At 43.6% G+C, this 121,839-nt stretch overlaps 4 protein-coding genes and 1 pseudogene across 5 annotated transcripts; 2 read left to right on the top strand and 3 right to left on the bottom strand.

Annotated features, from left to right (window-relative positions):
- Positions 1-21,770: 21,770 nt before the first annotated feature.
- LOC141148516 (up-regulator of cell proliferation-like) lies at positions 21,771-42,734 on the bottom strand. Of its 2 annotated transcripts, none has more exons than XM_073636047.1 (3): positions 42,597-42,734; positions 29,993-30,190; positions 21,771-27,901 (listed from the first exon to the last, which is right to left on the bottom strand). In XM_073636047.1, exons 2-3 carry the CDS (start codon positions 30,012-30,014, stop codon positions 23,235-23,237), a joined length of 4,689 nt encoding a protein of 1,562 aa, XP_073492148.1. In that variant the 5' UTR covers positions 30,015-30,190; positions 42,597-42,734; the 3' UTR covers positions 21,771-23,234. The 2 variants fall into 2 exon arrangements, with proteins under 2 accessions (XP_073492148.1, XP_073492150.1); XM_073636049.1 differs by having other exon boundaries at positions 21,771-27,892.
- Positions 42,735-59,157: 16,423 nt separating this feature from the next.
- LOC141147608 (large ribosomal subunit protein eL21-like) lies at positions 59,158-59,611 on the top strand. Its single transcript, XM_073634840.1, has one exon. The coding sequence runs from the start codon at positions 59,174-59,176 to the stop codon at positions 59,564-59,566; it is 393 nt and encodes a 130-aa protein (XP_073490941.1). The 5' UTR covers positions 59,158-59,173; the 3' UTR covers positions 59,567-59,611.
- Positions 59,612-66,809: 7,198 nt separating this feature from the next.
- Positions 66,810-82,668, bottom strand: LOC141148515 (up-regulator of cell proliferation-like; annotated as a pseudogene).
- A 9,133-nt stretch (positions 82,669-91,801) lies between these two features.
- LOC141147607 (large ribosomal subunit protein eL21-like) lies at positions 91,802-92,381 on the top strand. The gene has a single exon (XM_073634839.1). The coding sequence runs from the start codon at positions 91,894-91,896 to the stop codon at positions 92,335-92,337; it is 444 nt and encodes a 147-aa protein (XP_073490940.1). The 5' UTR covers positions 91,802-91,893; the 3' UTR covers positions 92,338-92,381.
- A 5,836-nt stretch (positions 92,382-98,217) lies between these two features.
- On the bottom strand, positions 98,218-117,122 carry LOC141148514 (up-regulator of cell proliferation-like). Its single transcript, XM_073636046.1, has 3 exons — positions 116,981-117,122; positions 105,539-105,706; positions 98,218-103,702 (listed from the first exon to the last, which is right to left on the bottom strand). The coding sequence occupies exons 2-3, from the start codon at positions 105,558-105,560 to the stop codon at positions 99,045-99,047; spliced, it is 4,680 nt and encodes a 1,559-aa protein (XP_073492147.1). The 5' UTR covers positions 105,561-105,706; positions 116,981-117,122; the 3' UTR covers positions 98,218-99,044.
- Positions 117,123-121,839: the final 4,717 nt, after the last annotated feature.

Raw genomic sequence — 121,839 nt, 5'->3', positions numbered from 1 at the left:
CAAAGATGACACCCCAAAATACATTCTGCTACTCCTCCTGAGTATGGCGATACTACATGTGTGAGACTTTTACACAGCCTGGCCACATACAAAGGCCCAACATTGAAGTAGCATCTTCAGGCGTTCTACGAGCATAAATGAGACATCTCATTTCTCAACCACCTATTACACTTCTGAAGGCCCTGGAGCACAAGGACAATGGAATTGCCCCCAAAATGACCCCGTTTTGGAAAGCAAACACCCCAATGTATAATCTATGAGGCATAATGAGTCTTTTGAATGGTTCATTTTTTTCCAGAAGTTTTTGGAAAAGTAGAAAAAAAATGAAAACACATTTTTTTTCCCACAAAGTTGTCCATTTATCAGATATTTCCAACACATAGCATGTACATAGCAAAGATGACACCCCAAAATACATTCTGCTACTCCTCCTTAATAATGGCGATACCACATGTGTGAGACTTTTACACAGCCTGGCCACATACAAAGGCCCAACATTGAAGTAGCATCTTCGGGCGTTCTAGGAGCATAAAGACATATATAATTTCCTGGCAACCTATCATTTTTGAAGGCCCTTCATATTTCTAACACATAGTATGCATATACCAAAAATTACAATCCAAAATAAATTCTGTTGCGGAAAGGGTAATAAAAAAGCATTACCTGTGCTTTTAGCAGTATCCACAGAGGAGAGCACTGGTCCAGGCAGCAGGCAGGGATGTGCTTAGCGACAGCAATAGTAATTATCCAAGCAGCAGGCAGGAATATTGTCTATAGTCAGCACAAGGATATTGTCAGCACAGCACAGTCCATAGAAATTGTGCAGGCAGAGACAGCCAGCAAAGCCATAATATTGGTCCTGGTACACTGTTACCTGCAGACACTCATTGTACCGCCCTCCAGCCCTTCATAAACATACTGCCTCTTGCTATAGCTAATTATTTGCATAGTCCAGGTAGCGGTGTGGTCCGTTCATGTGGTAGGCAGAAGCATGATGGCAGTAAGTCAGCAGCAGGCTCAGGGCCGCAATCAGGTAAGACCTGTGCACAGGGGCACAGGGGTAGAGGCTTCGACCCACCCAAATCTCTATGACTCCAGACCCTAATCCGGAAATTCCAAAACCCGGAGAAAACAAAAAAAAATTGTTTTCTCCATCCGGAAAAATAATTCTGGAGCCCCTCACATATGTGAGAGCCCTGTGTACTACAGTAGCAGGGCAACAGATCAGTCCAAGCATTAGGCAAAAGCATAGACCATAAAACAGGCCAGGGTCAGTTCACGTGCAAGCAGTCCAAGCGGTAGGCAGTAGCGTACTTGATAAAACAGGCCAGGGTCAGTTCACATGAAGGCAGTCCAAACGGTAGCAGAGGCATAGTCACAAAACAGGCCAGGGTCAGTTCACGTGGAAGCAGTCCAAACGGTAGACAGAGACAAAGTCAAAAAACAGGCCAGGGTCAGTTCACGTGGAAGCAGTCTAAACGGTAGGCAGAGGCATAGTCAAAAAACAGGCCAGGGTCAGTTCACGTGGAAGGCAGTGGCATGGTTATTTGGGGAAGCATGGAAAATGGTCAGCACAGATGATGAAAATGGGGAAATGGTTAAAAATATGGGCTAATATTTTAAGGATGTATGATAAAGTTGGAAGCATTCACCAATGCAAAGGCCAGGTTGGGAGGGACACTGGGGACAATGGTAGCTGGCATCTTTTCGAAATCCTCTTTTGGTGCACATGCAACATTTTTTTGCCTTCTTGGGCCTGCTTCAGATGATGGAATGTTGAAGGGAAAGTGGCGCTCATGAAGTCAGCAAACAGCCTCAGAGCGAAGGTCTTTTGGGGGGGTCTTTGGTGATAGATGAGGGACGTGACAATTTCTTCTATGAATTGTAGGAAGGGGGCGGGGCTTTCTGTGGATTTAGTGTAGACTACGTAGGAATTATAAACGGCCAAATGGATGAGATAAATTGCTACCTTCTTGTACCAGAATTGGGACATCCTTATCGACAAATAGGGCTGAATCATTTGATCATTGAAATCCACCCCCCAATGGAGAGATTATAATCTTGGACACTTACTGGCTTTTCAATGGGACCTCGTCTTCTTTGAACCTCAATTGTAGTGTCAATATGGTTGGTGGACATCATGTGCACGTTCCTTTTATCCTTCCACTTCAAGGCCAGCACTTTGTTGCATCTCAATGCTGCTCTTTCCCCCCTTCCCAGCTTTTTGTTTGCTAGAGATTGTGGGAAGCCCTTCCTATTTTTTCTGGGGGTTTCGCAGGCCAGGGTTTTTGCGATGTATAAGTGTTTGAAAAGGGGCAGGCTGGTGTAGAAGTTGTCAAGGTATGTGTGATATTCTTTGTTCAGAAGAGGGTATGCCAGGTCCCATACAATCTTTCCAGTTGTGCCCATGTAGGCAGGGCACTCAGGGGGCTGGAGCTGGGAAGCTTTTCCTTCATATATGCGGAATGCATACAGATATCCCATGGCTCTCTCACAGAGCTTGTATAATTTTACTCCGTATCTGGCCCTTTTTCTAGGAATATATTGCTTTATTCCTAGCCGGCCTGAAAAGGGTACCAGGGACTCATTGACACATATATTCTGATCGGGGACATAGAGTTCTGCAAATTTTTGGGAAAAGAAATTTATCAGTGGGTGAAGTTTATATAATTTGTCGTAATTTGGATGATTGTGGGGAGGGCACTGGGTGTTGTCACTAAAATGAAGAAAGCGCATTATCATTTTGTATCAGGACCTGGCCATTACGGCAGAATAAATGGGCATGTTGTGGATGGGTTGGTGGACCAATAGGCATGTCCTACATTTTTTTTGTAAGCCCCATGTTTAGGGTGAGGCCCATAAACAATTTGAACTCCTCCAAATTCAGATCTCTCAGCTCAAACGGACGGGCATATGATGATTGGGCGTTGTTGGCAATATACTGCTGGGCATATAAATTTGTCTGGTCCACAATGAATTGCAGCAAAGTGTCGGGCAAAAACAGATGAAAGAAATCAATCTTTGAGAAATTTTGGGTGTTGGCCTGAACACCTGGCTGTGCTGTGAAAGGGGGAATAATTGGTGATCCCAAGTCGGATGGCAGCCATGTTGGGTTGGCAAGACCACTTGGCATGTATGTAGAGACACTGGCTCTTGGGGGACGTGACACTCAAGTAGTTGGGGATTTGAATTGCCTGTGCTGGTACTTAGTCGTGATGTGGCAGCACTGTTACTGGGTGTGGGCATTTGTTCCTGGGGCCTATCGCTGGCAGCAGCGCTGGTACTGGGCATTTGTTCCCGGGGCCTCTTGCTGGTGGCAGCGCTGTTACTGGGCCTGAGAGTTTGTTCTTGGGGCCTATTGCTGGCAGCAGCGCTGGTCCTAGCCTGAGAATATAATCCTGCCCTTTTAGGAGGGACCCATTTTTCCTTGGAATCATTTGTTGATTCACTATACTCAATCCGTGCAAATTCAGAATTTGATTTGGAATCATAATTGGAATCTGATGAGAACTCCCCGTTGCTCTCATCAGTCATGGAGAGGATCTGGAATGCCTCCTCACTGTTGTAAACTCTTTTGGACATGACGCTGATGGCTGTGTGACAGGTGACGCTCACTGATGGGCTGTGCGATGGGTGGCAGGTGACGTTCACTGATAGGTGATGACGGTGTGACAGGAGATGGTCACTGATGGGTGACAGGCCATGGACGGCGACGGGTGATGGTCACTGACGGGTGATGGTCACAGACTAGTGACAGGCCACGATCACTGATGGGTGATGGGTGCACCGCTGACGGTCACTGATGGGTGATGGGTGATGGCTGACGGTCACTGATGGGTGATGGGTAATGGCTGACGTCACTGATGGGTGATGGCTAAAGGGTGATGGCTAATGGTCACTGATGGGTGATGGGTAATGGCTGACGGTCACTGATGGGTGACAGCTAATGGCTGACGTCACTGATGGGTGACGGGTGATGGCTGACGGGTAATGGCTGATGTCACTGATGGCTGACGGGTAATGGCTGACATCACTGATGGGTGACGGGTGATGGCTGATGGTTGATGGCTGACGGTCACTGATGGGTGACGGATGATGGCTGATGGGTGACGGGTAATGGCTGACATCACTGATGGGTGACGGGTGATGGCTGACTGGTAATGGCTGACGTCACTAATGGGTGACGGGCGATGGGTGACGGGTGATGGGTGACGGGTGACAGGTGCACCGCTGACGGTCACTGATGGCAGTCTCTTATGTGACAGGTGCACTTTATGGGGTGACTGTGGTGAATGTTGGGTGACAGATGACAATGAGGGGGGCGATGGGACAAGTGTTGTGCTTGGTGTAGTACAATACAGACACAGATCGGTAACTCACTGCTTCTGGCTCTTCTCTCCTCACACTGGAAACGGTGTGTGAGGAGAGAAGAGCTGGTAACAGCTAGTTACTCCTCTGTGTTTACATTTAGTGATCGGCTGTGAAAGGATCACAGCCGATCATGTGGTAAACAGCCGCCGACCAATGGCTGTTTACCATCGTCGGTGACGAGCAGTGTTCCCGGGAACACGACGGCACCGATGTGCACGCTTGCGATCGCACGCATGCTCCGTGCACAGTGGGGTGGTACCATTTGTGATCGACCGTGACTTCATCACGGCTGTTCACATGGTAAACACTCATGCCCAACGGCTGTTCACTCCCCTCGGTGGCGAGCGGTGTCTCTGTGACACGCCACCACCGAAGGTACAAGGATGTGCACACGCGATCGCGTGCATTCCCTTTTTAAAGGGCAGGGCGTCATATGACACACTCCCAGAACGAGAGCCGCTCTGCGTGGCCATCATATGACGGACGGCAGGCGGCAAGCAGTTAAGTAGCAGAAGCCCAGCTATTTATCCCAGTGACAAAAAATGATGGAAAATTTTCCCAATGGAATACTATTTATAGATAATCTCCTGCTTAGAAACTGAAATGCACAGAGAACAATTCTTTAGCTCTAGTCCAGTGGTTCTCAACCCTGTCCTCAAGTACCCCCAAGAGGCCATGTTTGCAGGTTTTCTTTTATCTTGCACAGGTGCTTTAAATCAAAGTCAGTGGCTTGGTATTTTGGACAGCTATTTTATTTCAGAGAAATTCCCAAAACATGTCCTGTTGGGGGGTACTTGAGGACTGGAGGTCGAGGACCACTGGTCTAGGGAACATCCAAATAATTAACATGTAACAATAATTGTGTGAAACTAACTACAGAGCTTTAACAATTTCTTTATGTACAGGGAAATAGCTGTTTTTGTTCATGACTTGCCTATACAATATAATGGAGGTGTAGTTCCTATGGATGGTATAGTAGAGGGCAGTGGAGAGCAAGCTCATCTCCTGGCTGAGACTCCCACCTCTGTACAGAAAGCCAGTGAAGGGTGTGCAGACTCTGCTGTGAAGTGTACTGATAACGACATCTCCACTGTTGGTAACCCTTTAGTTACTGGTAATTAGGGATGAGCCGAACACCCCCCTGTTCGTTTCGCACCAGAACATGCGAACAGGAAAAAAGTTTGCTCGAACACGCGAACACCGTTAAAGTCTATGGGACACGAACATGAATAATCAAAAGTGCTAATTTTAAAGGCTTATATGCAAGTTATTGTCATAAAAAGTGTTTGGGGACCCGGGTCCTGCCCCAGGGGACATGGATCAATGCAAAAAAAAAGTTTTAAAAACGGCCGTTTTTTCAGGAGCAGTGATTTTAATAATGCTTAAAGTCAAACAATAAAAGTGTAATATCCCTTTTAAAACTACCCGCGGCTATTGCATTGCTGACAATACACATAGAAGTTCATTGATAAAAACGGCATGGGAATTCAACACAGGGAAACCCCGAACCAAAATTTTTTAAAAAATGACGTGGGAGTCCCCCTAAATTCCATACCAGGCCCTTCTGGTCTGGTATGAATTTTAAGGGGAACCCCGCGCCAAAAAAAAAAAAACGGCATGGGGTCCCCCCAAAAATCCATACCAGACCCTTATCCGAGCACGCAACCTGGCAGGCCGCAGGAAAAGAGGGGGGGACGAGAGTGCGGCCCCCTTCTGAACCGTACCAGGCCACATGCCCTCAATATTGGGATGGTGCTTTGGGGTAGCCCCCCAAAACACCTTGTCCCCATGTTGATGAGGACAAGGGCCTCATCCCCACAACCCTGGCCGGTGGTTGTGGGGGTCTGCGGGTGGGGGGCTTATCGGAATCTGGAAGCCCCCTTTAACAAGGGAACCCCCAGATCCCGGCCCCCCCCCTGTGTGAAATGGTAAGGGGGTACTTACCCCTACCATTTCACTAAAAAACTGTCAGAAATGTTAAAAATGACAAGAGACAGTTTTTGACAATTCCTTTATTTAAATGCTTCTTCTACAGCTGGAAAGGGCTGTAGAAGGTCCTTAACCGATTCCCGACCGTTTCACGCAGATATACTGCGGCAGAAGGGCACGTACAGGCAGAACCATGTACCTGTGCGTTGCCCTTTAGGAGGCGGCTTGCGGGCCCGCCAGGAGCTCCGTGAACGTGATCGCGGGTCCCACAGACTCGTTGTCCGTGGGGATACCGGCGATCATTTCACATTGAGGAAGAACGGGGAGATGCCAATGTAAACAAGCATCTCCCCATCCTGCCTAGTGACACTGTCACTGATCTCTGCTCCCTGTGATCGGGAGCGGTGATCAGTGTTGTGTCACACACAGCCCCTCCTCCCCACAGTTAGAATCACTCCCTAGGACACACTTAACCCCTACAGCGCCACCTAGTGGTTAACCCCTTCACTGCCAGTCACATTTACACAGTAATCAATGCATTTTTAATTGCACTGATCGCTGTATAAATGTGAATGGTCCCAAAATCACGCCAAATGTGTCCAATGTGTCTGCTATAATGTCGCAGTCACGATAAAAATCGCTGATCGCCGCCATTACTAGTAAAAAAAACTTATCAATAAAAATGCCATAAAACTATCCCCTATTTTGTAGGCGCTATAAGTTTTGCGCAAACCAATCAATAAACGCTAATTGCGATTTTTTTTTTTTTTTTTTTACCAAAAGTATGTAGAAGAATACGTATCGGCCTAAACTGAGGAAAAAATGTTTTTATATATATTTTTGGGGGATATTTATATAGCAAAAAGTAAAAATAATGTGTTTTTTTCAAAATTGTCGCTTTTTTTTGCTTATAGCGCAAAGAATAACCGCAGAGGTGATTAAATACCACCAAAAAAAAGCTGTATTTGTGGGGAAAAAAAGGATGTCAATTTTGTTTGGGAGCCACGTCGCACGACCGCGCAATTGTCAGTTAAAGCGACGCAGTACCGAATTGCAAAAAGTGCTCTGGTCTATGGCCAGCCAAATGGTCCGGGGCTGAAGTGGTTAACCTATCAGCAGGACTGGTATCTGCTCCTTTGTGCAAGGAGGAACAGGATGAGCACTGCCAGAGCCGTACAAAATGACCTCCAGCAGGCCACTGGTGTGAATGTCTCTAACCAAACAATCAGAAACAGACTTCATGAGGGTGGCCTGAGGGCCCAAAATCCTCTAGTGGGCCCTGTGCTCACTGTCCCACACCATGGAGCTCGATTGGCATTTGCCATTGAACACCAGATTTGGCAGGTCCTCCACTGATGCCCTGTGCTTTTCACAGATGAGATCAGGTTCACCCTGAGAAAATGTGACAGATGTGAAAGGGCCTGGAGAAGCCATGGAGGATGTTATTCTGCCTGTAACATCATTCAGCATGACCGGTTTGGTGGTGGGTCAGTGATAGTTTGGGGAGGCATATCCATGGAGTGACGCACAGACCTCTGCAGGCTAGACAATGGCACCCGGACTGCCATTAGGTATCGGGATGAAATCCTTGGACCCATTGTCAGACCCTGCACTGGTGCAGTGGGTCCTGGGTTCCTCCTGGTGCACGACAATGCCCGGCCTCAAGTGCTGAGAGTATGCAGCCAGTTCCTGGAGCATGAAGGAATCAATACCATTGAATGGCCCCCACGCTAGTCTGACCTAAATCCAATAGCACATCTCTGAAGCATTATGTTTCGCTCCACCTGACGCCGCCAGGTTGCACCTCAGTCTGTTCAGGAGCTCAGTGATGCCCTGGTCCAGATCTGGGAGGAAATACCCCAGGACACCATCTGTCGTCTCATTAGGAGCATGTCCCGACGTTGTCAGGCATGCATACAAGCACGTGGGGCCATACAAACTACTGAGGACCCTCCTTTTATGAGGCACACATAGTATTATTGGTCAAACCAGATAAAGATCTCCTTCAGTGCTCTTCCTACAGACCTTTTTCTTTACTCAATATGGACTTCAAAATACTTACTAAATTGTTAGCTATCAGAGTTATCTCTGTCTTGCAACATCTTATTTCCCCTGATCAGACAGGTTTTATGCCTAAAAAAGCCTCAGATATTAATTTATGCAGGGTTTTTACACATATTCAGTTAGACCTGGATATTTCCAGTGGAGAGACATTCGTCTCTCCGCCCCTCCATCTGTTCCAGCATGGAAGGCACTTGTTAACAAAGCCATCCCCTTATACAAGGCTATGCATGCTAGCAGAGGCATACCACATACGTTCGATAAAGTGTGGGGCAGTTGGATAAACAGTATATCCACGGTTTTTGATTAACCACTTCAGCCCCGGAAGATTTGGCTGCTGAATGACCGGGCGATTTTTTGCGATTCGGCACTTCGTCGCTTTAACTGACAATTGCGCGGTCGTGCGACGTTGCACCCAACAAAATTGATGTCCTTTTTTTCCCACAAATACAGCTTTCTTTTGGTGGCCTCTGCAGTTTTAATTTTTTGCGCTGTAAACAAAAAAAACCTGACAATTTTGAAAAAAACACAATAAATATTTAAATATTTTAAACTTTTTGCTATAATAAATACCCCCCTTTTTTTTAAAAAAAAAAGCTAATTTTTTCTCAGTTTAGGCCGATATGTATTCTTCTACATATTTTTGGTAAAAAAAATCGCAATAAGCGTATATTGATTGGTTTGCACAAAAGTTATAGCATCTACAAAATAGGGGATAGATTTATGGCATTTTATTTTTTTTTAATTTTTTACTAGTATTGGCGGCGATCTGCGTTTTTTATCGTGACTGCGACATTATGGAGGACACTTCGGATAATTTTGACACATTTTTGGTACCACTGGCATTTATACAGCGATCAGTGCTATAAAAAATGCATTGATTACTGTAAAAATGTCACTGGCAGTGAAGGGGTTAACACTGTTTACACACACACTTCTGTGTTCTGTCCCTTGTGCTCGCAATCGCTCGTGGCCGGCGGTCATTGTCATGTGATGTGATGTCACAGTGATGATTAAGCCCTAGCTCACATTGCAGTGTTTTGGCATGCCTTTTGACAAGTCAAATGGCATGCCAAATCAGTAGCAATCGCGGCACCAATTCCCAAAAGTAGTTTCTGTACTACTTTTTGCGACTTCAGGGTGCGATTTCAATAGACATCTGTGCAGAAACCCACACAGATGTCTCTGAAATCGCTCCCCGAAGTCTGGACTGACACGCAGGAATGAAATTGTGCGAGTTCAGCTGAACTTGCACGATTTAATTCCCGCTGTCAGTGTGAACTAGGCTAAATACCACCAAAAGAAAGCTCTATTTGTGGGAAAAAAATGATAACAATTTCATATGGGTACAGTGTAGCATGACCATGCAATTGTCATTAAAAGTGCATCAATGCTGAAAGCTGAAAATTGGCCTGGGCAGGAAGGGGGTGAAAGTGCCCAGCAAGCAAGTAGTTAAAGTGTTTAGAGAAACTGTCTGACCAATCCACTTATAATATTATATACATGTTCCCTCATGCAAAACTAACACGTGTACTAATCCATCTCCTCTATCCAAAACTAAAAAAAAAAAGTTTTGCCTTCAGTTATACTTTAAGTTTGTAGGTGGGGTGCAGCATGGTGCAAAGGAAAACTTATATTGAAATAGCACAGCAACAGTTCACAACAAACTTGGCGCAAAGATTGGCAGCGTCTGTAAAGAGATCAGCCTGGCTATCTTGTGCCCAAACGGGAAGGAAGCGCTAGGGAAGTTCCAACCCTACGCTTTCCCTTCTTGTCAGGAACCTTTCCCTTACCGCTAATACTTTCCCTAACAGGCGGGGTACCTTTCCCTACTCTACCAACTCGCTAGGATGTGAACGGGGGGATAACGGGTGCTGCTGAATAGACATGTGCAATTCCTTTAGTTCAGAACTCGTTTTTTAAAGAATTTTGACAAATTCGTTAATTCCAAAATGTCAGAATTTCCAAATTTTTCAATTTCCGAAATTCCAAATTTAGAATTTTTGAATTTCCGAATTTTCAAATTTCCGAATTTCTGGAAATTCTAAATTTCGGAAATTCGAAAATTCTAAATTTCAGAAATTCAAAAATTCTAAATTTCAGAAATTCAAAATTTCAAATTTCCAAATTTCCAAAATTTCAAATTTCCGAAATTTCTAATTTCCGAAATTTCTAATTTCCGAATTTCAAATTTCCGAATTTTCAAATTTCCGAAATTTCGAAAATTCAAAATTTCCGAATTTTGGAAATTCGAAATTCAGAAATTCAAAATTTCGAAAATTCAAATTTTGGAACTTGCAATATTTCAGAAATTGCAACATTACAGAAACTTGAAAATTCGGAAGTTCGGAAATGCGAAAATTCGAAAATTCGGAAATTCGGAAAATCGAAAATTTCGAAAATTCGAAAATTCGGAAAATCGAAAATTCGGAAATTCGGAAATTCGGAAATTTGGAAATTCGAAATTCGGAAATTGGAAAATTGGAAAATTCGGAAATTTGAAAATTCAGAAATTCAAAAATTCCCAGAAAGTGAAAATCGGAATTTTTAGATTTCTGAATTTACGAATTCCGAATTTTCGGATTTCCGAATTTTCGAATTTCCGAAAAAAAGCAAAAAAACGAATGAAATTAAAACAAACACATTTTTTGTCAGTGCACATGTCTAGCTGAATCTAGGGGTAGCCAATTGTAAGCACCTCTGGAAGGCTACTATGGGCTCTATTGGCCTGTGCTCAAATTTTTAGTAACTGTGGTAGCATTACGCTACGATTGCTAACCACCTCACCAGTTTTTACTGCGCTGCTAGTGCTTGCTCTCATTTGTCATGCTCAGAATCCTGCACACCTCCTCACTAGAGTACCTTTCTTTAGACATTTTGGGCATTAACTTTACAGGTACATAGTGGCGCCTTTGGGAAAAAGAGGTCCTGTCTAGCAATCAGGGACTGCTTACGCACTAGAAATAAAATGAATTGCTAGTGCTAGCAGAGATCAGGCGCACAATGTATCAGAGGTGGAAGTGATCAGAAAAAATATACCAACAGTGCATTTTTTAGGGATGGGGGGGCTAAACGCAAGTGCTGGCAGTGATGGGGCTGATCCTGCTGACTCTGTGTTTCTGGGGACAATATACTATTAGGGACACTAGTATAGTTCTGATCATGATCAAGATACTGATCCATGCAGACTCTATACTAGTAAATGATGGTGTGACAGGAGTCACTTTGGGTGGGGGATTTGTGGAACTCTGCTTACCTTGGAGAGCTCTGGAGACTCCGTGTCCAGCCCCCCCCCGTCTTATGTGTAAATCACCCTGCGTCCATTAGGGGCACAGGGTGACTGAGTGCCCCACTATGATCTGTGCTATTTAGACACACTGTACAGCCACACTGGAATGTTGTATATATGTATGTATTGTGTGTTGTCTCATGCTGTTGTGGACTCTTTGCTGTGATCATTTGGGATGGGGTTGTATTCCATTGTTCTATTGTGTCTGTCTGCCTTGGATATTATGGGATGTGGATTATCTGTGAGATTGGTGGGGGCGGATTCCTCCAACAGCTCCCCCTGCTGATAAGACTGTTTACTGATGAGAAATTTGAATACACCTGACCTGTGTGTCTATTGTGATTGGACAGTTTACCCTGCCCTGAATCCAAGGGTGGGGGGAATGTCCCTGAGTATATCTGTGGTAACATGTGCTTGATTAAAGGAGTTTGATGTTGTTCACCCTACAATGAGTTACGGCTGGTGATTGGGTGAGGGTCTTGGATAGTGCTAGTTCTGGACAGAGGAAGCATTTACGGGGGACATAGACCTGTTGAGGACAGGGGTTTGTCACAACTGGTTGGCAGCAGTGGGATCATGCTTCCTGGCTGTGAACATGTCCAAACCTCCACCTGGATCCAAGATCAGGATAGCAGACTTCAGTCACCCCAGTGGAGATATGGATCTGGCATCAGAGTTTCCGGGGCTGCTGCGGATCGTCCTTTCAGCATACACCAGGACTGTGTCTGCGGACGAATACCTGGAGGTCAGGCAGCAGATTCGGGTGGGACTCTGGGTTGGAGCCCTCCAGGTTGCTGGTATGCAACTGGGCAAGTGCTTTCCAACCCCAGAGCAACAGGCCAGTGAACAACGGGAGTTACGGATGCAATTCCTGGGAGAGTGGCCCCAGGAGCAATGGGTGACTGAGTTGGACAGGCTGGTCCAGCAGGAGATAGAGCTGGACAATCGGTATTGGGCTCTGCAATGGCACGCAGAGGAGAAATATTTAGAGGAGACAACAGAATGGTCTCCGGAGGGATATGACTTTGGTGGCCCTGGATTGCTGTGGGAGAGCCTTTCAGATTGTTTTGTGTTTGGCGATGAAGGGGAACCTACCCTTGAAGACCTGCGAGAATACAGAGAGACTATGCTCGGTCTTGCAGGCATCTCAGAGCTTAAACCTGACCTGGGCTATTTGCTAAGGAAGCAACAGTATCTGGAAAGGGCATATAGAAAACTGCTAGAACACGTTCAGCAGCATGCCAGAGAATCGGCAGTGGAAACTCAGGAGATTGCCAAAGCTGAAGCTCTGACAACTGGACAGAGGGTCCAAGACCTCTGCCCCACACCTGTGGCAGTTTCGGAAACACAGGGTGAGAAGGAGATGGTCACTTTCCAGCAGCAAATGGCACCCAGAATGATGCCACCAACCCAGCAGGGGAGCTGGCATCAAGGCCAGACATCACTGAGCTCTGCCCAACACCAGTAACCTCTTCTTCATTCTACGAACAGAATATGGTGAATCGCTATCCCCAGACACCAGTTATAGAGATTGGGGATTTGATAGACTGTTCTGCTGAAGAAGAACAACCTGGTGAGCCTCCAGCAGAAGAGCTGATATTAGGACCAAGCTTCACTGAGCTCTGCCCAACACCAACAGCCGCATCTGTGGAGTTACCAGAGAATTTCCCAGCTGAAGCGCTGGCCACCGGACAGAGGGTTCAAGACCTCTGCCCTACACCTGCAGAAGTGCCAGGGGCCCATGGTGAGAAGGTGATGGTCACTCCCCAACAGTTAGACGGAGTGGATGATGTGGAGACCCCAGCAGAAGTGCTGGCAACAGGGCAGAGTGCTACCAACCTCTGCCCAGCACCGGCAACAACTACAGAGTTACAGGGAGACGGGACAGTCATCTCCTCTCCCCAGCGACAAGCGGATGTAGTGAAGCTTCTACTTCCAGCTAAATTGCTGGCAACAGGGCAGAGTGCTGCTGGCCTCTGCCTAGCACCCACAGTGACTTCGGCCTTCTTGAGAGAAGAGGTAGTTGGCCTTTCTTCCACAACACCTCCACAAAGGGGCTACACAGTTTGGGAGAGACGGAGATCATCCTTCCACCCCAGCAGCAAATCCATAGTCTGGGAGTGGAGGAAGCCAGCCTCCCGCCCCAGCGGTTAGCCGGAGTGGATGATGTGGGGTCCTCAGCTGAAGTGCTAACAGGGCAGAATGCTACTGCCCTCTACACAGAACTGCAGCTTGAGCTGATATCGGTGGATGGGACTATGGTCTCCACTCCCAGCAACCCAGCAGAAGGGCTGGCAACACGGCAGAGTGTTGCTGGCCTCTGCCCTCAACTAACAGAAGAGGGAGTTCCTATGAAAGTGGAGGGGACTCCGATCTCCACCGACACAACCCCAGAAAATGGTGCAGCACTGAGACAGGAGGATGTCAGCCATGCTTTGCAAGCACGGGGGGATTTTCACCTACCAATAGTGGATGGGACTTCAGTCCCCACTTGTATACCCCAGGGATGCTGGGCAGTCGGCCCAAATCCCCAACAGCATGATGGAGTGAGCCCAGTCACCCTGTCTTCTCTTCAGCGGCTGAAAGTACTCCAGGGAGAAGGGCCAGTCTATGCCTCTCCCCAGCGGTGGACATCTTCTCTGAGAGAGGCAGAGGTTGGCTGGGTGAGTAATGCTACATTTGGGACAATTTATTTGGGATACTGTGTGTATATCTGTGGTAACATGTGCGTGAATAAAGGAGTTTGATGTTGTTGTTCACCCTACACTGAGTTACGGCTGGTGACTGGGTGAGCTAAGGATAGTGCTAGTTCTGGACAGAGGAAGCATTAATGGCGGACATAGACCTGTTGAGGACAGGGGTTAGTCACAGATGGTAATCAGCGACTTATAGTGTGACTGTGATATTGTGGCGGCACAATATCTGGCACTGACACTGGCTGGGGGGGACATTAACTGACACTGATGTCAGTAGTGACACTAATACAGTGATCAGCGCCAGCGGTAATACTGTACACTGACACTGTACTAATGACACTGGCTGGGTGACAGGGCAATCAAATGGTTAACTGTAGAGGGCAATCAAAGGGTTAAATGTGCCTAACAAGTGTGTGCAAGTGTTTATGTGCTGCTTGCACGCACCCATAATCTGGCTGACATCTCTCCCAGAATAAAAGGAGCTCAGGAAAGAACAAACTGGACTGATCCTGTGTGTTCTGTTTACAAACACACAGAGGTCTGTGTTGCGATTGGCCTCAGCCAAACAGCAGGTATATAGCCATAATGATTGGCTGTAACCTGCTGACAAACTTGTGCTATGTCTGTCCAATTAGCAGATCAGCTAAACCAAGAAATACACCACAATGTATGGGCTGTGCCACCCGCTAGCAGTAAATGTACTGTTAGCAGTCCGCAAGCAGTTAACATAATGCAATAACGGAAAAATACATCATAGGTGGGGCTCAACAGAAGAAACCCCGTTCCCTGTGTATAAGCAGTAAGCTGTCTGTAGAGTTCTGAGCCAGAGGTATCAGACCTAATGATTTGCAGACAGCAAAGTTCATGTTCCCTGCTTTTTGTATAGCTCCCAACTGTCCCTGACTTAGAGGGACTGTCCCTCATTTGGAGCAATGTCCCTCTGTCCTTCTTTCCTCCTTATTTGTCCCTCATTTTGGTCTGATCCATATAGTTGTATATAAAATGCACTTTTTATCTTTCAAAAAGTGTTTCCCGGTGCTAAACCTTTCATCCAAATTCTAAATTGCTGCATTTGTAAATTTTAAAAGCCAATATAAAGGAATAGTAGTGGTAAAAAAAAGCCCTTGTGGATTTAATTAATCTTTTTTTTTCAGTTAATTCTCCTTTAAGTGGGTGTGGCAGAAGGTGTGTCTTATGCCTACATATGTTTGCTAGTAGGTGTCCCTCTTTCCCATCTCAAAATGTTGGGAGGTATGTTTTTGGAAAGCTTTAAGTTTGTCTGAGCGGCAAGGCGGGGTGGGGGAGTATATTAGACCTCTGCAGAGAGACAACTGCTTCCTCAGAGAGAGCAAGGCAAAAAGCAAAACCAACTGGTAAGTCTCATACACACGATCGGATTGTTGGCCAACAAAACCATGAAATTTTGTCCGAAGCCTGTTGGCCCAAACTTGTCTTGCATACACACAGCCACACAATTGTTGGCCAACAATGACGAACGTAGTGACGTACTATGTGGTTTTTCAGCTCTTTAGCACCACCCTTTGGGCTCCTTCTGCTAATTTTGTGTTAGTAGAAGTTTGGTGAGTGTTGATTCGCACTTTTCTTTTCGCGTTTTTCATTTCGCACTTTTCATTTCGTGCTTTTCAGTTTGTTTCTGAATGACCGTTCGCCAACCAGACATGGAGAGGAGATAACATGTTATTTATTATTGGCCTTGGAGTTATTGCTTTGACATTATTTTTTTGGTTGAATAATGATTTGATTTGGTATATTTTCTATATTTTTGGATTCATAGAATGCACTTTTTGGTTAAGTTCTATTGGCAGATAGCATGCCTAATTTTATTTGTTTTCTTTTTATAATGCACAATAAAAAAATTGTGGAGAATAATACTTGGATATGTGTTTTACTTCAAATGACAGTTTGGGAGTAGGCAGTTACATTTTAAAAAATACAGTGTAAAATTGACAAGGGACACCAACATAGTTGTATCTTTGATCTTATAAACTACGGAATAATGGTGTTGTGGTAACTTGCCCAAATAAAAAAAAAAAAGCATAATAATATTATTCTTGATATCATTAGAAAAAAAAAGCCTTTGAAAATTTGTTTGCAATAACTCCATCAGTATCACCAGCAAAGCAGCTTCATTATTATCCCATTAAAGAAGAAGAGAATTGTGCGTTGCATTTGGAGATGACATAATTTGCCGCCTCATGAATGTTAACTCTATTACGAATGCTAGTTTACAAGACCGACCGCTTCTGGCTCGTCCTTGCTTCCGAGCATGCGTGTTTGTACTTTGGACTTTCGCCCGATGGACTTGTGTACACACGATCAGAAAGTCTGACAACACTCATTTGTCCGCGGAAAATTTGAAAACCTGCTAAGCAACATTTGTCCGCAGAAAGTCCAACAACAAATGTCCGATGGAGCATACACACTGTCGGATTTACCTCCAACAGCCTGTCATCTAACATTTCCTGTATGAAAGTCCGATTGTGTGTATGCGGCTTAAGACTTTCCATGCACCGCAACAAAATGCTTAAGTGTGAATGGGCCCTAGGAGGGTTTTATTAAAATACAGACCTGATATTAGCCATTACCCTGAGGTCAGTGTGCAGAAGGGCAGCCAGTTGGCACAGGACCCAGAAAATAGCAGTAGTCACTGTAGTAGCGCGGACTACTATGTAAAGCTACCCCCGTAGGAGCCACTAGTAATTTTGGTTCCTCTACTCTCTCTAGCCCTAGGCAAGGCCTCACCCTCACTGAAACCACCAGAATACATTGTCTGGGAACTCCCAACAGACATACAAGAATTGCACACACTGCCCTTAAAAATGTTAAGCAGTCTGTATTGGCAAATTAAAGTCACAAATAAAACAGAAATGTGTGTAAAAGGGGTGAAAATACTGCGCTAAACCCAAACAATCGTGAACAAAAAGCTGCTAACACACAAACAAACCAAGTCTGAGAAGAAATGAAAAATATAAGTGTAGTGCTAAATATTAATGTCAAAGTGAATCAATAAAAATGTATAAATGTGTATATAGGCATCCAGGGCACCTCAATCACAAAGGTGGAATGGATACAAGAAATGGTGAAAAATAAATGAATAATGTATGACAACAAAGTATACCCCAAAGTGCTGTGGAGTGATAACAATAAAAAAGACCAAAAGTCCACATATAAGGTGTCCAATGGTTGGGGGGGACTTTCTCTTCAGTCATTAACCGAAGTAGAAAATACACCACAAAATAGGAGAAAACATTCAGATGGGAGGATGGGTACTCTTACCGGATCAGTTGGATGCACATACCGTACGGCAGTGCGTCTAAAAGGCTTTGGGATACTGTATCCCCAGTAGTGAGGTGGTGCCAATACCAAAGGATATAAAAAGGTGATCACAAAAATGTAAAATGGCAATGGCTGGGCCAACGCGTTTCGACTAACAAGTCTTCAACAGGGGCATACAAATAAAACAGAGCAGATTGTTAATGATATGCAGCACACTGTGCTGTTTCTAAAAGGAGTCATGCCGTGACTGGCGGCTCCCTAACGCAGTGACATCACGTGACTCTGGCCAGTCACAGAGCCAGAGTTCGCGGCCCCGGAAGGAAGAGGGGTGAAGATGGACACTCTCTGCTAGTGGGGACAGGGGTGACATCACAGGCTTCGGTTTCAGGTAAGTGACACATAATGGGCTACTATGCGATGCATAGTAGCCCATTATGCTTTACCTTTTCAGGGAAATAAAGAGGTTTACTTCTTCTTTAAAAAGGGATGTATCAGGCTAAGTCACTTGAGAGCTCTCAGACAAAGGGGCTAGGCTCAGACCTTCAAGTTTAAACTCAGTAGAACAGTGGTCATCAACCCTGTCCTCAGGGCCCACTAACAGGCCAGGTTTGCAAGATAAATGAAATACATCACAGATGATATCATTTGCTGCTCAGCGATTGCAGTATTCTAGTCTTCATCTCCCCAAGGTAATACATAAAACCTGGCCTGTTAGTGGGTCCTGAGGACAGGGTTGATGACCACTGCAGTAACAGCAAGACAGGTCTGCCATTAGGACTGATGTGACTCAGACAAGTCCTTTTGGTGAACTTCTGCCAGCTATGTTGGGGCCCTTTAAACTGCTGGTGCACAGAAAGGTGAAGATGATTCAGGGAGTGGCATTCAACAGCAGTCTAGGGTAAAGTTAGGCTCAGTAGATGTGTAGACTCCCTGAGGCAGTAGTGCAGAAAGTGGAGCAAGGTCAAAGGGCATCAGGGGGTATAAGGACTAGGATACCATGTAGCAATGGGAGGCAGATGAGAAGCAGACCAAATTCAGCATTCTGGAGTATTAATGTGCTTATGCTCTATAGCTGGCTTTGATGGCCACTGCTCAGTGGGGGATGCAGCAGCAAGCATTATAGATCACTTGAGGCAAAGAGTCAATGGAGAGAAATGGCTCTTTAACAAGTCTAAACTGAAAAAAGGGTTAACAGTGGTGCAGTGGTTAGCACTCTCACCTAGCAGTAAAAAAGGGTCGCTGGTTCGAATCCCAACCACGACACTACCTGCTTGGAGTTTGCATGTTCTCCCTGTGCCTGCATGGATTTCCTCCGGGTACTCCGGTTTCCTCCCACACTCCAAAGACATGCTGGTAGGTTAATTGGCTTCTGTCCAAAATTGGCCCTAGTATATGAATGGGGACCTTGGATTGAGGGTAGGGATTGATGTGAGTGTGCGATGTTCAGGGTTAGGGACAAGGGTCAGGGTTGTAGACCCACACTCACTCAGGTTGAACTGGATGGACTGGTGTCTTTATTCAACCTTACTAACTATGTAACTATGTAACTATGTAACAGATGGTTGTAACTGTATCCCTCTGTAGGTAGTCCTCTAATGGCAGCAAGTAGTGTGTATGGTGCGGGATCCTCTTTATGCAGCAGTATCAGTGGCTGCTGGTGCTCAATATTTTTTTTGGGGGGGTGGCAAACAAATCTGGCCCCCTTACTCGCACTACTCGCTCTCTTGATTGATCGTGAAGGTGGCGATCCACTCGCACGACCCCACTCGGCACTCAATCGATCAGGAAGGCGGCGATCCACTTTCACTACCCCACCCCCCAGCGCTCGATCAATCGGGAAGGTGGCGATCCATGGCCTTACCTTATGCTGCAGTAAAGGTGCGGGGAGGAGGACAATGAAGAGGTGGTGGTGTTGGTGCACTGCAGAATCCGGGGTAGGGCTCCTGGAAGAGGCTATTGCTGACAGGACAGTTGCTTCTCCTCCCGGCCGAACAGGAAGCGGTTGAATCGGCTGAATTGGGAAGTCTTAAGACTGCCGGCAAAATCGGGTCTCAGGATCTGCTTCCTGATTGACCACGAGGAGAAGCAGGAAGACATTAGCGAATATTAATTCGCTAATGTCACACAAGTGGGTGGGCAGTGCTCTGCGCCCGAGCCCACCCTTTTTGAAGTCTATTGGAGCCTCAGGTTCTAATCATGTGCTTAAAAAAAACTGCATTGAGGGGGAAGTGCCAGGGAGGCCGATCCAGGGCTGGAGCATCCAAATAAGTACGCTCCATTGAGTCACATTGGTGAAACCAGTCAAGGACCAGCACTGCTGGAGTTGAGGGACTCTCTTAGCTGCCAGGGGAAGAACTCCTCCAGTGAGAGTGGGGGGGGAGTGAAGGGAAAGGAAAGACCGATTCTGGTGGTAGGGGACTCAATTCTTAGAAGGACAGAGAGGCCAATCTGTAACAAAGACCTGAAGCGCCGAACAGTATGTTGTCTACCGGGCGCTTGGGTTCTGGTGGACAGATTACTGGGAGGGGCTGGGGAAGACCCAGCTGTCATGGTGCACGTTGGCACCAATGACAAAGTCAGAGGCAGATGAAGTGTCCTAAAGAACGATTTTAGGGACTTAGGAGCTAAATTGAGGAAAAGGACCTCCAAGGTAGTATTGTCAGGAATACTACCAGTACATCGAGCCACACCAGAAAGGCAGAGGGAGATTAGGGAAGTAAACAAGTGGCTGAAGAGCTGGTGTAGTAAGGAGGGGTTTGGGTTCCTGGAGGACTGGACCGACTTCTCAGTCGATAACTGGTACTATAGAAGGGACAGACAGAGTGGGTGATGTGTGACATAGGCTTCTAAATGTTGTGCAAAAAATGCCAGGACAGTTCAAATCCCTCCCCCCAAATGACCCCTTTTTGGAAAGTAGACATCCCAAGCTATTTGCTGATAGGCATGTTGAGTCCATGGAATATTTTATATTTTGTCACAAGTTTCAGGAAAATTACACATTTTTTTTTTTGCACAAAGTTGTCACTAAATTATCTATTGCTCAAACATACCATGGGCATATGTGAAATTACACCCCAAAATACATTCTGCTGCTTCTCCCCAGTACGGGGATACCACATGTGTGAGACTTTTTGGAGCCTAGCCGTGTACAGGACCCCGAAAACCAATCACTGCCTTCAGGCTTTCTAAGGGCGTAAAATGGTGATTTCACTTCCTCACTACTTATCACAGTTTCGGAGGCCCTGAAATGACAAGATAGCACAACCCCCCCCCCCCAAATTAAATTACCCCATTTTGGAAAGAAGACACTTCAAGATTTTTTACTGAGAGGCATGTTGTGTTTATGGAATATTTGATATTTTGCCACAAGTTTTAGGAAAATTACAATTTTATTTTATTTTTTTTACACAAAGTTGTCACTAAATGATTTATTGATCAAACATGGCATGGTTATATGTGGAATTACACCCCAAAATACATTCTGCTCCTTCTCCTGTGTACAGGGATACCTCATGTATGAGACTTTTTGGGAGCCTAGCCACGTACAGGACCCCGAAAACCAATCACCGCCTTCAGGCTTTCTAAAGGCGTAAAATTGTGATTTTACTCCTCACTACCTATCACAGTTACGGAGGCCCTGAAATGTCCAGATAGCACAAAACCCCCCAAATGAACCTATTTTGGAAAGTAGACACCCCAAGGTATTTGTTAAGAGGCATGGTGAGTATTTTTACTTTTTTCTCAATTAAACTGGAAAGAGATTCTGCACCATGAGGAGTGTTTTTCTTATTCCCCTATGAGGATGATCGAGCTTTAGAGGATTCAAATGAATGTCTGCCTAGCTGTACAAAGACTGGCTTATACCTGACTGCTGCCTATGCATGTTTGACCTTTGAAACGAGGGCCTAAGAGGGGGGTAAAGCCCCATACACACAATCCGAAAATCGTACTAAAAATGCCGCATTCAAATCGATCGTACGATTATCGGATCGTTAGTACAGAGCTATCGAGAGCCGATCAGGACAGTTCATCCGATATTATTCTATTGGACATGCACAGAAATTTTTGTTTGTACGATGCCAGCTATCGTTCGGAAATGCAATACAAATGCATTACAACACATGACATCACTTCCGAATTTTTATTCTGTCATACGGGAATTTTCGTGACTTTAGTAAACTCATCAGATTCGACGTGATATTAGCATACCAAAAAAACTAGCGATCATTCGTCCGATAATCGAATCGTGTGTACGGGGCATAAGAGTCAGTGTGTTTGGGCGTTGGTGATGGACTTATCACTTGTGTGCTTTGCAGCTGCACTTCACTCCAGAGACCGTTTCTTTCTGAATAATTTCTGTGGACTTTTTTTTGCCTTATGGACTATCATGTTATATATTGATGTTTAAGTGCTGCACCTGTACCTTTTTTTTTTATCCAATTTTGTTGACTTTTCACCAACATTGTGCGAGCAGCTAAACCTAGTGTTTTGTTATTTTGTTTACCAAGCGCAGCAGATACAAATCATGAATCGGAACACCAATTAAGAGCCAGGTCTTCTCATCCAACATCTGTACCTGGCCTCACAAATGTTCTTTTGTCTGAATGGACACAAATGCTCACAGACACCCTCCAAAATCTTGTGGAAAGCCCTCCTAAAAGAGTGGAGGATGTGGAAGTCACAAAAGGAGGCCAACTCCATATTAATAGCCATGATTAATAAATGAGAGGTCTAGCATGCTGATATGCTGTAGGTGTGATGGTCAGGGGTCCACATTTGTATAACTCACAAACTATACATAGAATAACTAGATAGATTTATTTTTTAAACATTATTACATTTATAATTTATTTGCATCAAACTTTTCATTTATTTGCATCAAATTTTCAGTTTAACATTATACATTCCATCTAAAATATAACTAAAGGCAATTTTTTTTAAAGTTTTGGATAGCATGGAGAGGAATTGGTTTTTATTGATGGCTGGGCCCCCATAAGGAAGATTCATCCTCTCTATTGCTCCTGATGACCATTTTCAATAAGAGTGAAAGTGAAAGAAAATCACTAATTTGGGTTTGTCACCAGAACTGGAATAGAGGGGAAATCTTTCAATGTGGACACTAGTTCTAGTGATAACCAGGGATATCTTCACTATGGAGGGATTTTTTCACACTTCCTGTTGGGGCTATGGGATAGGAAGTTCAGGGAATGGGGAATGGCAAAAAAATGACAGGGGGTTATATAAAGCCCCCCAAATGGAAAAAAAATATTTAAATGTTTTACCGTTGGTTCTACTTTACACGCGCTTTGAACTTTTTTTTTGCAGAATATTGTATATCAGTCCTCTGGTCCTGGTTTACAGTATCAGTTTTCTCACAAAGGTAACATTTCAAAAGCTTTTACCAATAGCAGTCCTTTAACTGGCCATAAATACCTGATAGGCCCTTTAAGTGGGCTTTAATGATCAGGGGAGCATTCTGCTGGTTTCAGATCACACGCTTTAACTAGGGGTCTCCACATAATACAGAAGCCATGCTGCTTCCCGAGAATTAAAGCCTACTCAACAGGTGGCTGGTAGACAGCATAAATGGGTTAAAGATTAAATGAATCCCTTAGACTTTTCATGGCTTGCTCTTTTGTTATTTTTCTCCAGTTTATTGGGATTTCGGCTGGTATTGCATCAAATTCTTCTGCAATCTGGTCATTAAATTCTTTTAAGATAAACTTCCAGTAATCTGAGGCATTGATGCCTGGGTCAGATTGAATGACCCAGTCTGGAAAGAATTTACGGTATTCTTTGTAACGCTCAGGGACCCATTGTGTGTATGAATTTCTGAAGCATCCATTTCCTACCACATCGGTGGAGCATATGGAGTTACATAGGGCATTAGTTTCAAGGTCTTTGTATCCTGCAAGCCCCTGAGGTCGGTGCACTGATGCAAAATGCTCGGTGTGGTCATGTCCTCCAGCTTCACAAGGAACTTTACAGAATGGACATAGCTTGCCACATCCAAAAATTCTCTTAAACAGCTGATCCTGCGGATTCAGAGTGACCATGGAAAGCACATAGTCAATGTCTAGAGAATTCATTTGTAATAAAATCTCATCCACCTGTTTAGAGAAGGAAGATTGAATGTATTCAGAAAATTGCTGGGCCTTGTCATTGTTCTGGAATAAAATCACATTCATAGCGTTCCTCGGAATGACTAATTCTTTTTGCAAAAGCTTACAAAACATTTTCAAAAAGGAAGAGACATTTGTACTTTCTTGTACAGTTGGATCTTTCAACGCATTGTTGACCACATGTGTGATTTTGAGAATAATTTTCTCATGTAAATTGTTAAGACCACCACGTTTCCCATAATTGTCTACTATATGTGCTTGAATTTTTCTCTTCACAAACACATCATAATTATTAATATATATCATATATTGGTCAAAGTCCTTTTCTTCCAGCAAATTTTTAAGCAGGTTGAACTGGAAAAACATTCGACTACTGTATTCTTTGGAGTGTTCACTGAGCAAAATATCATCCACAATTTCTCTCCCAAGGTTTTTACAGATAAATTCTACTATTGAGGGTTTCAGGCAAGAACAGCAAAAGTCCTCTGCCCTCTTTTTACATTGATCTTTCTCAAGGAATATATTCCTAAAGGTGGTGAGATACTGAGGTTTTAACTTCTCCAAGCTGATCCTTGGATCATTTTCTTGGATGAAGTTCTCGTGCATCTTCTGGAACATGGGAGCCGCTCTCCCGAAGACATGAAGTTTCAAGTCTAACTCAAACTGAGGTGATATATTAAGTTTCTGAGCAGCACTCTCTTGGAGTTCTTTGTTTACCATATTTAAAAGCTCTTGGCAATAGGTGTCATGGTAATCCTCTTTTGTGTTCATTTTAGCACTGACGTGCAATTTGTACTTGCGCAGCAGTGCATTCACATACTTATTCGTTTGAACCAATCGATTATCAGGATATTTGCTTGAGATTGTTTTAGAGGCTGTGTTGTACCAACTTGCATCAAAGTGATGTGGCTGGGCTGTAAAGCATTTCTTTTCATATTCTTTCAAGTTGTGTATATTGTGCAACTTCATAGTTACTGCTCCTATGCTGTGCCCCATGTCCCTTCTAAGTTGGTGTAGGAGTTCTTGACCAATGTTGCGTATATGCAGGCTAATAACTTTTATTTCCATAAATGTTTCCTTCCATATTTTCTCAAACTCTTCATCGTGATTAAGCAAGACTTCGCAGTTTTTGAGGGTTTGGTATTTGCTTGCGGCTTTCTTTTCAATAACCTCCATAAATGTATTCTGATTTGTTTGAATCACAGCCTTCACTCTCTGAATTTGCCAATATTCTTTTAATCTCTGCTTTACATCGTCTTCAAGTTGCTTCCTTAGGGAGCTTATGCTCCTGAGAAATTCTTCTCTGTATCTTTCTATCAGATGGACGTTTTTAGCTCCACTGTCAAAATACTTTTCTAAAGTTTCTCGCATGAGTTTCTCTTCTCTCTGAAATATCTCGTACATATTATTCGTTGGATCTGCGATCTGCTCTTTCTGTGAATTTGGCTGATTCCGGATTATATTTTCTGTCTCCTGTATCCATTTAAACATGACTTTGCTGAAGTTCCATTTCAGCTCATTATACTTAACATGTAGTTGATCATAGGCATCTGCCGCCAGGCTGTTTCTGAAATTGAAAATAAAGTTTTCATATTGCACGGCTTCCCACAAGCTTCTTATCCATTTCGAAAATTCGCTCCAGCTTTGGGCCTGTCTTTCAGATGTTTTCATGACATGTAGTAGGTATTTTTTAAATTCATAAACCTTGTCACTGTAACCTGTACTTACTGAAGACATTGGTGGGACACCATGCCAGAGACCAGGAATGTACCAGCTATGGTTCTTATGGTCAGCATCCAGAACATCAGAAAAAGACTTGATCCCGTTCTTTTTTTCCATCTTTGCTGCAGTCCTTGTCATTTCATCAAGATTGTCCATAATCTTCCTTCTATCTCTTAAGCATTTCTCACTAGCAGCAACATCAGAGACATTCTGATGTAGCAAGTAGTATTTGGGTTTTTTGCCAATCGTTTCCATCCTTAGAAATGCATGTATTACTATCTGTAAAATATCATTCATTTCTGCTGCATTTTCCATGGAAAAGTTTATGATCGTAATGTCACTCAAGCCAACAACTAGGGTTGCTAATTCATTGTCACGTTGGTCAGATCCATCCAGGGAAGACAACTCTGGAGCTTTCAAACCTTCTGTGTCAAGTACCAAAATGAAAGAACAACCTAGCTCCTGCTGAAAGTTTTCTTCAATTTTAATAAGTGTCATGAAGGCTCCTCTTGTACATCGTCCACTGGCCACTGGGAACTGCAAACCAAACATGGTATTCAGAAGGGTTGATTTTCCTGTGCTCTGCACCCCTAGGACAGTTATAACTCTAATTCGGCACTGGCCTCCTGTCTTCTTGTCTAGCTCACTCAAAACATTAGTTATCCATTCCAGTGGTATACTGGTGGAATCTCCATCAATCAATTCCAGTGGCAAGCCATCCAGTAAAAGTTCTGCTGCAATTTCTGGGAGCTTGTTAAATTTCCATTCCTCATTTGGAATCTCATTAATTTTCAAAAGATTGCATTCGGCATCATTAAACTGACCTAACTCTCGTATGAAGTGCTCAACACCCAGAGAGCTCTTGGACATGATTAAGTCTAGCTGTTTAATATCTGAGCTGTCTTTGGCTTTGTACTGGTTCTGTAATTTTAATAGGTTGGTTCTAGAAATTGAATCAAGGAATATCTTCATCCATTTTATAAAATAGCATCTCTCTGAGTGATTCTTCTGTGATATTGCCTCTGTGAAGGCAACAATGCCTGGAGATGGAGTATGCGAATACTGCTGTCTGATTAATTCTGTCCTTTTATTTTCAAGTTTTTCCCTGTAGAGTTGGGAATTTTCCTCCCCTTGCCTTCTCATTCTACATATTTCTGTTCTCGTTCTGGCCAGTTCTTTACATAGATCTCCCTGTAGTTTCATTGTTTCCTTTTTATACCCTGCTACGTCATGGATTATTTTAGTTATTTTTAATGCTCCCTCTTTTGCTGACTGACATTCTTTTTGGAGCTCGTCTACATGAATTCCAAGTTCACAAGCGGTCTCTGCCATCTTCTCCAAGGTGTCCTGCTTGGTGGGTTTCTTAATGAACTCTTTCATTGTGTTCTGTAGCTGTCGAGCCAAAGCGGCATCATTCCTATTCTTCTTTTGTATAAAATGCCCGTCATCTATGTTTAATGCTGAGTTCAATGACTGTAATGTACTGTTGTTTATTTCTAGGTTTTGTGAAACAAAGAAATATTTGCTGTTGGCATCTCCAAGCTTGGACAACTGCATGCACTCCGTCTCGCTAACACTGTCTGCAAATATGAAAACTGCAGACGATATCTGGGTTAAGAAGCTGAACTGTGTCCAATAAGAAGAGATATGGCCATGTAGGTTTGTAACTGCAATGGGCTCTGGAAAAATGTCAGAGTTTTCTTGACCAACAGGCAAATACCAAAACATTTCTACCAAGCCGTTGGAGAGTTTTTTTTTAACGTATCCACCTTCCATGTCTCGGTGTATGAAGAAATTATGATACTGCTGGGGTGGTGTTAGTATTTGGTTCAGGATGGCAGATTTGGATAAACGGCAATCTTCTAGCCTCACAAAAGAAAAAACTGGCATCTGGATATTCACCACATTGTCTTCCCTAAAACTATTCCTATCTTCTAGAGAATGGGGTCTCCATTTTTTAACAATGTCCCTCAATGCCCACAACATGTAGGTGCATTCCGAACCATTGCAATCTGGGAGTAGCAGGGGTACTGCAAACTGACACATAGACAGTTTTGTCACAATCTCCTGTTGTAAAAAGCTGTCTGAGCAATGCAGAAGAATGCACAGGACATCTAGGGGATGGAGATATCCTGAACTGTTGAAGTCAATACTTTCAGATGATGGATTTGAAAATTCTATGTTCAGATCCGATTCTGATTCCTCTATATGTGTTCTCCGTGCATTCACATTTAGCGACATAAGCTTTCTTAGGAAATACCATGGAGCATCTTCTATAGTACGAAGCCCAATGTCCTTTAGACTATCGCGTCCAATTGTTAAAATGTTACTGACAGTCATCTTTGACTTCTTGTACTTTTTCATTCCTAACCGGCGGAGTATCTCATCACAAATTCCATTAACTCCTGGAGGATCTGGAAAAAGAGGAAATAATTATTGATACATGCTTAAAGTGATATTAAAAGCTTTGCTATTCTTTTTTTTTTAAAATATACTTACCGTATATACTCGAGTATAAGTCGAATTTTTCAGCACATTTTTTTGTGCTGAAAGTGCCCCCCTCGACTTATACTCGAGTCAAGCACTTTTCTGCAGCAAAAAATTTCATTTTCCGAACCGAATTTGCGGCCCCGTATCTCAGGGCCACTTGATGCTAGAAACCCCAAATTTGGTATGCAAACCCAGTGGACCTGGTTCCACAACATATCCAAAGCTGAAGTTCCTAGCACTAAGTGACCCCGAGATACGGGGCCCCAAAATCGGTTCAGAAAATGTCATTCTCTGCTGCAGAAAAGTGCTTGACATTTTCTGAACCGACTTTGGGGCCCCATATCTCAGGGCCACTTGGTGCTAGGAACCCCAAATTTGGTGTGCAAACCCAGTGGAACTGGTGCCATAACATATCCAAAGCTGGGGTTCCTAGCACCAAGTGGCCCTGAGATACGGGGCCCCAAAACTGGTTCGGAAAATGTCATTCTCTGCTGCAGAAAAGTGCTTGACATTTTCTGAACTGATTTTTGGGGCCCTGTATCTCGGGGCCACTTGGTGCTAGAAACCCCAGCTTTGGAAATTTTATGGTGCTAGTTCCACTGGGTTTGCACCCCAAATTTGGGGTTCTTAGCACTAAGTGGCCCCGAGATACGGGGCCCCAAATTCAGTCAACTGTGTCTATCTGCAGCAATGTCATTTCGGGACCCTTTGGGTTCAGAGACCCCAAATTTTGGCTGCAGCTAGGGGGCATCTAGGAACCCTTAACTACCGAGTTTGAAGTTCAGGGGACCTATGGCTGCAAATGGGCACAGTGAGGCATGCAAATGGGCACAGTGATGCTGCAAATGGGCATTGTTGACCCTCTTTTCCACTTAAAGTAGCTGTGCATTTCTCACCCTCGTCTTATACTCGGGTCAATAAGTTTTTCCCATTTTTTTTGTGGTAAATTAGGGCCTCGACTTATTCTCGGAACGACTTATACTTGAGTATATACGGTACCTGCTCTGTGCAGTGGTTTTGCACAGAGCAGCTCCAATCCTCTTTTTTTTGGGTCCTCTGCCGGCGCTTCTGGCTCCTCCCCCTTGAGCAGGGCCCCCAGAGAAAGCCCTGGGGGCATTGCTGCGTGCTTGCTCCTGAGTGTCCATAAGACACATAGAGCCTCAGCTCCCCCCCCATGCTCTCTCCTCATTGGCTCACTGGCTGTGATTGACAGCAGTGGGAGCCAATGGGCTCCTTCTGCTGTCTCAGCCAATGAGGGCGGAGAATCCCCATACAGCTGAGGCTATCAAGAACATCGCTGGATCGGAGGGGGCTCAGGTAAGGATTGGGGGGCTAGGGGGTGGGTGGCACTGCACACAGGAGGCTTTTTACCTTCATGCATTAAATGTGTGAAGGTAAAAAAAAACTTCACCCTTAAAAAACACTTTATACAATGCTGAGCATTGTACTATGGAGTAAGCAACTGGTATAAGTAAGTATATAGCAATATTTCTGGTCAGCAACAGAGCAACTTTTTAATAAATTTGAATTTAAATTAAATAATATATTAACGAATACAGAACTTCATTAAAGTGATTGTAAACGTTCAGATTAAAAAAAAAATTAACAAACTTGTTATAATTTACCTGCTCTATGCAATGGTTTTTGCACAGAACAGCCCCCGATCCTCCTCTGCCAAATGCCCCATAGCAAGGGGCTTGCTATGGGGGCACTCGTGCATGCTCGCTCTCTAGCTGGCTCTGTGTGTCCATCCGTAAGACACACATAGCACAATACAGAGTCGCCCCCCCCCCCCCCACTTCCTCCTCACTAGCTGTAATCTGCCGAGTGACCCCTGCGCACACCCTACCTGAAAGTGCCAGATCACGTTCTAAGTACGTGATCCAAAAACAGGAGAGCCGCGCTGCCACCGTACTCCTATATGAGGTGGTTGGCAAGAGGTTAAAAAAATGAATGCAATGTTTACATGATAGATATCCATAGTCATAAAAATTCAAGGGGCTCAGATTTCTTACCCATATCACAAGGATCTGCCATCTTTGCTGACTGTATGGGTGTATTCAATGCTGAGATCACACCAGAACAGGAGCCGTCCCTTGATGTTGAAAGTTTTCTCAGCCCCGGTTCCCTATCCCTTGATGCCCTTGGCAGGGTCGGAAGTTCTTTCGGTTTTGGTGGAACACAAGGGCGAATATTCGCACAAAGGGCTGACCCTAAGTAAAAAAAAAAAAAAAAATCAGCAAATTGATTTTCCTTAGACAGTCCATTTATTACAAAAACCTTTTTTTTAGTTGACAAAGTGTAAAACAGAACTCTTTTAAATATGTTTGTAAAATTGTAAAATTGCACCTATATACTTATAATGTATATATCTAAAAAGCGATGTGTAATTGTAAAATCAATGTGAGCCCCAATGAAGGAAAATAAACAACTCTCCTTCTTCTGAAATGAGATTGCTGTTCCTGCTGTGTGACAAATTAGCAATACAAATAAAGCTGCTTGCTGTTTTCAACCATTAAACAAGCAATGTGTGTGCTGAAACTATCACTTTTTTTATAATTAAAAATCTGTATTTTAAAATATCACAGCCAGTTAAAAAATGTTTAATTGACTTTAAGCATTGATTGAGTCTGATGCAATGACAATGCAAAAATAAAAAATAAAAAGGGGGAGGAAAAAAGAAATCAAGTAATAAAAAAAAAATAATAATAATATTGAAATAAATAAATAAGTAAATAAATAAAAATAGAAATAAGTAAAAAATAAAAATTAAATTAAAAAAGTAAATTAAAAAAATTGATAATAAAATGACACAAAGAGAAAATAAAATAAAAAAAAAAAACAATTAAAAATTAGCAAAAATTTAGCAAAACCAAACTTTAAAGACCCAGCGTGTCAGTATAGTGTAGGAAATGTAAAACAATCTGTCATAGATTAGGAACTGACTGCTAGAAAAAGTTTGAAAACATTAAACCTACGACACTTATGTTTGACCTCAATAGTTACCGTATTTATCGGCGTATAACATGCACTTTTTTCCCCTTAAAATCAGGGGAAAGTCGCAGGTGCGTGTTATACGCCGATCCCCTGCGATCCCGAGCTGTCACAATTTTAAAATCACCGACCGCGATTTGAAAATGGCGCCGCCGGCGCCGAAATACACCGAGCCGTCCTCGGCTCTTTCCGGCGGCTCTCGTTTACTTTCGGCTCCACTCGTAGTCCCGAGCGGAGCTATCCGAACCTACTCGGCTAGGTTCGGATAGCTCCGCTCGGGACTACGAGTGGAGCCGAAAGTGAACGAGAGCCGCCGGAAAGAGCCGAGGACCGGCTCGGTGTATTTTGGCGCCGGCGGCGCCATTTTCAAATCGCGGTCGGCGATTTTAAAGCTCAGGACAGGGGATCGAAGGCTGCACTGGGGAAGGCTGCACTGGGGAAGGCTGCACTGGGGAAGGCTGCCCTGGGAAAGGCTGCCCTGGGAAAGGCTGCACTGGGAAAGGCTGCACTGGGAAAGGCTGCACTGGGGAAGGCTGCACTGGGGAAGGCTGCACTGACATGGCTGTACTGACAAGGCTGCACTGGGGAAGGCTGCACTGACATGGCTGCACTAACAAGGCTGCACTGGGGAAGGCTGCACTGACATGGCTGCACTGACATGGCTGCACTGGGGAAGGCTGCACTGGGGAAGGCTGCACTGACATGGCTGCACTAACAAGGCTGCACTGGGGAAGGCTGCACTGACATGGCTGCACTGAGAAGGCTGCACTGAGAAGGCTGCACTGAGAAGGCTGCAATGATGGGCATTTAAATGTAAGTTTTTTTCCCTTCAACTTCCCTCCTAAAAGTATTTTTTTCCTTAAAATTCCCTCCTAAATTGGGGTGCGTGTTATACGCCGGTGCGTGTTATACGCCGATAAATACGGTAATTATCATAGTCCAAAGCATAAAAAGTGGATAGAACAAAAATATCAACTTATAACGAGCACAATAGGGGATAGCAGAAAATATGATTAGATCTCAGGCTCCTTACATATGGGTCTCTTCCCATTCTTTTACAAACAGCTTATCTATAAATTAATTCTCAAGATGAACCTTCATTTGGTATAAAGCTGTATAACTATATAATACCTAGACATATCAATATATAACTTACTAGTAAATTGGCCAGAAGGGAGACTTACATGTAACAGTATTAGTATTCCTGAAAAACTTATAGGAGCCAGTAGCCCATAGATACCCTAGATGCTACAAATAACACTTGTAGATGAAAATTTCATACTCGGAAGTGGTGGGTCAAGTGCTCTGACATCAACCCCTCAAGAGTTAATAATGAAGGAGTTGATGTCCCACTCCACATTGAGTCCACAGCATCGGTAGCACTCAGTCAAACATCCACTGGGTCTCGCGCCAATGTGGGGTGTATTTCTCTATCGCAATCACCTCCAATGTTGACGGATTTTTATGATGGCACGGAGAGAAATTCTTAGATAGACTGTGTCCACTAAATCCTTTTTTTAATGTTGGTTAAATGTTCACCTACTCTGATGGCCAAAGTGGTTTGGTTCTGCCCACATATTGGTAACCACATTTACAACGAAGGAACGAAGGAGGTAAACCATCCCCTTTTGTATGGCAAGTAAAGTAAAGTCTTTATTATCATATTTCTTATGCCGCGTACACACGAGTGGAATGTCCATCAGAAAAAGTCAGATGGGAGCTGTTCATCATATATTCCGACCGTGTGTATGCCCCATTGGACTTTTTCCATCAAAAATTAAGGTGAACTTAGATAGAGAACACCTTCAGAGTTTATTCCGACGGCAAAACCGGTCGTGTGTACAGAGCAAAAGAGGTCACGGTTAGAATTGGTACAGACTTTACATCTCCTACAGGGGTAGAAACCCTTTAGATTTCCAAACATTTTAGGATTACTGGGCTTTTCAACAGGAGTAGAGGCCACTACATCTTTTAGTGTACAAGTTTTTCTAAAAAATCACTCTTGGCTTATCAGGAAGAGAAGTCCCCAATACCGTATCTTCTTTCATGGTTTTCCAGTGTTTCATTAATATTTTCTTAACCCAGTTATGTTGTTTTGAAAAAGTGGTTAGAAATGCTAATTGGTTTTCCGATGTATTTTCCCTTTTTCTTTTTTTGGGTACCAACAGATCTTGTCTATCTAAATCTGCAGCCTCTCGTACACTCTGTTCCAAGGATGTAGTATCATACCCCTTCTGGATGAGTCCCCCTTTCAAAAATTGTGCTTGATGATGAAAATCATTCCATTTAGAACAGATTCAGGGAATACGCCGAAACTGCCCTTTGGGGATGGCTTTCATGCAGAGAGGGTGGTGGCAACTGTCAATAGGAATAAAGCCATTTCTGTCTGATGTTTTAAAATGTGTTTTGGTTAATAATTTAGTACCTTCTCTATAAATGACCAAATCCAAAAAATGTATGGAATTTTTACCGTAACTGTAAGTAAAATTGATGCCCCAACTGTTTGAATTGAAATCACCCATAAATTCAGGTTACATTACCCCTCCACAACAACATACCAAACCATGTGCGCCCCCCCAAGTATGAGCATTATGTGCCAACAAACCCCCCTAAAATAAAATTGAGCACTAACCCGCATGTTTACTCTCTAAGAATAAATTCCCCCTCCTCCCAGAACCCCTGCTGAAATCCCCCCTCCCAGCACAAATATTTGCCCCCTCATACCCCCTCTCAGCTCCAATCCTCTCCTCAAATACCCACAGCACAACCCCCCCCCCCCCAAAAAAAAACACTTTCTCTACCACAAATCCTCTACCCCTCAAATTTCCCCTCCAAGTATGCATGCTCTTTCCCGCATTCCAAATCCCTCCTCCCTGCACAAATTCCCCCCCCCCCCTCCAATCATCCCTACTAGCAGAAACACCCCTGCCCCCCAAAAAATTCCCCTTCTGGCACAAATTCCATCCCTTCTCTACCATATCACCTCTTCTAGCACAAATCCCCCTTCCCAGTACAAATCCTCTCTCCCATCCCCCTTTCCCAACAGAAATCCCCCAAAAGCACCACTCCTGGCACCCCCTCATCAAATTTTCACTCTTAGAACAATTCTTACCCCCTGCTGCATCCCAAATTCCCCCCTCCCAAAACAAATCCCCCATCGCCTTGTGGCATCTTCCCACCTCACATAATACCACAGTGCCCAGGGCAGCTGCTCCCTCCTGCCCACCCCTTGTCCCGGCCCTACGTAAAGAACCTGGTATGAATTAGGAAGGGAACACCCATTTTTTTGTGGGGATCCCCCATTAAAAACTATATGAGACCCTCATCTAGGATAAAGGTCTGGTATGGATGAATGAAATCCCCGGCCTCTATATTTACAAACAGATGGAAGGGGTTGGGAGCTGTTATTTTGCTGGCAATTTAAATATTTTTTTTCCTTTATAAATGTCAGTATTGTTATAGTAGATGGAATATATCACACAATGCATTTCTTCACAGGGAGGGTCAAGAATTCCCCAATACTTCACTTTAATCAATACTTAAATCTCTGCTCCTGGTCAAACTGAGTTTTTAATTTTTATTTTTTTTTGTTCTTTAGTGCATTTTCCCCAGGACAGTGCCCAGCCCCTCCATGCCATCGGTTTGACAATCCCTTGCCTATCAGCCTGGAAAATGGACATTACTGTTTTTTTAACATTCAGATTCTGCACCCGAACTTTAGAAATGAATTCCAAACCAAACCCAGGTATGTTCAGCTCATCAGTAATTCTAATAATAATGGCCAGATAAGAAACGATGAACATTGCAGTGCTTCCTCACATTGGTGGTCAGCGAAGTGCCCATTTAGACTGGTAGGCAGTGTAATGCTTCCTTACATTGGTCAGTAGGAGAAGGCTCTCCCTTACATTGGTGGTCAGTGGGAGAAGGCCCCTTTTCATTAGTGTAAAAAAACCATATAAACTAAATTTGTGCGCTAGCATAAATAAATCATGTAATGAAATTTGCAACTAACAAGCTCCTTGGGAGCTGTAGTGAATTTAAATCCCAGTGCAGAGAAATAACACAATAAAATAAAACATACAAAAGTTATGAATTAAACCACATCTCCATGACAAAAATTGTGAATAATTCTGAAAAAGCAAAAAAGTGAAAGTTCAAAAATTGCGATCCCCAATCGCTTGAAAAACACCACATTTAGTCAGTGAAAGACAAGTAGTATAAAGAGGATAAAACGTTCCTTAGGTGTGTCATATCAGGGTAGAAAGGTGAAAAGATGACCATTCCTGACGGATGGGGGAGTTCCAGAGATGTGGGGGGAGGAGGACGGAAGTCGCCTAGACGAGATCAGGCTGACATATTGCCGGGAATGCACTCTGGGTCGAGGGATCTCCTTCCTTACAGGCTCAGGACTTACACCCACCGCCGAGGGAGGAGGATTGATCTGAAATAGATAGATCCCGGATTGGGGATATATGGGGTGTAGGACTATGTTAGGAAGGGAGAAGGGGGGAAATGACACTCCTCAGAGGATCATCAAACCTCGGAGTTATGCGATCCTTGAGAGACGTGCCGGAGAGCAGTGTACCGTTTAGGGACCTCTCTAGGGCCCAACATCAGCAGTGCTGTGGGACACCCTTCTTAGTGGATGGGAGACACGGGGAAACACCAGGGGTCCATCATTACTATCTAACACAATACTGGGGGAGGGGATTACAGATCACTCTAGACCGATTGGGTAAATGTTAAGGTTCATGCTTGCTTATACCTTTTCAATATCAGGTATATTTGCGATGTTTTAAACCTGTTCTCGATTTAATACGAATGTTCTAGATTGCCACTGTTCAGGTTCATCTCAGTCGTTTGCTTCTAAATAGAATACCGAATCTGTCTGTCTGGGTGGGTGGGAGGGTCGGGACCTTGCCCTATTGGTCAGGTACTAACTTCTCCCCCAATTAGGCCTGCACAAAGCCCCCCGACTTTGAGGGGGGATTGTGTGTGTATTCAAGTTACTACTTGTTAATAGAATAATTACAGGTATATTTAGTGACCTGTCTTGTGCTTTTATCCTCACAGTAGGGGTGAGACTCTTTTTCTCCTCCTCTGGGTGGATTCTATTAATCTATACTCTCTCCTTTTCTCTCTCCCTCTCTTGCCCCCCCCCCCCCCTTTATTATTTTTTTTTTTTTTTGATTGTTGGGTCCCCCCCCCCCCTATTTCCTCTAGGCAGCCAGAGCGATGGACTCCATAAAGGTATTATCACTCAATGCAAAGGGCCTAAACATTCCAGAAAAACGGCGGATGCTTTTATCTGACCTCAGGATTTCCCGGGCAGATATTGCATTTGTTCAGGAAACCCATTTTAAACTTGATAAGCTCCCGTTGCTCAAAATCAGATACTTCCCAGTGGCATATCACGCCACTAATCCTACAGCCAAAACCAAAGGAGTATCGATACTAATTTCGAGTAGGGTCCCCTGGCAACACCAAGCAGTGCTCAAAGGGACGAGTGGGTGACACCACACTCACCCTAGCGGCGATCTACGCTCCCAATGACCACCAGAGCGCCTTTATATCTAACACTCTGGACAAATTGGGGGAGTTCACGGAAGGTCAGTTAATTTTAGGGGGAGACTTTAATGTCCCCCTCATCCCTTCCGCAGATACGTCCTCTGGACATTCCTCGGTTCCCCCGTCACACAGAAAACATATAGCTAACTCCCTACACAAAGCACAATTGGTCGATGTGTGGCGTCTACAGCACACGGGGGAGCGAGACTACACTTTCTATTTGCAAACACATAAGCTTTACACCAGAATAGACTATTTTTTAATACCCCACTCCCAACTACACTCCGTCGTGGATTCTTCGATAGGACACATTACATGGTCAGACCACGCCCCTATCACCCTCACGTATACCCTCACAGGGACATTTTCATCCAGATCCAGGACCTGGAGGCTAAACGAAAGCCTTCTCCAGATTGACGAAGTTTTAGCGGACGCAACACAAACATTGACCTTATACTTTCAAGAGAACGATCAACGAGACTGTGATCCGGGTGTCCTCTGGGAAGCCCACAAGGCAGTCCTCAGGGGCTTGCTGATCAGACATGGAGCACGTATAAAAAGAGAAAGAAATGAACAGTTAACAACACTCCTTAAAGCCTTGTCTGTGACAGAAGCGCGCCACAAACACGCCCCATCCCAGACTTCAGAGAAGGAACTAGGGAAACTACGCACACAAATCTCTGACCTGTTACATTACAAAGCCAAAGCAGCGTTACAACGTTGCAGACAAATCAGTTATGAGTCAGGTGACAAATGCGGGAAAATATTAGCCAGAGCAGTTAGGGAACAAAAACAAGCAGCCTACATACCACAAATAATGGGCCTAGACACACAGAAAGTCACTCTCCCAGAACAGATATCGAATGCTTTTAGGGACTTTTACGCCAAGTTATATAATCTCTCACATACACCACCCACACAACTGGCCATTAATGAATATGTTCAGTCCTCTCAGATTCCCGTACTTTCTGCGGAGATAGGGGAGGAACTGGACGCACCAATTACTCTTGAGGAACTCCAAAACGCCATTGGTGACATGAAGCCAGGAAAAGCCCCGGGCCCGGATGGGTACACCGCCCAATACTACAAAACCTTCCTACCCCTCATAGGCCCACGCATGGTAGCTTTTTTCAACGCTGTTGGAGCAGAAGCAACCTTTCCAAGGGATACTTTAAAGGCTCACATATCAGTGATACCTAAAGAAGGCAAAGACCCCTCTTTATGCGGGAGCTATAGGCCCATCTCCTTGCTGAACATTGATTTAAAATTATTTTCCAAAATTTTAGCAACCCGTTTGTCCCAACATCTACAGTCATTAGTCCATCTAGACCAGGTGGGCTTTATACCCACTAGGGAGGCTCGTGACAATACTATAAAAGTATTAAATCTCCTCCATGTGGCGAACGCTAAAGACTCCCCATGTGTGTTATTGAGCACAGACGCTGAAAAAGTGTTCAATAGGGTCAATTGGAACTTTATGTTCACAGTACTTCGCCACATTGGTTTGGGAGATAAGATGATCAACTGGATAAGTAAAATATATTCCAACCCCACGGCACAAGTGAAGGCTAATGGGATACTTTCATCCCCATTCCCCATCACAAATGGAACAAGACAGGGGTGTCCTCTTTCACCCCTTCTCTTCGCGCTCTCATTGGAACCATTATTCTGTAAAATAAGACAAAACCAAGACATACAAGGACTCTCAATAGGTGATACTCAATACAAAATTTCGGCCTATGCGGATGATCTGCTTTTCTCACTGACTAATCCCACGATTTCTTTACCAAACCTCCTGAAAGAATTTGACACATATGGTTTCCTCTCGAATCTAAAAATTAATTTTACCAAATCAGCTGCCATGGGTATCGCACTCTCTCCCCTTACCATGCAGTCAATGCAAACTAGCTTTCGGTTTAAGTGGACGACATTAGCGTTAAATTATCTAGGTACAAACATCCCACAGGACATTAGACGTACATATGAACTAAACTTCCCTCCTATCTTAACTAAAGCTAGGTCCCTCCTGGAAAAATGGAACAAAGGACTGCATTCATGGTTCGGCAGATGCAACCTCATAAAAATGTGCATCTTACCCAAATTTATATATCTGCTCCAAGCTCTTCCCATACACATTCCGCACTCCTTTTTCAAACAAGTACATGCTCTGTTTACCAAATTTATTTGGGCCAACAAAAAACCCCGTATCCGTAGGACAATGCTATCACTTCCCAAACAATTTGGAGGTCTGGCTTTCCCAGATCTCAAACAATATAGACTGGCCATCCATTTGGGACGTATCCTAGACTGGAGACGCAATGTACCGACTAAGCTTTGGGTTCGGTTGGAACAAGCTCAAACCGACATACCCTTAAACGGCGCGCTCTGGTGCTACGACACCCTGCCCCAGAAACTGAAAACACATCCATTAATAGGTACCACACTGAGCTACAGTAGTCAAGGAGCCATTCACTCCTCTCTCACCTCAAACAACTCCCCCTTATACCCGATCTTGGGAAACCCAAATTTTGAGCTGGGCCTCCATTCCACTGAGCTCGAGTCCTTGAGACAATTGGGCTTTGACCATGCCGCAAAATTTGTGACGAACGGTCGTTGGCCGACGATAACGGAACTAACCGACGCGACGGGTAGATACCAACTTTCCTTTTGGAAAGCTGTGCGATTACACCATTTCCTACACTCGATCCCTAACCCTCAAGACTACTCCAGACAACTGACAACTGACGTCTTTTGGAGAGATATGCACAGGCGTTGAACCAATAGCGAGGACACTCTCTAAAATGTACGTACTACTCAATACGCCCCCCACACAACCACACCTCCCCTGCCTAACCAGTTGGGAAAGGGACCTTAATCGCGACTTCTCGGAGACACAAAAACAAAAAATCATTGTTCATGCACTCAAAACATCACTATGCACCAAAATCCAGGAGACAAACTATAAGATCATGACAAGGTGGTACCTCACTCCTTCCAGACTACATAAATGTTTCCCGGCCACCTCAGATCGATGTTGGCGATGTGGGGAGGGAGAGGGTACCCTACATCACATTTTTTGGTCCTGCCCAAACCTACAGAATTTCTGGGGGGAGGTTCGACGTATCACGCAGAAATTCACTGAGTATGTGGTCCCCGACGATGCTGCCTTCTTCCTTTTACATTTATCAACCATTCCGATTAAAAGATATAAAAAATCCCTACTACGCCACCTATCGAATGCAGCCAAGGCATGTATACCAATTCATTGGAAAAAACAGAATGCACCAACCATCGCTGAATGGCTGCGTAAGGTAAACGAGCTAAATACAATGGAAGACCTGGTTCTCACGGCACAACATAAAAGAGAGAAATATTCTGACACCTAGGCTATTTGGAATGCTTTTGTTTACTGAGAGGAAAGTGTTTCCCTTCTGGGTTCATAGTTCACTCGGATGTCTCTAGGGAATACAATTGCCATTTCTGGACATTCCCTTGCTCTGTCTGCCTCCCACCCCTCCCCCCCCTCTTCTGCTTCTCTGCTTCCATCTCCTCTATCGTTTTTTATTTTCAATCTATTCCTGTCTTAATTCTTTCTATCCTCTTTCTATGGAAAATGGGAAAAAGTTGGGAGGAGATCCATTTGTTACTGGATAAATGGGCGCTAAAGGGTAAAATTCAAACCATAAGTGTTCTGAACAGAAAGTTAAACATATCTACCTAAAATTTTACAACTTTGTATGTGCTTTAGGAAATATTTACTGCATTTATCTACTGTATGTTGCACTGGGACTTCTCCCTCCGTTGACGCTTAATAAAATTTATATTTGAAAAAAAAAAAAAAGGTGAAAAGATGTAGAGACACTTCCAAGCCACCGATAGTTGCGGGAGAGGAGTAATGGATGTACCCTTACCGCACTTGATGGACCTCCTCTATGGCGAGGTCATACGAGCTTGCAGATATAACCCTCTGCAGGGACAGATGGATAACGATGTCCGGGTCTTGTTTGTAAGCGCCTCTCACTCAAAAACTGATCTTAACTGCTTCAGCGTCAGGAGGGAGACTCATTATTCAAAAGATCCATGGATAAGAAAAAGAGGGGAAAAAAGGACGTGGTCTCGCAGTGCTTGCCATCACGCATCCTATGTTTGCACGGGCGTTCAGCCTTTGTTTTATGCCGGCTTTTTAATCAAACACATTTTTTACTTGTATTTTTGTATTAAGACCTATGGTCAATTAAGGTAATAAACTCCTTATTATTTCTACTACACCATTGGAGTTCCTTTTTTCCCCTCTTTTCTTATCCATGGATCTTTTGAATAATGAGTCTCCCTCCTGACGCTGAAGCAGTTAAGATCAGTTTTTGAGTGAGAGGCGCTTACAAACAAGACCCGGACATGCATGTATGTCTTTGATGGCTAATCTATTACATTGAGTTTATATAAGTACACTTATACACAGAGCACGAATGTATTTTGTCACATACTGTTTTTTTTTCACGTTTTTTATGTATTTTTTTATGCGTTTTCCCATGCGATTTCATGCATGATCATAGTTTGGTGGTTCTCACACTGAATCAATTCATCTCGTTTATGTAAGGAGAGCTGTGCACGAGATTGTTTCCTTAGTTAAGCGCTTCAATTATATTTTTTTCTTTACGTTTGTGGCTGTCTGAACACTTGAGATTGGTAGCAGCTTACTTTTATAAAATGACTTTCACAAATTGTTCTCTACCTAATATATATTGGGTAATCCATTTCAGCGCTTGAGTTTTTTCACTCCCCCTCATATTAGTGGTCAGTGAGAGAGGGCCCCCTTTCATTAGTGGTCAGTGGGAGAAGACACCGTTTCATTACTGGTCAGTAAGAGAATACTTGCCTTTACATTGGCGGTCAGTGGAATATGAATGTTAGATTGGTGGTAACTGGTAAGTAGGAGAAGGCCCCTCTTTCATTGGTTGATAAGTGTGAAAAGGCTCCCCCTTTACATTGATGGTCAGTGAGAGAAGGCCCCCTTTCATTAGTGATCAGTGGGAGAAGACACCCTTTTATTTGTAATCAGTGGGAAAAGGCACCTTTCATTAGTGGTCAGTAAGAGAAGGCTCACTCTTACATTGGTGGTCAGTTGGAGGAGGTCCTTTTTATTAGTGGTCAGTAGGAGAAGGCTCGCTCTTACATTGGTGGTCAGTGGGAGGTGGCCCCTTTCCTTAGTGGTCAGTAAGAGAAGGCTCGCTCTTACATTGGTGGTCAGTGGAAGATAATATGTTAGATTGGTGGTCACTAGGAGAAGGCGCCCTCTTTACATTGGTGGTCAGTTGGAGAAGACTCCCCTTATCCTAGTGGTCAATAAAAAGAATTCCCCTTACACATGTGAGTCACTAAGAACAATACCCTCTTATGCCCTGTACACACAGTCAGACATTGATCGGACATTCCGACATCAAAATCCATGGATTTTTTCCGACGGATGTTCGCTCAAACTTGTCTTGCGTACACGCGGTCACACAAAGTTATCGGAAAATCCGATCGTTCTGAACGCGGTGACGTAAAACACGTACGTCGGGACTATAAACGGGGCAGTAGCCAATAGCTTTCATCTCTTAATTTATTCTGAGCATGCGTGGCACTTTGTGCGTCGGATTTGTGTACACACGATCGGAATTTCCGACAACGGATTTTGTTGTCGGAAAATTTTATAGCCTGCTCTCACACTTTGTGTGTCGGAAATTCCGATGGAAAATGTGTGATGGAGCCCACACACGGTCGGAATTTCCGACAACAAGGTCCTATCACACATTTTCCGTCGGAAAAGCCGACCGTGTGTACGGGGCATTACACAGAGCTGAAAAAAATTTGTATCAGCGAGAACATATCTGAGAGGCAAAAATTGCTCACAGCTCAAAGAACCCTTACCAACCTCTGGAGGAACCCTAGAGATCCACGGAACCTTGGTTGAAAATGACTGCCTTAGACAAGTAAAAGACTCAAATTCCAATTTGTGATATATGTGTAACTCTCAAGGTATTCAGAAATTACGAAGCGTAGAAATATCTTGCTTACCTTATTGACCCTGGCCAGGTCTATAGCATTGTAAATTGCGTCTGACATGAAGTCATTGGAAGTCTTCACATTGAAGGCAAAGCAACATATGATTGAAAATCAAAATAATATAACTGTCCAGGCGGTGGGTTTGTCTTCTTGGTTTTCCCCTTCTCAGTTTCTCATATGAGGAAGCTCATGCAGGTGGACAGGTTCTTCTGCCATTTCCCCAAAGATCTGATGTGTATCTTTACAACATTCCTGACCCTTCACTGACTTTAAAAATATCTCAATGTCAAGTACGTGTAATTCTATCATCTTTACTGTTCCTGGTAGCAAAATATGTTTTAATGGGTTTATTTATTTGGGTTGCATTCACATTGCCGTGCAAATGTTTCACCACACCCTACTGTGCACTGGAAAAAATTTGAGTATGTACTTTGTTTTTTTAAATATGCAAATAATGCAGGTCTGTGTTCATTAATATATCAATAAATGTAATACAATAAATACATCTTTTTTTTTTTTCAATTACAAGCAGTATAAACTGAATCTGACTTGGTATCAGCTTCTTGCAGTCCCCTGTACTGCAGAGCTCAGACTAAGGATAAGCAGCACACAGAGCCAATCAGTTGTGCTGCATTGCTAATGTGCTAACAGGGAACATACTGATAGGAGGAGAGGGCAGCAGAAAGAGCTCATCAGTCTCCTGCTTGATCTTTACTGTCCAGTCACAGGCGGGGGGAGGAACACAACCTGTAAGTGTTACTTAAAGTGTTATTTATTTATTTATTTAAAGGACGTATATAGCGCTGTCAATTTATGCAGCGCTTTACATAAACATTGTACATTCACATCAGTCCCTACCCTAAGGAGCATACAATCTAATTTCCCTAACTAACATTCATATACTAGGGCCAATTTAGACAGGAGCCAGTTAACCTACCAGCATGTCTTTGGAGTGTAAAGGTCAATTAATACCAGACACCCTCCCCACCGCCCTGGTCCCCGATGTACTTACCTCTGGTGTTGGTGAGCTGTCAACACCCCAGCAGTCCAGGGATTCGAAAATCCCTGCTGTTCTCCTTCTTCTTCATGCAGCACTTTCAAGATGGACCAGATTGATTCTGATTGGCCAGAATTGTCAAGGTGAATCTATCTCAGTGTTTCTCAACTCCAGTCCTCAAGGCACCCCAACAGGTCATGTTCTCAGGGTTCCCATTATTTTGCACAGGTGATTTGATCAGTTTCACTGCCTTAGTAATTAGCACAGCCATTTCATCTGAGGGAAATCCTGAAAACATGACCTGTTGGGGAGCCTTGAGGACTGGAGTTGAGAAACACTGATCTATCTAACCCAGTGTTTCGCAACTCCAGTCCAAAAGGCGCCCCAACAGGTCATGATTTCAGGATTTTCCTCAGATGAAATGGCTGTGGTAATTAGTAAGGCAGTGAAACTGATCAAATCACCTGTGCAAAATAATGGTTAGCCTGAAAACATGATCTGTTGGGGGCACCTGGAGGACTGGAGTTGAGAAACACTGATCTATCTAACCCTTTAAATGCAGATGAGAAAAAAAGTCAGGTCTCCTGCTCTGCCAGACAGGGCTGTGCTGTGTGTCAATACTCTGCAATTCACTGACACAAGAACAAGCATACAGATTAGAAAGTCATAGTGAAGTCAGAACGTTAAATGTTCTTGTTCTATGTTAGAATCACAGAAAGGACATTGGATCAGCATGATCCGCCAGGAATGTGTGTCAGTCTGATAAGCCAACTGTCTACTACCAGATGGAAGTGATCAGGCAACTGCCAACACCTCAAACTAATTATTGTGTTCCACAAACCATTCTTGAATTCACCAGAACAGGCCACCTTCTTCCATTGCAATAGAAGTTCCAGAAGATCCTTTAAGTCCTGTAAGTTGTGAGGTGGGGCCTCCATGGATGGGACTTTTTTTCCCAGCATATCCCACAGATACTCGGATGAATTGCGATCTGGAAAATTTGGAGTCCAAGTCAATACCTCAAACTCCTTGTGTTCCTCAAACCATTCTTGAATCCATCAGACCAAGTCACCTTCTTCCATTGCTCCATCATCCAGTTCTGATGCTCACATGCCCATTGTAGGTACAACATTGGCACCCTGAGTGGTTTGCAGCTACACAGCCCCATACACAACAAACTGCAATGCACTGTGTGTTATGACATCTTTCTATCAGAACCAGCATTAACCTTTTCAGCAATTTGAGTTCCAGTAGCTCTTCTATCAGATCAGACTACATGGGCCAGCCTGCGTTTCCCAGGTGCATCAGTGAGCCTTGGCCGCCCACCACCCTGTCACAGGTTCCCCAGTTTAACTTCCTTGGACCACTTTTGGTCGGAGCTGACCACTGCAGACTGGGAACATCTCTCAAGAGCTGTTTTGGAGAGTGTTGGAGTTTCCATAGCTCCCAACTGTCCCTGATTTCCAGGGACTGTTTCTGATTTGGAACAAAGTCCCTCTGCCCCTCTTTCCTCCTCATTTGTCCTTCATTTTTGTCTGAGCTATATAGTTCTATATAAAATGCACTACTTATCTATCAAAAAGTATTTCCCAGTGCTAAGCCTTTCATCCAATTTCTAAATTGCTGCATTTGTAAATTACAAAAGCCAATATGAAGGAATAGTAGTGCAAAAAAAGCACTTGTGGGTTTACCCCATCTTTTTTTGTTGTTTGTTGTACAATTCTCCTTTAAAGGGGCGTGGCAGAGGGTGTGTCCTATGCCTACATACTTTTGATAATGGGTGTCCCTCATTCTCATCTCAGAAAGTTGGGAGGTATGCTATTAATCAAAGTCACTCAGATCCTTACACTTGCCCATTTTTTCTGCTTTCAACACATCAACTTTAGAAACAACATGCTTACTCGCTGCCCAATATATCCCACCCACTTTCAGGTGCCATTGTCACCAGGTAATCAATGTTATTCACTTTACCTTTCAGGGGTCATCATGTTATGGCTGATCAGTGTAGATACACATGCTATAAATTATAAAAAAAAGTAAATAAACAAATAAATAAAATAAAATGTAGCCCCAATGTTGGTCATAACAGATGAGAGGTGCTTCTCCGAGGACGGTTTATGTGAGTTTATTATTATATGAACACAGTTTGGATGTGAATCGATGATGGATGATTGGATTACATTACAATAAGCGGTGTTGGTTCCTCCAGTATGTCATGTATAGAGTGTTTTATGAGTAATCAGGCATCCAAGGTCCTGGGTTTGGTTTTAATATACCATGATATTTGTATGTTTTTTATTAGTTTGAGTAATAAGTAAAATAGGTTGGAATCTAACTTCTAATCCAGAGTTTCTCAACCAGGGTTCCTCCAATGGTTGCTAAAGGTTCCATAAACAATGACCAATTTTTGCCTCTCAGATATGTTCCCAGTGACACCAATGATCTTTTTAGCTCCTTACACATGTAGGGGGAAATTCTTCCCCAAGACCACAGATGTAAGGAGCACTCTTTCATTGACCATTCCACTGATGTATCATGAGTTGTAGATATAGCAGCATTTAACAGGGGTTCCCTGAGACCGAAAAAGGTTATTTCAAGGGTTCCACCATGTAGCAAAGGTTGAGAAAGTCTGTTGTAATCCTTTGATTTAGAAATTCTTTGAGATTATTTCTAAAAAAAATTGGTGATAGGTTTTGGAAGTGGTCCGTAGTAGTCCATATGACCGGGAGATGTGCAACATATTATAATACATTTTTACCAAGGATTCTGGACCCAACAGAGAAGAGGTAGATTTTTTTTTATTTAGGGTATTTCTAGCAATAAATCAATAGTATCACAATAGTTACCTTGCCCCAAGCTGAAGTGTAGCATTTATAGATTGTTAGTTGTCTGTCAGAATCAAGACATAAATACTTATTGACATACTTTCTCTCCGGTCACTTACTCATAGGGGGTTTTGTAGAAAAACTTCTGTCTGCAAATGTGTCAATCATTTCCATCAGCAAAACAAATCTTTACCATAATACATTTATTTTCTAGGATCGTCAGCATCATCTAGTGGCAATAATGTAGTATTTTTTTTTCTGACTGCAGTATTTCAGTTAAAGTAAGCATTTATTGCCTCTAAGCAACTAGAAAATAAATGTTTTAGGCAAAGGACGGTGGAGATTTATTGCGTTTATGTGAATAATGGACACATTCGCAAAGCAATTTTGTTATACATGGAACTCATAAAGTACTAAAGTCATCATCATGACAGCCAGGGAACTAATGTGCTGGAAAGCTTCGCCCTCACTATTTGTCCTAGTGACAGGAAATGCTGAGAAAATTCCCCAACGGAATACTGTGTTACATAAGTATTTATTATATATATATATATATAAATATATATATATATATATATATATATACACACACGTACATGAACTTTAATGGCATCCCAGTCTTAGTCCGTAGGGTTCAATATTGAGTTGGCCCACCCTTTGGGCATTGTCGTGCACCAGGGAGAACCCAGGACCCACTGCACCAGCGTAGGGTCTGACAATGGGTCCAAGGATTTCATCCCGATACCTAATGGCAGTCCGGGTGCCATTGTCTAGCCTGCAGAGGTCTGTGCGTCCCTCCATGGATATGCCTCCCCAAACTATCACTGACCCACCACCAAACCGGTCATGCTGAATGATGTTACAGGCAGCATAATGTTCTCCATGGCTTCTCCAGACCCTTTCATGTCTGTAATGCCCCGTACACACGGTCGGATTTTCCGATGGAAAATGTGTGATAGGACCTTGTTGTCAGAAATTCCGACCGTGTGTGGGCTCCATCACACATTTTCCATCTGAATTTCCGACACACAAAGTTTGAGAGCAGGATATAAAATTTTCCGACAACAAAATCCGTTGTCGGAAATTCCGATCGTGTGTACACAAATCCGACCGACAAAGTGCCACGCATGCTCAGAATAAATAAAGAGATGAAAGCTATTGGCCACTGCCCCGTTTATAGTCCCGACGTACGTGTTTTACGTCACCGCGTTTAGAACGATCGGATTTTCCGACAACTTTGTGTGACCGTGTGTATGCAAGACAAGTTTGAGCCAACATCTGTCGGAAAAAATCCTAGGATTTTGTTGTCGGAATGTCCGAACAAAGTCCGACCGTGTGTACGCCCTATTACATGTGCTCATGGTGAACCTGATCTCATCTGTGGAAAGCACAGGGCACCAGTGGAGGACCTGCCAAATCTGGTGTTCAAAGGCAAATGCCAATCGAGCTCCATGGTGCCGAGCAGTGAGCACAGGGCCCACTAGAGGATGTCGGCCCACAGGCCACCCTCATGAAGTCTGTTTCTGATTGTTTGGTTAGAGACATTCACACCAGTGGCCTCCTGGTGGTCATTTTTTAGGGCTCTGGAAGTGCTCATCCTGTTCCTTCTTGCAGAAAGGAGCAGATACTGGTCCTCCTGTTAAGAACCTTCTACAGCCCTGTCCAGCTCTCCTAGAGTAACTTCCTGTCTCCTGGAATCTCTTCCATGCTCTTGAGACTGTGCTGGGAGACACAGCAAACCTTCTGGCAATGGCACGTATTGATGTGCCATCCTGGTGGAGTTGGACTGCCTGTGCAACCTCTATAGGGTCCAGATATCACCTCATGCTACCAGTAGTGACACTACTGTAGAAGCCAGGCCTTCTCGTCCAACATCAGTGCCTGACCTCACAAATGCGCTTCTGGAAGAATGGTCAAACATTCCCATAGACACACTCCTAAACCTTGTGGACAGCCTTCCCAGAAGAGTTGAAGTTGTTATAGCTGCAAAGGGTGTGGCTGCACTACTGCTGATCTCCTGAGCTCCAGAGAGGCCTACTGATCCAGGGAGCTTGATTACTCCCTATACCCAGAGTGGATGCAGGAATCTGGGGTGGACCCCGGGGAGGATCCCCCGGATGGCCAGAGTACCGGTCCTCCCATACCAGTGTTTGAGGACCTGGGAAATGGCCCAGCTAAAGGTGAAAGTCTGTCAGCCTACAGAAAGAAGGTCTGTGCTAGGATTGCGAGAATTGCCAAGGAGGAGGAAGTACTGGCGAAGTTGAAGTTTGACTTCAAACATAAAAAAATTGCAAATGACCGGCTTCACAGTTCTAAGAGAAGACAGATGCGGCCTGAGTTAATGGCTTTGGAGGCTAAAGTGGAAAAGCAGAGTCTGCTGGTGGCCGCATTGAAAGAAACCAGCGGAGCTTTCAAGGAGAAATATGGCAATGATGATCGCTTCCGTACAATGCGCAGAGGGACCATAGAGTCCAGTGGAGGAGAAGCATCACCAGAGTGCATGAAAGAAAGGTCAGTGCAAAGCAAAAAAGTTTCTTCGGGCTTGGACTGTGTTTCTGGCCAGCACGCTGGAAAATCTTTATATTCTGAGCCAAGTATCAGTATGCCTGCAGAAAGTGGAGAAAGCTCTGGCACACAGGCTGCGGGTGATCAGCAGTCATGTGTTTTGACTGCCAGTATGCCACTGGGCCAAGGAAGTTCTGTGCCCTTGTCACCGCAGCAGGAGGCTATGGAGCAAGATGATCCATCTGAGCCTGTGAAGGGAGCAGGAATGCTTAAGTTAATAACAGAATTGGAATCCCCTTTGCATGGTGGCAAGTTTGCCGTGTCTGGATCATCTGAGGATGAAGAAGAGGATAGTGATGTCCCCCCAAAACCTTTGAAACATCGGTTGGCTGAAAAAGCCGTTTTTGTTAAAGATTTGCCTATACAACATAATGGAGATGTAGTTACTATAGATGGTGCTGTAGAGGGCAGTGGAGAGCAAGCTCATCTCCTGGCTGAGACTCCCACCTGTGTACAGAGAGCCAGTGAGGGGTGTGCAGACTCTGCTGTGAAGAGTGCTGATAAAGACATCTCTGCTGTTATTAACCCTTTAGTTACTGGTAATGAAGTAAGAATTACCAAGGGTAATGTAGATGATATTTCTGTGTCAGAAGTCTCTGTTCCATCTGTTGATGATAATGTTGTTTCTAAAGAGGGGTCTGTAACTAAAAGTGATGTGCGGGATGTTGCAAGGAGTGCAGTTATTTCTTATGCTGCAGAAGTGACTGCACCTGTCCCAAGGGTGAGTAGGGCCAGTTATTCTGCGGTCACTAGGACTGATGTGAGTGAAGGTCAGGCTAATCTGACACCATCTGGTAGCTCCTTTAAACGCCGCAATGTGGTCCAATTGAGGTGGACTGGAGAAGGCCCCCCCCCAAATAGGAGAGATGTGGTGGACCGTATTCTGGGGATGGGTTTTAAAGCAGAGGAGGTTTTTGCCCTTATCAGCCCAGTTGGGTCATATGAGTATGACCTCTCCTTTGTCAAGGCGGAAGGATTAGATGTCTTTTGGGAGAGGTATGAGCAGAGGTGGAAGGAGTCCCCAAAATGGGCAGGTTTGTCACCCAAAGTAATCTCTCGCCAGCCATTATATAAGAACGTCACCATTCTAGTACGCAATGAGTCCATTCCTGCTGCAGATCTGGTGGTGTGGTTGGGGAGATATGCTGATGTCCAAGCTCCATTGAGGAAAGTTGTAGATGATAGGGGGATTTGGACAGGAGGTTGGACAGTGTTGGTAAAACTGCATGTCACGGGTAATGTTGTTAAGCACATCCCTTCGTCTGCCTTCATAGGTCGTGATAGGATTATTACTTTTTATGCAGGGCAACCAAAGTTGTGTCATCGCTGTGGTGAAAAGGGGCATTTTTCAAGCTCATGTTCTGTGCAGAAATGTTCCCTCTGTCAGGGCTCAGGGCATGTTGCAAAAGACTGCAATAGTATTCGTTGTAATCTTTGCAACAAGTTAGGTCACCCCTATAGTCTTTGCCCTGAAGCCCTCCATAATCAGCCAGAGGTGGTGGAAGAACTTCTGAGGATGGAGGAGGAGGAACGTGGGGGGCAGCAAGGGGTTGGTGGAGCTGTTTCAGCTAGTCCTGAGGACCCCCCCCAGGTGTCAGTTTCCCAGCCTGAAGGTGTGATCCCTACTGTGTCTGCTCCCCAGTCTGTGCTCCCTACTATGTCTGTGTCTACTTCTGTTGTGTGTTCTTCCCCAGTGTTTCAAGTGCCCAGTGTTCCAAAAGTAAATAAGTCATCCAGATTGGCTGAGGCTGCAAAAGGGGCAGATTCGTGCAGATCTGAGGTGGCAGCTTCATCTGGGCCTTCCCTAAGGCAGCGTAAAACCTCTAGTGGAAGTTCTAAGGTGAAGAAGGGGGAAGTTGCCACTGCTATTAATGTAGATGAGGTCTTTCAGGGTAATGTTTCAGGGGAGGAGGGAGAGTGGACCAAGGTGGGGAGAAGGAGGAATAAGGTAGTCCTGACCTCTGCCTCCTCGGTTTCATCCTTAGAGGTAGATGATCTACCGCTGGGAAACAAGTTTGGGTCCTTATCTGAGGGGGGAGGAGGAGTCTTCTAATTCCATGTCTCAGATGGAGGAGGATGAGGTAGAGTGTTCTCTAAAGAGGTCAAGGTCTCCAGTAAGGGGGGAGGGAGCTCAGGCTAAGAAACGCCTACCTCAATCATCCTGATGGCAGTTCCCACTCCGATAAAGTTGGCAACGATTAATGTTGCCAGCATAAAATCTGTAAGGGCTCGTAATATGGCCTTATTTTTGCTCAGCGAGATGGATGCTGATATTTTATTTTTGCAAGAGACCCGGCTAAATAGCCTTGCCGATGTCCACCTGGCAAAGAGGGAGTGGAGGCGTGGGCCCTCCTTCTGGTCTCTTGCGGCTGAGCCTTACAGCGGAGTTGCAGTACTTTTTACTGGCATGGTAACGTGTCGGCGGGTTATCGAGGTAGAGATTGGAAGGTGTATGGTCCTGGACGTCTCTGTAAAGGGGCATGATCTGCGTTTAATAAATATTTATGGACCTCAGACTAGATGGGAGAGGAAATGCCTCTTTACAAAGATTAAGCCTTTCCTTTTTACATCTCGGCAAGTTGTCTTTGGAGGTGATTTTAACACCGTTACTAGGCCCAAAGACAGGAAAGGCTCCACTGACAGCCTGAGATATGATAGCGTTTTTCTTAATACGATAGCCAGGGAAGCAGGTCTGGAAGATGCGCATATTAAGCGTTGCCCAGACAGCACGGGGTACACATTTAGGCGAGGCAGTTGTGAGAGCAGGATAGATAGGTTTTTTTTAAAAGGGGACTCTGCCTTTTCGGCTCCTGAGTGTCGTATGGTGGAGTTTTCTGATCACCTTTTACTGTCTGTGATTCTCAATGCTTCAGATATACCACCTAAAGGAAAGGGTATTTGGAGGATGAATTCGGCTCTGCTGGATGACGAGGAGGTAAGACAATCTTTTGAGGATTTTTTTCAGGCTCAGGTAACCATCCTGGATTTCTGCAGCAGTAAGTCTGAGTGGTGGGAGCTTGCCAAAAGCCGGATTAGTGGGTTTTTCAAGGCCATAGGAAAAAGGAAACAGCTTGGTAAGTACATTGCCTACCAGCAGCTGCGGAGAAAGCTTGATCGCCTTGTCTCGAGTGGTGGAGATTCCGGGGCAATCTCTGAGGTGAAACTTCTCCTTAGGAAGTATCAGTATGACCGGCACGCTTCTTTGGTTCTGGAAAGGGACTACGGGAAATATCACTCGCCCGACCCTTATCAGAACTGCAAACAAAGCGCAGCAGTTAAGACGGTTGTTGGGCTAAGGGATAGTACGGGCTCTTTGACGAAATCCAGGTCAGGGATCCTGGAGGTCTCAAGGTCTTTTTATATGGATCTTCTGGGGGAGAAGTACCTCGATCGGGCAAAGATGTCGAGTTTTCTGGATTCTACACCAGGTTTGGGAAATAACATTCCGCTTGCAAGTTTGACAGGGGGAATCACAGCAGAAGAGGTAGTCAAAGCTATAGATGGTCTGGCTATTAAGAAAACCCCTGGGCCAGACGGATTGACGGCTGAATTTTATAAGATTTTCAAATCCAGCTTGGTACCTTATCTTGTGGAGGTATTTAACGGCTGTCTGCAGGAGGGTTCGCTCCCTCCCTCCATGAGACAATCTGCTGTGATTCTGTTGTCAAAAGGCAAGGATCCCTCGATGATTGAGAATTGGCGCCCCATTAGCCTTCTCAATGTCGATAGAAAGATTCTGGCGAAGATAATTTTCTGGCGCTTGTCGTCAGTAGCAGACAGATTGCTTTCTCGTCAGCAGCACTGTTCGGTCCAGGGCAGAAGCACTTTTTCAGCGGTGTTAGCTGTCCGGGAGGCTCTGGAACGTTGCAGGGCTGAAGGTTGGGGAAAGTATTTGCTGGCACTGGATCAGGCGAAGGCTTTTGATCGTGTCAATCATGAGTACCTCTGGCTTCTCCTTGACAAGTATGGCCTGGAGGGTGGGTTTATTGGATGGCTTAAGACTTTATACAGAGAGGCAGAGAGCTTCATGCTTGTTAACGGTTGGGTTGGACAGCCCTTCGGGGTTGGATCGGGGGTGCGCCAGGGGTGTCCACTGAGCCCTTTGCTATACGTGTTCGCAATCGACCCCTTCATCAGAAGGCTAGAGAGCGGACCGTTGTGCGGGGTGCCGGTGGGCATTACTGGTGAGCCGCCCTTGAGGGTTGTAGCCTATGCTGATGATGTTTCTGTCTTTATCTCTGGGACAGAGGAGGCACAGGAGGTGGTTTCAGTTATAGAGCAGTATTCCGAGGCATCAGGCTCCAAGGTCAACCGTGATAAAAGTGAAGTTTTTTGGATGAGCGAGGGAGGTGAGAGCTTTGCACTTCCGGACACCTTCCCGAGGCCTCAGCAGAAAGTCAAAGTATTAGGCATCGAGTTTGGCCCTGATGATTACAGTAAGTCAAATTGGGAAGCCAGGCTGAATGATGCTGATGTCAAGGTGAAATGCTGGAAAGGGTGGTGGCTCTCCTTGAGGGAAAGGGTGGACTTGATTAAGACCTACCTGATTCCTACCTTTTTGTATGTCAGCTTTGTTTGCATCTTGCCAGAGTCTTGCTATACCAGGATTTATAGTTGTTTCTTCCAATTATTATGGGGGAACAGGCTGAATCTTGTGAAGCGGAATGTGACTTACCTATCTAGGTGGAAGGGTGGCCTAGGGATGGTCAACCCGGTTGTGTTCTTCTCTCTGATGTTTTTGAAACATAATTTTGGTAACATGCTAGCAGAGAGACCGCCTGGATGGGTGGGTATTTTCCAGATCTGGTTTAGACCTTTTCTGGGCTGTTGGGAGAGTGGCGGGCCAGTGAAAAGCCTAAGGATCAAGCATGGTAAGCTCCCGGCTTATGTTGCCCTGTGCCTGAAAATTCTTAAACGGTGGCATGTGACAGCAGAGGATATCAGGTCCCTTCCTAGGAGACTCCTGGGTGAGAAGATTGTGGGTACTGTCTTTCATGCGCCACTGGCCTTAAGGGATTGCCCAGGTCATATTATGAGGGAGGGTTTACGTTTAATAAATTCTGAGCGGATTCCCTTGAAATTTAGGGACCAGGCCTGGCTCGCTTTCCACGGTAGGCTCTATGTGAGGGGGAACGTGAAGTGCCGCTCTTTGGACAATCGTGGTTGTCCAAGAGTGGAGTGTCAGGGTGAAGTGGAAACCATGGACCACTTCTTGCTTCAGTGCCCTTTCAATATAGAAGTCTATAAAAAGGTGGGGAGGGCTCTGAATATTCCTTTCCTGCCTTGCATGTCTTATGCTGAGTGGGTGTATGGAGCATTGCAGAATCGCAAGGGATTTGATTTGGACACTCTTTTTCTAGTCAGCTTAGTAGTCCGATATTACACCTGGAATGCACGGTGTCAGGTATCCCTTCGGCAGAAAGTCCTTCCTGTTCCGGTGGTGGTGTGTGAGATTCTTGGTGAGGTAGGGAAAATTCGGGGTCTCGAGAAAGACAGATGGCGGCAAAGGGTCTGGATAAAGGCGTGGAGGAATATCAGGCCTGTAGCTGCTGTTTGTTGATCTCTGGGTGTTGGGTTCTTTCCCTGATTTCTCTCTGGACACTCCTTTAGATTTTCAAGGATAAACATAATTTTGAAGAAAGGCTACATACACATGATAATCTATGTTTCTTGGTCTGAATGTTAATCAAGTTGAGTAATGTGTAGAATTGTTGAAGATGTCTGTGCTATTTAGTGATATATGTATATAGTATAATATAATACAGTGATATTCCTCTTGGTTGAAAAAAAAAACCCTTTTGTTCATATATTATAGGTTGAAGTAAGCCTTTATTATTAAGTTTAGTCGTATATACAATATGTTATGCATATTTGAAAAAAAAAAGAAAAGAGGAAATATATGTATGTGTGTATATGTATATATGTATGTGTGTATGTATGTATGTATGTATGTATATATATGTATAATATTTATTTTTTTATATTTTTGTATAAAAAAAAAAGTTGGAATGTGTTTCTTGTTTGCAAGATTCTCAAATAAAAAATTGCCAACTCAATATTGAACCCTACGGACTAAGACTGGGATGCCATTAAAGTTCATGTATGTGTAAAGGCAGCAGTCCCAATACTTTTGGTAATATAGTGTATATATACTCTGTTTAAAAAATTAAAGGAACACTTTTTATTCAGAGTAGAGCATCAAGTCAATGAAACTCCTGGGATATTGATCTGGTCAGTTAAGTAGCAGAGGGGGTTGTTAATCAGTTTCAGCTGCTTTGGTGTTAATGAAATTAACAATAGGTGCACTAGATGGGCAACAATCAGATGACCTCCAAAACAGGAATGGTTTTACAGGTGGAGGCCAATGACATTTTATTTCTCTACCCATCTTTTCTGATTGTTTTTCACTAGTTTTGCATTCGGCTAGAGTGAGAGTCACTACTGGTAGCATGAGGCGATACCTGAACCCTATAGAGCAGAGGTGTCAAAATGGCGGCCCTCCAGCTGTTGCGGAGCTACAAGTCCCATCACAGGCAGTCCAACTCCTCCAGGATGGCACATCAATATGTTCCATTGCCAGAAGGTTTACTGTGTCTCCCAGCACAGTCTCAAAAGCGTGGAGGAGATTCCAGGAGACAGGAAGTTACTCTAGGAGAGCTGGACAGGGCCGTAGAAGATAGAAAAAATGATAGCTGCGCTAGAAGTGAACCCACTGATAATGAACCAATGTTAAACAAATTCAATATATCAAAAATTGAGAAATCAATATATAGAAAATTGAAAATCAATAAAAAATGAAAAATAAAAATAAATTGATATATGTGGTACAACCTGTGATTTGTAAATAACAACATAAACAAAAGGTGAAAAATTGAAACATTTTTTTTTGGTGACTGGATGCCAAAAAAAGGGCTAATATAAAATAATGATGAAAAAAGGAAATTCCAAATGTTCAACCAAAATATTGTGATAATAAAATGTAATCTTCCACCACCATTGAGTGCTGATCACCGTAAGAAATACACGCTTACCAGAAGGCAAGCAAAAACCAGCTTGAGGCTAAACACCCAGCCAGGGCCTTTGCTGTAGGAGATCCGAGATGGACAACTCAGAGGCATCAGAAGTATAGCCGACAACCCACGGGGATGTGTGGAAACTCTCGCATAGGTACCAGGTATCACCCGAAAATACAAAAAAGGGAACTTCCCATAGTGTATTACTGTTGTAGGGTTTATTTATAAAAGATAAAGGTTACAATCAGGAGGGATAAAAACAGCATGGAAAGCCGGCTGGCTTGAGAGCGTCCGTTCGCTCAGAAAGTCCAACGTGATGACGTCAGCAAGTCCTGTCCGCCCAACGTACGTTTCGTCATAAATTGACGTAGTCTGGGGCTGTAGAAGGTCCTTAACCTATCAGCAGGACCAGTATCTGCTCCTTTGTGCAAGGAAGAACAGGATGAGCACAGCCAGAGCCCTAAAAAATGACCTCCAGCAGGCCACTCGTGTGAATGTCTCTGACCAAACAATCAGAAACAGACTTCATGAGGGTGGCCTGAGGGCCCGACATCCTCTAGTGCAGGGATATGCAATTAGTGGACCTCCAGCTATTGCAGAACTACAAGTCCCATGAGGCATAGCAAGACTCTGACAGCCACAAGCATGACACCCAGAGGCAGAGGCATGATGGGACTTGTAGTTTTGCAACAGCTGGACGTCCGCTAATTGCATATCCCTGCTCTAGTGGGTCCTGTGCTCACTGCCTGACACCGTGGAGCTGGTGCCCTGTGCTTTCCACAGGTGAGATCAGGTTCACCCTGAGAACAGGTGACAGACATGAAAGGGCCTGGAGAAGCCGTGGAGAATGTTATGCTGCCTGTAACATTGTTCAGCATGACCGGTTTGGTGGTGGGTCAGTGATAGTTTGGGGAGACATATCCATGGAGGGACGCACAGACCTCTACAGGCTAGACAATGGCACCCTGACTGCCATTAGTTATCGGGATGAAATCCTTGGACCCAATGTCAGACCCTACGCTGGTGCAGTGGGTCCTGGGTTCCTCCTGGTGCACGACAATGCCCGGCCTCATGTGCAGAGGGTATGCAGCCAGTTCCTGGAGGATGAAGGAATCGATACCATTGAATGGCCCCCACACTAGTCTGACCTAAATCCAATAGAACATCTCTGGAGCATTATGTTTCACTCCACCTGACGCTGCCAGGTTGCACCTCAGTCTATTCAGGAGCTCAGTGATGTCCCGGTCCAGGGCTGGGAGGAAATACCCCAGGACACCATCTTTTGTCTCATATATTTCAGAATGCAACTGCAAAATATATATTTAAGAGTATAGAAGGTAACAACTTTCCTGTGGCAGGGGCGAAACCCCAGGATTAAACTTCAGGTATTGCAACAGCCTTAGAAATGGGGGGGGGGTTGGGTTGGGCCTGGCGGTTTCTGATTCCTATCATTATTTTCTGGTGGGCCAGTTGGCTTTTGCTCATAGGTGGCTTAAAGTGGAAGTAAACCCTCCTATCGTTTTCAGCCAAGGAAGCTGCCATCTTGGCCTCTGTTTAATCTACAACTGCCACGATGCTGCACATGTGATCAGTTATGACACCAGCCATTGGATGGTTTGACAGTTTAGTTGAGTGCACAACCAATGGGAGTGTTACATTTCCGGGGGCGCCACCCCCTCTCTCCAGCCACCCCCTCTGTGTACTATGGATAGATTCATGCATTCACGTCGGTAGGTCGTTAGTGAGAGGGCAAATCGCCCAACCTGTATCCATGCACAGACATCTCTACTGCAGGAATACTTTACTGCATTTACTTGAACACTGTGCTTAGACATCTTTATCCTTCCTATTACTCTATAGTTGGCTTTGATGGCCACTGCTCAGCTGTGGATGCAGCAGCAAGCATTATAGATCTCTTGAGGAAAAATGTCAATGATGAGAAATGGCTCTTTAACAAGTCTAAACTGAAGAAAGGGTTAACAGGTGGTTGTAACTGTAATCCTTTCACCGAATCCCTCTGTAGGTAGTCCTCTAATGGTAGCAAGTAGTGTGTATGGTGCGGGATCCTCTTTATGCAGCAGTATCAGTGGCGGCTGGTGCTCAATATTTTTTTTTCGTGGGGGGGTGGCAAACAAACCTGTCTCACTCACTCGCGCTACTCGCTCTCTCGATCGATCGTGAAGGTGGAGACCCACTCGCATGACCCCCCCCCCTCGGCGCTCGATCGATCAGGAAGGCGGCAAACCACTCGCACTACCCCCCACCCCTGGCCCTTGATCAATCGGGAAGGCGGAGATTCATGGCCTTACCTTATGCTGCTGTAAAGGTGCTGGGAGGAGGACAATGACGAGGTGGCGGTGTTGATGCAATGCTGAATCAGGGGTAGGGCTCCTGGAAGAGGCTATTGCGGACAGGGCAGTTGCTTCTCCTCCCGGCCGAACAGGAAGCAGGTCATGAGACCCAATTGGCTGGGAGTCTTAAGACTGCAGGCCAGCTTTCCACCGAACCCGCCATCTTGCAGTAGGGGGCAATTGTTAGTGAAAAATGACGAATACAAGAGGCAAAAGGCGAGGAACCCGTTATATGTCCTCTAGACCCTTCCGCAAGCATGGTCCGGTGTCACTGTCAACTAGGGGTGCAACGGATCAAAAAACTCACGGTTCGGATCGTTCCTCGGATCAGGACTCACGGTTCGGATCATTTTCGGATCAACAAAAAAAAAAAATCTCCCCCATAGCAATATCCACAATCTCCCTATTGGCAGAGTATTGGCAGGGTATTGGCAGGGCATTGGCAGGGCATTGCAGCAGGGTATTGCGGCAGGGCATTGCAGAGTATTGGCAGGGCATTGCAGAGTATTGGCAGGGCATTGCAGAGTATTGGCACTGCTGCCATCCGATCTCTCCCCTCCACTGTACAGATCAGTACACAGAGGGGAGAGAGAGAGGAACCCGGGTCATGACATGACGCCGGTTTGTTACAAGTGATCGCTCTGTCATTCGACGTGCTAAACGGCCGCCGGGTGTACCAAGATGGCCGCCGCTCCGAAGCTAGGCCAAAGCCGCGGCCTTTCCTATGGCCGAGGCCACAGAGGTGTCCCGTACGGATCAACCTCCGCGGATCGGAACAACCTCTGCGGATCGGATCACGGATCGATGACGATCCTTTGCACCCCTACTGTCAACCTATATGCGCATCTACAAGAAGGGTGATATTGTGGACATCAAGGGTACAGGCACAATCCAGAAAGGTATGCCACACAAGTGCTACCATGGCAAGACTGGTCGGATCTACAATGTCACACAGCATGCTGTTGGAATAATTGTGAACAAACAAGTCAAAGGCAAGATTCTTGCAAAGAGAATCAATGTCCGCGTAGAGCACATCCGCCACTCAAAGAGCAGAGACAGTTTCCTGCAACGTGTGAAGGAAAATGAGAGGAAGAAAAAGCAAGCAAAAGAGAACGGCACCTGGGTGGAGCTAAAACGTCAGCCAGCCCAACCAAGTGAAGCTAACTTTGTCCGAACATTTGGAAAGGAACCTGAGCTCCTTGAGCCAATTCCATATGAGTTCATGGCATAAAGTACTGCTATTAAAACATCCTTTTCTCAAAAAAAAAAAAAAAAAGACTGCAGGCCAATCGGGTCCCAGGACCCACTTCCCGATTGACCACGAGGAGAAGCAGGAAGACATTAGCAAATATTAATTTGCTAATGTCACACAAGTTTGTGGGCAGTGCTCTGCGCCCCGAGCCCACCCTTTTTAAAGTCAATTAGAGCCTCAGGCTCTAATCATGTGCTTAAAAAAAAACCCCATGAAATCCATGTGTCTGGCACCCTGCATGGAGATTTGGGGCCGGGCGCATTGATGGGGGGGGGGGGGGGCGGCCGCCACTGAGCAGTACAGCAACAGATGCAATGGTGACTTGGACAGAAACTCTGGATCCAGGTGTCCCATCTTGGATCAGCTTCCTTGTTCCAATGTCCAACACAGCAACCCATTTAGTGGCAACTGGTGTTTTTTTTAGGGGGGGGGCAAACAACCACCCCCTGCTGCTCGCTGTCTGCCGGTCTGGCACTTACCCCATTTAGGTGGCAGGTAGCAGGCATCGGCAGTGGGCATCATACATCGGCTTGTGTGTCCTTTCCTCCATCACGGCGGCCCTGGATCTCCTCCCCTCCTCCTAGGCGTCCAATAGGATCGCCTGTCCTTTCAGCCAATCGAGTGACAGGTCTCAAGACTCGCTTCCTGATTGGCCAGGAGGAGGATCAGTGTTACAATAGAGAATGTTCATTCGCTATTGTAACACACCTGGGTGGACTCCATTCGCATTCTCTGCGACCTGAGCCCACCCTTTTTTGAAGCCTATTAAAGCCTCTGGCTCTAATCAGGTGTTTAAAAAAAACACCCACCCGGCATTGGAATCCATGCCTCCGGCATCCTGAAAGGGGCCGGATGCATGGATAGGGGGGGGCAGCCATGGATGGGCGCCCTTAATGGACGGGCAGCCCCTGAACCCACTGCACAGCTTAACACAGCACAACTCAGCACAGCGCGGTTTGGTGCAGCATGGCTTGAGACAGCAAAGCTCTCTCTGACCTGGTTGGTGCGCTTTCCCAACTGCCTGACTCCTAACCAGCCTTTTACTTTTATATAGTCCCTCCTGCTTCCAGGTGCTTATGGGCCTTGTAGTTGCAGCCCATGGACAGCTGTAATTAGAATGCTTCTGCAAGACTAAATCTCCATATGGGATATGTATACTTACTATTTGCCAAGCTGGACCAACGGAACTATGCAATAACGATCATACCTGGAGTGCAGATTTAACTTTAGCCGTTTTCTATATCAGCGGCAGATCTTCCTTCTATGTATTTTATTTTCATTGATGTGTTACATTTTAATTATTTTACTTCCTATTTGCAGTTCTTTCCATAGGTCAGAGGCTTATTTGTATGTACCTAAAAGAAGAAACCTGTATTAACCACTTCTGCCCTGGAAAAATTTACCCCCTTTCTGACCAGAGCACTTTTTGCGATACGGCATTGCATCGCTTTAAATGACAATTGCGCGGTCGTGCCACGTTGCACCCAAACAACATTGACGTCCTTTTTTTCCCCACAAATAGAGCTTTCTTTTGGTGGTATTTGATCACCTCTGCGGTTTTTTTTTTGCACTATAAGCAAAAAAAGAGCGACAATTTTGAAAAAAAAAACAATATTTTTTACTTTTTGCTATAATAAATATCCCCCAAAAATATATAAAAAAACTAATTTTTCTCAGTTTAGGCCGATATGTATTCTTCTACATATTTTTAATTAAAAAAATCACAATAAGCGTATATTGATTGGTTTGTGCAAAAGTTATAGTGTCTACAAAATAGGGGATAGATTTATGGCATTTTATTATTCATTTTTTTTATTAGTAATGGCGGCGATCTGCAATTTTTATCGTGACTGCGATATTATGGCGGACACATCGCATACTTTTGACATTATTTTGGGACCATTGTCATTTATACAGCGATCAGTGCTATAAAAATGCACTGATTACTGTGTAAATGAGACTGGCAGGGAAGGGGGTTAAACACTAGGGGGCGATCAAGGGGTTAAGTGTGTCCTAGGGAGTGATTCTAACTGTGGGGGGGATGGGTTTCAACTCACACGACAGAGATCACTGATCCCGATGACAGGTGATTTCACCCCCACAGTTTAAAAAAAGAGCATATATGCCGAAGCATGAGGGGCAGCAGGTGTGGAGGAGCGATTTGCTCCTAACTTTTGGGGCGGATGCTCCCATGCTTCGGCATATATTTTTTAAGCCATTCAGCTGCAGCACTGATTTATCCATCTTGACAGCAGCAGCGTTTGCTCCCACGATATGTAAATCAGTGACTCCAGTGCTGTAGGAGGTGATTTCACCACCACAGTTAAAAACAAAATGGTGCATATATGCCCATCATTAGAAGTGGGTGGATGAAGGGCGGTATTCTAATGGTGGGCATACCCACCGATCAATCTCTTTTTTTGTTCAGCCCACAGGCTGCATGAAAAAAGAATATTACAATGTATGCCCAACAAAGACCAGCAACGTACTGGTATGTTGCTGGACTTTGAGTGGTTATACCAGAATGATCATCTTGGTATCATTCTTTTCAGCCAGTGGTCGGCTTTCATATAAAAGCAATCCTAGTGGCTAATTAGCCTCTAGACTGCTTTTATAAGCAGTGGGAGGGAACGCTCCCCCCCCCATTGTCTTCCATGGTTTTCTCTGGCTCTCCTGTCCCAATAGGGAACCCAAGAATGCAGCCAGTGGTTCAGCCAGCTGACTATAGAGCTGATCAGAGACCAAAATGGCTCCAATCATCTCTATGGCCTAAGAAACTGGAAGCTTTGAGCATTTCATGATTTAGGTTTCGCCGGATATAAACAGCTCCTTTGGGAAATTGGGAAAGCATTTTATCACACCGATCTTGGTGTGGTCAGATGCTTTGAGGGTAGAGGAGAGATCTAGGGTCTAATAGACCCCAATTTTTTTAATGACAGTAGCTGTCATTACCTATTGCTATCATAGGGGATATGTCCAGTCAGCAGGGACTCCCTGCTGACTGGACACACAGCAGTGACTGAGCAAGGGGAGTGTAATTTTTTTTCCCCTTTATTCCTTGGTGACACTTCTAGTCCCCTTTCGTTTTTCCGTTCCCTGTATCGCCCACTCCTGTCATTGTCACATCTATTAGTATTGGATTTTATACATATCCCTCGTTCTCCGTCCTTTCAGCTCCTTTCCCCGCCCTGTTTCCTCCCCCGTTCCTTCCCCCTTTCCCTATTTAACCTCTTAGCATGGTCAGTAGATCTGTCTGTTGATAAAGGGGCGCGGCTTGCTAACCATCCAAGCGCGCATGCCCAAGAAACGCATCCACTGTTGATGACGTCACCCCCCTGCAGCCAGCGGTCTCGTGTGCTACAAGCCTCGTTCTGAGGCCGCTCCTCCGTGTGTGAAGCCGGCCTACTACATCCGGAAGAGCTGTTTATACATCTACCGCAGAGACTGTCCATAGGCACAGAACTGGAAGCACCATCCATGACACATACTACCATGCCTGTTTTTACCACTGCAATGTGAGTTTATCTATGATTTATTAAAGCATTTTATACTTATAAAAACAACTGCACCCAGAGGCGCCTCTCTACTTGTTGTTTTTCAGCCTCAGGAACATGGTTTCTTTCCTATTATGATGGCAGCCCTGCTTGCTCCTTCTAGACGTTTTTACCCTTCCATTTCACTAACAGCAATACATAGACTATTGGTTCGTGCTTGCTATATGGATTGTTATCTCCCCTTTTTTACCATTTGACCGTTTTTGGTTTACTTACTTGTGTAGATTTGATCCTGTGGATATTCTGAGTGATTGCGCCTATACTTGTTATTTTATGTTTGAGCAATATATCATTTAGTGACAACTTTGTGCAAAAAAAAAAATAATAATTTTCCCGCAACTTGTGGCAAAATATAAAATATTCCATGGACTCAATATACCTCTCATCAAATAGCTTGGGGTGTCTACTTTCCAAAATGGGGTCATTTGGGGGGGTTTGTGCTATCTTGGCATTTTATGGCCTTCAAAACTGTGATAGGTAGTGAGGAGTGAAATAAAAAATTTACACCCTTAGAAACCCTGAAGGCGGTGATTGGTTTTTGGGGTCCTGTACGCGGCAATATATCATTTAGTGACAACTTTGTGTAATCTTTGTATTTGTCATTTTTCAATCACGTGACAAAAAATAAAATATTCAATGGGCTCAACATGCCTCTCAGCTATTTCCTTGGCGTGTCTTCTTTCCAAAATGGGGTCATTGGGGGGTGGGTTGTACTACCCTGCCATTTTATCTCAAGCTGCGTAAATTCCAGAAAATGTACCCTAGTTTGTAGACGCTATAACTTTTGCGCAAACCAATAAATATATGCTTATTGACATTTTTTTACCAAAGACATGTGGCCGAATACATTTTGGCCTAAATGTTTGACTAAAATTGAGTTTATTAAATTTTTTTTATAGAAAAAGTAGAAAACCTAATTTTTTTTCAAAATTTTCTGTCTGTCTTTTTTCGTTTCTATCACAAAAAAATAAAAATCGCAGAGGCAATCAAATACCATCAAAAGAAAGCTCTATTTGTGGGAAAAAAAGGACGCAAATTTTGTTTGGGTACAACATTGCATGACCGCGCAATTACCAGTTAGAGCAGCGCAGTGCCAAATTGTAAAAAGTCCTCCGGTCATTGAGCTGCCAAATCCTCCGGGGCTGAAGTGGTTAAATTAAAAAAAAGTTTTTTTTACTGTTGTCATTTGAATATTACTTTTTATCTTACAATTAAACTGGAAAGAGATTCTGCATCATGAGGAGTGTTTTTCTTATTCCCCTATGAGGATGATCGAGCTTTAGAGGATTCAAATGAATGTCTGCCTAGCTGTACAAAGACTGTCTTATACCTGACTGCTGCCTATGTGTGTTTGACCTTTGAAATGAGGGCAGAGGGGTAACTACAATCTTCAGGGCCCCGATGCAAGAGACCATGGAGGGCCCCCCTGACCCCCGGATAGGGCTCTTTTCTCCGAGCCCGATGGCGGAACACCAGGGCCCGGTCGCAAGTGGGTGGCTGCATGTAAAGGAATCGTTTTCTCCCCCCCCCCCCTGCTTCTCCTCCTCTCCCTCCCACAGGCATTCAGGGGCTGCAGGAGGAAAATGGAGAGATGGGTTCCTCTATGTCGGTGTTTCTCAATCTTTTTCCAGTCAGAGCACCCTTGAAGTGGCTGCACTGCAACCACCCTGCAACTGTGTGCATTGCATGCAGTTGCAGCATAGTGATGATGCATTTAAGGGGTTAAAACAGGCGGTCGGGAGGCAACATATTGCCTCTTTACCGGCTGTCAAATGCCTCTGAAAAGCGATTTGAGCATTGATCACTTTTTAGAGGAACAGCATTTTTTTTTGCTGGTACTATGAACAAGCAAAAAAAAAAAAAAAAAAAATCGGATCTAATGGGACACATATAGGGGGTCAGGATTAAAAGCGCATACATAAAATGTGCATATATACATGTAAACACACATACATACACACACACACATACATAAATACACACACACACACATATTATATATATATATATATATATATATATATATATATATATATATATATATATACATAAATGCACACACACATAAACCAGTGGCAGATGGTGCTCAAAATTTTTGGGGGGGCGTAAGCAAACTGAAAAATTCTTAAAAAAAAAACGCATCAATTGCAGCCTCACTGTGCACATCAATTGCCACCACTGTACCCATCATATGCAGCCACTGTGCCCATCAAACGCAGCCACTTTGCCCATCAAACGCAGCCACTGTGCCCATCAATTGCGACCCCTGTGCCCCCAAACGCAGCCACTGTGCCCATCAAATGCAGTCACTGTGCCCATCAAACGCAGCCATTGTGCCCATCAATTGCAACCCCTGTGCCCCCAAACGCAGCCACTGTGCCCATCAAATGCAGCCACTTTGCCCTGAAACGCAGCCACTGTGCCCATCAAACGCAGCCACTGTGCCCATCAATTGCGACCCCTGTGCCCCCAAACGCAGCCACTGTGCCCATCAAACGCAGCCACTGTGCCCATCAAACACAGCCACTGTGCCCATCAATTGCTGCCACCCCCCTGCCCACTCGCAGTCTGCCCGGCACTTACCCTGTCTCAGTGGGGCAGCAGGTGACGGCGACGAGCAGGGTCCTCCATGCGTTTCCTCCCATCCTCTCCTCCTGATAGGCATCCAATAGCGGCGCCTGTCGTTTCAGCCAATCAGGTGACGGGTAACAGACCTGAGCACCTGATTGGTGGAGAGGCAGTTCAGTGTTAGGAAAGCAAATATTTATTCGCTTTTCTTAATCACCTGGGTGGACTGTGAGCGCCAAGCATGGCACTCACAGTTCACCTATTTTGAAGCCTATTTAGTGCTTTAAAAACACCCCCGCCGGTGTAATTCAGGCGCCCGGCATCCAAAAAGGGGCCAGGCGTCTGAATAGGGGGGACAGTGGTGGCCATAGATAGATTCACACTATGCATGAATCTATCTATTTGTGATAGAGGGGTGCCTGGAGAGAGGGGGCGGCGCCCATGCGCCTCTATGGACGCACCGCCACTGAATACACATACATACACACATATACATACATGCTCACACACATGCACATACACACACACATGCACATATACATACATGCTCACACACATATAAACACACATACAGTAGATAAAAAACGGCAGACCTTTACCTTATCTCTTCCTGTCGGGTACTGCACTGTACGGGGAGACAAAGAGCACAGCACTGTGCTTTCACTTTGTAATCAATGTGAGCAGCTCCCTGCACAGTGCCAAATATAGTTCGGCTTAGGACGGGGAGCTTGTCTCCGCTCCTCCTATCAAAGTACTGTATACAGGGGGCCCTCAAGGGCCCCCTACAGCAAGGGGCCCGGTCGCCATGGCAACCTCAGCGACCCCTATAATTCCGCCACTGAATGAGGGTCTAAGAGGGGGGTAAAGCCCCGTACATACGTTCTGAAAATCGTACAAAAAATGCCACATTCGAATCGATCGTACGATAATCGGATCGTTAGTACAGAGCTTTCGGGAGCCGATCAGGACAGTTCATCTGATATTATTCTATCGGACATGTACGGAAAGTTTTTTCGTATGATGACAGATCGTTCAATTTTCGTTTAATTAGTACAACTATTGCTCGAAAATGCAATACAAATGCATTACAACACATGACATCACTTCCGAATTTTTATTCTGTCGTACGGGAATTTTCGTGACTTTAGTAAACTCATCAGATTCGACGTGAGATTAGCATGCCAACAAAAAAATGAACAATCATTCGTCCGATAATCAAATCGTGTGTACGGGCATAAGAGTCAGTGTGTTTGGGCGTTGGTGATGGACTTATCACTTGTGCTCTTTGCAGCTGCACTTCACTCCAGGGGCCGTTTCTTTCTGAATAATTTCTGTGGACTTTTTTTTTTGCCTTATGGACTATCATGTTATAAATTGATGTTTAAGTGCTGCACCTGTACCTTTTTTTTATCCAATGTTGTTGACTTTTCACCAACATTGTGCGAGCAGCTAAACCTAGTGCTTTGTTATTTTGTTTACCAAGCGCAGCAGATACAAATCATGAATTGGAACACCAATTAAGAGCCAGGTCTTCTCATCCAACATCAGTACCTGGCCTCACAAATGTTCTTTTGTCTGAATAGACACAAATGCTCACAGACACCCTCCAAAATCTTGTGGAAAGCCCTCCCAAAAGAGTGGAGGATGTGGAAGTCACAAAAGGAGGCCAACTCCATATTAATAGCCATGATTATTAAATGAGAGGTCTAGCATGCTGATATGCTGTAGGTGTGATGGTCAGGGGTCCACATTTGTATAACTCACAAACTATACATAGAATAAATAGATAGATTTATTTTTTAAACATTATTACATTTATAATTTATTTGCATCAAACTTTTCATTTATTAGCATCAAACTTTCAGTTTAACATTATACATTCCCTCTAAAATATAACTAAAGCCAATTTTTTTTTTAAAGTTTTGGATAGCATGGAGAGGAATTGGGACCCCTGTCAGGTTTTTATTGTTGTCTGTGCCCCCATAAGGAAGATTCATCCTCTCTATTGCTCCTGATGACCATTTTCCATGAGAGTGAAAGTGAAAGAAAATCACTAATTTGGGTTTGTCACCAGAACTGGAATAGAGGGGAAATCTTTCAATGTGGACACTAGTTCTAGTGATAACCAGGGATACTTTCATTTTGGAGGGATTTTTTTCACACTTCCTGTCGGGGCTTTGGGACAGGATGTTAAGGGAAATGTCCCCATTAATGGGAAACAGAGAGCAAAAAAATGACAGGGGGTTATATAAAGCCCCCCAAATGGAAAAAAAATGTTTAAATGTTTTACCGTTGGTTCTACTTTACACACTCTTTGAACTTTTTTTTTTTACAGAATATTGTATATCAATCCTCTGGTCCTGGTTTACAGTATCAGATTTCTCACAAAGGTAACATTACAAAAGCTTTCACCAGTAGCAGTCCTTTAATTGGCCATAAATACCTGATAGGCCCTTTAAGTGGGCTTTAATGATCAGGGGAGCATTCTGCTGGTTTCAGATCACACGCTTTAACTAGGGATCTCCACATAATACAGAAGCCATGCTGCTTCCCGAGAATTAAAGCCTACTCAACAGGAGGCTGGTAGACAGCATAAATGGGTTAAAGATTAAATGAATCCCTTAGACTTTTCATGGCTTGCTCTTTTGTTATTTTTCTCCAGTTTATTGGGATTTCGGCTGGTATTGCATCAAATTCTTCTGCAATCTGGTCATTAAATTCTTTTAGGATAAACTTCCAGTAATCTGAGGCATTGATGCCTGGGTCAGATTGAATGACCCAGTCTGGAAAGAATTTACGGTATTCTTTGTAACGCTCAGGGACCCATTGTGTGTATGAATTTCTGAAGCATCCATTTCCTACCACATCGGTGGAGCATATGGAGTTACATAGGACATTAGTTTCAAGGTCTTTGTATCCTGCAAGCCCCTGAGGTCGGTGCACTGATGCAAAATGCTCGGTGTGGTCATGTCCTCCAGCTTCACAAGGAACTTTACAGAATGGACATAGCTTGCACATCCAAAAATTCTCTTAAACAGCTGATCCTGCGGATTCAGAGTGACCATGGAAAGCACATAGTCAATGTCTAGAGAATTCATTTCTAATAAAATCTCATCCACCTGTTTAGAGAAGGAAGATTGAATGTATTCAGAAAATTGCTGGGCCTTGTCATTGTTCTGGAATAAAATCACATTCATAGCTCTCCTCGGAATGACTAATTCTTTTTGCAAAAGCTTACAAAACATTTTCAAAAAGGAAGAGACATTTGTACTTTCTTGTACAGTTGGATCTTTCAAAGCATTGTTGACCACATGTGTGATTTTATGAATAATTTTCTCATGTAAATTGTTAAGACCACCACGTTTCTCATAATTGTCTACTATATGTGCTTGAATTTTTCTCTTCACAAACACATCATAATTATTAATATATATCATATATTGGTCAAAGTCCTTTTCTTCCAGCAAATTTTTAAGCAGGTTGAACTGGAAAAACATTCGACTACTGTATTCTTTGGAGTGTTCACTGAGCAAAATATCATCCACTATTTCTCTCCCAAGGTTTTTATAGATAAATTCTACTATTGAGGGGTTCAGGCAAGAACGGCAAAAGTCCTCTGCCCTCTTTTTACATTGATATTTCTCAAGGAATATATTCCTAAAGGTGGCGAGATACTGAGGTTTTAACTTCTCCAAGCTGATCCTTGGATCATTCTCTTGGATGAAGTCCTCGTGCATCTTCTGGAACATGGGAGCCGCTCTCCCCAAGACATGAAGTTTCAAGTCTAACTCAAACTGAGGTGATATATGGAGTTTCTGAGCAGCACTCTCTTGGAGTTCTTTGTTTACCATATTTAAAAGCTTTTGGCAATAGGTGTCATGGTAATCCTCTTTTGTGTTCATTTTAGCACTGACGTGCAATTTGCACTTGAGCAGCAGTGCATTCACATACTTATTCATTTGAACCAATCTATTATCAGGATATTTGCTTGAGATTGTTTTAGAGGCTGTGTTGTACCAACTTGCGTCAAGGTGAATTGGCTGGGCTACAAAGCATTTCTTTTCATATTCTTTCAAGTTGTGTATATCGTGCAACTTCATAGTTATGGCTCCTATGCTGTGCCCCATGTCCCTTCTAAGTTGGTGTAGGATTTCTTGATCAATGTTGCGTATATGCAGGCTAATAAGTTTTATTTCTATAAATGTTTCGTTCCATATTTTCTCAAACTCTTCATCGTGATTAAGCAAGTCTTCACAGTTTTTGAGGGTTTGGTATTTGCTTGCAGCTTTCTTTTCAATAACTTACATAAATTTATTCTGATTTGTTTGAATCATAGCCTTCCCTCTCTGAATTTGCCAATATTCATTTAATCTCTGCTTTACATCATCTTCAAGTTGTTTCCTTAAGGAGCTTACGCTCCGGAGAAATTCTTCTCTGTATCTTTCTATCAGATGGGCATTGGCGTTTTCAGATCCATCATCAAAATACCTTTCTAAAGCTTCCCGCGTGCTCTTCTCTTCGCTCTGAAGTATCTCGTACATATTATTAATTGCATCTGCGCTCAGCTCTTTCTGTGAATTTGGCTGATTCCGGATTATATTTTCTGTTTCCTGCATCCATTTAAACATAACTTTGCTGAATTTCCACTTCAGCTCATTATACTTTATACATACTTTATACTATATACATTATACATGTAGTTGATCATAGGCATCTGCCACCAGGCTGTTTCTGAAATTGAAGATAAAGTTTTCATATTGCACGTCCTCCCACAAGCTTCTTATCCATTTCGAAAACTCGCTCCAGCTTTGGGCCTGTCTTTCAGATGTTTTCATGACATGTAGTAGGTATTTTTTAAATTCATAAACCTTGTAACTGTAACCTGTACTTACTGAAGACATTGGTGGGACACCATGCCAGAGACCAGGAATGTACCAGCTATGGTTCTCATGGTCAGCATCCAGAACATCGGAAAAAGACTTGATCCCGTTCTTTTTTGCCATCTTTGCTGCAGTCCTTGTCATTTCATCAAGGTCGTCCATAATCTTCCTTCTATCTCTTAAGCATTGCGCACTAGCAGCAACATCAGAGACATTCTGATGTAGGAAGTAGTATTTGGGTTTTTTGGCAATGGTTTCCATCCTTAGAAATGCATGGACTACAGTCTGTAAAATATCCTTCATTTCTGCTGCATTTTCTATGGAAAAGTTTATGATTGTAATGTCACTCAAGCCAACAACTAGAGTTGCTAATTCATTGTCACGTTGGTCAGATCCATCCAGGGAAGACAACTCTGGAGCTTTCAAACCTTCTGTGTCAAGTACCAAAATGAAAGAACAGCCTAGCTCCTGCTGAAAGTTCTCTTCAACTTTAATAAGTGTCATGAAGGCTCCTCTTGTACATAGCCCACTGGCCAGGAACTGCAAACCAAACATGGCATTCAGAAGGGTTGATTTTTCTGTGCTCTGCACCCCCAGGACAGTTATAACTCTAATTCGGCACTGGCCTCCTGTCTTCTTGTCTAGCTCACTCAAAACATTAGTTATCCATTCCAGTGGTATACTGGAGGAATCTCCATCAATCAGTTCCAGTGGCAAGCCATCCAGTAAAAGTTCTGCTGCAATTTCCGGGAGCTTGTTAAATTTTCGTTCCTCATTCTGAATATCATTATTTTTTAAAAGATTGCATTCAGCATCATAAAACTGACCCAACTCTCGTATGAAGTGCTCAACACCCAGAGAGCTCTTGGACATGATTAAGTCTAGCTTTTTGATATCTTCGCTGTCTTTGTACACGTTCTGTAATTTTAATAGGTTGGTTCTAGCAATTGAATCAAGGAAAATCTTCATCCATTTTAGAAAATAGTACCTCTCTAAGCAATTCTTCTGTGATATTGCCTCTGTGAAGGCAACACTGCCTGCAGATGGAGTATGCGAATACTGCTGTCTGATTAATTCTATCCTTCTATTTTCAAGTTTTTCCCTGTAGAGTTGGGAATTTTCCTCCCCTTGCCTTCTCATTCTACATATTTCTGCTCTGGTTCTGGCCAGTTCTTTACATAGATCTCCCTGTAGTTTCATTGTTTCCTTTTTATACCCTGCTACGTGATAGATTCTTTTAGTTATTTTTAATGCTCTCTTTTTTGCTGACTGACATTCTTTGGAGAGTTCGTCTACATGAATTCCAAGTTCACAAGCGGTCTCTGCCATCTTCTCCAAGGTGACCTGCTTGGTGGGTTTTTTAATGAACTCTTTCATTGTGTTCTGTAGCTGTCGAGCCAAAGCGGCATCATTCCTATTCTTCTTTTGTATAAAATGCCCGTCATCTATGTTTAATGCTGAGTTCAATGACTGTAATGTACTGTTGTTTATTTCTAGGTTTTGTGAAACAAAGAAATATTTGCTGTTGGCATCTCCAAGCTTGGACAACTGTATGCACTCTGTCTCGCTAACACTGTCTGCAAATATGAAAACTGCAGACGATATCTGGGTTAAGAAGCTGAACTGTGTCCAATAAGAAGAGATATGGCCATGTAGGTTTGTAACTGCAATGGGCTCTGGAAAAATGTCAGAGTTTTCTTGACCAACAGGCAAATACCAAAACATTTCTACCAAGCCGTTGGAGAGTTTTTTTTTAACGTATCCACCTTCCATGTCTCGGTGTATGAAGAAATTATGATACTGCTGGGGTGGTGTTAGTATTTGGTTCAGGATGGCAGATTTGGATAAGCGGCAATCTTCTAGCCTCACAAAAGAAAAAACTGGCATCTGGATATTCACCACATTGTCTTCCCTAAAACTATTCCTATCTTCTAGTGAATGGGGTCTCCATTTTTTAACAATGTCCCTCAATGCCCACAACATGTAGGTGCGTTTCGAACCACTGCAATCTGGGAGTAGCAGGGGTACTGCAAACTGACACATAGACAGTTTTGTCACAATCTCCTGTTGTAAAAAGCTGTCTGAGCAATGCAGAAGAATGCACAGGACATCTAGGGGATGGAGATATCCTGAACTGTTGAAGTCCATACTTTCAGATGATGGATTTGAAAATTCTATGTTCAGATCCAATTCTGATTCCTCTATGTGTGTTCTCCGTGCATTCACATTTAGCGACATAAGCTTTCTTAGGAAATACCATGGAGCATCTTCTATAGTACGAAGGTCAATGTCCTTTAGACTATCGCGTCCAATTGTTAAAATGTTACTGACAGTCATCTTTGACTTCTTGTACTTTTTCATTCCTAACCGGCAGAGTATCTCATCACAAATTCCATTAACTCCTGGAGGATCTGGAAAAAGAGGAAATAATTATTGATACATGCTTAAAGTGATATTAAAAGCTTTGCTATTCTTTTTTTTTTTTAAATATACTTACCTGCTCTGTGCAGTGGTTTTGCACAGAGCAGCTCCAATCCTCTTTTTTTTGGGTCCTCTGCCGGCTCTTCTGGCTCCTCCCCCTTGAGCAGGGCCCCCAGAGAAAGCCCTGGGGGCATTGCTGCGTGCTTGCTCCCGAGTGTCCATAAGACACATAGAGCCTCAGCTCCCCCCCATGCTCTCTCCTCATTGGCTCACTGGCTGTGATTGACAGCAGTGGGAGCCAATGGGCTCCTTCTGCTGTCTCAGCCAATGAGGGCGGAGAATCCCCATACAGCTGAGGCTATCAAGAACATCGCTGGATCGGAGGGGGCTCAGGTAAGGATTGGGGGGCTAGGGGGTGGGTGGCACTGCACACAGGAGGCTTTTTACCTTCATGCATTAAATGTGTGAAGGTAAAAAAAACCTTCACCCTTAAAAAACACTTTATACAATGCTGAGCATTGTACTATGGACTAAGCAACTGGTATAAGTAAGTATATAGCAATATTTCTGGTCAGCAACAGAGCAATTTTTTAATAAATTTGAATTTAAATTAAATAATATATTAACGAATACAGAACTTCATTAAAGTGATTGTAAACATTCAGATTAAAAAAAAATTAACAAACTTGTTATAATTTACCTGCTCTATGCAATGGTTTTTGCACAGAACAGCCCCCGATCCTCCTCTGCCAAATGCCCCATAGCAAGGGGCTTGCTATGGGGGCACTCGTGCATGCTCGCTCTCTAGCTGGCTCTGTGTGTCCATCCGTAAGACACACATAGCACAATACAGAGTCGCCCCCCCCCCCCCCCCCCCCCACTTCCTCCTCACTAGCTGTAATCTGCCGAGTGACCCCTGCGCACACCCTACCTGAAAGGAGGGTCGCGCTGCCACCGTAATCCTATATGAGGTGGTTGGCAAGAGGTTAAAAAAAATGAATGCAAAAAATGAATGCAATGTTTACATGATAGATATCCATAGTCATAAAAATTCAAGGGCCTCAGATTTCTTACCCATATCACAAGGATCTGCCATCTTTGCTGACTGTATGGGTGTATTCAATGCTGAGATCACACCAGAACAGGAGCCGTCCCTTGATGTTGAAAGTTTTCTCAGCCCCGGTTCCCTAGCCCCTGATGCCCTTGGCGGGGTCGGAAGTTCTTTCGGTTTTGGTGGAACACAAGGGCGAATATTCACACAAAGGGCTGACCCTAAGTAAAAAAAAAAAAAAAAATCATCAAATTGATTTTCCTTAGACAGTCCATTTATCACAAAAACCTTTTTTTTTAGTTGACAAAGTGTAAAACAGAACTCTTTTAAATATGTTTGTAAAATTGTAAAATTGCACCTATATACTTATAATGTATATATCTAAAAAGCGATGTGTAATTGTAAAATCAATGTGAGCCCCAATGAAGGAAAATAAACAACTCTCCTTCTTCTGAAATGAGATTGCTGTTCCTGCTGTGTGACAAATTAGCAATACAAATAAAGCTGCTTGCTGTTTTCAACCATTAAACAAGCAACGTGTGTGCTGAAACTATCACTTTTTTTATAATTAAAAATTAAAATATCACAGCCAGTTAAAAAATATTTAATTGACTTTAAGGATTGATTGAGTCTGATGCAATGACAATGCAAAAATAAAAAATAAAAAGGGGGAGGAAAAAAGAAATCAAGTAATAAAAAAAAAATAATAATAATATTGAAATAAATAAATAAGTAAATAAATGAAAATAGAAATAAGTAAAAAATAAAATAAAATTAAAAAAAGTAAATTAAAAAAAATGATAATGAAATGACAAAAAGAGAAAATAAAATTTAAAAAAAACAATTAAAAATTAGCAAAAATTTAGCAAAACCAAACTTTAAAGACCCAGCGTGTCAGTATAGTGTAGGAAATGTAAAACAATCTGACATAGATTAGGAACTGACTGCTAGAAAAAGTTTGAAAACATTAAACCTACGACACTTATGTTTGACCTCAATTGGTAATTATCATAGTCCAAAGCATAAAAAGTGGACAGAACAAAAATACCAACTTATAACGAGCACAATAGGGGATAGCAGAAAATATGATTAGATCTCAGGCTCCTTACATATGGGTCTCTTCCCATTCTTTTACAAACAGCTTATCTATTAGGGGTGTGGAATTTAATGGCTGCATCGATGCATTGCGATTCGGGGGTCCCCGATGCGGCATCGATGCAAGCCCCCTAAACATCGATGTCGGGTGTGACGTCATCCCGACTTGCCCCGCCCCTCCCGGAAGTGTACTCCAAGCGTTTTTTGTCAAAATGGCTTTTGCTATTAAATTCAATAGTAATCCATTCAGTGGTGATCGCTGTATGTGTTTTTTTAAAAAATATATGTAGCTTCATACCTCGTTTTTAGTTGTGTATATAACTGTATATCCGGCGTACATGTGACTGCTCGGTCCGGCCCGTCCCTCTCCTCTCTGTCCCTCCTGACGTCAGCCCCGCCCGCCTCTCTTCTGATCTGATAGCTACAGTTGGTGGGCGGGGCTGAGAAATCCCACTGACATCAGGAGAATCAGAGAGACATGAGACAGAGGAGAGAGATGCGGACCGGACTGAGCAGTCACATGACCGGCTTATACAGTTTTACACACAGACTAAAAAAACGAGGTATGATGCATATATTTAAAAAAAAAAACACACACACAGCGATCACCACTTAATGGATTACAATTGTATTTATTAACAAAAGCCATTTTGACAAAAACACAGTTATTTATATTTACACAGACAAAAATAAGATATGCAGCTGCATAAATTTTAAAATGCAGATACAGCAGTGGGCGCTTAATGGATTTTTACTGCATTTTTTTTACCACACAGGTATTTTATCAGCTGTATGTAGAGTACAAGTGTGTTTGTATTCTACTTACACTGTCTCCTACATGTGCTGTGTGACATTATTTCTTTGCCCCCCTCCCAGTTTGCACATTCCACTGTGTTAACTCCTAGTGTGCTGGAAGGTGCAAACAGGGGAGCCCAGAGAAATGTCACAGAGAAAGTAGAGGAACTTCACGGGGCTGTTTGTCAGTTGTGGATTGTAATCCCTCCTGACCTTCCAGCAGCCGTGTGTGTGAATTCCTGTACCTTGTAGTGCACCAGATTAGTGCACTACGTAAAGTGGAGTTCCACCCGTTTTTTTGGTTTATTAAAAGTCAGCAGCTACAAAAAGTGTAGCTGCTGACTTTTAATAATCAGACATTCACCTGTCCCACGGTCCATCGATGCGGCCGCACGGAGCCTCGTTCCTCTCCCTCTCCTCTGCGCCGTCATATCTACTGTGGGCAGTGACACCCGCCTGTGACAGCTTATGGCTTCACAGCCGGGCGCAGACTGCACGAGCCGCACTGCACTCTGCCATTGGCCAGCCCATCTTCTGGGACCCAGAAGATCGCTGGCAGGGAGGGGCCGCCTAGTAAATTTTTTGTTTATTAAAAGTCAGCAGCTACAAAAAAAGTGTATCTTCTGACTTTTAATAAAAAGACACTCACCTGTCCCACAATCCAGCGACGTGGCCACCCAAACCCTCCATTCTCTCCCCTACCTGTCCACGGCGCTGGCAATACTACTGTGGGCATCCGGCTGTGACAGCTTGCAGCTTCACAGCCGGGTGCGCATGTCTCACTGCACTGTCCTGCACAGCCGGGCAATCTTCTGGGAACTGTGATGTGTCCCAGAAGATTGCAGGGAAGAAGGGCCGCCTAGGCAGCCCAAGCGGAAGTGGGAGCTCGTCGGTAATCGTGATGCATCGTGATGCGTTGCGGAATCGAATCGAATCGTTGACCAGATAATCGTAATCGAATCAAATCATGAGACCAGTGAAGATGCGCACCCCTATTATCTATACATTAATTCTCAAGATGAACCTCCATTTGGTATAAAGCTGTATAACTATATAATACCTAGACTTGTATCAATATATAACTTACTAGTAAATTGGCCAGAAGGGAGACTTACATGTAACAGTATTAGTATTCCTGAAAAACTTATAGGAGCCAGTAGCCCATAGATACCCTAGATCAGGGGTGTCCAAACTACGGCCCTCCAGCTGTTGCGGAACTACACTTCCCATGAGGCATTGTAAAACTCTGACATTCACAGACATGACTAGGCATGATGGGAGTTGTAGTTCCTTAACAACTGGAGGGCCATAGTTTGGACACCATTACCCTAGATGCTACAAATAACACTTGTAGATGAAAATTTCATACTCGGAAGTGGTGGGTCAAGTGCTCTGACATCAACCCCTCAAGAGTTATTAATGAAGGAGTTGATGTCCCACTCCACATTGAGTCCACAGCATCGGTAGCACTCAGTCAAATATCCACTGGGTCTCGCGCCAATGTGGGGTGTATTTCTCTATCGCAATCACCTCCAATGTTGACGGATTTTTATGATGGCACGGAGAGAAATGCTTAGATAGACTGTGTCCACTAAATCCTTTTTTTAATGTTGGTTAAATGTTCACCTACTCTGATGGCCAAAGTGGTTTGGTTCTGCCCACATATTGGTAACCACATTTACAACGAAGGAACGAAGGAGGTAAACCACCCCCTTTTGTATGGCAAGTAAAGTAAAGTCTTTATTATCATATTTCTTATGCCACGTACACACGAGTGGAATGTCCATCAGAAAAAGTCAGATGGGAGCTGTTCATCATATATTCCGACCGTGTGTATGCCCCATTGGACTTTTTCCGTCAAAAATTCAGGTGAACTTAGATAGAGAACACCTTCAGAGTTTATTCCGACGGCAAAACCGGTCGTGTGTACAGAGCAAAAGAGGTCACATTTGAGGAGAAAGAAGATGTTCTGATGTTTAGAATTGGCACAGACTTTACATCTCCTACAGGGGTAGAAACCCTTTAGATTTCCAAACATTTTAGGATTACTGGGCTTTTCAACAGGAGTAGAGGCCACTACATCTTTTAGTGTACAAGTTTTTCTAAAAAATCACTCTTGGCTTATCAGGAAGAGAAGTCCCCAATACCGTATCTTCTTTCATGGTTTTCCAGTGTTTGATTAAGATTTTCTTAACCCAGTTATGTTGTTTTGAAAAAGTGGTTAGAAATGCTAATTGGTTTTCCGATGTATTTTCCCTTTTTCTTTTTTTGGGTACCAACAGATCTTGTCTATCTAAATCTGCAGCCTCTCGTACACTCTGTTCCAAGGATGTAGTATCATACCCCTTCTGGATGAATCCCCCTTTCAAAAATTGTGCTTGATGATGAAAATCATCCCATTTAGAACAAATTCAGGGAATACGCCGAAACTGTCCTTTGGGGATGGCTTTCATGCAGAGAGGGTGGTGGCAACTGTCAATAGGAATAAAGCCATTTCTGTCTGATGTTTTAAAATGTGTTTTGGTTAATAATTTAGTACCTTCTCTATAAATGACGAAATCCAAAAAATGTATGGAATTTTTACTGTAACTGTCAGTAAAATTGATGCCCCAACTGTTTGAATTGAAATCACCCATAAATTCAGGTTACATTACCCCTCCACAACAACATACCAAACCATGTGCGCCCCCCCAAGTATGAGCATTATGTGCCAACAAACCCCCCTAAAATAAAATTGAGCACTAACCCGCATGTTTACCCTCTAAGAATAAATTTCCCCTCCCCCCAGAACCCCTGCTGAAATCCCCCCTCCCAGCACAAATATTTGCCCCCTCATACCCCCTCTCAGCTCCAATCCTCTCCTCAAAAACCCACAGCACAACCCCCCCCCCCCAAAAAAAAACACTTTCTCTACCACAAATCCTCTACCCCTCAAATTTCCCCTCCAAGTATGCATGCTCTTTCCCGCATTCCAAATCCCTCCTCCCTGCACAAATCCCCCCCCCCCTCCAATCATCCCTACTAGCAGAAACACCCCTGCCCCCCAAAAAATTCCCCTTCTGGCACAAATTCCATCCCTTCTCTACCATATCACCTCTTCTAGCACAAATCCCCCTTCCCAGTACAAATCCTCTCTCCCATCCCCCTTTCCCAACACAAATCCCCCAAAAGCACCACTCCTGGCACCCCCTCATTAAATTTTCACTCCTGGAACAATTCTAACCCCCTGCTGCATCCCAAATTCCCCCCTCCCAAAACAAATCCCCCATCACCTTGTGGCATCTTCCCACCTCACATAATACCACAGTGCCCAGGGCAGCTGCTCCCTCCTGCCCACCCCTTGTCCCGGCCCTACGTAAAGAACCTGGTATGAATTAGGAAGGGAACACCCATTTTTTTGTGGGGATCCGTTGTCGGAAATTCCGATCGCGTGTACACAAATCCGACGGACAAAGTGCCACGCATGCTCAGAATAAATAAAGAGATGAAAGCTATTGGCCACTGCCCCGTTTATAGTCCCGACGTACGTGTTTTACGTCACCGCGTTTAGAACGATCGGATTTTCCGACAACTTTGTGCGACCGTGTGTAGACAAAAAAAGTTTGAGCCAACATCCGTCGGAAAAAATCCTAGGATTTTGTTGTCGGAATGTCCGAACAAAGTCCGACCGTGTGTACGCCCTATTACACTGATGGTCAGTGGGAGAAGGCTCCCCTTTACATTGGTGGTCAGTGGGAGAAAGCTCCCCCTCGTATTAAAGAAAAAAATATAATTGAAGCGCTTAACTAAGGAAACAATCTCGTGCACAGCTCTCCTTACATAAATGAGATGAATTGATTCAGTGTGTGAACCATCAAACTATGATCATGCATGAAATCGCATGGGAAAACGCATAAAAAAATACATAAAAAAACATGTGAAAAAAAAACAGTATGTGACAAAATACATTCGTGCTCTGTGTATAAGCGTACTTATATAAATTCAATGTAACAGATTAGCCATCAAAGACATACATGCATAAATTAGCATGTGATAGCATGTAATTCAAATAATATTATTCAAGTGTTAAACCATGCACATACCATAAAGCAATAAGCATAAATGTATCCGTGTATACGTTTTGATGCTCATGAGCTAATATTCCTATGGACCAGTGTTGCCAACCTACCAGATTGAAATTTACTGGCACAACTCCTAAAATTTACTGGCACCGCCACGTTTTTACTGGCATTTCCGAAAGTTACAAAATCACAGTTTTAAGTACAAATTTCAGTATATACGCTACAAATAAGTACAATATGAAGTTAGAAATGTGATTTTTAGGTAGATATTAAGACAAAAACCATATATCTTATTTTATTTTTGATACAGTAAGTAAGTAGCTCAGGGACAGGACAGGACTCAGGATCTCTGTGATTACTACCCTCTGTTATCCAGTTTGTTCATTGCGCAATGATATTTTCTGTTTCCTTTGCATGATTCATCTGGTTGCTGAGATTGCTACAAAGTGAACCAAAGCGCAAGTTAATATATATACTTGGGAAATGTTATTCCGAAAGGCACTGATGAACAAAGTGATTATCATCAAAGATTTAACCCTTACATCTTGTCCAACTAATGAACTACTGGGTTAAATATTAGGATTTGTGTTTAAGAACATTTTCTATTTATAATATTGGCAGCAATTTTTCAACAACTTCTATCACTATGAATTGTCCATAGGAATAATATCTCATGAGCATCAACACGTATACATGGATAAATTTATGCTTATTGCTTTATGGTATGTGCATGTTTAACACTTGAATAATATTATTTGAATCACATGCTAATTTATGCATGTATGTCTTTGATGGCTAATCTGTTACATTGAGTTTATATAAGTACACTTATACACAGAGCACAAATGTATTTTGTCACATACTGTTTTTTTTTCACGTTTTTTATGTATTTTTTTTATGCGTTTTCCCATGCGATTTCATGCATGATTATAGTTTGGTGGTTCACACACTGAATCAATTCATCTCGTTTATGTTAGGAGAGCTGTGCACGAGATTGTTTCCTTAGTTAAGCGCTTCAATTATATTTTTTTCTTTACGTTTGTGGGTGTCTGAACACTTGAGATTGGTAGCAGCTTACTTTTATAAAATGACTTTCACAAATTGTTCTCTACCTAATATATACTGGGTAACCCATTTCAGCGCTTGAGTTTTTTCACTCCCCCTCATATTAGTGGTCAGTGAGAGAGGGCCCCCTTTCATTAGTGGTCAGTGGGAGAAGACACCGTTTCATTACTGGTCAGTAAGAGAATACTTGCCTTTACATTGGCGGTCAGTGGAATATGAATGTTAGATTGGTGGTAACTGGTAAGTAGGAGAAGGCCCCTCTTTCATTGGTTGATAAGTGTGAAAAGGCTCCCCCTTTACATTGATGGTCAGTGAGAGAAGGCCCCCTTTCATTAGTGATCAGTGGGAGAAGACACCCTTTTATTTGTAATCAGTGGGAAAAGGCACCTTTCATTAGTGGTCAGTAAGAGAAGGCTCACTCTTACATTGGTGGTCAGTTGGAGGAGGTCCCTTTTATTAGTGGTCAGTAAGAGAAGGCTCGCTCTTACATTGGTGGTCAGTGGGAGGTGGCCCCTTTCCTTAGTGGTCAGTAAGAGAAGGCTCGCTCTTAAATTGGTGGTCAGTGGGAGGTGGCCCCTTTCCTTAGTGGTCAGTAAGAGAAGGCTCGCTCTTAAATTGGTGGTCAGTGGGAGGTGGCCCCTTTCCTTAGTGGTCAGTAAGAGAAGGCTCGCTCTTACATTGGTGGTCAGTGGAAGATAATATGTTAGATTATTGGTCACTAGGAGAAGGCGCCCTCTTTACATTGGTGGTCAGTTGGAGAAGACTCCCCTTATCCTAGTGGTCAATAAAAAGAATTCCCCTTACACATGTGAGTCACTAAGAACAATACCCTCTTATGACCTGTACACACGGTCGGACATTGATCGGACATTCCGACATCAAAATCCATGGATTTTTTCCGACGGATGTTCGCTCAAACTTGTCTTGCGTACACGCGGTCACACAAGGTTATCGGAAAATCCGATCATTCTGAACGCGGTGACGTAAAACACGTACGTCGGGACTATAAACGGGGCAGTAGCCAATAGCTTTCGTCTCTTAATTTATTCTGAGCATGCGTGGCACTTTGTGCGTCGGATTTGTGTACACACGATCGGAATTTCCGAAACAACGGATTTTGTTGTCGGAAAATTTTATAGCCTGCTCTCAAACTTTGTGTGTCGGAAATTCCGATGGAAAATGTGTGATGGAGCCTACACACGGTCGGAATTTCCGACAACAAGGTCCTATCACACATTTTCCGTCGGAAAAGCCGACCATGTGTACGGGGCATTACACAGAGCTGAAAAAAATTGGTATCAGCGAGAACATATCTGAGAGGCAAAAATTGCTCACAGCTCAAAGAACCCTTACCAACCTCTGGAGGAACCCTAGTGATCCACAGAACCTTGGTTGAAAATGACTGCCTTAGACAAGTAAAAGACTCAGAAATTATGAAGCGTAGAAATATCTTGCTTACCTTATTGACCCTGGCCAGGTCTATAGCATTGTAAATTGCGTCTGAGATGAAGTCATTGGAAGTCTTCACATTGAAGGCAAAGCAACATATGATTGAAAATCAAAATAATACAACTGTCCAGGCGGTGGGTTTGTCTTCTTGGTTTTCCCCTTCTCAGTTTCTCATATGAGGAAGCTCATGCAGGTGGACAGGTTCTTCTGCCATTTCCCCAAAGATCTGATGTGTATCTTTACAACATTCCTGACCCTTCACTGACTTTAAAAATAACTCACTGTCAAGTGCGTGTAATTCTATCATCTTTACTGTTCCTGGTAGCAAAATATGTTTTAATGGGTTTATTTTTAATAAGGATCTGGAAACATAAAATACAGTATAAAAACATTTGGGTTGCATTCACATTGCCGTGCAAATGTTTCACCACACCCTACTGTGCACTGGAAAAAATTTGAGTATGTACTTTTTTTTTTTTAAATATGCAAATAATGCGGGTCTGTGTTCATTAATATATCAATAAATGTAATACAATAAATACATCTTTTTTTTTTTTTTTCAATTATAAGCAGTATAAACTGAATCTGACTTTGTATCAGCTTCTTGCAGTCCCCTGTACTGCAGAGCTCAGACTAAGGATAAGCAGCACACAGAGCCAATCAGTTGTGCTGCATTGCTAATGTGCTAACAGGGAACATACTGATAGGAGGAGAGGGCAGCAGAAAGAGCTCATCAGTCTCCTGCTTGATCTTTACTGTCCGGTCACAGGCTGGGGGAGGAACACAACCTGTAAGTGTTACTCAAAGTGTTATTTATTTTATTTATTTATTTAAGGTACGTATATAGCGCTGTCAATTTATGCAGCGCTTTACATAAACATTGTACATTCACACCGGTCCCTACCCTAAGGAGCTTACAATCTAAGGTCCCTAACTCACATTCATACATACTAGGGCCAATTTAGACAGGAGCCAATTAACCTACCAGCATGTCTTTGGAGTGTAAAGGTCAATTAATACCAGACACCCTCCCCACCGCCCTAGTCCCCGATTTACTTACCTCTGGTGTTGGTGAGCTGTTAACACCCCAGCATTCCAGGGATTCGAAAATCCCTGCTGTTCTCCTTCTTCTTCATGCAGCACTTTCAAGATGGACCAGATTGATTCTGATTGGCCAGAATTGTCAAGGTGAATCTATCTCAGTGTTTCTCAACTCCAGTCCTCAAGGCACCCCAACAGGTCATGTTTTCAGGGTTCCCATTATTTTGCACAGGTGATTTGATCAGTTTCAATGCCTTAGTAATTAGCACAGCTGTTTCATCTGAGGGAAATCCTGAAAACATGACCTGTTGGGGAGCCTTGAGGACTGGAGTTGAAAAACACTGATCTATCTAACCCAGTGTTTCGCAACTCCAGTCCAAAAGGCGCCCCAACAGGTCATGTTTTCAGGATTTTCCTCAGATGAAATGGCTGTGGTAATTAGTAAGGCAGTGAAACTGATCAAATCACCTGTGCAAAATAATGGTTAGCCTGAAAACATGATCTGTTGGGGGCACCTGGAGGACTGGAGTTGAGAAACACTGATCTATCTAACCCTTTAAATGCAGATGAGAAAAAAAGTCAGGTCTCCTGCTCTGCCAGACAGGGCTGTGCTGTGTGTCAATACTCTGCAATTCACTGACACAAGAACAAGCATACAGATTAGAAAGTCATAGTGAAGTCAGAACGTTAAATGTTCTTGTTCTATGTTAGAATCACAGAAAGGACATTGGATCAGCATGATCCGCCAGGAATGTGTGTCAGTCTGATAAGCCAACTGTCTGCTACCATGGAAGTGATCAGGCAACTGTCAACACCTCAAACTAATTATTGTGTTCCACAAACCATCCTTGAATTCACCAGAACAGGCCACCTTCTTCCATTGCAATAGAAGTTCCAGAAGATCCTTTAAGTCCTGTAAGTTGTGAGGTGGGGCCTCCATGGATGGGACTTTTTTTCCCAGCATATCCCACAGATACTCAGATGAATTGAGATCTGGAAAATTTGGAGTCCAAGTCAATACCTCAAACTCCTTGTGTTCCTCAAACCATTCTTGAATCCATCAGACCAAGTCACCTTCTTCCATTGCTCCATCATCCAGTTCTGATGCTCACATGCCCATTGTAGGTACAACATTGGCACCCTGAGTGGTTTGCAGCTACACAGCCCCATACACAACAAACTGCAATGCACTGTGTGTTATGACATCTTTCTATCAGAACCAGCATTAACCTTTTCAGCAATTTGAGTTCCAGTAGCTCTTCTATCAGATCAGACTACATGGGCCAGCCTGCGTTTCCCAGGTGCATCAGTGAGCCTTGGCCGCCCACCACCCTGTCACAGGTTCCCCAGTTTAACTTCCTTGGACCACTTTTGGTCGGAGCTGACCACTGCAGACTGGGAACATCTCTCAAGAGCTGTTTTGGAGAGTGTTGGAGTTTCCATAGCTCCCAACTGTCCCTGATTTCCAGGGACTGTCCCTGATTTGGAACAAAGTCCCTCTGCCCCTCTTTCCTCCTCATTTGTCCTTCATTTTTGTCTGAGCTATATAGTTCTATATAAAATGCACTACTTATCTATCAAAAAGTAATTCATAGTTACATAGTTAGTAGTAGTAAGGTTGAATAAAGACACCAGTCCATCCAGTTCAACCTGAGTGAGTGTGGGTCTACAACCCTGACCCTTGTCCCTAACCCTGAACATCACACACTCACATCAATCCCTACCCTCAATCCAAGGTCCCCATTCATATACTAGGGCCAATTTTGGACAGAAGCCAATTAACCTACCAGCATGTCTTTGGAGTGTGGGAGGAAACCGGAGTACCCGGAGGAAACCCACGCAGGCACAGGGAGAACATGCAAACTCCAGGCAGGTAGTGTCGTGGTTGGGATTCGAACCAGCGACCCTTGTTTACTGCTAGGCGAGAGTGCTAACCACTGCACCACTGTGCCGCCCTATTCCTAGTGCTAAACCTTTCATCCAATTTCTAAATTGCTGCATTTGTAAATTACAAAAGCCAATATGAAGGAATAGTAGTGCAAAAAAAGCCCTTGTGGGTTTACCCAATCTTTTTTTGTTGTTGTTGTACAATTCTCCTTCAGAGGGGCGTGGCAGAGGGTGTGTCCTATGCCTACATACTTTTGATAATGGGTATCCCTCATTCTCATCTCAGAAAGTTGGGAGGTATGCTATTAATCAAAGTCGCTCAGATCCTTACACTTGCCCATTTTTTCTGCTTTCAACACATCAACTTTAGAAACAACATGCTTACTTGCTGCCCAATATATTCCACCCACTTTCATGTGCCATTGTCACCAGGTAATCAATGTTATTCACTTTACCTTTCAGGGGTCATCATGTTATGGCTGATCAGTGTAGATACACATGCTATAAATTATAAAAAAAGTAAATAAACAAATAAATAAAATAAAATGTAGCCCCAATGTTGGTCATAACAGATGAGATGTGCTTCTCCGAGGACGGTTTATGTGAGTTTATTATTATATGAACACTGTTTGGATGTGAATCGATGATGGATGATTGGATTACATTACAATAAGCGGTGTTAGTTCCTCCAGTATATCATGTATAGAGTGTTTTATGAGTAATCAGGCATCCAAGGTCCTGAGTTTGGTTTTAATATACCATGATATTTGTATGTTTTTTATTAGTTTGAGTAATAAGTAAAATAGGTTGGAATCTAACTTCTAATCCAGAGTTTCTCAACCAGGGTTCCTTCAATGGTTGCTAAAGGTTCCATAAACAATGACCAATTTTTGCCTCTCAGATACGTTCCCAGTGACACCAATGATCTTTTTAGCTCCTTACACATGTAGGGGGAAATTCTTCCCCAAGACCACAGATGTAAGGAGCACTCTTCCATTGACCATTCCACTGATGTATCATGAACTGTAGCTATAGCAGCATTTAACAGGGGTTCTCTGAGACCGAAAAAGGTTATTTCAAGGGTTCCACCATGTTGAAAAGGTTGAGAAAGTCTGTTGTAATCCTTTGATTTAGAAATTCTTTGAGATTTTTTTCTATAACACATTGGTGATAGGTTTTGGAAGTGGTCCGTAGTAGTCCATATGACCGGGAGATGTGCAACATATTATAATACATTTTTACCAAGGATTCTGGACCCAACAGAGAAGAGGTAGATTTTTTTATTTAGGGTATTTCTAGCAATAAATCAATAGTATCACAATAGTTACCTTGCCCCAAGCTGAAGTGTAGCATTTATAGATTGTTAGTTGTTTGTCAGAATCAAGACATAAATACTTATTGACATACTTTCTCTCCGGTCACTTACTCATAGGGGGTTTTGTAGAAAAACTTCTGTCTCCAAATGTATCAATCATTTCCATCAGCAAAACAAATCTTTACCATAATACATTTATTTTCTAGGATTGTCAGCACCATCTAGTGGCAATAATGTAGTATTTTTTTTCTGACTGCAGTATTTCAGTTAAAGTAAGCATTTATTGCCTCTAAGCAACTAAAAAATAAATGTTTTAGGCAAAGGACGGTGGAGATTTATTGCGTTTATGTGAATAATGGACACATTCGCAAAGCAATTTTGTTATACATGGAACTCATAAAGTACTAAAGTCATCATCATGACAGCCAGGGAACTAATGTGCTGGAAAGCTTCACCCTCACTATTTGTCCTAGTGACAGGAAATGCTGAGAAAATTCCCCAACGGAATACATAAGTATTTACATAAGTATTTATTATATATATATATATATATATATATATATATATATATATATATATACACACACGTACATGAACTTTAATGGCATCCCAGTCTTAGTCCGTAGGGTTCAATATTGAGTTGGCCCACCCTTTGGGCATTGTCGTGCACCAGGAGGAACCCAGGACCCACTGCACCAGTGTAGGGTCTGACAATGGGTCCAAGGATTTCATCCCGATACCTAATGGCAGTCCGGGTGCCATTGTCTAGCCTGCAGAGGTCTGTGTGTCCCTCCATGGATATGCCTCCCCAAACTATCACTGACCCACCACCAAACCGGTCATGCTTAATGATGTTACCGGCAGCATAATGTTCACCACGACTTCTCCAGACCCTTTCCTGTCTGTTACATGTGCTCAGGGTGAACCTGATCTCATCTGTGGAAAGCACAGGGCACCAGTGACGGACCTGCCAAATCTGGTGTTCAATGGCAAATGCTAATCAAGTTCCACAGTGCCGGGCAGTAAGCACAGGGCCCACTAGAGGATGTCGGCCCTCAGGCCACCCTCATGAAGTCTGTTTCTGATTGTTTGGTTAGAGACATTCACACCAGTGGCCTCCTGGTGGTCATTTTTTAGGGCTCTGGAAGTGCTCATCCTGTTCCTTCGTGCACAAAGGAGCAGATACTGGTCCTCCTGTTAAGAACCTTCTACAGCCCTGTCCAGCTCTCCTAGAGTAACTTCCTGTCTCCTGGAATCTCTTCCATGCTCTTGAGACTGTGCTGGGAGACAAAGCAAACCTTCTGGCAATGCCACGTATTGATGTGCCATCCTGGTGGAGTTGGACTGCCTGTGGAACCTCTATAGGGTCCAGGTATCACCTCATGCTACCAGTAGTGACACTACTGTAGAAGCCAGGCCTTCTCGTCCAACATCAGTGCCTGACCTCACAAATGCGCTTCTGGAAGAATGGTCAAACATTCCCATAGACACCCTCCTAAACCTTGTGGACAGCCTTCCCAGAAGAGTTGAAGTTGTTATAGCTGCAAAGGGTGGGCCAACTCAATATTGAACCCTACGGACTAAGACTGGGATGTCATGTCATTAAAGTTCATGTGTGTGTAAAGGCAGCAGTCCCAATACTTTTGGTAATATAGTGTATATATACACTGTTTAAAAAATTAAAGGAACACTTTTTATTCAGAGTAGAGCATCAAGTCAATGAAACTCCTGGGATATTGATCTGGTCAGTTAAGTAGCAGAGGGGGTTGTTAATCAGTTTCAGCTGTTTTGGTGTTAATGAAATTAACAATAGGTGCACTAGATGGGCAACAATCAGATGACCTCCAAAACAGGAATGGTTTTACAGGTGGAGGCCAATGACATTTTATTTCTCTACCCATCTTTTCTGATTGTTTTTCACTAGTTTTGCATTCGGCTAGAGTGAGAGTCACTACTGGTAGCATGAGGCGATACCTGAACCCTATAGAGCAGAGGTGTCAAAATGGCGGCCCTCCAGCTGTTGCGGAGCTACAAGTCCCATCACAGGCAGTCCAACTCCTCCAGGGTGGCACATCAATATGTTCCATTGCCAGAAGGTTTACTGTGTCTCCCAGCACAGTCTCAAGAGCATGGAGGAGATTCCAGGAGACAGGAAGTTACTCTAGGAGAGCTGGACGGGGCCGTAGAAGATAGAAAAAATTATAGCTGCGCTAAAAGTGAACCCACTGATAATGAACCAATGTTAAACAAATTCAATATATCAAAAATTGAGAAATCAATATATAGAAAATTGAAAATCAATAAAAAATGAAAAATAAAAATAAATTGATATATGTGGTACAACCTGTGATTTGTAAATAACAACATAAACAAAAGGTGAAAAATTGAAACATTTTTTTTTGGTGACTGGATGCCAAAAAAAGGGCTAATATAAAATAATGATGAAAAAAGGAAATTCCAAATGTTCAACCAAAATATTGTGATAATAAAATGTAATCTTCCACCACCATTGAGTGCTGATCACCGTAAGAAATACACGCTTACCAGAAGGCAAGCAAAAACCAGCTTGTGGCTAAACACCCAGCCAGGGCCTTTGCTGTAGGAGATCCGAGATGGACAACTCAGAGGCATCAGAAGTATAGCCGACAACCCACGGGGATGTGTGGAAACTCTCGCATAGGTACCAGGTATCACCCGAAAATACAAAAAAGGGAACTTCCCATAGTGTATTACTGTTGTAGGGTTTATTTATAAAAGATAAAGGTTACACTTACAATCAGGAAGGATAAAAACAGCATGGAAAGCCGGCCGGCTTGAGAGCGTCCGTTCGCTCAGAAAGTCCAACGTGATGACGTCAGCAAGTCCTGTCCGCCCGACGTACGTTTCGTCATAAATTGACGTAGTCTGGGGCTGTAGAAGGTCCTTAACCTATCAGCAGGACCAGTATCTGCTCCTTTGTGCAAGGAAGAACAGGATGAGCACAGCCAGAGCCCTAATAAATGACCTCCACCAGGCCACTCGTGTGAATGTCTCTGACCAAACAATCAGAAACAGACTTCATGAGGGTGGCCTGAGGGCCCGACATCTTCTAGTGCAGGAATATGCAATTAGTGGACCTCCAGCTATTGCAGAACTACAAGTCCCATGAGGCATAGCAAGACTCTGACAGCCACAAGCATGATACCCAGAGGCAGAGGCATGATGGGACTTGTAGTTTTGCAAGAGCTGGAGGTCCGCTAATTGCATATCCCTGTTCTAGTGGGTCCTGTGCTCACTGCCTGACACCGTGGAGCTGGTGCCCTGTGCTTTCCACAGGTGAGATCAGGTTCACCCTGAGAACAGGTGACAGACATGAAAGGGCCTGGAGAAGCCGTGGAGAATGTTATGCTGCCTGTAACATTGTTCAGCATGACCGGTTTGGTGGTGGGTCAGTGATAGTTTGGGGAGACATATCCATGGAGGGACACACAGACCTCTGCAGGCTAGACAATGGCACCCTGACTGCCATTAGTTATCAGGATGAAATCCTTGGACCCATTGTCAGACCCTACGCTGGTGCAGTGGGTCCTGGGTTCCTCCTGGTGCACGACAATGCCCGGCGTCATGTGCAGAGAGTATGCAGCCAGTTCCTGGAGGATGAAGGAATCGATACCATTGAATGGCCCCCACACTAGTCTGACCTAAATCCAATAGAACATCTCTGGAGCATTATGTTTCGCTCCACCTGACGCCGCCAGGTTGCACCTCAGTCTATTCAGGAGCTCAGTGATGTCCTGGTCCAGGGCTGGGAGGAAATACCCCAGGACACCATCTTTTGCCTCATATATTTCGGAATGCAACTGCAAAATATATATTTAAGAGTATAGAAGGTAACAACTTTCCTGTGGCAGGGGCGAAACCCCAGGATTAAACTTCAGGTATTGCAACAGCCTTTGAAACGGGGGGGGGGGGCATTTTCTGGTGGGCCAGTTGGCTTTTGCTCATAGGTGGCTTAAAGTGGAAGTAAACCCTCCTATCGTTTTCAGCTAAGGAAGCTGCCATCTTGGCCTCTGTTTAATCTACAACTGCCACGATGCTGCACATGTGATCAGTTATGACACCAGCCATTGGATGGTTTGACAGTTTAGTTGAGTGCACAACCAATGGGAGTGTTACATTTCTGGGGGCGCCACCCCCTCTCTCCAGCCACCCCCTCTGTGTACTATGGATAGATTCATGCATTCACGTCGGTAGGTAGTTAGTGAGAGGGCAAATCGCTTAACCTGTATCCATCTTTTGTCACAGTTACACCAAGGCACTTTGCACAGACATCTCTACTCCAGGAATACTTTACTGCATTTACCTGAACACTGTGCTTAGACATCTTTATCCTTCCTATTGCTCTATAGTTGGCTTTGATGGCCACTGCTCAGTGGTGGATGCAGCAGCAAGCATTATAGATCTCTTGAGGAAAAATGTCAATGGAGAGAAATGGCTCTTTAACAAGTCTAAACTGAAGAAAGGGTTAACAGGTGGTTGTAACTGTAATCAGTTAAAGACCCTTTCACCGAATCCCTCTGTAGGTAGTCCTCTAATGGCAGCAAGTAGTGTGTATGGTGCAGGATCCTCTTTATGCAGCAGTATCAGTGGCGGCTCGTGCTCAATATTTTTTTTTTGGGGGGGGGGGGTGGCAAACAAACCTGCCTCACTCACTCGCGCTACTCGCTCTCTCGATCGATCGTGAAGGTGGAGATCCACTCGCATGACCCCCCCCCTCGGCGCTCGATCGATCAGGAAGGCGGCAAACCACTCACACTACCCCCCACCCCTGGCCCTTGATCAATCGGGAAGGCGGCGATTTATGGCCTTACCTTATGCTGCTGTAAAGGTGCTGGGAGGAGGACAATGACAAGGTGGCAGTGTTGATGCAATGCTGAATCGGGGGTAGGGCTCCTGGAAGAGGCTATTGCGGACAGGGCAGTTGCTTCTCCTCCCGGCCGAACAGGAAGCAGGTCCTGAGACCCAATTGGCTGGGAGTCTTAAGACTGCAGGCCAGCTTTCCACCGGACCCGCCATCTTGCAGTAGGGGGCAATTGTTAGTGAAAAATTACGAACACAAGAGGCAAAAGGTGAGGAACCCGTTATATGTTCTCTAGACCCTTCCGCAAGCATGGTCCGGTGCCACTGTCAACCTATATGCGCATCTACAAGAAGGGTGATATTGTGGACATCAAGGGTACAGGCACAATCCAGAAAGGTATGCCACACAAGTGCTACCATGGCAAGACTGGTCGGATCTACAATGTCACACAGCATGCTGTTGGAATAATTGTGAACAAACAAGTCAAAGGCAAGATTCTTGCAAAGAGAATCAATGTCCGCGAAGAGCACATCCGCCACTCAAAGAGCAGAGACAGTTTCCTGCAACGTGTGAAGGAAAATGAGAGGAAGAAAAAGGAAGCAAAAGAGAACGGCACCTGGGTGGAGCTAAAACGTCAGACAGCCCAACCAAGTGAAGCTCACTTTGTCCGAACATTTGGAAAGGAACCTGAGCTCCTTGAGCCAATTCCATATGAGTTCATGGCGTAAAGTACTGCTATTAAAACATCCTTTTCTCAAAAAAAAAAAAAAAAGACTGCAGGCCAATCAGGTCCCAGGACCCACTTCCCGATTGACCACGAGGAGAAGCAGGAAGACAGTAGCAAATATTAATTTGCTAATGTCACACAAGTTTGTGGGCAGTGCTCTGCGCCCCGAGCCCACCCTTTTTAAAGTCAATTAGAGCCTCAGGCTCTAATCATGTGCTTAAAAAAAAAACCCCATTGAAATCCATGTGTCTGGCACCCTGCATGGAGATTTGGGGCCGGGCGCATTGATGGGGGGGGGGGGGGGAGGCCGCCACTGAGCAGTACAGCAACAGATGCAATGGTGACTTGGACAGAAACTCTGGATCCAGGTGTCCCATCTTGGATCACCTTCCTTGTTCCAATGTCCAACACAGCAACCCATTTAGTGGCAACTGGTGTTTTTTTAAGGGGGGGGGAGCAAACAACCCCCCCCCCGCTCCTCGCTGTCTGCCGGTCTGGCACTTACCCCATTTAGGTGGCAGGTAGCAGGCATCGGCAGTGGGCATCATACATCGGCTTGTGTGTCCTTTCCTCCATCACGGTGGCCATGGATCTCCTCCCCTCCTCCTAGACGTCCAATAGGATCGCCTATCCTTTCAGCCAATCGGGTGACAGGTCTCAAGACTCGCTTCCTGATTGGCCAGGAGGAGGATCAGTGTTACAATAGCGAATGTTCATTCGCTATTGTAACACACCTGGGTGGACTCCATTCGCATTCTCTGCGACCCGAGCCCACCCTTTTTTGAAGCCTATTAGAGCCTCTGGCTCTAATCAGGTGCTTAAAAAAAACACCCACCCGGCATTGGAATCCATGCCTCCGGCATCCTGAAAGGGGCCGGATGCATGGATAGGGGGGGGGCAGCCATGGATGGGCGCCCTTAATGGACGGGCAGCCCCTGAACCCACTGTCTCTCTCTGGCACTGCACAGCTTAACACAGCACAACTCAGCACAGCGCGGTTTGGTGCAGCATGGCTTGAGACAGCAAAGCTCTCTCTGACCTGGTTGGTGCGCTTTCCCAACTGCCTGGCTCCTAACCAGCCTTTTACTTTTATATAGTCCCTCCTGCTTCCAGGTGCTTATGGGCCTTGTAGTTGCAGCCCATGGACAGCTGTAATTAGAATGCTTCTGCAACACTAAATCTCCATATGGGATATGCGTACTTACTATTTGCCAAGCTGGACCAACGGAACTATGCAATAACGATCATACCTGGAGTTCAGATTTAACTTTAGCTGTTTTCTATATCAGCGGCAGATCTTCCTTCTATGTATTTTATTTTCATTGATGTGTTACATTTTAATTATTTTACTTCCTATTTGCAGTTCTTTCCATAGGTCAGAGGCTTATTTGTATGTACCTAAAAGAAGAAACCTGTATTAACCACTTCCGCCCTGGAAGAATTTACCCCCTACCTGACCAGAGCACTTTTTGCGATACGGCATTGCATCGCTTTAAATGACAATTGCGCGGTCGTGCCACGTTGCACCCAAACAACATTGACGTCCTTTTTTTCCCCTCAAATAGAGCTTTCATTTGGTGGTATTTGATCACCTCTGCATTTTTTTTTTTTTTTGCACTATAAACAAAAAAAGAGCGACAATTTTGAAAAAAAAAGCAATATTTTTTACTTTTTGCTATAATAAATATCCCCCAAAAATATATAAAAAACTAATTTTTCTCAGTTTAGGCCGATATGTATTCTTCTACATATTTTTGGTAAAAAAAATCACAATAAGCGTATATTGATTGGCTTGCGCAAAAGTTATAGTGTCTACAAAATAGGGGATAGATTTATGGCATTTTTATTATTCATTTTTTTATTAGTAATGGCGGCGATCTGCGATTTTTCTCATGACTGCGACATTATGGTGGACACATCGCATACTTTTGACACTATTTTGGGACCATTGTCATTTATACAGCGATCAGTGCTATAAAAATGCACTGATTACTGTGTAAATGAGACTGGCAGGGAAGGGGGTTAAACACTAGGGGCGATCAAGGAGTTAAGTGTGTCCTAGGGAGTGATTCTAACTGTGGGGGGGATGGGTTTCAACTCACACGACAGAGATCACTGCTCTCGATGACAGGTGATTTCACCCCCACAGTTAAAAAAAAGAGCATATATGCCGAAGCATGAGGGGCAGCAGGGGTGGAGGAGCGATTTGCTCCTAACTTTTGGGGCGGATGCTCCCATGCTTCGGCATATATTTTTTAAGCCATTCAGCTGCAGCACTGATTTATCCATCTTGACAGCAGCAGCGTTTGCTCCCACAATATATCAGTGACTCCAGTGGTGTAGGAGGTGATTTCACCACCACAGTTAAAAACAAAATGGTGCATATATGCCCATCATTAGAAGTGGGTGGATGAAGGGCGGTATTCTAATGGTGGGCATACCCACCGATCAATCTCTGCATGAAAAAAGAACATTACAATGTATGCCCAACAAAGACCAGCAACGTACTGGTATGTTGCTGGACTTTGAGTGGTTATACCAGAATGATCATCTTGGTATCATTCTTTTCAGCCAGTGGTCGGCTTTCATATAAAAGCAATCCTAGTAGCTAATTAGCCTCTAGACTGCTTTTATAAGCAGTGGGAGGGAACGTTCCCCCCCCCCCCATCGTCTTCTATGGTTTTCTCTGGCTCTCCTGTCCCAATAGGGAACCCAAGAATGCAGCCAGTGGTTCAGCCAGCTGACTATAGAGCTGATCAGAGACCAAAATGGCTCCAATCATCTCTATGGCCTAAGAAACTGGAAGCTTTGAGCATTTCATGATTTAGGTTTCGCCGGATATAAACAGCTCCTTTGGGAAATTGGGAAAGCATTTTATCACACCGATCTTGGTGTGGTCAGATGCTTTGAGGGTAGAGGAGAGATCTAGGGTCTAATAGACCCCAATTTTTTTAATGACAGTACCTGTCATTACCTATTGCTATCATAGGGGATATGTCCAGTCAGCAGGAACTCCCTGCTGACTGGACACACAGCAGTGACTGAGCAAGGGGAGTGTAATGTTTTTTTCCCCTTTTTTCCTTGGTGACACTTCTAGTCCCCTTTCGTTTTTCCGTTCCCTGTATCGCCCACTCATGTCATTGTCACATCTATTAGTATTGGGTTTTATACATATCCCTCGTTCTCCGTCCTTTCAGCTCCTTTCCCCGCCCCGTTTCCTCCCCCGTTCCTTCCCCCTTTCCCTATTTAACCTCTTAGCATGGTCAGTAGATCTGTCTGTTGATAAAGGGGCGCGGCTTGCTAACCATCCAAGCGCTCATGGCCCAAGAAACGCATCCACTGTTGATGACGTCACCCCCCTGCAGCCAGCAGTCTTGTGTGCTACAAGCCTCATTCTGAGGCTGCTCCTCCATGTGTGAAGCCGGCTTATACATCCAGAAGAGCTGTTTATACATCTACCGCAGAGACTGTCCATAGGCACAGGACCGGAAGCACCATGACACTTACTACCATGCCTGTTTTTACCACTGCAATGTGAGTTTATCTATGATTTATTAAAGCATTTTATACTTATACATAACTCCCAACTTTTTGAGATAGGAACGAGGGACACCTATTAGCAACTGCATAAAGGCATAGGACACACCCCCTGCCACGCCCCCTTAATGGAGATTTATACAAACAAATATTAATTAAACCCACAAGTGTTTTTCTTTACCACTACTATTCCTTTATATTGGCTTTTGAAATCTATGAATGCAGCAATTTAGAAATTGTATGAAAGGTTTAGCACTGGGAAACACTTTTTGAAAGATAAATAGTGCATTTTATATACAACTATATAGATCAGACCAAAATGAGGGACAAATGAGGAGGAATGAGGGACAGAGGGACATTGCATCAAATCAGGGACAGTCCCTCGAAATCAGGGACAGTTGGGAGCTATGCTTATAAAAACAACTGCACCCAGAGGCGCCTCTCTACTTGTTGTTTTTCAGCCTCAGGAACATGGTTTCTTTCCTATTATGATGGCAGCCCTGCTTGCTCCTTCTGGACGTTTTTACCCTTCCATTTCACTAACAGCAATACATAGACTATTGGTTCGTGCTTGCTATATGGATTGTTATCTCCCCTTTTTTACCATTTGACCGTTTTTGGTTTATTTACTTGTGTACATTTGATCCTGTGGATATTCTGAGTGATTGCGCCTATACTTGTTATTTTATGTTTGAGCAATAGATCATTTAGTGACAACTATGTGCAAAAAAAAAATAATAATTTTCCCGCAACTTGTGGCAAAATATAAAATATTCCATAGACTCAACATGCCTCTCAGCAAATAGCTTGGGGTGTCTACTTTCCAAAATGGGGTAATTTGGGGGGGTGTGATAGGTAGTGAGGAGTGAAATAAAAAATTGACACCCTTAGAAATCCTGAAGGCGGTGATTGGTTTTTGGGGTCCTGTACGCGGCAATATATCATTTAGTGACAACTTTGTGTAATTTTTTTTTTTTGTCATTTTTCAATCACTTGACAAAAAAAAAAAATATTCAATGGGTTCAACATGCCTCTCAGCTATTTCCTTGGCGTGTCTTCTTTCCAAAATGGGGTAATTGGGGGGGGTTTGTACTGCCCTGCCATTTTATCTCAAGAAAGGCAGTCATAAACTAAAAGCTGCGTAAATTCCAGAAAATGTACCCTATTTTGTAGATGCTATAACTTTTGCGCAAACCAATAAATATATGCTTATTGACATTTTTTTACCAAAGACATGTGGCCGCATACATTTTGGCCTAAATGTTTGACTAAAATTGAGTTTATTAAATTTTTTTTATAACAAAAGTAGAAAACATCATTTTTTTCAAAATTTTAGAGGATTCAAATGAATGTCTGCCTAGCTGTACAAAGACTGTCTTATACCTGACTGCTGCCTATGTGTGTTTGACCTTTGAAATGTGGGTCTAATAGGAGGGTAAAGCCCCCCGTACACACGTTCTGAAAATCGTACAAAAAATGCCACATTCGAATCAATCGTACGATAATCGGATCGTTAGTACAGAGCTTTCGGGAGCCGATCAGGACAGTTCATCCAATATTATTCTATTGGACATGCACAGAAATTTTTGTTTGTACGATGCCAGATCGTACGATTTTCGTTTAATTAGTACAGTTATCGTTCGAAAATGCAATACAAATGCATTACAACGCATGACATCACTTCCGAATTTTTATTCTGTCGTACGGGAATTTTCGTGACTTTAGTAAACTCATCAGATTCGACGTGAGATTAGCATGCCAGAAAAACGATCATTCGTCCGATAATCGAATCGTGTGTACGGGGCATAAGAGTCAGTGTGTTTTGGCGTTGGTGATGCACTTATCACTTGTGTGCTTTGCAGCTGCACTTCACTCCAGAGGCCGTTTCTTTCTGAATAATTTCTGTGGACTTTTTTTTTGCCTTATGTACTATCAAGTTATATATTGATGTTTAAGTGCTGCACCTGTACCTTTTTTTTTATCCAATTTTGTTGACTTTTCACCAACATTGTGCGAGCAGCTAAAAAGCCTAGTGTTTTGTTATTTTGTTTACCAAGCACAGCAGATACAAATCATGAATTGGAACACCAATTAAGAGCCAGGTCTTCTCATCCAACATCAGTACCTGGCCTCACAAATGTTCTTTTGTCTGAATAGACACAAATGCTCACAGACACCCTCCAAAATCTTGTGGAAAGCCCTCCCAAAAGAGTGGAGGATGTGGAAGTCACAAAAGGAGGCCAACTCCATATTAATAGCCATGATTAATAAATGAGAGGTCTAGCATGCTGATATGCTGTAGGTGTGATGGTCAGGGGTCCACATTTGTATAACTCACAAACTATACATAGAATAACTAGATAGATTTATTTTTTAAACATTATTACATTTATAATCTATTTGCATCAAACTTTTTATTTATTTGCATCAAACTTTCAGTTTAACATTATACATTCCCTCTAAAATATAACTAAAGCCAAATTTTTTTAAAGTTTTGGATAGCATGGAGAGGAATTGGGACCCCTGTCAGGTTTTTATTGCTGTCTGTGCCCCCATAAGGAAGATTCACCCTCTCTATTGCTCCTGATGACCATTTTCAATGAGAGTGAAAGTGAAAGAAAATCACTAATTTGGGTTTGTCACCAGAACTGGAATAGAGGGGAAATCTTTCAATGTGGACACTAGTTCTAGTGATAACCAGGGATACTTTCATTTTGGAGGGATTTTTTCACACTTCCTGTTGGGGCTTTGGGACAGGATGTTAAGGGAAATGTCCCCATTAATGGGAAACAGATAGCAAAAAAATTACAGGGGTTATATAAAGCCCCCCAAATGGAAAAAAAATGTTTAAATGTTTTACCGTTGGTTCTACTTTACACACTCTTTGAACTTTTTTTTTTTACAGAATATTGTATATCAGTCCTCTGGTCCTGGTTTACAGTATCAGATTTCTCACAAAGGTAACATTGCAAAAGCTTTCACCAGTAGCAGTCCTTTAATTGGCCATAAATACCTGATAGGCCCTTTAAGTGGGCTTTAATGATCAGGGGAGCATTCTGCTGGTTTCAGATCACACGCTTTAACTAGGGGTCTCCACATGATACAGAAGCCATGCTGCTTCCCAAGAATTAAAGCCTACTCAACAGGTGGCTGGTAGGCAGCATTAATGGGTTAAAGATTAAATGAATCCCTTAGACTTTTCATAGCTTGCTCTTTTGTTATTTTTCTCCAGTTTATTGGGATTTCGGCTGGTATTGCATCAAATTCTTCTGCAATCTGGTCATTAAATTCTTTTAAGATAAACTTCCAGTAATCTGAGGCATTGATGCCTGGGTCAGATTGAATGACCCAGTCTGGAAAGAATTTACGGTATTCTTTGTAACGCTCAGGGACCCATTGTGTGTATGAATTTCTGAAGCATCCATTTCCTACCACATCGGTGGAGCATATGGAGTTACATAGGACATTAGTTTCAAGGTCTTTGTATCCTGCAAGCCCCTGAGGTCGGTGCACTGATGCAAAATGCTCGGTGTGGTCATGTCCTCCAGCTTCACAAGGAACTTTACAGAATGGACATAGCTTGCCACATCCAAAAATTCTCTTAAACAGCTGATCCTGCGGATTCAGAGTGACCATGGAAAGCACATAGTCAATGTCTAGAGAATTCATTTCTAATAAAATCTCATCCACCTGTTTAGAGAAGGAAGATTGAATGTATTCAGAAAATTGCTGGGCCTTGTCATTGTTCTGGAATAAAATCACATTCATAGCTCTCCTCGGAATGACTAATTCTTTTTGCAAAAGCTTACAAAACATTTTCAAAAAGGAAGAGACATTTGTACTTTCTTGTACAGTTGGATCTTTCAATGCATTGTTGACCACATGTGTGATTTTATGAATAATTTTCTCATGTAAATTGTTAAGACCACCACGTTTCCCATAATTGTCTACTATATGTGCTTGAATTTTTCTCTTCACAAACACATCATAATTATTAATATATATCATATATTGGTCAAAGTCCTTTTCTTCCAGCAAATTTTTAAGCAGGTTGAACTGGAAAAACATTCGACTACTGTATTCTTTGGAGTGTTCACTGAGCAAAATATCATCCACAATTTCTCTCCCAAGGTTTTTATAGATAAATTCTACTATTGAGGGGTTCAGGCAAGAACGGCAAAAGTCCTCTGCCCTCTTTTTACATTGATCTTTCTCAAGGAATATATTCCTAAAGGTGGTGAGATACTGAGGTTTTAACTTCTCCAAGCTGATCCTTGGATCATTCTCTTGGATGAAGTCCTCGTGCATCTTCTGGAACATGGGAGCAGCTCTCCCCAAGACATGAAGTTTCAAGTCTAACTCAAACTGAGGTGATATATGGAGTTTCTGAGCAGCTCTCTCTTGGAGTTCTTTGTTTACCATATTTAAAAGCTCTTGGCAATAGGTGTCATGGTAATCCTCTTTTGTGTTCATTTTAGCACTGACGTGCAATTTGCACTTGAGCAGCAGTGCATTCACATACTTATTCATTTGAACCAATCGATTATCAGGATATTTGCTTGAGATTGTTTTAGAGGCTGTGTTGTACCAACTTGCGTCAAGGTGAATTGGCTGTGCTACAAAGCATTTCTTTTCATATTCTTTCAAGTTGTGTATATCGTGCAACTTCATAGTTACGGCTCCTATGCTGTGCCCCATGTCCCTTCTAAGTTGGTGTAGGATTTCTTGATCAATGTTGCGTATATGCAGGCTAATAAGTTTTATTTCTATAAATGTTTCGTTCCATATTTTCTCAAACTCTTCATCGTGATTAAGCAAGACTTCGCCGTTTTTGAGGGTTTGGTATTTGCTTGCGGCTTTCTTTTCAATAACCTCCATAAATGTATTCTGATTTGTTTGAATCACAGCCTTCCCTCTCTGAATTTGCCAATATTCTTTTAATCTCTGCTTTACATCGTCTTCCAGTTGCTTCCTTAGGGAGCTTACGCTCCTAAGAAATTCTTCTCTGTATCTTTCTATCAGATGGACGTTTTCAGCTCCACTGTCAAAATACCTTTCTAAAGTTTCTCGCATGAGTTTCTCTTCTCTCTGAAGTATCTCGTACATATTATTAGTTGGATCTGCGATCTGCTCTTTCTGTGAATTTGGCTGATTCCGGATTATATTTTCTGTCTCCTGTATCCATTTAAACATGACTTTGCTGAAGTTCCATTTCAGCTCATTATACTTAACATGTAGTTGATCATAGGCATCTGCCACCAGGCTGTTTCTGAAATTGAAGATAAAGTTTTCATATTGCACGGCCTCCCACAAGCTTCTTATCCATTTCGAAAATTCGCTACAGCTTTGGGCCTGTCTTTTAGATGTTTTCATGTCATTTAGTAGGTATTTTTTAAATTCATAAACCTTGTCACTGTAACCTGTACTTACTGAAGACATTGGTGGGACACCATGCCAGAGACCAGGAATGTACCAGCTATGGTTCTCATGGTCAGCATCCAGAACATCAGAAAAAGACTTAATCCCGTTCTTTTTTTCCATCTTTGCGGCAGTCCTTGTCATTTCATCAAGATTGTCCATAATCTTTTTTCTATCTCTTAAGCATTTCTCACTAGCAGCAACATCAGAGACATTCTGATGTAGGAAGTAGTATTTGGGTTTTTTGCCAATAGTTTCCATCCTTAGAAATGCATGTACTACAATCTGTAAAATATCGTTCATTTCTGCTGCATTTTCCATGGAAAAGTTTATGATTGTAATGTCACTCAAGCCAACAACTAGGGTTGCTAATTCATTGTCACGTTGGTTAGATCCATCCAGGGAGGACATCTCTGGAGCTTTTAAGCCTTCTGTGTCAAGTACTAAAATGAAAGAACAGCCTAGCTCCTGCTGAAAGTTCTCTTCAACTTTAATAAGAGTCATGAAGGCTCCTCTTGTACATCGTCCACTGGCCACTGGGAACTGCAAACCAAACATGGTATTCAGAAGAGTGGATTTCCCTGTGCTCTGTACCCCTAGGACAGTTATAACTCTAATTCGGCACTGGCCTCCTGTCTTCTTATCTAGCTCACTCAAAACACTAGTTATCCATTCCAGTGGTATACTGGAGGAATCTCCATCAATCAGTTCCAGTGGCAAGCCATCCAGTAAAAGTTCTGCTGCAGTTTCCGGAAGCTTATTAAATTTTCGTTCCTCATTCTGAATCTCATTATTTTTTAAAAGATTGCATTCAGCATCATAAAACTGACTTAATTCTCGTATGAAGTGCTCAACACCCAGAGAGCTCTTGGACATAATTAAGTCTAGCTTTTTGATATCTTCCTTGTCTTTGTACCCGTTCTGCAATTTTAATAGGTTGGTTCTAGCAATTGAATCAAGGAAAATCTTCATCCATTTTAGAAAATAGTACCTCTCTGAGTAATTCTTCTGTGATATTGCCTCTGTGAAGGCAACAATGTCTGCAGATGGAGTATGCGAATACTGCTGTCTGATTAATTCTGTCCTTGTGTTTTCAAGTTTTTCCCTGTAGAGTTGGGAATTTTCCTCCCCTTGCCTTCTCATTCTACATATTTCTGTTCTCGTTCTGGCCAGTTCTTTACATAAATCTCCCTGTAGCTTAATTGTTTCTTCTTTATACTCTGCTATGTCATAGATTCTTTTAGTTATTTGTAGTGCTCTTTGTTTAGCTGACTGACATTCTTTGGAGAGTTCGTCTACATGAATTCCAAGTTCACAAGTGGTCTCTGCCATATTCTCCAAGGTAACCTGCTTGGTGGGTTTTTTAATGAACTCTTTCATTATGTTCTGTAGGCGTCGAACCAAATCTGCATCATTCCTATTCTTTTCTATTAAATGCCTGCCATCCATTTTTAATGCCGTGTTCAATGACTGTAACATACAGTCGTTTATTTCCAGGTTTTGGGAAACAAAAAAATATTTGGTGTTGGCATCTCCAAGCTTGGACAACTGCATGCACTCTATCTCACTAACACTGTCTGCAAATATGAAAACTGCAGACGATATCTGGGTTAAGAAGCTGAACTGTGTCCAATAAGAAGAGATATGGCCATGTAGGTTTGTAACTGCAATAGGCTCTGGAAAAATGTCTGAGTTTTCTTGACCAACGGGCAAATACCAAAACATTTCCACCAAGCCGTTGGAGAGTTTTTTTTTAATGAATCCACCTTCCATGTCTCGGTGTATGAAGAAATTATGATACTGCTGAGATGGTGTTAGAATTTGGTTCAGGATGGCAGATTTGGATATGCTGCAATCTTCTAGCCTTGCAAAAGTAAAAACTGGCATCTGGATATTCACCACATTGTCCTCCCTAAATCCATTCTTATCTTCTAGTGAATGGGGTCTCCATTTTTTAACAATGTCCCTCAATGCCCACAACATGTAGGTGCATTCCGAACCATTGCAAGCTGGGAGTAGCAGGGGTACTGCAAACTGACACATAGACAGTTTTGTCACAATCTCCTGTTGTAAAATGCTGTCAGAGCAATGCAGAAGAATGCACAGCACATCTAGGGGATGGAGATCTCCCGAATTGTTGAAGTCCATAGTTTCAGATGATGGACATGTAAAGTCTATGCTCAGATCCGATTCTGATTCCTCTATATGTGTTCTCCGCGCATTCACATTTAGCGACATAAGCTTTTTTAGGAAATACCATGGAGCGTCTTCTATAGTACGAAGGTCAATGTCCTTTAGACTATCGCGTCCAATTGTTAAAATTTTATGGACATTCATCTTTGACTTCTTGTACTTTTCCATTCTTAGCCGGCAGAGTATATCATCAAAAATGTCACTAATGCTTGGAGGATCTAGAAAAAAGAGGAAATGATTATTAATACATGCTTAACAAATTCTGAGTATTGCACTATGGAGCAAGCAACTGGTATAAGTAAATATATAGCAACTTTTCTGGTCAGTGACAGAGCAAGTTTTTAATAAATTTGTATTTAAATTGTATATTAAAGAATACGGAACTGCATTAATCTTTGTCTTTATATCTTGCTGGAGTTCAGGTTGTCTAATGCAAACTTGTGGGCATGCTTTTAGCGCCTAAAAAAAACCTAAATGTCTCATTTGTTCCAATCCACAGTTAGGAGCAAGAGGCAGGTACAGTTGTTTTGCTCATGTTTTTCTGCAATACTCATCTTTAAACTGGCACTGACATAAAAGGTAAGGATAAGCTAATGTTCGAATCCGTTGAAACTGTCACAAAATATCAGGCCACCGGTGCAATCAGCTAGACATGTGCACTGACAAAAAATTTGTTCGTTTTCGTTTCATTTGTTTTTTTTGCTTTTTTTGAAAATTCGAAAATTCGTATTTTCAAATTTCCGAATTTCAAATTTTTGAATTAAGAATTTTTCAATTTCTGATTTTCCAAATTTTCTGATTTTCTTAATTCGAAAATTCGGAAATTTAGAAATTCCAAAATCCGAAAATTCGAAAATCTAAAAAAAAGAAAGAAAATCTGTACAATTCGAAATAATAATAACTAACTATTAAATTGTAGGTATTGGGATTTCCTTTCAAATTTGTCTGTTTGTGAACGTAGCGAATACGAATTTATCCGAAGTTACGAATTATCCGAAATAACAAATGCTGCATCTAAACAAATGGAATGGAACAAATTAATAATAATAAATAATAATAATAAAAAGGTTTAATTATTATTATTGTTATTTATTATTATTAGATCATTACATTACATTTGTTTAGATACGGCATTCCTTATTTCAGATAATTCGTAACTTCGGATACATTCGTACTCGTTACGTTCTTTGAAAGTAAATTCCAATAACTATAATATAATATTTATTATTAGTTAGTTATTTTTTCAGATTTTTGGGTTTTGAAATTTTCAGATTTTCCTTCTTTTAATGTTCAGATTTTCATTATGATTTTTGGATTTTCAAATTTCCAAACTTTTGAATTTTCGAATTTCCTAATGTCGAATTTCCGAAATTTCGATTTTCTGGAATTTCGAATTTCCAAATTTCGGAATTTCCAAATCTTTGAATTTCGGAATTTCAAATTTCCGAATTTTGAATTTCCGAAATTTTCCAATTTGCGAATTTCCGAAATTTAGAATTTCTGAAATTTAGAATTTTCCAATTTCCGAAATTCCGAATTTCCGAATTCCGAATTTCCAAAAATTCGGGAATTTGAAAATTTGAAAATTCGAAATTCAGAAATTCGTAATTTCAGAAATTAACGGATTTGTCAAAATTTGTTAAAAAAATAATTTGGAACTAAACGAATTACACATGTTCACAATCAGCTGCAGCTGTTGAATTCTGCTGAATTCCCAGAGAGAAGGGGATGCTAGTGACACCATTGACCCTAATATGACCACAAAGCCATGCATGGTCAATGATATTGACCCCTGGAGGTTTCGTCATCATGCCGACCAGAGCTCACAATACTTCTGCATTCACCATATTTCCAAGTTATTATATGAGCACCACTTAGTGCAGGAGCCACAACTATACAGATGATGGACCAGCAAAGGAAAGTAAAGAACCAATGACATGACTAGCCAGAAGACTGCTAGATTTAAGGTATGTATTCTTTCTTTTTTTTTTTAAATGGATACAATGTTTACATGATGCATAGTCATAAAAAAGCCAGGGGCTCAGGTTTCTTACCCATCTCATGAGGATCTGCCATCTCTGCTGACTCTATGGGTGTCTATCAGGGCAGGAGACGACCCTCGAGGTTGCCAGCTTTCCGAGCCCTGGTACCCTAGGAAGGGGTCGGATTTTTTTCTGTTTTTGATGGGACACAAGGACACATATTCACACAAAAGGCAGACCCTAAGTACAAAAAAAAAATGTATTAGAATTGATTTTCCATAGACAGTCCATTTATTATGGAACATATTTTTCTAATCTACAGAGTAAAACAAAACAATTTTAAAATTATTTTCTGAAAATTATAAAATGGCACATATATACATATAATTTATATATCTAAAAAACTATGTTGTAAAATCATTGTGAGATATACTATATTGTCAAAAGTATTGGGAGACCTGCCTTTACACGCACATGAACTTTAATGGATTGCAGTCTTACTCCGTAGGGTTCAATATTGAGTTGATAGTTCAAATCATAAAAATATATCCAATTCTACCACGTGATCCACCATCAATGTAGGGTGGACTACAGAGTTGCAGGACTCTATTACGGAGTCAAATGCGCCTAGTATAATAAATCCACATAAATTAAGCATCACATGTCATCCAGGAACATTTGATTGAGTTTCAAATAATCCAGATGTATCTCAGTGAATCTAGAGAGATGGATTTTCATCATGGATATAAAATAAAGGAAACATCCACATAGTGTAAAACCGTAAATTAATGATGTAAAGCGATTAAAAATACTCACATCATATTTGAGACAATAAGCATAAAATCGATACAGGGCAAACAAACCAAGCATGGAGATATATCAATTTGTGTACACAGCAGGATAAGGGTGGCGACGGCACATACGTAGGTTCTGCCCTACATGTTTCGTCACAACTGACGTCATCGGGGGCATGTACGTGCTGTTAGTAACCATGTTGTGTTTATATTTATCCAGCAGGGGCGGACTTAAATTACATTAATAATTATCCAATCAGTGATAAAAAAAAAGGCTGCTCAGGGAGCCAAGCCTTGATATGATGATCAACCGATAAAAGCTAGGGAGTAATCCTCCTATCCTTCGTCACATGCACTCCAAACCTCGTTTTGAAAAGTAAATACATTACAGAATGAGACACGGATGTAAGAGGAGTCCAAGCCTCAGGTTGGAGCCACACACACTAGGGACAACAAAACTAGTTAAAAAACTAGTTAAACTTAGTTAAAAAACGAGATGGTCGGCCAACTAAAAGTCTCATAATGATAGTGAATAGGGATGGGCCGAACACCCCCCTGTTTGGTTCGCAGCAGAACATGCGAACAGGCAAAAAATTTGTTCGAACACGCAAACACCGTTAAAGTCTATGTGACACGAACATGAAAAATCAAAAGTGCTAATTTTAAGGGTTAATATGCAAGTTGTTGTCATAAAAAGTGTCTGGGGACCCGGGTCCTGCCCCAGGGGACATATATCAATCCAAATAAAAGTCTTAAAAACTGACGTTTTTTTGGGAGCAGTGATTTTAATAATGCTTAAAGTGAAACAATAAAAGAGAAATATTCCTTTAAATTTCGTAGCTAGGGGGTTTCTATAGTATGCCTGTAAAGTGGCGCATGTTTCCCGTGTTTACAACAGTCCGAGACCAAAATGACATTTCTAAAGGAAAAAAAGTCATTTAAAAGTACTAGCGGTAGTGCCGGCAGCTATAATGACTTGTCGGGTCTCTGCAATACTCATAAAAGTCATTGAAAAAAATGGCCTGGGGTTCCCCCACAGTGCATTACCAGGCCCTTTGGGTCTGGTATGAATATTAAGGGGAACCCCCAAACCAAAATTTAAAAAAAAATGAGTGGGGGTCCCCCCAAATTCCATACCAGGCCCTTCAGGTCTGGTATGGATATTAAGAAGAACCCCGTGCCAAAATTAAAAAAAAAATGGCGTGGGTGTCCCCCTCAATATTCATACCAGACCTGAAGGGTCTGGTATGGATTTTAAGGGGAACCTTGCGCCAAAATTAAAAAAAAAAATGGCGTGGGGGTCCCCCTAAAAATCCATACCAGACCCTTATCCGAGCACACAACCTGGCAGGCCGCAGGAAAAGAGGGGGGAACAAGAGCGCGCCCCTCCTCCTGAACAGTACCAGGCCACATGCCCTCAACATGGGGAGGATGTCCCCATTTGATGGGGACAAGGGCCTCATCCCCACAACCCTTGCCCGGTGGTTGTGGGGGTCTGCGGGCGGGGGGCTTATCGGAATCTGGAAGCCCCCTTTAACAAGGGGACACCCAGATCCCGGCCCCCCCTGTGTGAAATGGTAAAGGGGTACAAATGTACCCCTACCATTTTAGAAAAAAAGTGTCAAAAATGTTAAAGACAAGAGACAGTTTTTGACAATTCCTTTATTAATGTCTTCTTCTTTCCCCGCTTCTTCTTCCATCTTCTTCTGGTCTTCATTCGGTTTTCTTCCTCCATCTTGTTCTTCCCCCGTTTCTTCCCCTTCTTCCTCCGATCCTCTGCTTCTTCCTTCGGTCTTCTCGTCCGCATCTTCCTCCAGTGTCTTCTTCCCCGCTCCGTTCTCCGGACGATCCACATCCATGGGAGGTTCCCGCTGTGTGGCGTTTCTGTTCTTCTGACAGTTCTTATATAACTGAGGGTGGGGCCACCCGGTGACCTCACCCCCCTCTGACGCATGGGGACTTCACAGGGACTTCCCTATGGCTTTCCCCATAATGTCAGAGGGGGGCAGGGTCACCCGGTTATGTAAAAAAAACCTGTGAGTCACCAGCTGCTATGCTGAGCTACTCCCAGCCCAGACTGAGCCTAAACCTAACCAAAACAAAATCCTCACTCTAGCACCTACCTACCTAAAGGGTGCTACATATCTAAAGTACTGTACATAAAAAACCTAATGGAGAAAAAAAAGACTATAAACCATCCACAATATATTTTCGTTTAATGTGTACCGTTTTTGTACGATTTTAGTACAAGAAAAATCATAAAAGAAAGACTGCGCATGATCAGAAACAATAAACAACAAAAAAAAATCCTCTGTCATACAAGAATTTTCGTACGAATTTTCGTTCATCGGTTCTGATTTGCTGTGAAATAACGAGGAAAATCGGATGATCGTTCTCCCAATTTTCTTCTAGTGTGTACCCTACTTTATATTGTATATGCTATATATCAATGGTCACAGCAGCCTCATTCTTTAGATTCTGTGAATTATAAATATAATTTTTTTTGGGAGGGGGGGTTTGTAGTTGGGTTACATATTTGTCCTATCCAGGAGCTCCTACCTCACTTACTACAGATATTTGACCCACCTACTACTGACCTATGAACTTTGCATTACTCACTACTGACGTTTGAACTCTGCATTACTCACTACTGACCTCTGAACTCTGCATTACTCACTGCTGACCTCTGAACTCTGCATCACCTACTACTGAACCCCTGCATGCCGCTTCTTTTTTAACCACGGCCAATATTTACAGGGACGCGCTTCACGCGCCACACTTTCTTGTTTAAGAGGGCCAACTTATGATCCTACACACAGGCCTTTACTTTCTACATCACTGTTACCCCATATTTTACTGCAGGATAGAATGCTACATGTTTCAGTGCAGTCCGCTGCATCGCATACCCAACCAACCCCCAGTTGGTGTCAGGTGAGGGGGAGAAGGTTTGGCATCTTCGCCCTGGGCGGTGAATGACCTTGCCCCCGTACAGGGGGGCTGAACTGGGTCTTTGCCAACACTTTATCAAGACCTCTTGATAAAGTCACGTGTGCAGTGATGAAACACGTCGGGCGGAGCCTGTGACGTCATCGCATACGATCGAGAAGCACAGAGTGAGCCGCTGGGGACACAGGGCTGAGGATCTGTAGATGTTTTAGTGATCCAGGGAAAATTCACCCCAACCACACAGGGACCTGTGTACACCAGGAATAGTGCATCTGAAAATGTATCAGGAGTTCTGGTACCGACAGTGGAATGGCAGATTGCTGGATTGATACCCCTAAGGGGAAGGCGTTACTGGACCCTCTTGTGGGTCTCCCTGGGAGGTGAGCACATAGTGTGACCGGTGGAGGACACATTGCTGCGCACAGCAGTTATTATTATTACTGGACTTTCAATATTGGATATCTAGATACTTGCACAGTGCATATAGATGAGAGAACTAATTGAATGGATTGGATGAATCATCAAATCAAGCTTAATACTTGTGTCAACTGCAATTAATTGACTTATGGACATTATGATTGATTACTTTGATTGTTTTTTAGTTCACATAGATATCTTTGAGACCCTTGCATTAAAAGAGATTATATTGGTTTTCACAGATTGTAATTTATACACTAGTCATTATTTGGAGTATCTGCAGGTGCCCAGCAAGGCAGGTCTGGGTGAGGTAGCGCTTCACAATATTTTGCATTTTATGATTTACCTCTGTGAGAACACATTTAGTGTTGAGCAGCACCTCTCTTTTTTCACAGTTTTCACAATTCATTACACTTTTTACACATGTTTATATTATGTTGCACATAATAGTGCAGAAGTTATCTATATCCAGTTTTTCATAGTTTGTTATAAAATTTAGCAAATATGTAATTTTGCTTCTTCACTGATGTGCGCTGAAGAGGCTGCACTGATGAGCACTGATTGGCACTGTTGAGGCGGCACTGGTAGGCACTGACAGGCTGCACTGATTAGCACTGACAGGTTGCACTGATAGGCTGCTCTGATTGGCATTGATGAGGCGGCACTGGTGGGCACTGATAGGTGGCACTGATAGGTGGCACTGAGAGGCAGCACTGATGGGCACTGGTAGGCAGCACTGATAGGAGACACTGATGGGCACTGATAGGTGCCACTGATGAGGAGGCACTGATGGGCACTGATTGGCAGCACTGATGGGCACTGTTGGGGCTGAACTTATAATCAGGACACTAATCAGTGCCCTGATTATCAGTGTACAGTAGGTGTCCCTTTTGCACAAGCCTGTTACCAGCTCTCCTCTCCTCGTGCTGTCAGCGTGAGGAAAGGAATGCCAAAAATCGGCTTGTGTTTACATTGTGATTTGCTGTGATGGGCCCTTTACCCTGATCTGTGATCAGCTGTGTCCAAAGGACACAGCAAACACAGAGCACGCCGCAGCGGACGCGATCTTGGGAGGACATCATATGACGCCCTCCTAAAACTGGCCGTCTTTCAGCTATAGTGTTGTTGGGAAGTGGCTAATTGCCTTGCCCTCATAGATGGTTACCTATACAATGAGGCCCCAGCAGCCCTATTCCACAGACAAAATGAAAAGTAAAAAGCTGTAGTAATCCCCAAGTTACTCTGATTTGAGTTTACAAAGGGCTAAGGTCTCCCTTCACACAAGTATGGCGGAGCTGGTACCTGGTGATTGGCTGCCCAGGTACCATGAGCTACACCATAGGAGGAAGCAAAGAGAATCAGATGCTTTCCTATATGCAGAAAAATCAGGCATCAAAAATTACAGAATTCCTGGTGTAACTGCTTGAAAGCTGGCATGTTAGGCCTCCTTCCTGTCCAGGTCATTTTTCAGTGCTGTGATAGGGGTGATGTCATGGGGGTACTATGTTAAAGGGGCTTCCAGTTTCTGATAAGCCCCCAGACCCCTACAATCACTGGGCCAGGGTTGTGGGTCCTTTGTCCTTATCAACATGGTGACAAGGTGCTGTGTCAGAGGATTCTCCCCCTGGCAAGTTACCACCCCATGTTGAGGGCATGTGGCCTGGTATGGCTCAGGAGGGAGGGGGTGCATATTTGTTCCCTCTCATTCCTGGCCTGCTAGGCTGCATGCTCAGAGAGGGGGCTGTTGTGGACTTTTTGGGGGGAACTCATACTTTTTGGTTGTAGCCAGGCCCTGGCTGTGTTACTATCTTCATTCATAGACACTTCTTCTAATTCTTTACATGGAGCAATTTCCCTCTAGTGCTCAACCAGGAGATAAACACATCCTGAGTGCAGAGGATTGTGAGACATATAGTCCAGTCACAGGGAGTTACCATAGACTTTATGCCAGGGGTCTCAAACTCAAACTACCTGAGGGCCACTGGACAAGTTTTCATAACCCATGGGGGCCGCATGCAAACTTTCAAACTTCAAAAACAACAACTATAAAACTATATACAGTGGTAGTTACTGCTTGCTATCAGTTACTGCAGCCTCACTATGCCCATCAAATGCAGCCTCACCAGTGCCTATCAAATGCAGCCTACCAGTGTCCATCAAAAGCAGCCTTACAGTGCCCATCAAATGCAGCCTTATCAGTGCCCACCAAAAGTGTGCCTTACCAAATACTGTGAAAGTGAGATACCCCTGCAAGGGATGAGTAATTCCGGTGAGTGCATTACCTATAGGGGGCACTGTAAGAAGCAAAAAGGAACACGTCTGAAGAGCACCTGTCACTTTTTGAAAATTTACATTTACATATTTTTATATATTTTCAATTTTTTATTCATTTTTTTTTTTTTTGCATATGGACTGAATAGCACGGCATCATTTTCAAGTTTGCAATACAGCATAACAATCAGCACTGTTTTTCATAATACAGTATCACTCAGCACTTGGCACTTTGTATATAATTTGCACAATTGCATATCATATATCTATAGCAGATTTATGTTCACATTTGCATTATTGCACGTTATACCTGTATAGCAGATTATAGCAGATTTATGTTTACATATAGCACCAGATATTTATCACACAAAAGTTTTTATTAGATTTTTATTAGCCTTTGCATCTGCGAGGGAGGTGCAGCATTGGCATTGGGGTTGTGTCACCTGAACAGCGCCATACCTACCCTTAAATTTCATATTTGCATTTTTATACTCCACTTAGGGGGAATCTAGGATGGAAAAGGACCTGGGGCTCCTAGTAGATGATATGCTCAGCAAATGGCATGCAATGCCATTCTGCTGCTAACAAAGCAAACAGAATATTGGCATGCATTAAAAGGGGGAACAACTCTAGAGATAAAACAATAATTCTCCCGCTCTACAAGACTCTGGTCCGACCGCACCTAGAGTATGCTGTCCAGTTCTGGGCACCAGTCCTCAGGAAGGATGTACTGGAAATGGAGTACAAAGAAGGGCAACATAGCTAATAAAGGGTCTGGAGGATATTAGTTATGAGGAAAGGTTGCGAGCACTAAACTTATTCTCTCTGGAGAAGAGACACTTGAGAGGGGATATGATTTCAATATACAAATACCGTACTGTTGACCCCACAATAGGAATAAAAAATTTTTGCAGAAGAGAGTTTAACAAAACTCGTGGCCACTCATTAAAATTAGAAGAAAAGAGGTTTAACCTTAAACTACGTAGAGGGTTCTTTACTGTAAGAGTGGCAAGGATGTGGAATTCCCTTCCACAGGCGGTGGTCTCAGCGGGGAGCATTGATAGCTTCAAGAAACTATTAGATAAGCACCTGAATGACCGCAACATACAGGGATATACAATGTAATACTGATATATAATCACACACATAGGTTGGACTTGATGGACTTATGTCTTTTTTCAACCTCACCTACTATGTAACTATGTAACTTAGGTGGTTGTATTGGTAGGGGCAGCAGTTCTTAAATATTCAGTTACAGCAATCTGCGTGGGATCATCCATAATCTCTTCCAGATAAATTTGACTTTTCTGGGCTCTTGGGACACAGGCTTCCAAACTGCAAGAACCAGAGGCTGTCACTTCGGATGCTGTTGGCGAAAACCGAGGCCTAGGCAGAGCTGGGACCTCTCACCCTGAGGACTACATCGCTGGGCGCAGGGTGGCTGTCACTGTCACCGCATCCGCTGAACTGCTGATCAGGTCCACATTTCATGCACAACCATGCGGTCATCGCTGAGTTCAGGAGTCCACAGGAGGCCAGTCAAGCACCTCAATATGGACATTCAAGAGCCTGCACAGGGACTTCTTGCTTCACAGATCCCCTGTATAGACTAGATTGATAAGTGGGCAGAAGCCCATCTTATCTCTGACACTGTTCTCAAGGACACTGCATGCAGACACCATTACACCTGACCAATTGGAGGGTCTTTGCTGGGAAAATATAACACCTTTTACATTCAGCCTCATTGCCTTGTAACATCTCTGGGCCCCACCATAGCTAGCTGAGGATCGTGGGTACCCACACTCCAGGGACCTTCTTTGCTTCAAACAAGACTCTGCTTACAGAACCTGTGGCAGAATATAACTCACCAACCATTACGTTACTGTTTATTAAATAGGAACTTCTAGTTATCTCATTGGGAGAAGGCTCCCCTTTCATTAGTGGTCAGTGGAAGAAGGCTCCCCTTTCATTGGTGGTCAGTGGGAGAAGGCTCCCCCTTGTATTGGTGTCATTGGAAGAAGACCCCCCTTTCATTAGTGGTCAGTGGCAGAAGGTTCCCCTTTCATTAGTGGTCAGTGGGAGAAGGCTCCACATATTGGTGGTCAGTGGGAGAAGGCTCCCCTTGTATTGGTGTCATTGGTAGAAGACCCCCCTTTAATTAGTAGTCAGTGTGAGGGGCCCCCCCTTATATTGGTGGTCAGTGAGAGAAAAAGCCCCTTTTATTAGTGGTCGGTGAGAGAAGGTTCCCGCTTACGTTGGTGGTCATTGGGAGAAGGCCCTCCTTTCATTAGTGGTAATTGGGAGAAGGCTACCCCTTGTATTGGTGTCATTGGGACAAGGCCCCCCTTTCATTAGTGGTCAGTGGAAGAAGGCTCCCCCTTACGTTGGTGGACAGTGAGAGAAGGCTCCCCTTTCATTGGTGGTCAGTGTGAGAAGAACACCTTTCATTAATGGTCAGTGAGAGGAGGCTCCCCCTTATATTGGTGGTCAGTGAGAGAAGAACCTCTTTCATTAGTGGTCAGTGGGAGAAGAATCTCCATTACATTGGTGGTCAGTGGGAGAAAGTCCCCCTTTTATTAGTGGTCAGTGGTTGAAGGCTCCCTCTTATATTGGTGTTTAGTGCAAGAAGCCCCCCCCCCCCCCCATTTTAAGTTGTCAATGGGAGAAAACTTTATTTTCATTAGAGGTCAGTGGGAGAAGGCTCCCCCTTGTATTGGTGTCAGTGGGAGAAGGCATCCCTTATGTTTGTGGTCAGTGGGAGAAGGCTCCCCTTATGTTGGTGGTCACAGACCTTTTATATTGTTTACCCCCTATTTCTTGTGGTGTCAGGGCCTAGAGGGAGTGGACTGACTAAAAGTCTCCTCTCACCCCCCTTGTTTTGGGGTCATAAATGTTTTTTCCAACCAACTCATTATAACAATTTTACTTACTGTTATTGTTATTTCTTTGTGTGTTCCTGTGAATTAATTTTACTGCATTATCTCTCAACTTACACTTGTGTCCGTTATAGTCTGTTTGACTTAATATCTGAGTAGTTAACTTGCATACATTACTAACTATTGGTGTCTTCGCATTTTATGTCTGCTATAAATATGTCAGAACCCAGAGTGCCAGAGGTGTTGGGGAGCTTGCAAGGTCAACCAATGGGGACAAGCAACTTTCAACGGCACTTGTGGGGGTAGCCCTACATGTTTTTGATTTTTGCATGGGGTTCACCTCTTGCTTGGGGGGACCTCATGCTTTTTTTTTGTGGGGTCCCCCTTAAAGTTTACACTGGACCTGAAAGGCCTGGTATGAATCAAGGATTTTTTTTTTGTGGGGATACCCCATTAAAATGTATATGAGACCCTCATCTAGGATAAAGGTGTGTTATAGATTAAGGAATTCCCTCGGCCTCTTTGATTACAGAGACATGGAAGCGGTTGGGCGCTGTTATTTAGCTCACAATTTAAATACTTTTTTCCTTTGTAGATATCAGTGTTGCTATAGTAGGTTGTATACACAGGGGGGGGGGGGGGGGTCAGGGAATCCCCAATTCTTCACTTTAATCATTACTAAATTTCTGCTCCCGGCAAAACTGAGTTTTTAAAATTTTTGTGCTTCAGCACGTTTTCCCACGGATCTGTTTGACAATCCCTTGCCTGTTAGCTTGGAAAATAGACATTCCTGTCTTTTAACATTTGATTCCAATCGATTTCAAGAAGGTTCAGATTCTGAACCCAAACTTTAGAAATGTTTGCCAAACCTGCCCCGAACCAAACCCAGGTACGTTCAGCTCATCAGTAATTCTAATAATAATGGCCAGAAAAGAAAAACAGACTATGAATTATGCAGTGCTTCCTCACATTGGTGGTCAGTGAGGTGCCCATTTACACTGGGAGTCATTGTAGTGCTCCCTTACATTGGAAATAAATGTAGTGTCCCCTTACACTGATGGTCAGTGGGAGAAGCCCCCCTTTCATTGGTGGTTATTGGTAGAAGACTCCCCCTTAACATTGCTGGTCAGTGGGAGAAGACTCCCCCTTACATTGGTGGTCATCGGGAGAAAAATCCCTGTTACATTGGTGGTCAGTGAGAGAAGACTCCCCTGTACATCAGTGGTCAGTGCGAGAAAACCCCCCCTTTTATTAGTGGTCATTGGTAGAAGAATCCCCCTTATATTGGTGCTCAGTGCAAGAAGGCCCATCTATCATAAGTGGTCAATAGGAGAAAAAATCCCTTTCATTAGTGGTCATTGGGAGAAGGCTCTTCCTTATATTGGTGGTCTTTGACAGAAGGCCCCCCTTTCGATAGTGGTCATTGGGAGAAGGCTCCCCTTAAATTAGTGGTCAGTGGGAGAAGGCTCCCCTTGTACTGGTGTCATTGGTAGAAGACCCCCCTTTAATTAGTACTCAGTGTGAGGGGGCCCCTCTTATATTGGTGGTCAGTGAGAGAAAAAGTCCCTTTTATTAATGGTCAGTGGGAGAAGGCTCCCCCTTAAGTTGGTGGTCATTGGGAGAAGGCTACCCCTTGTATTTTTGTCATTGGGAGAAGGACCCACTTTCTGTAGTGGTCAGTGGAAGAAGGCTGCTCTTTCAATAGTGGTCAGTTGGAGAAGGCCCCCCTTTCATTAGTGGTCAGTGGGATAAGAATCTCCTTACATTGATGGTCAGTGGGAGAAGGCTCCCCTTACTTTGGTTTTCAGTGAGAGAAGGGTCCCCGTTACATTGATGGTCAGTGAAAGAAAAATATTAGATTGGTGGTCAGTAGGAGAAGGTCTCCTCTTCCACTGGTGACTCAGTGGGAAAAGGCTCCTCTTTAAATTGGTAGTCAGTGGGAGAAGACTCTCCTTATCCTAACGGTCATTGGAAAGAATTTCCCTTACATATGAGGTCACTAAGAACAACGTCTCCTTACAGAGACCTGTGGGAAAATACTGTATCACAGCTCAAGGAACCCCTACCAACCTCTGAAGGAAACGTAGAGATACACAGAACCTTGGTTGAAAATGGCTTCACAAGACAATTTAAAGATAGCAAATTGTGATATATGTGTAACTCTCAAGGTGTTCGTTCAGAAATACAAAGCATAAAAATGTCTTGCTTACCTTACTGACCCTGGCCAGGTCTATAGCATTGTAAATTGCGCCTGAGAGGAAGTCTTCAGAAGTCTCTACATAGAAAGCAATGTCACATACAATCCCTAAATCAAAATAATATAACCGTCCTGGCTGTGAGTTTGTCTTCTTGGTTTTCCCCTTCTCAGGTTCTCATACGAGGAAGTTCCCCCAGGTGGACAGGTTCTTCTGCTGTTTCTGCAAACATCTGAGCCTTACATTCCGACCTTTTACTGAGTTTCAGAATAACTCACTGTCAAGTGCATGGAATATAGCAGCCAAACTGTTCCTGGTTGCCGAATATGTTTTAGTGTGTTTATGTTTATTAAAGATGATCAAGATGGAAACATAAAATACAAAATGAAAACATTTTAGCTGCATTCATATTGCCGTGCAAGTTTTTAGCCATTAACTTGCTATGTGTTGCATGAGCCTCGCAATGCACAAATATGGGCAAAACAAATGCACCGGACTCTCATCGCACCCTGCTGTGCATTGGAAAAATTGAGGTATGTGCTTTTTTTAAAAAAAAAAGTGCAAAAAATGCAGGTCTGTGTTCATTAATATTTTAACAAATGTAATAAAATAAATACATCTTTTTTTAATTGCAAGAAGTATAAACTGAATCTGAATCAGCTTCTTGCAATCCCCTGTACAGCAGAGCCAAGTCTAGGAGAGGGAGAAGCAGCACAAGGAGCCAATCAGTTGTGCTGCATTGCTCATGTGCTATCAGGGGAAATACTGATATAGGAAGAAGAGGGAAGAGCTCATTGGTCTTCTGCTTGTCCTTTACCTCCACAGGCTGGGGAAGGAACACAACCTGTAAGTGTTACTCAAAGTGTTAGTTTACCTTTACAAAAAAAATGTAAATCTGAACCAATACCAGACACCCTCCTCACTGCCCTGGTGTAGGGTTGTAACCTTTTCTTCAAGTCAAACCCGAACACATTTAGCGGTGGACGGCAATCTTTTTTTATAGTATGAACTATACATTTATTTTGCAATTCAATAACATTTCTAATCAAATGAAGTTAATCACAAGAGTCCCCCTTTACATCAGAGTCCACAGAGTTTCCCTTTTACTTCTGAACTTGCAGAGTTCCCTTTCACTGTAAGGAGGGACTCTGCAGACTCTGATGTAAGGGAGAACTCTGGGGACTCTAACATAAGGGATGCTCTGGGAACCCTGATTTAAGGGGGAACACTGAGTACTCTGATGTATGGAGAGGACTCTGATGTAAGGGGGAACACTGTGGCCTCTGATGTAAAGGGGAACTCTGATGCAAGGGGTGCTCTGAGAACCCTGATTTACCTTAGTGTACTCACTCAGAGGCAGGAGAGAGAAGGGGGAGGCTTTAATCACAGACAGAGATGGATGGTGAGCTCACTCACCCCTTGGCATTCAGCACCTCTCATCCAGATGTATCTGAGGCTGCTGGAGTGTGGGCAGACACAGAGTTGTTGGGGCGGGAGGAAGAGGAGCAGATCGAGCCTTTTCTCCTCTCCTGTCTGTGTAGGGGGAGGGGTAATTGTTAGTGCTGGCTTTGGGCAGTGTGAAAGAGTGTAATGCCGTGTACACACGGGCGGACTTTTCAGCATCAAACATCTGATGGTCTTTCCGACGGTTTTTCTGATGGTCTTTCCGACGGACTTTCGACAGACTTACGACGGACTTTCTAACGAACGGACTTGCCTACACCAAAGTCCGACGGATTCGTACATGATGACGTACGACCGGACAAGAATAAGGAAGTTCATAGCCAGTAGCCAATAGCTGCCCTAGCGTCGGTTTTCGTCCGTCGGACTAGCATACAGACGAGCGGATTTCCCGATAGGAATTAGGTCCGGCGGAGTTCCGGCGGAAAGATTTGAAACATGTTCCAAATCTAAAGTTCGTCTGATTTTTGACCGAAAAAGTCCGCTGCAGGTCCAATGAAGCCCACACACGGTCGGATTGTCCGACGGATTCGTCCCGTCGAACCAGTCCAGTCGAAAAGTCTGCCCGTGTGTACACGGCATAACAGACACTCTCGGCTTACACAACTGCAGCCAGCAACCCTGCTGGGAAGCCATAGTCCAGTCTGAATAAGGAGTCTGGGTTTCAGGCGATCTGATTCCAAACCCGAACTGTCTGGGTGAACAGTGGCGGTGCATTGCATGAATCTATCTATGGTCGCTGCTGGCACCCCCTATTCAGGTGCCCGGCCCCTTTTCGAGCGCCAGGTGCCTGAATTACAGCGGCAGAGGGTGTTTTTGGGAAGCACCTGATTAGAGCCATAGACTCTAATGGGCGCCCAAAAATGTATATAGCGGGCGCAACGCTATGCGTTTGCTATTTACTCAGCTGCATGTTAGCAAAGCGCAAGAATTTGCTTTGCTAACACTGACCCGCCTCTCAGCCAATCAGGTGCACTGGGTCTGTGTTACCTGTCACCTGATTGGCTGAAAGCACAGGAGCTGTGATTGGACGCCTATCAGGCGTCCAATCATAGGAGAGGATGAGAGGAGGAGCGGGCAGGACAACAGAAGAAGACATCGAGGAAGAAATGGAGGACACCGGACACCACTCGCCGCCTGCCGTCGTCACCCACTGCCTACCCGAGACAAGGTAAGGGCCAGGCCGGGCGGGGGGCACAGTGGCAGCATTTGGGGCACAGTGGCATCACTTGTGGCACAGTGGCAGCACTTGGAGCACAGTGGCAGCATTTAATGGGCACAGTGGCAACATTTGGGGCACAGTGGCAGCACTTGGGGCACAGTGGTAGCATTTAATGGGCACAGTGGCAGCACTTCGGAGAACAGTGGAAGCACTTGGGGCACAGTGGCAGCACTTGGGGCACAGTGGCAGTATTTAATGGGCACAGTGGCAACATTTGTGGCACAGTGGCAGCACTTGCAGCGCAGTGGCAGCACTTGGGGCACAGTGGCAGCATTTAATGGGCACAGTAACAACATTTGGGGCACAGTGGCAGCACTTGTGGCACCACTTGGGGCACAGTGGCAGCATTTAATGGGCACAGTGGAAGCACTTGGGGCACAGTGGCAGCATTTAATGGGCACAGTGGCAACATTTGGGGCACAGTGGCAGCACTTGGGGCACAGTGGCAGCATTTAATGGGCACAGTGGCAACATTTGGGGCACAGTGGCAGCACTTGGGGCACAGTGGCAGCATTTAATGGGCACAGTGGCAACATTTGGGGCACAGTGGAAGCACTTGGGGCACAGTGGCAGCATTTAATGGGCACAGTGGCAACATTTGGGGCACAGTGGCAGCACTTGGGGCACAGTGGCAGCATTTAATGGACACAGTGGCAACATTTGGGGCACAGTGGCAGCATTTAGGGCAAAGTGGCTGCGTTTGATGGGCACAGTGGCTACGTTTGATGGGCACAGTGGCTGCATTTGATGGGCACAGTGGCTGCGTTTGATGGGCACAGTGGCTGTGTTTAGTACAGTGGCTGTGTTTGATGGGCACAGTGAGGCTTCAATTGATGTTTTTTTTTTCAGAATGCTTGCGCCCCTCCCAAAAAAAATTTTGAGCACCAGCCGCCACTGCCACTGTACTTACCTCTGGGGTTGGCAAGCTGTCAGCACCCCAGAAGTCCAGGCATTTGAAATCCTCGCTCTTCTTCATGCTGCACTTTCGGGATGGACCAGATCGATTCTGCTTGGCCAGCGCCATCACAGTGAATCTATCTAACCCTTTAACTGCAGCAGAGCAAAAAATCAGTTCTCCTGTTCTGCCAGACAGTGCTGGGCTGTGTGGCACAGCTCTGTCAGTGTCAGGACTGGATGGACAGAGATACAAACAGCTTCCATATGCAGTGGGTACAGAAAAAAATCACCCCTCCTTTAAAACAATTTGAGCTCCAGTAGCTCTTCTATTCGAATGGACTACACTAGGGTGACCACGTCCCCGGACTGAGGACACTGTCCCCACACCAAGTCTGTCCCCGGTTTTGTCCCCAGTTTTGTCCCTGGAAGGGGCAGCGCCAGGTGGGTGTTTGGGGTGCTTAAGCACCCCCAAAAATTCTCACCCTCATAGCACTCCCAAAATTCAGATGCCATTACTTGCATATGTCACAATTTTTTTTTTTGTACCTGCAGTGCACATCCTTTATTGATGCCAGAAGGCTGGGGACTCTTTTTTCCCTGTGGAGGGATACAGCTGCTCCAGCCGCATAAATCGATAATCTTTATTTAGACCCGGCAGCCTGATTTCAGAGGCGGATTGATATATAGCCTCTCTGCAGGGCCGGTGCTACCACTAGGCGTAGTAGGCAGCCGCCTAGGGCGCATTACCCCCTAGGGCGCAGCCTCGGCCTCTGTCCCCGTGAATCTCAAGGCAAGTGTGAGCTCCCCCTGTCCCAGGAACACATCTACATGCCTCCAATCCCCCAATGTGTCCCGCTGAGCGCCCCGCTGTTCCCTCTATCTTCACAGAGTAAAATCTAACAGCGCCGCTCCGGGACTCCTTTGCTCCAGCCTGTCCCTCTGGAAGCGGCGCTGTGTGTCTGTGTGTGTGCAGCGGAGGGGCGGGGCTCGTTGGAGATCGGAACATCGAGAAGTGCAGCATCTGTTAGCTGACCTCCCGGCCGGTGGGGACACCATAGCAATACTGCCCGCCCAGCGCTGAGGAGAGCCCGGATGTGATGGTCGATGAAGCAGAGGTAAGGAGGAGGATAGATCCTCCCTATCTACATCGAGCTGTGTGTGGGGGATGGGGGGGTGAGTAGTGCAGGAAATAGGAGTCAGTTAGGTCAGTGTGTGTGTAATGGTTAGGTAGGTCATTGTATGTGTCAGGTAGGTGGGTCAGTGTGTGTGTAATGGTCAGGTAGGTCACATATTG

The sequence above is a fragment of the Aquarana catesbeiana genome, linkage group LG06, assembly GCF_042186555.1.
Source record: "Aquarana catesbeiana isolate 2022-GZ linkage group LG06, ASM4218655v1, whole genome shotgun sequence".
NCBI lineage: Eukaryota > Metazoa > Chordata > Amphibia > Anura > Ranidae > Aquarana > Aquarana catesbeiana.
This window is presented reverse-complemented; position numbering and strand designations above follow the sequence as displayed.

Coding starts and splice junctions, on each gene's coding strand:
- LOC141148514 (XM_073636046.1), bottom strand. CDS start 105,560: ATGGCAGATCCTCATGAGATGG. Junction 103,703..105,538: donor GGCAGATCCTCATGAGATGG/GTAAGAAACCTG, acceptor TCTTTTTTCTAG/ATCCTCCAAGCATTAGTGAC.
- LOC141147607 (XM_073634839.1), top strand. CDS start 91,894: ATGTTCTCTAGACCCTTCCGCAAGCATGGTCCGGTGCCACTGTCAACC.
- LOC141148516 (XM_073636047.1), bottom strand. CDS start 30,014: ATGGCAGATCCTTGTGATATGG. Junction 27,902..29,992: donor GGCAGATCCTTGTGATATGG/GTAAGAAATCTG, acceptor CTCTTTTTCCAG/ATCCTCCAGGAGTTAATGGA.
- LOC141147608 (XM_073634840.1), top strand. CDS start 59,174: ATGCGCATCTACAAGAAGGGTGATATTGTGGACATCAAGGGTACAGGC.